The 138,093-nt window shown below is 56.4% G+C and overlaps 2 protein-coding genes across 6 annotated transcripts; one reads left to right on the forward strand and one right to left on the reverse strand.

The window, feature by feature from the left end:
- Positions 1 to 4,877: 4,877 nt before the first annotated feature.
- Positions 4,878 to 70,768, forward strand: STARD8 (StAR related lipid transfer domain containing 8). Of its 5 annotated transcripts, XM_068157598.1 has the most exons (15): positions 4,878 to 5,044; positions 9,238 to 9,271; positions 53,584 to 53,655; positions 54,822 to 54,903; positions 57,754 to 57,817; positions 58,750 to 60,122; positions 63,510 to 63,683; positions 64,130 to 64,289; positions 64,791 to 64,989; positions 65,922 to 66,132; positions 66,362 to 66,476; positions 66,833 to 67,048; positions 67,457 to 67,674; positions 68,172 to 68,348; positions 68,934 to 70,768. In XM_068157598.1, exons 1-15 carry the CDS (start codon positions 5,000 to 5,002, stop codon positions 69,049 to 69,051), a joined length of 3,258 nt encoding a protein of 1,085 aa, XP_068013699.1. In that variant the 5' UTR covers positions 4,878 to 4,999; the 3' UTR covers positions 69,052 to 70,768. The 5 variants fall into 5 exon arrangements, with proteins under 5 accessions (XP_068013699.1, XP_068013703.1, XP_068013700.1 ...); XM_068157602.1 differs by lacking the exons at positions 4,878 to 5,044; positions 9,238 to 9,271 and adding an exon at positions 22,882 to 23,048; XM_068157599.1 differs by lacking the exons at positions 4,878 to 5,044; positions 9,238 to 9,271 and adding an exon at positions 41,069 to 41,465.
- Positions 70,769 to 71,028: 260 nt separating this feature from the next.
- Positions 71,029 to 90,579, reverse strand: LOC137450654 (relaxin receptor 1-like). Its single transcript, XM_068157463.1, has 18 exons — positions 90,531 to 90,579; positions 86,504 to 86,650; positions 85,269 to 85,358; positions 85,055 to 85,160; positions 84,432 to 84,503; positions 83,582 to 83,653; positions 83,106 to 83,177; positions 81,935 to 82,006; positions 79,664 to 79,738; positions 79,118 to 79,189; positions 76,401 to 76,472; positions 76,154 to 76,225; positions 75,822 to 75,893; positions 75,649 to 75,720; positions 72,911 to 73,140; positions 72,197 to 72,607; positions 71,586 to 71,801; positions 71,029 to 71,216 (listed from the first exon to the last, which is right to left on the reverse strand). Exons 1-18 carry the CDS (start codon positions 90,577 to 90,579, stop codon positions 71,029 to 71,031), a joined length of 2,160 nt encoding a protein of 719 aa, XP_068013564.1.
- Positions 90,580 to 138,093: the final 47,514 nt, after the last annotated feature.

Raw genomic sequence — 138,093 nt, forward strand, 5'->3', positions numbered from 1 at the left:
TTTGTGTGGGTCTGTCAAGGCTGGTCACGCTGGGGGCTGATCTTTTGCAATCAGGCCTGGTCACAACTGTCCCCTCGCTGATCACCATCCCATGGCATCCCTCCTGCTGCTGTGTGACCCACTGCCAGGGCAGGTGAATGGCAGAGCTGTGGTTCAGAGCACAGCCCTGTGAGGAGAGGCTGAGGGAGCTGGGGTTGCTTAGCCTGGAGAAGAGGAGGCTCAGGGGAGACCTTCTTGCTCTCTACAGCTACCTGAAGGGAGGTTGTAGCCAGGTTGGGGCTGGTCTCTTATCCCAGGCAACCAGCACCAGAACAAGAGGACACAGTCTCAAGCTGTGCCAGGGGAGGTTTAGGCTGGATGGTAGGAAGAAGTTCTTCCCAGAAAGAGAGATTGGCCATTGGGATGTGCTGCCCAGGGAGGTGGTGGAGTCACCATCCCTGGAGGTGTTTAAGAAGAGCCTGGCTGGGGTGCTCGGTGCCATGGTTTAGTTGACCAGATGGTGCTGGGTGATAGGTTGGACTCAATGATCTCAAAGGTCTTTTCCAACCTGGTTAATTCTATCCTGCCCTATCCTGTCCCATTCCATCCCATCCCATCCCATCCCATCCCATCCCATCCCATCCCATCCCATCCCATCCCATCCCATTCCCTGCCTGTGCTGGGGCCACCAGCAGGAGAACGTTTGGCCACCTCTGGTTGGGCAGCAAAGGCCAGGAGCTCTGCTGGGGGTGGCAAGGTTGGGTACCTGACAGGGCTGCTGTTGGAGTGGTTTGCTCTCAGAGTCCAAGCCAAGTGCTTTCCACTCTCATCTGTTAAGAAACAATGGTGAGGCTCTTGAGAGTTTTCTCAAGGGATCACAGACTGGTTTGGGTGAGAAGGGACCATTAAAGGTCCTCTAGTCCCTGCAGTGAGCAGGGACACCTTAACTGGACCATCATGTTCCTGGATGCAGCATGGGGGATTGGGATTATCTGTCAGGAGGAGCTCTTAAATGGCAAAGCCATGGTGGCAAGTGGGCAAAGAGCTTGGTGCCTCACTGGTGGCACAGGCTGGCTGTAGAACAGCAGGACACTGGGGAATGTCTTCTCCTCCTCTTCAGCATTCACATACCTCAGCTGGCTTCTCATGGTCCAGCTGCTGTGGTGCCTGGTGGCAGGGCACTGAGCCTAGCACCAAGGTCCATGCTGGGGGCTGGCACCGCAGTCTGGGACCCAGCTGTGGCATGCTGGCTGCTGGACCCTGCCAGTCAGAGCCCTCCCCTAGGGCTGAGGGTGGGCTGGTCCAGCACGGGAGGGTGCAGCTCTGTCCTTGGGACAGCAGCATCTCTGCAGCCTCCCACTTGAGCTTCCCATGGGCAGCAGGTTTTACATCTTCTCCATCCTGCACAGTGCCTGCCCTGCCCTGCCCTGCCCTGTCAGCACCCCCTCACCACTGGCAAAGACAAGGGTGGCTATTCCCACCCTGCTGATGGGGCAAGGTCTTGGCAGAGCAGCTCCCTTCCTGAGCCTGGGGAGATGCCTACATAGGGCAGCCAGTGGGAAATCACTGCAAGCCCAGGCCTGGTGGGGGCTGCTCGCAGGCCAGGCACGGCTCAGACCCTGCTTTTGCAGATGCCCCACAGAAGCAAGGCCAGCCCTTGGGAATGGTAGCAGCAGCGATGGTGTCTCCTCCTGCCTTTGGGGACATTGCCTGGCAGGCTGCCAGCCCTTAGCTGCTATGAATGCTGTGCCTGGACGCTGTTGGGCAACAGCCACGACAGCAATAGCTCATCAATGGGACAGGAATAGCTCCTGGCTGCAGGCGACACAGGACCCCCTGCCTGGGTGAGGTCTGTTGTGAGGAGAGGCTGTTCCTGCCCTGCAGGACACCAGCCCAGTCCTGTGACTTACAGGGAAAGCAAGATGCTTGTGGTGGTGCTGGGTCTGGTTGGCAAGTGTCCTGCTGCCTGCCCCGGCCCTGGGCACTGCGGGCAGCAGGAGGAGCAGGGCTGTCATCGTGTGGGCAGCTCATGGTGAGCAGCCATGCTGTGGAGTCTTCCTCAGAGTCACCTTCTCAGAGGGAATTGAGTTTGAAATGGGCTGCCATGTGAGTCTGAAGGTGATAAATGGTGCATGTACTTACATTTAGGAACAAGGTCTGCACCGTGAGGGTGGTGGAACACTGCAGCAGGTTGCCCAGGAGGTAGTTGAAACCCTGTTGCTGGAGATAGTCAAGGTGAGGCTCAACAGGGCTCTGGGCAACCTGGCCTAGTTGGGGATGCCCCTGCTGATTGCAGAGGGGGTTGGACTGGATGGCCTTTGGAGGTGCCTTCCACCCCAGCCCATCCTATGATTCTATAGGTGTGTATACACATGTACAATGCTTCTGGGCTTCCTGTGGGTGCCTGTGGAGCAGAGACATCAGAGGCACTGGGAAGAGTCAAGCACAGCAGCACAGCCTGTGTCCTGGCACCCCTTGGCAGAAACACCCCCTTGGTGCACCCAGCCTCCAGGACTCTCTCCTTACCAAGGACAGGACCCTGGTACGCCGAAGAAGGATCCTGGCTTTCAAATTGCTTGGATGCTTTTGGCGTGACTGGATAGGAAGGAGCTACACAAGAATGCAGAAGCCTCTGTGGTTTGTCTCCCAGGCCCTGGGAAGGAGACAGCTTGCTTCCCTTTGTGCTAAGGTGGTGGGGTTTGCTTTCGGAGGAGCTGGGAGGAGGGCTCAGTGCTGCCAGAGCCAGCTGGTCTTGCCTGCTGGGCCGCTTCACCCTGCTTAAAGCCATGGTGCTGCCCCACTAGGACTTTCCTAGTGTTGGCAGGATGGAGCCATCTCCACCAGTCTTCTATGAGTACCCAGCAGATGTTGGTTTGCCACCTGGTGTGCTGCCCATGCTAGCTGGGATGGGCAGCTGCCCATGCTCCCCTTCCAGCAGAGCGGTGCTGGTGGGTCCCCGGCAGCTTCCACGCCCTGTGAGCTGGACTGGGGACCTGCAAGTAAGCACTGGTTCCAGCTGCCTTCATCTGCCACAGGGCAGAGCCAAGTCCTCAGTGAAGGTGTAAGCCCTTTACTTGTAAGTCCTCAGACTAAAATCCCTGGCCCTTGAGGCAGCAGTGAGTGAGCTGGGGGGGGGGGGTGGCTGACTCCTGGGCAGCAGAGTCTGGCTTTAGCTCCCAAGTGCAGCCTCCCAGGGGTATGACACTTGCTAGGTGAGGTGACCCTGGACAAGCATCCCATGGAGGTGAGACCCTTCCCAGTCCTGGCAGCTTAAAGGAGGAGAAGAGGCCAACACACAAAGCTCACACTGTGCCTTGGTGCCCCCAGCCCTGCTGTGCTGGCCCAGTAATGCAGGGGACACAGCAAAGAAGCTGTGGCTGGTGCCAAGCCTGGGAGCCAGGCCAAAGTGCTGCTGAGGAATGAGTGAGGGGGAGATGGAAGGAGGCAGCTGGAGCTGGTGCCAGGATTGATGCTGCCTGCATGCTGCTGCCAGGGCCATGCCAGTGCTGCTAGGGCCATGCCAATGCTGCTAGGGCCATGCCAGTGCTGCCAGGGGCCATACCAGTGCCACTGGGGCCATGGTGGATCCGTGGCAGATCAGGGAGGACTAGGTGTAGGTCAGGTCTGCAGGATGCTGTTGGTGCCCAATGCCATCTTCTCCAGGCAGGTGCAACTTCTCCAGCTCTGTTGCCTCATGGTCATCCATACTCCTGTCCTTGCCTTGTCAGCAGAGCTGTGACTGCTGTCTCCCCCTCAGAGAGCACTAGTGAGGCTGGCACTGCCCCTGCTGTAACAGGGATCTGGGGTCTAAGCAGCCCCTTCAGTTCCATGGTCATGGTGACCATGGCCAGGAGGCCCTGCCACACCCTACAGGATGCTTGCACTGGCACCAACCTGGGCCCTGCCAATCATGGTTGCTAGTGCCTTGCTGCCTTCTTTATTCCTCTCCATGATGGTCTTCCCCTCTGCTGGCATCTTGAGGCTGTCTTGGTGTCCCTTGCATGCCCAAAGCCAGGCTGAAGGGTTCTGGTGGCAGGCAGGGAAGAGCAGCAAAGGTGTTCCCAGGACGGGCAGGAGCAGCGTGCTGAGGTGCCAGTCCTGCCTGGGGGTGGCCCAGTACCATCTGCCCACCTGCCTTCACTGACATTTGGCAGCAGCCTCAGCTGCTGCATACCAACTGCTGGGGTGTCAGGCTACAAATAGAGCCTTGGCCTGGGGCAGAGCCACTGCACCCTGCCCCCCAGCACAGGCTCCCCACCTGCCACTGGCACGAGTGGGCACCGGCTGTGCGTGGGCAGGAGCAGTGCCCTGATGGGCAGAGGGCAGGGGTGGTGTGCTGGCTGCTCACTGGTTGCCCACCGAGGGTCCCGGGGGAGTGTGGCTCAGCCCCTGGAGAGGCTGGCTGAGGGCTGTGCCTGGGGCAAAGGTGGCAGCCCGCTGTGCCCATGGCAAAGCTGCGCCAGAGTCCCTCGAGGCTGTGGATCGCGGTGGGGACATCCAGGGACAACGGGGACGCCTCGGGGGGACAGCACAGGGGACTCTCAGCTGTGACTGCCGCTGGTGAGGCGGCGCAGGGGCTGGGTGGAAACCTAAACCGCCCGGGGTTTGGGTTTCCAATGCCCTACATGTGCCTTTGACAGCCCAGCTCCCGTTCCTCCGGCTCCGGGGCTGTTCCCTTCCCCTGGTTCCTTCCCGCAGCCGGGGAGCGGAGCCCGCTCGCTGCACTCCAGGCAGGAAGGAAAGCCTGGAGCTGTTTAAAACTCGCAATCTTCAGGGAATTTCAATCGCCGTCCAAGCCCGTTCCCAACCAACAGAGTAACGGTGCAGGGTTTGAATCGCTGACCCGCCTCCGCAGGCTGCTGCCTCCTCCCTCCCTCCTGCCCTCCCTGCCTGCGCCAGCTCCTGCCCGCACCGGGGCTCTGCCCAGCTCTGAGCCGCCGGCAGCGGCCATGGGGGTGCCGGGGTGGGCAGCCCCCGGGATCTAGGGGGGCCCTGTGCCTGCCCCCCTGCCCGGCCCACCATGCCATTGCTGGATTTTTTCTGGGCGTGCTTCAAGCGAGCCAAGGTAAGGAGCTAATGAGAACGTGTCCCTCTTTCACACCCCCCGAGCTCCAGGAGAAGCTGCTGCAGGGCTGGTGGGGGGCACGTCTCTGTGGGGCTGGGGGTTGTGCATGGTGCCTGATGTCTGCTCCCGAGGGATGTTGTGCCTGCTCCCCAGGGATGTTGTGCCTGCTCCCCGTGGGCACGGGAAAGGTTCATTTGGGTCGGGGCACGTGTGGGTGCTTTGGTCAGTTCACCGGTGGTGGTGCCATGTCCCAGAGCCCGTGGTGCTGAGGGCAGGCAGGGTGCTGTGCCTGGCCAAGGGTATGTGGATGCAGCATGGGTAGGTATAACAGAGCCAGGGGTGGGCTCCCTGTGCTGCCATCCCCCGGCGTGGTCTGCAGACACCGAGCCGGGTCCTGCCGCGCGTGGCTCAGGCTGTGGTGGGGGCACCCCCACAAGCTGGGGGCTCACTGGTGCAGCATCTTGCTTTGCCAGCCTAGGGGGAAGGGGGTGCTGCAAGCAGGATGACAAAGGAGCAGCGAGAGCAGAGGCCCCCAGCTTTAATTTCCTGCAGCAGTGGTGCTCCTGGCATCTGGCATTTTTCACTTGGCTTTAATTCCTCATCTGCCTTAATAACGTGCAGCTCCCTCCAGCTGCCCCTGCCTGCTGGGCTGGGCTTCTTGCCTCACAGCCCGTGTGGTGCAGGGGTAGTTGCTGGGGAGAGGTTTTGGTGGTGTGGTTAGGGTGGCTTTCAGGAGCTCCAGGCTGGGAGAAGCAGCCAAACCCCGCTCCAAGCGGTGCTGTGGATCTGCCGTGCGGAGCCGGACGTGGAATGCAGGCTGCTCCCCCGGGGGTTCAGGGCAAAGCTTAAAATAGTTGAGCCCAAAACTGACATTTGTGAAATTCATTACTAGTGTTAGTAGCTGTCTTGTCCCTGCTGTCTCCAGAGGGCTTAGCAAGTCCTCGTTAACCCTCCTTGTCCCTGCGAGCTGCGTCATCGCCGCTGTGCTCATGGTGACAGCGAGACAGGCACCAGGTCCTGCATCCCCTCTGGCAGACCTCTTAAAGGCCTTCAGCCTGGCCTGTGCTGGGCTCTGCTGCCCATGGCCTTCAGCAGCACTGAGAACAGCCAGCAGACCACTGGTGACCTGGAGCCCAAGGAAGGGGCCAGCGGCTGTGCTGGTGGGCAGGAGGTGGTGAGCTGCTGGGAGCTGCCCTGGCTGTCCCTGGGCACCCCCAGCTGCAGCTGCTCCTCTGGCTGCAGCCCCGGGCAGCACGTGGGGCTCCTGCCCACCCTGACACATTCCCAGCGTTCTCCTCATCTGAGGAGACACATCCCCATCTGAACCCTCCAGTTTCACTGATCCAGGCCATGTTTGTAGCCACTTCTTGCCTAGGCAGCACTTGTGTAGGATGCCTGGAGCGGTGCGGGGACCAGACACCAGCAAAAGCCATCCATGGGTCTGGCACTCAGTTTGTCCTCTGGTTCTGGGGTTCTTGCTCCCCATCAGCACTCTGGGCACTGAGCTGTCACGGCCAGGGACACCTCTGCAAGGGAAACTTAAGGCAGTTGGAGGTTCCAAAAGATGTTTGCTGTGGGATAGTTGAGCTTTATGCTCAAAACAGAAGGGCTCTGCCCTGGAAGGCTGCAAGACCTTTGACTCACCACCTGCCATGGAGAGAAAGAAAATCTGTCTCAGAAGGTGTGACTGGCCCTCAGAGTGGGGAAAGATGGGGACTCTGCCTGGATGGGAGCTTCTCCAGAGCTCAAAGCTGAGGACCAAAATGATGTTTCTGCATTTTGGGTTTCCTCCTTAGCTCAGCCCATGAGGCTCAGGCTGAATTTGGCATCAAAAACCCCTGAATGATGATAAAGGGCTCCCTGCTTGGTGTTAGAGCTGCCTCCTCCCCAGCTCCAGGACTGCTTGTGCTCTTTGCATAGTTCCCTGTGCTGGTGTTAAGCTTCCTGTTGCTCAGCTTGTAGCAGCACAAGGTTCTGGTGGACGTTTTGTTTCTCTTTTCTTCCACTGGCAGGCTGCCATTCCCCTATTTCCACAGCAGCCAGCCCCCCACCAGCCAGCAGGACCTGGCTGATCCCCACCTGGATCTTGCAAGTGCCAGACAAATCCCTGTGGAGCGTGAGGCTTTGGGAGAGGGGCACTTGAGGAGCAGCTCTGCCTGGCCAAGTGGCTGGGTGGGCTTTGGGGGAAGCCAAAGGGACAGAGGACATCACCCTCCTGATTTCCCTGGGTGAGGTCTGATGGCCTCACATGGGGCTGAGGCTTCTGCTTCAGCCTGGGTCCTTGTTTTCCTCCCTGTGCTGGTGTTGCTCAGTTACTCAGCATGAGCAGCAGAGGAATTTGTTGAAGAGGGAGAATGGTGCAGGGATTAAAGCTGTCAAGGTTAAATGAGGTGGAGCTATGGCTGGTGGAAGATTTCATGGGGAAAAACAAGGTGTTAGGGACGGGGCAGGATGGCAGGGGAGAGGAGGCGCCCCAGAGCTGCCTGAGCACACAAACCAACATCCTCTGCCTTTGCTGTGGCTTGGGAGAGCAGCCCCAGCTCAGCACCCACCAGCCCTTGCCCCACTGTGCGGGCACCTCCCAGGCGTGCTGGCTGCAGGGCCGGTGTGTGCAGAGCCCGTGATAACAGACTGATAACAGGGGTCCCACTGATCACCCCCTCTCCAAACACCTTTGACTCTGATGCTCTGCAGTTGCCCACACACTGCCAGAGGCAGCTGGGCAGGCTGTCCCCGGGGGAGGACAGAGCTGAGCAGGCAGCAGGACCAGCAGCTCCCTGCCCTTCTCTCCAGTGGGAATGGATTCCACACTGGCAGGCGAGCAGGAGGAGCCTGGCGACCTCCCTGCCGCAATCAAGGGCTCCCTGTGGGTCCCGGTGGTGACCCTGGCCCCACTGCTGGGCACCTCTCAGGAGAGGAGCCCGGCAGCAGGGCGATGGCTCGGCCCATCGCTGCGGGGTCATCCCCAGCCTGCCGGCCCGGCAGGAAGAGGGCTCCCTGGTGGCCCGTGGGAAAGGTCGGCTCAGCAGCCTGCTGCATTCCTGCAGCGATCCCAGCGGCACCTCTGGCCCGGCTCAGGGAGCCTGCAGCTGCCCTGCAGCGCCCAGAGAGTGGCCTGCGGAGGGTCCTGGGTTCCATGCTTGCCTCAGCTCTTGGACAGTGCTGGGACCCTCCTGCTCCTGTGCAAACTGCCCTTGTCTCTGGCATGGTGGCAGGGCTTTGCCCTCTGTAAACCCCATGCTGTGTGGCTTTGCCCAGCCCCAGCAAGGGGCAGCCTCAGTGCGTGTTGCTGGTGGCCCCTTCCCCACCCGGGGAGCTGTGCCCGTGGAGAGGCTCATGGAGAAGCTCATGGAGCAAGAGCCCAGCCTGCTTTCAGCCCTGCTGTGCTTTTCCCCTTTCTTCATTGTTGGCTTTCCGTGCATGCAGAGGCCATTGTGTGCTCTGCTTCCCGTGGCATGGAGATGTGGACATTTCCCCAGCTCTCCCTGCAGGTACTGAGGGACATGGCTGGGAGGACTCCAGCCTGGTGCAAGGGGCTACCCCAGCGAGGTTTCCCCCAGATCAAACCCCAGCCCCAGCTCCATCATGGGCTGGACCTGGGTGTGATGGCACAGAGTATGGTGCCTGAGGAGCTTGTGGATGTCGCCTTGGTGCAGAGAGACCATGGGCTGCACACTTGGAGGAAGGGACTGTGTCCTCCCAACCTCTGTTCTGATCCCTTGATGCAGGTCTGACAGCCCTCACCTGCCTCCCTGCCCACTCTCTGGAGTTTTGTGTCCTTTCCAAGTTTCCAGCAGAAAGGTCTCTTTCTCCATCCTTCCCTCCCCCTGGCTCCCTTGCCCACCCACAGAGGCAGAGCCCCTGGCCCTGCCTGCTGCTTCTCTGATGGCTTCCCTCAGGCAAGCAGCCGTGGCCGTGGGCACACCAGGCACACTGTGTTTGCTCAGTGCTCTGGGCCTTACTAATCACTGATGTCCTAAAGCCACTGGGGCTGATACCCTTGGCACAAGCCTTTGCTCAGGCTCTGCTTGTCCTCAGTGCTGGAGCACTGCTGGTCCCAGCTCCTCTCCTGGCAGGGAGGAGGCTTGGAGCTGGGACTGAGCTCAACCACCAGTGGTAGGAGTCCAGGAATGTGAAAACTGAAAAGATCATCTAGTTATTTATCTTCCTTTTGCCTTTCTTTCTTTTCACAGAGTTTCACATTGCTAGAGGATAAAAAAGATGCAGGTAAGCTGTGGCAATGCTTTTTGGGGCTGGAATGCTCTCTCTGGGGGGTGGGCAGGAGCTGTGGGAGACGAGGATCATCCCCTCTAGGTTCTTCCAGCAGCATGATTTCCCCCAGCACTGCTGTTTCTCAAAGGGGTAGCAAAGGCAGTGCAGGAGGGACCCCTGAGATGTCCTCAGCCCCTGGTTCACCCCATCCCTCCCCAGCCCTGTCTGCACACACAGCTTGGCTGCACATTCCAGCCATCACCAGTCAGCAGTGTGAGACCCCAGGTGCTGTGGAGGGGCACAAGTCTCCTCGTGCTGTGCCAGCAGCCCTTCAGCTGGCCCAGCAGCAGCTCTGCTCTTCTCCTCTGTCTCCTTTTCAGTTCCTCTCTCATTGTAATCAGCAATGTCATGCACTGCAGATAAGCTCATTAGGAGCTCCAGAGCTCACAACCTCCATGCTGCAGGAGGCTTGGGCTGCCCCTCAGCTTTGTGTGATTGAGATGTCTCACCAGCGACAGCCTGGCAGGAGGATGTTGTGGAGCAGCTCTGGGCTGGTCTGTGGTTGTTGTACACCTCTCCATGAGCTGCTTCTGTCCAAACCAGCCCTCTGCAAAGGACTGCCCTGCTGCAGGGGACTTGTGGGTGCCAGGGAAGCTGGAGGAGATCTGCAAAAGGAGGAGCTGGAGGAGGAGGAGGCGTGTGCCCATGGGGCTGGGGATGGAGAAAGGCTTTGTGGGCTCCTGGATGGGGCAGAGCCAGATGTTGGTTTTGAGAACACTGCAGCCAAACTTGTCTGGAACAGCACTGTCAGTCCTGGCTGCTGCCCTGCTGAGTGTGAAGAAATGCTCTGGATCTCAGAACCCCAGCATGGTGGGAATAGAAGGGACCTCTGGGGATTGCCTAGTCCAACCTCTCTGCTGCAGCAGGGTCACCCACAGCAGGTCACCCAGGATCACAATGCCCAGGTGGGTTTGGAATCTCTCCAGAGAAGGAGACTTCTCAACCTCTCTGGGCAGCCTGTCCCAGTGCCCCAGCACCCTCAGGCTTTCTTTGGCCTCCTGTCCCACCCCAGAGAATCAGCTCTGCTGCTGAGCACGGCCCAGCTCATGAGCAAGATGGGTAGAGGTCCTGCATTTTGCAATTCACAGGTTGCTCTAAAGGAAGCTCTCTACTCTGTGACATCTCTAAAGCTGGACTGGTCCCACAGTCAGCTGGCAGCTTTCAGCAGCTCTGGGAGTGTAGGGACCCTGGAGCATTGTCTGCTTGGTGTCAGCTCCTTTGCTTTTAGCACAGAGCTCAGAACAGGTCCCTCAGATGATGGCTCTCAGCAGCAGAGGTGGGGAGAAGCAGTGCTGCTGGCCACAGCCTCCACTCTGGCAAAGGGGAAGTGCCAGGAGCCAATGGCATGTACCTGTGGATCTCTGAGCAGCCCCTCTGACTGGAGGACAATGATCTGGCTTCTTGATTTTCATCCATGTAAGGGCTGGGTGAGCTCTGAGCCCAGCTGGCACAGGGGCCAGGGAGCACAGGGAAGCCCTGGGTGACAAAAGGTGCTTTGTGAATGGAGCTCCAGAGGCAATCCTGGGTGGTCTCTTCTGCCCTTTTAGGGGAGAGGTTAACAACATGAGTGTCAAGAGCTTGTCAAAAAGGGTTAGAGCCTTGTGCAAGAGGAGAGGGGCAGGGAAGACTCCTACAGATCACACCCATGGCTGGGATTTTGGGGGGGAGGCTGTTTACAGGGTTCCCCCCTTGGTTTAGAACAGCCTGTAAAATCCTGGGAGAGGCTCAGCCACACTCACAGCCATCCCAGCTCACATCTTCCTGGCCTCACATCTGTGTCCCAGCCTGGTGGGCTTCATGCTGCTGGAGGGATGCTTGGCTGCTTTGGCATCACACCTGCATGGGCTCTGAGAGCAGGAGGAGCAGGAGCCCTTGCCTAGGTGAACAGCTGCAGAGGTTTACACCAAAGGATTAGTCAGCTGCCATCCAATGCATCGATTACTCAAGCAGTCTGCAGCAGTGTGCTGTCAGTGGAGCAAGGCTGAAGATCTCTCCTGTGAATTACTCTGGCCTTGGAATTGGAGCAAGCCCAAGGCCAGTTCCAACTCCCCCCTGGGGTTTTTAAAGCTCTGAATAGAATTATAGGGTCATAATTTGTGTGGCAGAGACCTTTAAGAGCATCAAGTCCGACAGTTAAGCCAGCACTGCCAGGGCACCACTGCATCATGTCCCTCAGCACCACATCTGCACAGCTCTGAAACCCCCCTAGGGGTGGTGACTCCACCACTGCCCTTGCAAGCCTGTTCCAGGGATTTATAACCCTTCTGGGGAAGAAATTGTTCCTTGTGCTCAACCTGAACCTTCTCTGGTGCAACTTGAGGATGTTCCCTCTTGTCCTCATTTTTCTTGGTAGAGGAGAAAACCCCCACTGGGCTCCAGCCTCTTTTCAGGGAGCAGTAGAGACCCAGGACAGTCACTTCTTGTCCTCGTAGCTGACTGTCCTCAGAAGATGCTCTGACAGCAAAGGTCACTTAAGGAAACATGCACAGTGGTCTCAGGAGACACCATTCTGTCCCTGGTGATCTCTTTGGGCTCCAAGAGGACCTCAGCCCTCAAGGCAGTGGTGGAAGGCAGGGTTGAGTTTGTTCTGCCTTTATCCCAGTAACAGTTGGGAATGTGTCTCTCCTGGGTCTCCCATCACTTCCCAGATCCTGCCCCTGATCCTCCCCTGCAGCAGTGCTGTTCTCCTTGCACATCCATCAAACTCCCTGAGCTGCTTCCTGAGGGGAGCCAGACCTGTTCCTGGCTCCCAGACCCCATTCCTGCCTGGGAGGATCTGGAATGGGGCTGCCACAGCCCCTTCCCTCCACAACAGCTGTGTGAAGGCTCTGCTGCTTCCCACCATCATTAAAACAGCTCAGCCACGCTCAGCTCCTCAGCAGTGATGGTGGAAAAACACTTGGACTTCATCTGCCCTCCCAGAGGTCACATTTCATCGGGAGCAGAGGGGACTCAGTCTCCCCTGGACACCCCCATCAGGCCCCCCCAGGCCATGTGGGACCCACTGCCTGCTGGCTGGCCCCGAGCCATCTTGCTGGAGCAGCCCCAGCTGGGTTTCCATGGCTTTTCTAACTCTCTGCTTCCTCTTGGACCTTCATTTCCCATGCATTGTTCTGCACAAAGCAGAAAGGAAAAGGCTCCCACAGCAGCTGGGCACGCGAGAACTGCGTCCTGCCAGCAAATCCCTGCCCACAGCAGCAGCAGCAGCAGCAGGATGGGGAGCTTGCTCTGCAAATGTTGTCAAGCAGTGGCCTCCTCTGAGTGCAGTGGGGCAAGGGGAGGGCTGGTGGCTTCCTTCAGTGCAAGCAGGGCAGTGGTGAGAGCAGAGCGCTTCGGACGTGGGCTTCGGCGCCTGCACGTGGGGAAGTAACAGAGAGGAGCAGCACCAGGGACTCTCTGCTGAACTTTTGCCCCTGCACACAATAATAAGGGCTGCATTTAACCCAGCATCTGGATCCCTGAGAATAACCTGCTAAATTTAGCTGTTGTTGATATGTTGTCACAGCTGAGCTATTCTTCTTCTCCCCTTACACGAAAATCCCTTCTGCTGCCTCTCTTGGGTTGGAGCCCGAGCCCAAGCCCTTCGTTCCTTGCCCGGCCTGTGCCCACACACGTTCAGTGCCCTGCTTTATGGGGGGGAGAAGGTGAGGATTTGGGTCTGCTTTCCTGTCACTGAAGGGGTTGAAAGGGAGAGGGAGCCCAGGGGCTCCTAGGATGGGTGTCTGTGCTGAGATGGGTGTGCAGGGACCGTGCATGTTCCAGCTGCAGCGTCACAGAGTCAATGAGGTTGGAAAAGTCCTCAGAGATCATCAAGTCCAACCTGTCACCCAACACCTCATGACTACTAAACCATGGCACCAAGTGCCACCTCCAATCCTCTCTTGAACACCTCCAGGGATGGTGACTCCACCACCTCCCTGGGCAGCACATTCCAATGGCCAACAACTGTCTCTGTGAGGACGCAAGGGAGGGGACCAGAGGACATCTGTGGCTTGAAGGGGTGGGGTGGGATGCTGGTTGTGGCTGCAGGGACCTGTTTCTGCCCTCCTGGGCAATGGCTGGCTGTTGTTTGCTGTGTGCTGGAAAACATGGTCAAGGGTCTGGAGCTGAGCAAAGAGGCAGGAGGCAGGGAAGCAGAAGGGACTGTGATTAGCAGTGGTTGTGGGCTGACACGTGTGGCTCCTTGCCCCCCCCAGCCACCTGTGGGGCTGGTCTCAGGCTTGGCTGGTTAATCACACTGAAACACCAACCTGGGTCCCAGAATGACTCCAGGTCCCTCGTGGGAGCCTGGGTGGGTGGCAGCCCCCAAGCTCAAGCCCTGTGGGTGCCTGGCCCAGGAGCAGCAGCTGAGCCACGCTCTGAGCAGCCCTGCTGCCCTTCTGGTTATTTTCCATGAAGGATGAGGATTGTTTCTCAACTGCTCTCAGTTTTTCCTCCTGTTACAGCCTCCCTGGCATTCTCCTGTCACTGGGATCTGATCCCCTGCCTGGCTAGTGCAAAGCCCTGGGTGATTAGCTCTAAATCATCTAAATAGTGAAATAGCTTTAAAAGCAAAGCAAAAAAAACCCAAAGGTACTTCCCAAACAAGAACTGGTAGACTAAAAATCCCCCTGCCAGGGCAGCTCCTGAGCAAACAGCTCAGGTTTAGGTTTCTTTCCACCAGATGTTTGCTCAGGAGCTGGGGACAGCATCTCCTGGGGCTTGAGACACAATCTGCAGCATTTCCTTTGCAGCCTCCTTGGTCAAGCCCTGAGGTTCTTTCTGACCCCCTGAGCTCTCTGATACCTGTTTACCCACACTGATTTAATTTCCCCTAGAAACTGGGCTGGTGCTAAAGCCCCTGGGCAGAGCCAAGGCTGCAAGCTCTGCTGTTCCCTGCCCGTCTCCCATGGGATATTTATTGGCATTTTGGGTGCTTTCTGGGGCTGCTTCAACAAAGCACAGGTCTGGAGGCTGTGCTGGGCACTGCCTGTCCTGGCTGCTGCCTGCCCAGCTCCCAGCCCCATTCTGGGAGCTGCTTTGTGCTGCTGCTGCTTCTTGCAGCTCCATGGAGATGGATGGTGGCTCCCACACGACTCCACGGAGCCACGTGTGTGTAATTACATCCTTGGTCAATTAACCCAGGCAGTGGTTAATCACTGTGGCACTGCAAAGGACTCCTCCTCTCATGTGAGGAGGAAGTTCTTCCCCATGAGAGTGGTGAAGCCCTGGAATGGGTTGTCCAGGGAGGTGGTTGAGGTGTTTAAGCCCAGGCTGGATGAGGCTCTGGCCAGGCTGCTGTAGTGTGGGGTGTCCCTGCCCATGGCAGGGGGGTTGGAACTAGATGATCCTTGTGGTCCCTTCCAACCCTGACTGATACTGTGATACTATGGTAATATCTTTGGCTTACAGCAGTTTAAAATGCTTTGGGGCTGTTCTCCTGTCACCTCTTGCAGGACAAACACAGCTCTCCTTCCCCACTGCTTCCTCCTGCCAGGGTGGGCTGCTCAGCCCTCCTGAGGAATGAGCTGAAAAGGTGAAAGCAGAAGCAACCCTATAGAAGAACCCCAGACCCAGGGTGGCCACACTTCAGTTTTTCCAATAGATGATGGTGGGGGAAAAAGATTTGGCAGAGGACAGAGGCTCCTCCACCCCTGAAATGAGATTGTTCCTTGCCCTTTTGTTTTGTCTTCTGCCCATCAAGATTCTTTGACTTTGAACCCAGGGATGGCAGCAGGAGTCGATCCCCACCCCCCCCAGCTCATCCTCCATCCATTCCAGGCTTCCATTTCAGGCTCTGGGAGCTTTTGTGTTCCCTGCAGCTAACAAAATGCAGATTCTGAGCAGCAGGATCCTGTCACGACTTGGGGGATGTTCTTTGAAGGCCAGAAAGGAAGAGCTTGGGTTAGGGGGGGTGGGGGAATGGGGGTGGGGGGATGGGGGTGGGGTGTTTGCCTCGTGTGGGCTGGGGAAGGGCAGAGGAGGAGCTGGGAAAAGGCCACTCTGTGCCCAGGGATGCTGCCAGGTTTTGCCAGTGCTGACAAGGAGGGATTGAGGCAGGCTGGGAAGAAACTGCAGGAAAGAAAGTACATTTATATCCCTGTCCTCTGGGTGGTTTGCAGGGGACAAAAGGCTCAGGAGGGAAGTTTCAAGCGTGGTTACTTCCTTAAAATGAGAAAATACACTGAGAGTTCTGGCTGTGCAATGGCTTTGCTTTGGGAAGGGCTCTGGTTTTGCTTTGGGAAGAGCTCTGGTTTTGCTTTGGGAAGAGCTCTGGACATGTGAGCTGCCTTGAAATGCAAAGGGAGAAGATGTTCCTGGGTCTGAAACAGCCTCCCTGCGCTTTGGAGAGGGCAGCTTGGTGTAAGAGGAGATGGATGGGGCTGAGCACGGCCTTTGTGGGTGCCCTGTAGCGCTCCAGTGGCTTTGTCTTCAAAGCACAAGAGGTCAGGTGGGGAAAAAAGGTGTGAGGTGTTCACAGGCCAGTCTGGTCATGTTAATTCCCTCTCCTCTTAATGAAGAAGCTCTGAATCCTGCCTGAATCATCCCCAGTGCTTTGAACACCAACCCTCCCCAGGAGCAGAGGCAGGGAGAGCGTTCCCAGGTAGGACGATGCTGCGTGGGACCAGGCTGCTGAGGTGTGAGGTGGATGCAGATGGAATGTGAACAATCCTCACACTGACTTTGGCACCTGGTGCTGGGCAGCCTTTGGTTCCTGATCCGAGCTGGAGCTGCAGTGGTTCACATCTGCTGGGAGCCAAGGATTCCTCAAAGGCACAGCCTCAGACGGTCACAGGGAAGAAAGCAGCTCCAGTGGCACCACAATCCTCTGGCTCTTCTTCCTTGCTCTGAGCAGGAGGTATCAGCCTGGCTGTCTGCTGGGAGGCTCAGCCTGGTCTGGGGTGGTGGGGCTGAGGAAATCACAGACTCATAGATAGCAGTGAATGTAGAGAGTGACAGGGAGAATCAGATGGGGCTGCCAGTGGAAGGTGGGCTTCTTGAGAGTCAGTGCAGGAGGCAGAATACGGCCCCAAAACATGGGCTAGGGAGGTCCAGGGTTTGGCTTCCCTTTTGAAGTAAAACAGTGTTGATTTGGTAGTGGTTTGGCTCTGTGTCTTTGCTGCCTGCTGTGTCAGAGCAGGATGGTGAAGGTGGTGTGATGTGGGCAGGTTCTGTCTGTGGGTGTCCCTGCAGTGCTGAGGTTTAATTGGTTCATGATGGCTTGTGACAATCTGTGTAAGGCCAAGCTGTGAGCTTTGCTGCTTTACCCATGGCAGGTCCTCTGCTGGGCTGCCTGCCTGCTGTGGCAGAGCCCAGGTGCGGTCTGGGAGACCTGGTTCTCCACTATCCCCTTGGTGGTACTGTTGGCATGGGGGGAGGATCATCAGCAGCAACACCCTCGAGGTAACAGGAGGAGGTTCTAGCATGGCAGGCTGAAACAGAAGCAGCTGGGGTAACTGAGCTGGTTGCTGCTCCTCCTTGCTCCCCCTGTTTGCCTTCCAGGGCTGGAGGCCTTTTGCTCTGGTTCAGCAGTGGCCACATAATCCAGATTCCTCAGATAAATTCCTGCTGTTTCTCCCAGATCTGTGGCCACTGTATTAATTGCTGAGCACTCTGGGAACACAGGACCCTTGTTGCACCAAGTCAGCTCCCATGAATGATGCTGTTGTGCCTATGTCCCTGCCTTTCCCTTCTCCTCCCTCCTGCCCTCCTCCTGTGGAAGCTGGGGAATTTGGTGTTGGTGGGATCCTGCCCACTGTGCTCGTGCAGCTGCCGGCGCCGGCTCCAGCTGCCATTTCGTGGCTGCCAGTCACCTTCTTCCCCTGATTTTCCTCTTGTCAACAAGGATACTAAACCCACCCTCCTCCCTCCTGCTGCAGTCATGCTCGCTCCATGCTGGCACTGAGCCTGTGCCAAGGCTGGTGCTGCAGCATCCCCACGGCTCCAGGAGTCATCCTCCGAGCGGTCAGGGCTGGCATCGGGATGTTCCTCCTCTGATCTGGTGTGCTGCGGTTCGTGGGCTGCAGAGAGGGTGTAGGCAAGTTGGCATCAAGGTGGACATGGTGAAGGTGGTTTCTGGGTTATCTGTCCTGCAGAGAGGTCCTGAGGTGGGCAGAAGCAGGCAGCTCCCCTCCCACTTGCTGTTATTAGGATGTCATAGTATCATAGAATCAGTCAGGGTTGGAAGGGACCACAAGGATCATCTAGTTCCAACCCCCCTGCCATGGGCAGGGACACCCCACACTAGATCAGGCTGCCCAGAGCCTCATCCAGCCTGGGCTTAAACACCTCCAGGGATGGGGCCCCAACCACCTCCCTGGACAACCCATTCCAGGGCTTCACCACTCTCATGGGGAAGATGTCCAATGTCTCATGTCCAATACCAAATCCTATGTTTGGTCATTTAGGAACAGCTCCAAGGTGGCTCTCACATGGGTCCATGTGCTCTGCATGGGGCCAAACCTTGTGTCACAGGAAAGCTCTGGCAGCACCCATGGGTGGGTTTGTCACTCAGGGGTGAGCCAGGGATGCTCTGTGGGGGCAGTGCAGGGGGGACTGCTCTTGGGAAGAGCAAACAAGCATCCTGCGTTGGGTGGATGGATGAGGAGCACATCAGGCACCACCTTGAGGTGGCAGAGTGTGACAAGACCAGGGTGGGCCCAGCTCTGCCGTGGAGTTAGACCCAGCTGAAGCCTGTTCCTGTTGAGAGTTTCTCCTGTCCTCCACCTACAGCAGTGGGAAAATATGGACCATGGCTAACACTAGGATTAACAGAGCAGGAATCCCTGGACGTGTGTGTGACTTTACCCCAGGACACCCATCCCTGCTGTGGGTGGATTTGGTTTATACACCTGAAAGAAAATTGTATCTTTGCTTTTTTTTACCCCCCACCCCCCCCCCCCCCCCCCGCCTGTTGATTTTGGTTGTGGGCTCATGAGAAGCAGGTCACAGCCATCCTAAGGCGCTCAGGCCGTGTGTGGGGGGTTTGTCCCTTGCGGTGTAGTGGTCTGCCGAGGCAAAGCTGCCTTTCCCGGAGATTCGCAGTGCTTTATTTTCCTTCTCTTTGCTTTGTTTTGACTTTTTCGGCTCTTCCTCTCTTGGCGGGGGTGGGGGGGGGCTGTGTGTGGCGGGCCGCGGCCAGCAGAGGGCGCACTTCCCGCCCCCTAGGAGGCGTCCGGCGGGACGAGGGGCACCGGTCACAAGTTGGGAGGGGACACACAGCCGGGGGGAGTCACTCGAGGGGAGGGGGCTCACGGGTGGGCAGTGGTCACATATGTGTGTTTAGGGTGTCACGCGTGGGGGACATCGCACGTGGAGGATGCACTGCTCATGAAATTGCCTTACAGGCGGTGCTGGACTCCCCCTGGGCTGACCCCCACAGGGTCTGCAGGTCTGGTGTGTCCTGGTCAGGTGCCGTGGCAGAACAGAGTGGAGCTCTCAGACCTTAGCCAGCCTCTTTCAGCTGCCCTTGGATTCCCGATGGAGCCTGGGGAAGCCTCCTCTTGCTCCCCCCACAGCTGGATGGGATAAGCCATGTGTGTCCTGTGTCCCTGTGCTCCTCACATCTGGAGGTGCTCTGTTCTCTGGCACTGGGCAGTGTGTGATCAGGGAGCTGTGGAGCCAGTCCAGATAGAATCAAACAATCATGGACTGGTTTGGGTTGGAAGGATCTTTGAGGGTCACCCCTGTGCAGTGAGCATGGACATCTTCAGCATTTTAGAGAAGCAGCTAAGTTATAGTGGGTTATAGTGGGTTGTTTCCAGCACTGGTATTGTCTGAGCATCCCAGCCTCAGCAGAGGTGTCCAGTGTGCATCTCCCAGCGTGATCTGTTCCTTGGAATGAGCCTTCACCCGCAGCTGGCCCACAGTCTGGCCAGTGTTCCCGCTGGACCTGGCCCAGAGCAGGGAAGGGTTTGAGAGGGCAGCACCAAGAGCTCACCCCAAAATGCCCTGACCTCCGATCTGTGCCTCAGGCTGGGCTGTACCTTCATCTGTGGACAGCTGAAGCCATGTTTCTCATTACAGCAGGATCAGGATTCAGTCTGGCTTTCCCTGGGTGCATGTGGCTCCGCTCTCCCAGCCCTGGCTGTCTGCCAAGCTTGGGCTGTGGAGGGGTGAGTTCAGCTCCTCCAAGGTCCCATTTATGGTCCCCTCTAAGTACCAGGCCAAGGTTATTCCTTGGAGCCTGTTCCTGGAGCTTCCCCAGGTTAAGATCCGGGTGTCCTGACCAACCAGGTGGTCCCCACCCTCCCTGCTGGGAAGAGGAGGAGAGAGGTCCCCATCCTGTTCACCTTTCCTGACATTTTTTCCTGGTATCTCGCCAGCCTTAAAGAGCCTTTGTGGATTTTTTCCTGCCTCTCCTCGGCCATGCCCTTTGCACCACCCGCACCAAGCCCTCCCCCCTTGCTGGGGCTGGTTACTGGGGGGCTGGGCAGAGGTTCTCCAGCCCCCCAGCCATGCTCCGGCCGCGGCTTCAGGGTGCTCCAGGCTATTCCCAACGGCGAGCTCCACCATTCCTCAGCAATTCGCTGGCAACTATTAATATCTGCGGGTGTGAATGCGGCCCATTGATGGGGGCAGCGTGTGGTATGCACGGTCCTGCTCCTCCCAGCATCCGCCCCGGCACTGGCGTGGCCTCAGCTTCTCCGGAGCGAGTGGGACGAGAGGGGAGGGTCCACGTGGAACCGGCGGCTTCGGTCCTGCCCTCTCTATAGCTGAGCGTCTCCGGGACATTTCCTGCCTCTCTGCCCCCACGCCCTCTCCGTTCCTGCTTTGCATGAGGAAATGAGTGGAAAATGCTTGAAATCCTCCTCGGAGCTTTTTCCACTGGCTGTCACCCTGCTGCTGGCGCCGGGCTCTGACCCACCACAATGCCAGGCGGAGTAAAGCATCGGCAGCTCTGCCCTTACCCTCTCTGCTCCCTGTGCTGGGCACAGTCCTGCATTTTCCTGCCCCTTTCCCACTTCTGTGGCCAGAGGGAAAGGTCTGTCCATGTGCACTCGGAGCCCAGAACCAGCTGTGTCTGGGGCTGCATCCCCAGCAGTGTGGGCAGCAGGTCAAGGGAGGGGATTCTGCCCCTCTGCTGTGCTCTGCTGAGAGCCCATCTGCAGTGTTGGGTCCAGCTCTGGAGTCCTCAGCACAAGAGAGACACGGAGCTGTTGGAGCAGGGCCAGAAGAGGTCACAGAAATGATGCAAGGGCTGGAAGCCCTCTGCTGTGAGGACAGGCTGAGAAAATTAGAGTTATTCATCCTGGAGAAGAGAAGGGTCCAGGGACACCTTGTGGTCTTTCAGTTCTTAAAGGGGCCTGTGAGAAAGCTGGGGAGAGATTTTTTAGCAGGGCCTGCTGTGATAGGACCAGGGGTGATGGGTTTAGTCTAAAGGAAGGAGATTTACACTCTGTAGAAGGAAGCAGTTTTTTACCCTGAGGGTGTTGAGACTGTCTCAGGAAGGTAGTAGGTGCCCCATCCCTGGAGACATTCTAGATCAGGTTGTTTGGGGCTCTGAGCAACCTGCTCTGGCTGCAGCTGTCCCTGCTGACTGGGGGTGTAGTTGGACTAGATGAGCTTTAAAGATCCCTTCCAGCCCCAAACATTCTGTGATTCTTGTCTGAACTTCACTGATCTCCACTGCTGCAAGTCAGCAGCCACTTTCTTTGCCATGGCTGTCCGGGGAGGGTGGCACTGGCCACTTGCCCTCCGGCAGCTTTGGCCCCTCCCTGCCCATCCCCTGGACCCTGGCTGGCGAGAAGCTCCCAAATACAAAGCTGTATGAAGACTTTCAAGTCAACAACAGCCTCATTGAGAAGCTGGTTGCTGGGAGCCACTTCCCTCTCAAGCTGAGGGCTGCAGAGGCAGTTGGGAGGGTGGTGGGAGGAGGATCAAGAGCTTGGGGCTCGGGAAGGAAGGAAGGAGATGTGCATGAAAAGCCTCTCAGACTGTGAAAACAATGGAAAAACCCTCTGTTTTTTTCCTTGATCCTCCCATGTCAGGGTACTTTGGCAATCCTCCTACCAGTAATTTTAAGAGAGGAACTGATTGTAGCTTCCCTGCAATGTACCTGGTCTCTCTCTTGCTTTTCTGGTGATCCCACACCAAATTGTTGCTTTCCCCCCCTTGCATTGCATCTGTGCTTTGTGTATTTGCTGATCAAGCCTCCTGCCCATCTGACGCCCTCCTTCCTCTCTGCTGCTCCTTCCACACTCAGGCTGGTGCTTGCTGACCTCCAGTCCTTTAGTCTCCCCTTTCCCACTAAGAAAATCCTCCATCAAGTCCACCTTAAACTTGCTCCCCCAACTCCCCCCCCCCCCATTTATCCCCTCTATTCCACACCATTTTCTGTTTCACCCTCTGGCACACAGTCTGCAGCTGCTCCCATCACCCGTGACAGGAGTCTAGGATCCATAAGCCAGGTCGTGAAATGTGTGTGTGCTGTGGGGAGGATTTTCCTCAGCCTGTGCTGTTGGAGGCTGAGGAAATCCCCTGCAGCATGAAGGGGATTTTAGGCAGACACATCCTGCAGGAGCAGCCTCTCTGCTGCCCTTGGTGCCTGGCTGTGGCTTGCATCCCTGGTTTGCCACCTGTGTGGCTTGATGGGCAGAGAGAGACAGGGACAGCCAGGTTCCCATGCAGAAACTCCCCTGGGACTTATCTTTGTGAGGGACCCTCACGGGTGCTCAGCCCAGCGAGGAGGTTGCAGCTGTTGATTGTCCCTGTCCCAGGGCCCCCAGCCCGCATGAAGGCAGGCCAGGCCCTGCAGTTGCTGCTGCCGGTCTGGAGGTGGAGGGAGGGAGATGGCTGAATGCGGGGGGACAGGGGACCGAGAAGCTGAGGGCAGTGCAAAGCAGCCCTGTGGGACACGGGCAGGGTCTGGGATCATGCTGGGTTTCACTCGTCTTGTGACAGCCCCTTCCCGGGGCTGCAGCTGGTGTGGCTCCACGGTTGGACCTGTACAAGTGTGCACAGAGCCAGAGAATAACAAAGCCATGGAATTATGGAATCGTTTTGGTTGGAAGAGACCCCTAAGATCATCAAATCCAATCGTTAGCCTGGCACAGCCAGGTCACCACTAAACCAAGTTCCTCAGCACCACATCTCCACGGCTTTGAAACCCCTCCAAGGACAGGGACTCCACCGTTGCCCCAGGCAGCCTGTTTCAGGACTTGGCAGCTCTTTTGGGGGAGAAATTGTTCCTCAAGTCTAACCTAAACATATCCTGGCACAACTTGAGGCCATGTCCTCTTGTCCTATCGCTTGTTCCTTGGGAGAAGAGACTGACCCGCACCTGGCTCCAGCCTCCTTTGAGGGAGGTGTAGAGGGTGAGAAGGTCTCCCCTCAGCCTCCTTTTCTCCAGGCTGAGCAACCCCAGCTCCTGCAGCTGCTGCGTGGAGCAGCCTCGGGACCTTCAGCCTCACAGCCTGCGCTGGGCACCAGCACTCGGGTTTCCCCGGGCTCTGGAGCGCCGGAGGGTGCCCGGTGGGACCCTGCGGCGGTGGGGCAGGGGTGGAGCGGGCGGGTCCCGGGGTTGGAGGCGGAGCCATGGGCCCGGCCCCGCCCCGCAGCCCCGCACCTGCCGCGGCCCCGCTCACACCGACAACGGCCGGAGCCGCGGCTGGTCCCGGCCCGAGCCCGCCCCTGCCCCTGCCCCTGCCCGCGGCGGGGCCGAGGGTCCTCCAGCCCCCTCCACACCCTTCTTCCTCCTCCTCTCCGGGGTCTCAACAGCGGGGTTTTGACGGGGGCACGACACGGCCCGAAGGTAAAGCAGAGACCGGGGGTTCTCCAGAGTGGGGGTGTGTGTGTGTGGAGGGGTGTTCGTGGGCGTGCTGGGTCAGGACGGTGTTTGGGGGGCGTTGTTTGTGTGTAGGGAGGTGTGTGGAGGAGGTTGGGGGTTGGGTCTCGGGGGGGGGGGGGTGTTGGTGTTGTTGGAGGGTGTATGTGTGTGTGTGGGGGCACACGTGTTTGTGTGCCCGTGGGGGGTGTGTTGGGGGGCAGAGGCAGAGCTGAAATTTGGGTGACGGCAGCCAGCACCGTGCTGTGCAGCTCCGGGGGGCGCTGCCGCGGCCACGCTCCCCGCTGCCGCCGCCGCTGTCAGCTTCACGCCCGTTATCGGTGTTATCTCTGTGTGCCGGCGGGCACGCTGTCGGAACCAAGTGGCTGCGGTTTAGCCGGAGAGGAGGAGAAGCCCGGAGGTCGTTTCCCGACATAGCCGAGCTGTTAGTAGGTCCCGGTCATCCCCGGGCTGAGTCACAGCCGCGCGTGGGGTGAGGATCCGCAGGCTGCTGCCATCCGAGTTGCTGGTTTGGTGTGGGAGGCTGCCGGGCTCCTTCCTCGGCTGACCAGTTCACTGCTGCGGCCCCAGGGGGATGCAGAGGGGATGATGTGAGGAGAAAGTTCTTCACTGAGAGAGTTGTTAGCCATTGGAATGTGCTGCCCAGGGAGGTGGTGGAGTCACCGTCCCTGGAGGTGTTCAAGAGGGGACTGGACGTGGCACTTGGTGCCATGGTTTAGTAGTCAGGAGGTGTTGGGTGACAGGTTGGACTTGATGGTCTTTGAGGTCTTTTCCAACCTTATTGATCCTGTGATTCTCTGAGTCTGGGGCTGCCCAGGTTTCCTCAAGCTTCTCCTCACTCCACCTCTACCTGGGATTACCATGATTAAACCAGTGCCTGGAAAAGCACAGATTTGCCTTCTGATCCTGAGTCGATGGAAAAGCCGTGCTGACGTCCAGAGGCTTTGGATCAGGCCCTTCTGCTGCGGCAGGGGGACTTGATGTCAAGGCTTTTGGCACGTGGGCACGTGCTCACAGTTGCTCATCTCGTTTGGAGGCCTTTATCTTTGGTGGGAGCAGATGGGTTTGCCACGCGTGCCCGGCACGTCACGTTACGGACGGGCAGCGGTCAGAACGTGCTGCCGAGGCAGGGGAAGCTGCTTTCTCAGGGGCTGCTTGATCGTGGCAAGCTTAAGCACCAGCTTGTGGGATTGAGGGCTGTGTTTTGGAGGAGCCTCTTCTTCTGGAGACCCTTGCACGGTCCCAGGACGTCAAAGCACGTGTCGTGATGTTGTTGGCAGAGCTCTGCATTCTTCTCCATGTGCATACTTGAATTCTTATCAATGAATGTGCCTTGGTGGGTTTTTTTTTCCCTGTTTACACTTTAACTGAAATCTGGTTAAGAGAGGCAGCAGGCTGCTGAAGCAGGAGCACCAGCCCCTCAGTGCTCTGCACCCCTGTGCAAGGGTCTGCTCCTCACTGGGTGCAGGGCAGGGGCATGGTTCAGCTCAAACCCCCTTCTCGCAGGGGGGAAAAAAAATCAGCTCCCACCCTTGTCCCCAAAACTTGCCTGGAAGGCCCTCCTGTGACTAAACACCAGTGTGGAGAGGCTATCACACATGAGGTGCTCACATTCACATCATGTTCCTGTGCTTCCTCTGAGAAATACTGTTCTAATAAAAGCCCTGCTGAATAACCCCAGCCGTGCTTCTGCCGAGCATTCCTTGTCTGCCTTGCCGCAGTGTCCAAACCCCAGCCCGTGCCTGGGACCGGCTGCCAGCCATTCAGTTTCGTAAGAGCACGACATATGGCCATGCCCAAGGGCACTGCAGTACTTCCCTTGGGTTTTTGCACTCATTTCAACAAGATGTGGAAGTTTTGAAAGCCAGTGGCAGTCGAGCAGGGGAAGGGAACGTTGTCCTTTCCCCGAGGGCTGAGCAGGGCTCGCTGCGTGACTTTGCAGCGGAGGAACAGGCTGACACGTTGGCTGGCCCTGCGCCCTGCCAGCTTCCCTGGCCCTGCTCTGCTGTGGCAAGGAAGCTTTGGGAAGCTTCTGGAGGCCAGGCGCTGCCCTGGCTTCACTGTCCTGGGAACAGGGTAAATCGATGCCAGCAGAGAGGAGAATTGAGGAGCCCAGGACAGCTGGCCCATTGCAGGGGTTTGCAGACTGATGGTTCCACTCTCCATGATTTCGGAAGGGCTTTTGCATTCAGATGTGTGTGTGAGGCTTTAATCCTCCGAGTACAGGCAGCATGTTGGTGATGAGGCTGCAGGGCAGGAGATGTCTCCTGGCATAGTGAGTGTATGGGAAGCTGGGGATGGTCCTGAGGGACAGCAGGATCTCAACCTTGCTTCAAAGCTTATCACATAGCATTGGTGTCTCCTTCCATCTCCACCAGCCTGATGACAGAGATGTTGCCCACCTCTGCCCACCAGGTTTGGTGAAACACGTTGCCAGGTCCCAGTGGTGACAGCTGAGCTGATTTTGGGGGGGGGTGATGTCCTTCAGAGGCAGTGGGCAGCCTTCAGGCTGAGCTGCTGCTGCTTTTACCTGTCCCATGCTGTGCTGGTGTCAGTGCTGAGGTGAGAGGATCTGCCAGGAGCAGCAGCAGCTCACATCTAGAGCACTGCTGAGGTGGGAACTGAGGCACGTGTGGTGGTGGGCACGTCTGCATGGAACCTGGGTCTTCTTGTTTCTCAGCTTCCTTTCCTCCACACACTGTTTCAGCCCCACTGGGGAGTGTGAAGGAGGTGTTTGGTGGGATTTAGTACTGGGAAGGGGGCCACGAGGGGAAGTGGCCAGAGCTGTGCTGGTGAGCAGGCCAGAGGAGCTGCTGTGAGGCTCTGTGCCGAGCTCCCTGCCGCCCGGCAGCAGGCTGGCAGCGCATGGCTGCATTCCAGCAAGGCCGGGGGTCTCCTGCCCGGTTAATGATTGAGCCACAATAGCCCTTCTTGTGGAGCCTTTCTGAAAGTCACCTCTGGATAATTATATCAGCTTCTCCAGGCAGCTGGGCTGGGTGCACAAATTTAAAGGGACAGGGGCTGCTCCTGCGTTTTCCAGCAAGAAATTCCCTTCTAGATGCAGGAAGTGCTGCCGTGGGGGTTTTACTGTCTGACTTCTCATTAATTGCTGTCCACCTCTGGAGCTCTCATCACAGGAAGGACATGGAGCAGGTCCAGAGGAGGGCCATGAAAATGATCAGGGGGCTGGAACACCTCTGCTGTGAGGACAGGCTGAGGGAGCTGGGGTTGTTCAGCCTGCAGAAGAGAAGGCTCCAGGGGAGACCTAATAGCAGCCTGCCAGAACCTGGAGGGTGCTACTAGAAGGCTGCAGAGGGACTGTCTGCAAAGGCCTGCAGTGACAGGATGAGGGACAGTGGTTTGAAATGAGAGGAGATGTAGATTGGATGTTAGGAACAAGTTCTGCACCATGAAGGTGGTGGAACACTGCAACAGGTTGCTCAGGGAGGTAGCTGAGGCCCATCCATGGAGCTATTGAAGGCCAGGCTCAACGAGGCTCTGAGCAACCTGCTCTAGTGGAGGATGTCCCTGCTGACTGCAGGGGGAGGTTGGAGTAGATGAGCTTTAGAGGTCCCTCCCAACCCACTCTATGATTATCTGCATGGTTCTGCCCGGACAGTGTTGGTGGTGTGGAGATGGCCTCACTCTGCCCTGCTTCATGCTCATCCCAGTGCTCCCTGGGGGTGAATCTGGATGCCAGCCCTGGCTACTGCAGGCTCTGAGAGCATCCAGCCCCCAGCTCTGGTTGCTGAGCTGCGACACCCACGGGTGGCTGCCTCCTGCTCTTCTCTGTGCTGCACAGTCAAGGATCAGCAGTGTCTCCGTGCCACGTGAGCACTCTTGCCCAGTGCCCAGCAGCAGAGCTGTTTGTCGAGCTGCCTGCAGGATCCCTTATCAGAACAGGGCACTTGTCACCCAGTGCCAGTTACAGGCAGAGTAAACGTTAACGGCTGGGCTGGGAATGGCCATTAACAAGTGCAGCAGCTTGACCTTCCCCACTGAGCTCGGCTCTTTCCTATCCTCCTGCAAGGAGGTTCATGTCCAGCTTGAGTTCCTCATGCTGCCCTGTGGCTGAGCTCAGCTGTCCCCTGCTGTGGGTTCCCCAGTGCCCACCTCGCAGGTCCCACGGAGAGGCCAGGGACTGCTGCAGCTGCTCAGGGGGAGCTCAGCACTACCAAAACCTGCTGGCCAAGGGGGCTTGGTGTCACACCTCGTGTAGGTGAGGTGGCAGCTGCTGAGGAGCACACTGGCCATGAATTCAGCATGGTGGAGGTTTGAAGGGACCTCTGAAGGTGATCTAGTCCAACCCCTGTGCTGTGCCAGGGTGAAGCAGAGGGGCTGCAGGGTTCGTTCCTTTCCATCCTCTCACCTTCAGCCCCAGGGACCTGTGGCTGCAGAGTGGGGTGGCTGGCAGCTCAGCTTGGAGCTGGGAAAGGGAGCATGGGCAGAGAGGGCAGGCAAAAAGAACATTTAGAGGGAAAAGGAATTAAAAGAGAACAGAGCTGAAGAGGAAGAGGCTGGGCTTGGGGCAGCAGGTCAGTGTGGGGAGGGAGGTGGAGCAGCTTTTGGGGCTTCAGTGAAGGTTTGCTTGCAGGGGATGGGGGGAAGGGGTTGTGTGCTGGTGAGTGGCAGCTGGTTGCTCCTAGTGAAACTGGAAATGGCCACAGGCAGGGGTGTCACAAGGCTGTGGGACAGTGATGTTCAACAGTGACTCAGAGTGCACTTGACCTCCTGTCATTAGTGCCATTGGGCAAGAGCAGGAGATCTGGGCAGGCAGGGCTGGTGTCTCAGCTTCATTTTCCCAGGCAAGTAATTGCCCCATGGACCCTGCACCCCTTCATGAGCAACCCCCACCCCGGGGTGGCTGTCCCCTGGCAGAGCCACCAGCATGAGCCTCCAGGCATGGTCAGGCACCAGCTTCAACATCCAGGGCTGGACTTGAGCTCTGGCTGTCTGATTAGGTCCTGGAATTAGGTCCTGGGAGCTGTGGTGCAGTCTCAGGAGCAGCAAGAACCAGGAAGCAGTGCTTCTCCCTCAGCTAGAAACAATGTGCTGAAAGTAAAACACAGGTTTGAAGGACTTGAGGACACCTGAGGCTGTGTGTATGAGAAGATAGGTCAGCAGGACCTGCTGGGTGCCCCATTGCCTTACCTGGGCTCCCCTGACCCTGTCCCATCCCCTCCAGCCCTGCTGATGGAAGGCTGAACTTGTGCTTGGTGATCCCTGGCAGCACTAACCACCTGCCCTGTGTTTCATTCAGCATCCCTGTGCCCACCTCCAGATCTTTTTCTCTCCTATTACAAACGTCTCTGGTTGTGACCTTTTGTTGCTGCTTTGGAGCAGGGAATGTTTCCTCCATTGATTTCTGGCATGCATAAATGCCCTACCTCCAGGCCAGCTCAAGAGCAGCTGCCTGGGAACCACAGAGGAAAGTACCTGCGTCCTCCTGGGGCCTCATCCTGCCAGGAGGATGGGTAAGGGCTTTGCTGGGAAGGTTGTTTAAGGTTAGAGGTGTATTTAATGTCCCAGTAAAATGCACAATGGGCACAGTGTAGTGGTGGGAGCACTGGGGAGCTCTGCAGGGGTGCCCAGCAGACACTGCTGCTGGAGATGTCCCCCTCTGAAGCCTGCTGTGTGATTTGCTCCTCATTAACACCTTCTGTGTGAGCATCCATGTGGGTTCTAGGTATTAAAACGCCTCCTGGATCTCTGGATTGCCTTGCACAGCTTGTCTCAGCAGAGCCAGAAGGCTCTCCCGGGCCCTTTGCAGAAGCATCCTTCTGCCGAGGAGCTCTCCAGGGCTCTTGCTCCGGCTCTCCAGGATGGGTGCCAGCTCAGGCAAGCTCTCTTCCTGCATCTCCAGGCTGTTCTCACTGGGTACTTCGATACAGGAGGCAAAACCCGCACGGACTGAGCAGAAACCGTCTCTCTGGCCAGAGGCAGGTGTGCTCTCCTGCTGACCCCCTGCCCTGCGCTTTGCAGCCCGGAGGCGGCTGACCCTGCTGCTTTCCTTTCCCACGCCCGGGGCTTGCACACCCGCTCACACCCTGCAGCACGGCCTCTCCGGCACTGCTGCCCTTTACAAAACCCCAAGCAACAAGTCTTTGGGGCCTTTTGCAGCAGCAGCTGACTCCTATCAAGCTGCCTGGTGCATCTGGGACTCAAAGCCCTGCGTGTGCAGTTCTGAAGGGGCACGTTTAGGGAGGCGGCGCGGGCTGGGGACAAGGGAAGTGTGCTTGTGGCTGCAGGGAGCTGGGCTCTGCTCTTGGCTTTGGCTCTGCCTCAGGAGAAGCTTTGCCTCAGTTTTCTCCTGTGCAGAAGAGAGAGGATGAAATGTCTTCCTTTGGAGGCTGTGACCTGTGAATGCACAGGGGTGCCCTCCCTCCTCCTCTCCTCCTCTCCTCCTCTCCTCCTCTCCTCCTCTCCTCCTCTCCTCCTCTCCTCCTCTCCTCCTCTCTCCTCCTCTCCTCCTCTCCTCCTCTCCTCCTCTCCTCCTCTCCTCCTCTCCTCCTCTCCTCCTCTCCTCCTCTCCTCCTCTCCTCCTCTCCTCCTCTCCTCCTCTCCTCCTCTCCTCCTCTCCTCCTCTCCTCCTCTCCTCCTCTCCTCCTCTCCTCCTCTCCTCCTCTCCTCCTCTCCTCCTCTCCTCCTCTCCTCCTCTCCTCCTCTCCTCCTCTCCTCCTCTCCTCCTCTCCTCCTCTCCTCCTCTCCTCCTCTCCTCCTCTCCTCCTCTCCTCCTCTCCTCCTCTCCTCCTCTCCTCCTCTCCTCCTCTCCTCCTCTCCTCCTCTCCTCCTCTCCTCCTCTCCTCCTCTCCTCCTCTCCTCCTCTCCTCCTCTCCTCCTCTCCTCCTCTCCCTTCTCAGTTTTTCTCTTGTGTTCTGTGTAGGGACTTTGGTACAAAGCCACTGCTTGTACCTTCTGTAGCTCCCTACCTTTCCCTGCTTCCTGCTCAGCAGGACGTGCTAGGGCTGGGAGCTGCTGTTGCTGTGGGTCTGGATGACCTAGGATGAAAGCATCCCACAGGAGGGCTCTGGGAAGGGGAGGAGGATATAGCCCCCTCACCCCTGTCCTCCCCAGCAGTGTGGGGTAATGCAGGACCTCCAGCAATGCCAACAGCTGTGTGAGCTCCTCCTGTGCCTGCTGGCTCTGGGAAAGGAGCCTGTGTTTATGCAAAGTTAAGAGTGGGTCTCAGGCTGAGCCTGTTCTGAGGGTCTGCTGCTTTCTTTATCAGACATTTTGCCTAATTTTGGACTATTTTGCTCAAGACCCAGTCATGGCACAAGGATCCAGGGACCTCTGGCAGGAGGCTTCTCTTGCCTCCCTAATCTGGAGCACAGACCACTTGAAAGACCCCCAGGGTGTGAGGTGTGTGGGTGGCTGAGTTTGCAGCAGGGGCTGGAAGGGTTAAAGCTGCTTTGCAGTCTGATTTAAGGGGGGGAAAAAAAAAGCCATTTCCTTCGTGTCCAGAGACAGTTTATTTTCTGGGCATTCTTCAGGACTCAGGGAGGTGCCTTTTCTTTAAGGCATTTCCTGTAAGCAAGTTTATATTTGGACTGGGGAGGGTGGGGAGGAGGAGGTGGGTGCTGGGGAGGGGTCCAGTGGCCCGAGCTGAGTGACCTCAGCTTTTGGCTTCTTGTCCCAAATTGTTGGAGGTGGCAGCTGGGAGCAGTGTTTGCAGGGCCAGCTGTTGCAGTCAGACAAGCAGCAGGGTCCTGAGCCCCAGCAGGGGGGCTGAGCCCCAGCAAGGGGGCTGAGCCAGCATGTGTGGGGTGCTGGGACCCCAAGCAGCCCCTTCAGAGCAAAGAGGGTGGGTGAAGTTGGTGGTGGAGCAGCCAGCTCTGATTGACCTCCAACTGTTTAGACCCAGGGGCAAAGTCCCACTGCCAAGCCCTGCCTTTGCAAACCCCCTTCTTCTTGGGGCTGCTTGCCCCTTTGGCACGTCCCACACAGGGCAGGGGGCTGAGGGGTGCTCTGTGTCCTCTGCAATATGGAGTTACAGTGTAGGGCATGATGCCCTTGGCTGTCCTTGTGGGTGCCGTGCCACACCATGCCTTGCCACGCCATGCCTTGCCACGCCACGCCTTGCCATGCCACGCCGTGCCTTGCCGCGCCGTGCCTTGCCACGCCATGCCTTGCCACGCCGTGCCTTGCCACTCCATGCCTTGCCACGCCGTGCCTTGCCACGCCATGCCATGCTGCTGTGCTGTGGTGGAACTGTGGAGTGATTACCCAGCCCAGGTCTGCAAAAAGCAGCAGAGAGGAACCAAGGGCTCTGGAGAATGGAGCTGCCCCTGGCCAGGGAGCTCGGTTTGGTGTGAGGATCTGAGCTGGCCTCACTGCTGGTTGTGCTGGGTCAGAGCCTGGAGCTGGGGTGCTGCTGTGTTTGCCTTCCCTCTCGTTGCTTCTCCCTGCTAAGGCAGTGCTAAGCCCTTCTCTAGGTCTGTTTTGGGGGGGGGGGGGGGGTAGGTTAATATGAGGAACTTACATCTTCAACATGGCTAACAGCAGAACCCAGCTGGCTGGCTGCACCCTGAAAGCACTCAGTGCCAGGAGAAGATGCCCTCTCAGCCCCTTCCACCCTTCAGCACCATCCCTTCCATCACTTTTAAGACAAACCCAGCTGGCCACCAAATTCCGAGGTTTAACGTTGACCACCTCCGAATTCTCTTCCCTCCCCCAGGATGCCTTTGATTCCCATTAACAACAAAGCAAGCAAGGGAGCGAGCCCGGGACCAGATGAGCTCATCAAAGCCTCCTCTGCTCTCGGTGCGTCTGTGGAGCACATTTAACTCTTTTCCCCTGGCTGCTCCATCAGATTGGTTCCTGCAGGGCCCCGGGAGCTCGCAGCTGGGGGAGCCGCGGTGGGCTGGGCTCGGCCGGGGGCCGGGCTGGGCTCGCCTGGGAGGCAGCGGCGGGGTCCCGGCAGCTCTCCCATTGTTCCCTGTGCCAAGTTCCTTCTCCCCCATTCTGTTTTCTTTTTATTACCGTGATTTCCTAACATCGGAAGAGGCGAGTTATGAAACTGGAGTTATCCAAACACGTCTTGTTTGAAGATAGCGTTTCATCCAGCAGATGCAGCTTCCTGCTCTCTAAATGCTTTCCATTGTTCCACCTTGGCTCCTGGCCCCAACCCTGCTGGGGCCACTGGTAGCGCTGCTTGGCTTCGCTGAGCTGAGGAGCGGTGGTCCCAGCCCCGGGGCTCACAGGATCACTGAACTGTCAGGCTTGGAAGGAACCTCAAGGCTCAGCCAGTTCCCACCCCCCTGCCATGGGCAGGGACACCTCACACCACAGCAGGTTGCTCACAGCCACATCCAGCCTGGCTGCAAACACCTCCAGGCATGAGGCTGCCACCACCTCCCTGGGCAACCTGTGCCAGGCTCTCACCACCCTCATGGAGAACAACTTCTTCCTCACATCCAATCTCAATCTACCCATTTCTAGTTCTGCTCCATCCCCCCCAGTCCTATCACTCCCTGACAGCCTCAAAAGTCCCTCCCCAGCTTTCTTGTAGGCCTCCTTATGATACTGGATCATCAAGTCCAACTGATCACCCAGCCCTAACTAACCAACTCAAAGGTCTTTTCCAACCTGGTTAATTCTTCCTGTCCTATCCTATCCTATCCTATCCTATCCTATCCTATCCTATCCTATCCTATCCTATCCTATCCTATCCCATCCTATCCCATCCCAACTATCTGCCTCATCCAGTCTGTTCTTAAACACCTCCAGGGATGTTGACCCCCAGCACCTCCCTGGGCAGCCCATCCCAATGGGCAATCTCTCTGTCTGTGAAGAACTTCTTTCTAAGATCAAGCCTAAAGTGCTGCTGGCCATGAGGCCTCAGGAGAGCTTTCAGGGAAGGAGAGCTGCAGGTCCTGGTCTGGTTCAGCTCCCTGGTTGCTGCTTGTGGCCTCAGGTGAGGCTGAATCTTACAGAATCATAGAACCATAGAATGGTCTGGGTTGGAAGGGACCTTAGAATAGAATAGAATAGAATAGAATAGAGTAGAATAGAATAGAGTAGAATAGAATAGAATTAACCAGATTGGAAGAGACCTCTGAGATCACCAAGTCCAACCTATTACCCAACACCATCTAATCAACTAAACCATGGCACCAAGTGCCTCATCCAGGCTCTTCCTAGACACCTCCAGTGATGGTGACATGAGTGACATGGAGATGAAGCTGGGTGGTTGCTTGTGGTTCTGGGGTAAGAATGGCTTTGTGTCCCCTAGGAGGCAAGCTCCTACCCTGGCACGGAGCTTCCAAGAGATGGGTGAGGTGCCCATGTCATTCACCATCCTCTCCTCCCTGGTGAGTCCCCAGGCAGTGGGAGGAGTGCTTGTGATGATGGCAGGCTGCACAGTGTGGGATTGAAGAAGTGGTAAAGGAAGAGGAAAGACAGAGCTTGCTGAAGCCAAAGCTTTTGTGCCTCGTGCTGTGCCCTGTGGGCTCGTGGATTCTGTTGGCCATGACCTTGGACTGGGAAGAAGGAGATCCATAGCCTGCAGCTTGAACAAGCTGAAGGATTTTGGGCAGCAGGAAAGTGGAGGCAGTCTGGGGCTGGGCTGGAGGTGAATTCTGGCTGGACTTGCCTGTTTTGGGAGGAGCTGGGTGTGCCCCAGACCTCTTCCTCTGGCTTAGGAAGCTGTTTTTGGGGGGGAGGCCTGGGGGTGTCACCACACTGTCCCTGGAGCTCCACCTCAGGTGGTGCCTACCTCTGCCTCTCCTGCTCCTGTTCCACTCAGCTTTCCTACCTGCCTGAGGAGCAGTGGGGGTTTGCATGAATGGAGCCTGGGTTTGTGAATGTGGAGCTGCAGATGTTTGCTCCTCAGCGAGGTTCTGCAGCACTGCTGGCGGAAGCAGCACCAAGCACTTGGCAGAGCTCTGTGGTTTGACGTGGTTCCTTCCTGCCCCTGCTCAGCTCTGCAAGCCCTCAGAGAGGTTCTGCCTCTGCCCCTGTCTTTACCAGGGCTCCCTTTTGGGGTGGCACATCTCACTTGGAGCTGCAGCCCGAGGTCCCTCAGGGAGGTTCCGTGGAGGGATGTGGGCTTCTTGCACAGGAGCTCCCTGAGGGACCCTCAGGCTCTGCCTCAAAGCCAGAGGTTTCTTTGGCAGCAGCCATCAGAGGAAACAAGATAATGAGGTTGGAAGTCTCAGTGATTGGTGCTTGATAAGGTTCACTGACATTTTGTCTCCATGGCAAGGAGGAAAACATGGCCAGTTATGACCCTGTGTCTTGGCAGGGCCAGTCCTCCCTGGGTGCCCAGGACAGGTCCTTGCTTCTGGCACCTGCACCCTCTGAGGTTCCTGCAAATGGAGACCTCTGGCATCCTCAGGCTTCACCTGGGGGGTCCTTGGTCTCTGGTGGTATGTGCTACCCCTTGAACAGGAGCTGTGCTACCCCCTGAACAGGAGCTGTGCTCCTAAACAGCTCCTGGCAGCATGAAGAGAGCAGCACAAGTCTGTCAGGTAGATTTTTGAGGCACTCTTGTTTCTTGGCCAGGTTCCTGAGCCCTTTGGGCTATTGGATGATGCACTGGTGGCTTTGACAGTGATTCCTCATTTTCTGATGCCCATCTCCAGCTGTGCCTGGGACTGGCCACAAGGAGGGTTGTGCTGGCCACAGGCAGGAGGAGCCATGGGCTTCCAGTGAGCTCCTGGCTGCATGACCCCTACCCAGCCAGCATGGTGAGTCACTGCCATGGTGGATCTGTCATGGTGCAGAGCTGCCAGCAGCTGGTGAGAAATGTCTTGCCTGCCTTGGGGTGGCTGTGGAAGCCTCCTGGTCACTGCAGTGTTCTCTTTCTGGCCCAGCTGGTGGGCATGTGCAACGTGTCTAGTAATGGCTCCTTGTCTGGAGGGGAAAAGGTGAAGCACTGGGACAGTGAGACACTGACTCAGGTTGCCCAGAGATGCCCCAGCCCTGGAAACATTCCAGGTCAGGTTGGATGGGGCTTTGATCAACCTGGTCTAGTTGAAGATGTCCTTGCTTAGTGCAGGGAAGTTAAACCAGATGACCTTTAAAGGTCCCTTTCAACCCTTGAAACCATTCCATGATTCTATGAAGAGTAACAGCAGACAGGGCTTGGAAAGAAGGACATCCAAAGTGCTGGTCCTCCCTTCTTGCTCTGGGATGGCAGCTCCTGGCAGTGTGCTGGTGGCTGCACTGGGAGCTGGAGCAACCCCTTCTCCAGCAGAGCTGGAGGGTTGGACAGTCTGAACCAGCATTTGGTACACCTCAGACCTTTCTCAGGGCAAAAACAGCAAGAAGGGAAAAGCTGAGAGTTGTCCTGAGCTCCAGCCCTCTCCACCTCAGTGGACACAGGAGGGAGGAATGCTGTGTGTTGCTTCCCAGGTGGGGACTGCAGAGGAAGCCCCATCCAGACCTTCATTCCCTCTCTGGTGCCAGCCTGCAAGTCCTGACCTGGGGATGGGCCCTGGGTGGCTTGCAGTGGAGGTGGAAGGAGATGCCATGTCCCTCACCTCTCCCTGGGAACACTCTGGAACTCTGGGCAGAGCAAAGATCAGCTCCTCTGGTGCAGATGGGTGATCTTATCCTGGAGGCACCTCGTGACCCTGCTCTGCAGCTCTGCAGGGAGGAACGAAACGCTCTGTGAGCAGCTGGCAGGCAAGAGCAGCAAGCCCTCTGGCGTGGCCATCGCAGGCCAATGTCACCATGCACACCTGGGTGCCTCTGCCTCTGCAAGCCTGCCTGGGAGGCAGGGCTTGGAGGGTGCCCATTGGTGTGGCTGGAGCTCCCACAGCACGTCAGCAGCTGCCCATCCATGCATCCAGGCTCTGGAGTCACAGAATCACAGAATGCTAAGGGCTGGAAGGGACCTGGAAAGATCATCCAGTCACCCCCCCTGCCAGAGCAGGGTCACTTTATACCAGTCACACAGGAATGCAGCCAGGTGGGGGTTTAATATCTCCAAGGGAGGGAGACTCCACGACCCCCCTGGGCAGCCTGTTCCAGTGTTCTGTCACCCTCACAGGGAAAACATTTCCCCTCCTGTCTCCATGGGACTTGGATTGGTTCCTAAGGTCCATTTCATGTGGAAACCACGGAGGTGCTGCACTTTCAAAGGCAGATTTGGAGGCATTTGGGGCCTTAGCAGGTGAGGCTGTTTAAGCAGAGAAGTTTTCCCCTTGCTTTGCTTTTCAGTGGCCTTTTTCCCAGGGAGCAGAGACACACTGGAACCCCAGGGAGGTTGTTGTGGATGTGGAGGTTGTGCTCAACACCAGCTTGGATGAGCAGTGTGGTGTAGTGTGAGGTGTCCCTGCCCATGGCAGGGGGGTTGGAACCAGATGATCTTTGAGGTCTCTTCCAACCCAAACCATTTTGTGATTCTGTGGCTCAGATGCGACTGAGCAGCCATGGGGCTGGTGGATGGGTGATTCTCACCCTCCGAAGGTGCTGAGGGACTGCTGGTATGCTGGGCCAGCTCCTTCACAAAGGGATGGAGATAGAAGCTTTCAAAGCAGCCGAGCACTCCATTCTTCTAAGCACTTGTGAAAGGCACTTGTTAATGAAGAGCTTTGGGTCCCTTCAGAGGGCACACACGAGTGAGCCAAAAGGCAGTGACTAACAACAATAGCCACGGATGAGGTTTGGAAGGGTGTGAGCTGATTGTTTTACCACAAACGATGCTGGGCTGCAGCTCCAGAGCAGAAGTTTTCTGAGGCAAAGGTTTCCTCCGAAAGGGCCCCAGGAGACCACCTGCATGCTAGTGAGATGGAAAAGTAACTTCTGCTTGAGGAGATGCTTAAAGCATTGCTCTGAAGGACGCTGGAGAAGTTTACAGGTGTAGAATACTGCCGTGGAAAGCACTCAAGTGGGGCACTGAGGTGGCCCCTCCGCGGGTGGGCAGTCCCACTGAGGTGTGGGGAGCAGGGATGGTGGCTGCTGAAGTGTCTTAACCCTGCAACGTGGCATGGTACAAGCTTTCAGCCTTGCTGAGGGCTCCTCCTGGCAAGGGGAGCTGTGTGAGCACCGTGATCCCCTTTGCTTTGGTCCTCCTGCCCTGCAGCAGTGGGGAGGCTTCCCGTGGCTCCCCTGCCCTGCGTGGGCACCGTGGCAGAGGTGTCACTGGAGAGGCTCCTCCGGGTGTGATTGCAGTCTGGTGTAACCGATTGAGGTCAGGGCTTTCCTAGCCCCCACAAAGCGTCAGACCCGGGCTGGAGCATCAGCCCTGCCCCTGAGCCCGTGGTGAGGAGGGGAACTTGCCTGCTTTGAGCAGCAGGCTGCTGCTGCGGCGTCCGGCGGCGAGCACAAGCGAGGCCATTGTGCAGCCCGGCAAGAAACCCCCCAGCAGGTCTTGCAGTGACAGATCTCCTTTTGCTCACAGAGGGGCTTTCACACGGGAGGGAAGCGGGGAGCAAACATGCCCATTCCTGCCAAGAGGCACTGCCTTGCCAGGAACTGGCCTCTGTTTGCTGCCGCTGCTCCTGCAAACGGGCCCTGCCTTGGATCAGGGCTTCCTGCTGCCTCCTAACACATGGCCTTCTCCTTGGCCTGGCGCTCAGGAGCTCTTCCTCTGCTGCTGACCTTGCTGTCTGCAGCCACAGCGCCGGCTCCGACGCCTTCGGCGTCACAACTTCCCTTGAGCGGCAAAAGCTGTGCGGGAGCTGTGAGCTCCTGTGCCTGTAAATCCCTTGGAAGGCTGGGAAGTGCCTGGTTAATTAACACAGCTGAAGAAGAGTCAGTTAGCCATGGCTGGAACCATTTCCTGTTGCATACAGCAAAGCTCTGGCATTTGGGACTGTCCTTCGACCACGGAGCGTGCCAGTTCCCGCCGTGCACCCTCAGCTCCCCCACGGCTGTTTCGCGGACAGGCTCTGTGGCTGATGCCAAGCTCAGCAGATGCCATGTTCTACACCAAGGGGCACGGTTTGGGCTGTGCCTGGGCTGTGGAGAGGATTGGCTGGCAGAGGTGGCTGTGGCAGCTCCTCTGAGTTTGCCATCCCCGTGGCTCTTGACTGTCAGGCCAGCATAGGAGTCGATGACATCGCTTGGGGCCAGCTCCTGCATCCTGTTTTGTAATATTCCCTGACATTCCCCAGATTCCTGGCAAGGACACTTCTGTAGTTTCTTGAAATGTTCCTTTGTCTCTTTGCAAAACTGTGACAACCTTTAAAACTGCTCCTCAAAGTGTCTGTTGGCCCTCTCATCAGGAGGAGGAAGGCTGAGCTTTCACTCCAGCCCCAGATCCATCTTCTTCCAGTGGGAGGAAAAAAAACCCAAGAGAGCAGAATGGCTGTGGACTCCTGCTTGACTCAGGTGACCACAAGTCTGTGCTCTCTGGTTCCATCCACCCTTGTCCTATGGTTTCACTCTGACCTCCATGTTTTTGTGATGGTCTTGGGCTCAAGCAGCCATCAGATGGGTCAGAAGTCCAACTGGAGAAGAAGCATGAGTTGAGAAGGCAGCCTGCAGGTCCTCATGCCAATTATTTTCCTGGTGCTGGGACACCCTTCCCTCAATTCTTTAGGCAGCAGCTCCCCAGGACATGAAAGGAACTTCTTGATGGGTGGGCTGTGTCAGCTCTTCCTTTCTCCTATGGGTGACAGGAACAGTGTCATTGGGACCTTCTCTGTGCCCCCAAAGGAGGTGTGGGTTCAGAGACCCTCTCAGCCTCCTCTCCTGGGCAGCATTTCAGTGTGCTCCAGACAAGGGGGGCACCTGGCTGCCTGTCCTGTGGCGTTGGAGCCAGCAAAGGCTCTGTCCTGCCTTCTCCCCCACCTCCAGATGTTGGCTGAGTGGAGGCCCTGGAGGCAGCTGCAGCTCTTGCTGAAGCTGGAAATGACGGACTGGTTTCCTTCTGTGGCCCCACAGTAACGTTAATGACAGGAAGGTCTGGCCAGGAGAGCGCTGGAAGAGGCTTTTCCTGAGGAGAGCTGGACACAAATCCCCTTGAGGGGGGGAGGGTGTTGCAGGGGGCAGGATGTGTGCATGGCACCTGGTCTCAGTGCTGGTGTGAGGGTGGGTGGTGTGTCCCCTGTGGGCATTGGCCACCAGCTTCCTGCACCTCCAGTGCCAGCCGGGTTTGGTGTCTGTCTGCACAGCAAGGCCTTTTCCCCAGTGAAATAGCAGCAGCATTATTTGTTATCGTGTGGCCCAGCCCTCTGATGGCTTTCAGCAGCGCTCTCTTTGTAAGGGGAGGTCTTGCTTTCCATCCCAGGAGGATCAAGACCTCTGTGTTCAAGGATTTCATTAATGGGCTGTGTGGAAACATCTCTGGGGGATCCTGGAGCAGCTGTGGTGGAGCACGTGTTGTGAGCTGGAGCGGGCAGCGGCCGAGGCACCCTCTGCTGCAGCAACGCCAAAGGGCAGCAGCGTGGCTGTCCTGAGGCCTGGTGCTTTCCAGCATTTCTGGGGTGTGAGATCATATTTGGAAGTGGCTTTTGACTCCCAGAGCTGGTGGAAATTTTACACATGATCACTGGTGACTTGGATGCTGCTGTGACACCTCCCCATCTGCACAGGGGTTGCTGCTGTCAGCTGGACACCCCGGCTCTGATGTGTGCTGGGCTTTTCATCCCACTCCTTTCCACTCACAGATGGATTTACCAGCCTGCTGGGCTTTGGATCTGGGCTCTCCCCTGCCCAGATCCTGCTCAGTTGAGGGCATCTCACAGGGCATCTTATTGATGCCAAAAGCTCTGACCTGGGGAAGCGCAGCTGCAGAGAATGTGCTTTTCATGGTGGAGACTGATTCCATGTCAACCAGAGCTGCTTGCTTTGACAGTGGTGCTTCCCGCAGCTTCACTCTGCCTGGAAAGGTTGCCAAGTCCTTCGTGGAAGAAAGGAACAGACCCAGAGCAAGGTGAAGCACTGAGGGGCTGGGCATAGACCAAGAACATACTGAAAATGAGTCAGTTAAGTCTAGAGATCTTGGATGGCAAGGTCTCCTGTTCTCATTCATGAACCAGCTGCTTCTAAAACTTTCACTTCTCTTTGGTATCTTGAGGGAGTGGGAAATGTGTGACAGACCAGTCTCTGCTTTTAGTTTTTTCCATCTGCACACAGGAAGGGCTGTGTTCACACATTGCCCTGAAGCTTGCAGCAGCTGACCCCAAGGAGCCCTTAGTCAGGGGTTTGGTGAGTCAACATTTGATGGAATGGGAAATGAGGTTCTAGTGGTCTCCATTGCTCTCCTTCCTCCTGGCTCACTGAAGGGGCAGTGCCACATGCTCCTGGTTGATCCCAATTCCAGAGCCTGGGGTCAGCCAATTGCAGCTCTGTGAGATGTTTCACACCTGAGCACCACTGGAGCTCCTCTCTGAGGGACCTGGGGCTGTTTAGCCTGGAGAATAGCAGAGTGAGAAGGGATCTTCTCAATGCCCACCGACAGCTAAAAGGCAGGGGGCAAGAGGATGTGGCTAGAATCTTTTCAGTGGTACCCAGTGACAGGACAAGGGGCAATGGGCATGAACTGGAACCCAGGAGGCTCCATCTGAACAGGAGTTAAAACTTCTTTGTTGTGAGGGTGCTGCAGTCCAGAGAGGCTGTGGAGTCTCCTCCTCTGGAGAGATTCCAAACCCACCTGGACATTGCAGTACTGGGAGACCTGCTGTGAGTGACCCTGCTTTAGCGGGGGGGGTTGGACTGGATGATCTCAAGAGGTCCTTTCCAACTTCCACCATGGAATTCTGGGACCATCTTGATCCCTAATTTTTCCAGCTGCAGTTGAAAGCTGTATGCTGCCCAGCTGAGACGGGCATCCAGCGGCCAGGACAGGCCACCTTGCTGTCCCTGCTCGGGGATGTTTAGGTGTTTAAGCAGCCCGTGGACCTGGCACTTAGGGACGTGGTTTAGCGTTGACCTTGCAGCGCTGGCTCGGAGGTTGGCGTGGACGATCTTGGAGGCCTCTTCCAACCGGATGTTTTCTGTGATGCTGTGATTCTGACGCTCGGAGGAAGAGCCGCAGGAATGGCTGGTGTGGGGCAGTGAGCCTGTCCCACAGCTCGGGCAGGGACCCGTGAGCTGGAAGCGGTTAAGCAGCGTGCGGCGAGCATGTGCGCTCCGCTCGGCGCCCGGGCGCGCTCCCGCGGCTCCCACCCCCGCGCTCCCGGCGGCTCAGCCTCGGCGCGGCAGGGGATGTCCTCTTGGCTTCCAAGCGGGAATGAGACGCTGCCCGGGCAGAGGGGTCCGTGAGGGCAGACTTGATTAGCTCGGCGCGCATGGGAAAACTGGGAGCTCCCCGGCTGACCGCCAGCGAGGAGGGCTTGGCTGGCAGAGAGGTCTTGCCGCTGGCGGCTGCGCCTGGGGGAGGGGGCTGAGGAGGGGGCTTGAGGAGGCTGGTGGTCATGCTGATACTCTTCTCGGCTTTTAATCCACGGTTTCCAATGAACAAAGCCAGGATTAACAGCTTCTGCCATGGTGAGTCTGCTCGTGTCCCAGCGTTGTGTTGGCGTTGGGAGGCTTCAGCCAGCAAACGCTCTTGTGGGGGGAGAGGGGAGAGAGTAAGACGGCTTCTTCCTTCTCAGGGGTTTCTTTGCTTTGGCTTTCAAGTGGCAGGGTGAGGGCAGGGTTAGAGCCTGTCGTTTGGTGTGGTGTTGGGGTGTTTTTTCCGCCCCCTTGTAAAACAGGGCAGATTTTCCTTTATTTCTTTCTTTTTGCCTTGAAATGATCCATAGGATCTGCCCAACCGGAGAGGGGCTGCTCTTGGGAGCCCCCTGAAATAAGGCAGGAGAAGCGAGGGTGCGGCTGTGTGGGGTAGGAAGGAGGGGAAGTGGAAGCGACAGAGAGCAGGCTGGTCCGAGCCGTGGGTGCCTGTGGCTGTGCTGCCAAACCCTCCGCTCCCTCCTTGAGCTGCCGCAGGCGGAACAGCTCTGCAGCCCTGCAGCATTTGGGCTCTCACGGAGTCAGCCAAGTCGCTGCCAGCGTGGTGGTCGCAGGGCATGCCAGCTCCTCCAACCTTGGGTTGTTTCCTGAGCCCAAGCCAAGATGCCTTTCCGTGAGGCCGGGAGCCGGCACCGGTGCCAGCTGTGCCGCGGGACGTGGCATCGCCTGCCGACGCCAGTTTGCTTGCAAGCAGTTCAAAGCGAGGGGAAAGGAAGGCGTTGGGGGAGCGCGGGGAGAGGGAGGGGAGAGGGCTTCAGGGCTGTGAGCTGTGGGGTGAGGAGGGAAATGCCATCTTGAGCCACAATGAGTAACACTGGGCCATGCTGTTGGACGTTGGGTGCAGGCTCTAACTGAGCCCTGAACTCAGCAGATCAGAGAGGTCCCATGGGCAGGGTGAAGGTCCTGCCCCAGAGTTCACAGACCTGCCAGTACATGAGAAGTGGTCTTTAGCTGCTTTGTGAAACTTGGATTTTGGTGTTTTGGTGGTTTTTTGGTGTGGGTTTTGTGCTTTGATTTGTCATTTGTCCCGGGGGGGCTGCATGGGGATGGCCCCGTTGGGGAGGAGGCTGGGAGGGCCATGCTGTGTGTGAACCTGAAGCGTGCTCTTTGCAGGGCAAGGGCTGGTGTGTGGGCAGCTGCACATGCAGGACCTCATGGGGTTCAAAGCCTGAGTTCTGCAGAGGTCTCTCTGACCTGGGGTAGGGTTTTCTTGGGTTGAATAATCAGCATACATGCAGGCATCTGTGCTGAAGCACTGAGCACCTTCTCTTGCCCATCTCCAGCCCATGCTGCCCAGTGGATGCAGGGACCACTTGATAGAGCCTGGCCACAGCAAATCCCATGGGCTGCTGGCTGAGGGCATGTAGCAGGCAGGAGGAGGGATGGCTTTGGAATAACTGTCAGAGTCAGCAGGAGGGGGGTTGGTGAGGCTGATTATTGCTCAGAGATGGGGAAATGTGTGATTCTGCCTTATCTTTGTGTTGCAGCCTTTAAGGAGGGAAGAAAGTCACATCGAGTTATGCCAGGAGAGGTTTAGGTTAGGCATCAGGAAAAACTTCCATCCCCAAAGGGCTGTTTGTCAAAGACTGGAACAGGCTGCCTGAGGAGGTGGTGGAATTGCCACCAGTGGATGTGTTTGGAAGCCACCTAGATGTGGTGCTCAAGGATGTGGGGTAGTAGTGGCCCTGAGAGAGTTAGATAATGGCTTCACTTGATGATCTGGAAGGTCTTTTCCAACCATTGTGATTCTGTGACTCGGTGAAAGTAGCCCCAAAGCAACCTGTGTGCCTCTGCAGAGGAGCAGTGCCCCTTTCTCCCTTGTGAAGCCATCTTTCTGTACCAGGGCACGTGTGACAGCTCTGGCTTTATGCTTACCATCCCCAGGGGGTTTCAGGTCTCCCAGCACAGTCCAGAGGAGTCTGTGTGTTCCTCAGCTGGGAACTGGGTGGGTTCATGATTCTGTGTGGCATGGAAAAAGCTGCAGAGCTCACAAGGGAGTGCTGCTGCGTGGGGTTCCTCTGGTAACACATGCTGCTGTTTAGTCTAAATAAATGCACACAAGAGGGAGGAAATTCCCTCCTCTGTGAAGGGAGGGATTGCTTTTTAATGTCTGGATTTAACAGAAGGAGCTGAGGATGGCTCCCGAGCTTGTCATGCAGGAGAGAAACCGCAGCAGGCTGCACTGGCTGCAGGTGGGAATGCACATCAGGGCAGATGCTGTGCTGTGGAGTTGAGAGCTCACTGCAAAGGTGAGAGCAGCTGGTAGTTCTGGCTTTTTAGTCAAACTAGTCTTGTTTTCCTTTGCCTTGACCTTCCTTGCCTTGGTGATGCTTGTGTTGGGTCTCATACTGCACGTGGCAAAATCAGCACCAGGATGCAGCGTGCTGGACTTGGCCTTTGGAGCATGCTGGAGGTGGGAATCAGCTAAGAGTGCATCATTTTGTTGGTGCTGGGTCCAACACTCTTCCAAGCACCAGAAACACTGACTTCTGTTGTTGTCCATGTCAAGCCATGCATGATGCCATCCCCCCTCACCAGGGAAGTGTGATCTCATCCAGTACCTGCAGCATCCGACTGATACTGTGCCCTGTGATGCTGACACAGAGCTCTGGCACCACTGGCTGTCCTCGAAGGACAAGGTTTTGCTCCTCCAAGCAAAGTGTGTGTGAGTCCCATGGGATGACCAACAGGAAGAGAGCAGTGCAGTTTTAGAAGGGGTGGGAGACAGGATGGGCAAGGCAGATTGATTTTCCTCAGCCTCTGAGTAGCTGTTTTCATCCTGCTTCTCCTCTGGGTTTCCAGGAGCAGGAATGAGAGGGCCCAGCCACCGTGGCCACCCGAGCAGCAGCAATCTGTAGGTGTGTGCCAACGTACATCCCATGCTTGCTGTGCCAACGTACATCCCATGCTTGCTGTGTGCAGAGGAACTGTGATTGGGCAGAGCTGGCTGCCTGGGTGCAGGCACAGGGCTGTTGGAGCATGAGTGTGTGGAAGGGGGCAGTGCAGATGGACCTGTGAAACTCTGCTTCTTCATTCCACAGCCGGTGCCACCTTTTCCTTTCAGCTCTTTGGGGCTGTACTGGGGTGTCTTGGTGGCTTCACTCAGTAAAGGGCAGCAACCCCCAGACAGATCCCACTGCTGCAGCATGGTCATCCCCACCAATATCACTTGTTCCTGCTGGGAGCTCCAGCCACACAGACACCTTCCTTCTAACTCTTGAATTCACTGGGAAGCTTCTCCCTGTCCCATGCACACAGAGGTACAGGCAGCTCAGCTGAGCCTGAAACCTAGGCAGGGTGTAATGTGTCTGGTGCCCATGAGCAGACAGTAACTGCACTCCAGAGATCAACCATTGGCTGTGCTGGTGCTGATGGATGTTCTCTGGGTGGTGTGCAGGGTGAGCTGGAGCTGGAGGCTGTCTCTCTCTTGAGCTTACTTTGCCTTTGCTTTCTTTAGTCATGGAAACTGAGGCTTCTGCTGGGCCCCCTGCCCCTGCTGAGGGGGACTTGCTGCTGTGGTCCCTGGGGTGCAGAGTGGGGATGGTTCCTGCCGTGTCTGTTGTTCTTCTGGAGTCAGAGCAGCTGTGAAAATGCAGGTGGGGGAGGCAGGGAGGATGGATCAAGGTCCTCACCTTCCTGGCCCTTTGTTTCGGTGCCCTTTCCATCCCCTGGTTCTGACCAAACATCTGCTCTGCAGCTGCAGCACTCCAGCACAGGACATTTAACCCCTGAGTGACTGCAGGGCTCCTGCTCCAGTGAGCAGGCTGAAGCTGAGGGCCAGAAGAAGGTGGCCTGAGACGACCAAAGACTCTGAGGAGTGGAGATGCCTGTGGGGAGCATCTGTCCTGTGGGGCACCTCTGTAGCTGGCTTACACACAGGTCTGCCTTTGTTCTGTCTGCCCTGTGGTGTGTGACCTAAAACCATGGAGAGGAGTAGCCACCAGCTCCAGGGGACTGGCCACATCCTCCTTCCTCTGACTTGCTTAGCAAGAGGCAGGACTAGTGCTAGGTTTCTCCTCTCCAGCAGCTGGTGCACCCCAGGAGCATGGATGTTGGGTGTTCAACTGTTTGATCTAAAATAACACCCCAGGGGAGGAAGTGTGAGAAGGGGAGAGGGAAGGGGAGAGGAGAGGGGAGGAGGAGGAGAGGAGAGGAGGAGGAGAGGAGAGGAGGAGAAGAGGAGGAGGAGGGGAGAAGAGGAGGAGGAGGGGAGGAGAGGAGGAGGAGAGGGGAGGGAGAGGAGGAGGAGAGGAGAGGGAGAGGAGAAGGAGAGGAGAGGGAGAGGAGAAGGAGAGGAGAGGAGGGGAGGAGAGGAGGGGAGGAGAGGAGGAGGAGAGGGAAAGGAGAGGAGAGGAGAGGAGAGGAGAGGAGAGGAGAGGAGAGGAGAGGAGAGGAGAGGAGAGGAGAGGAGAGGAGAGGAGAGGAGAGGAGAGGAGAGGAGAGGAGAGGAGAGGAGAGGAGAGGAGAGGAGAGGAGAGGAGAGGAGAGGAGAGGAGAGGAGAGGAGAGGAGAGGAGAGGAGAGGAGAGGAGAGGAGAGGAGAGGAGAGGAGAGGAGAGGAGAGGAGAGGAGAGGAGAGGAGAGGAGAGGAGAGGAGAGGAGAGGAGAGGAGAGGAGAGGAGAGGAGAGGAGAGGAGAGGAGAGGAGAGGAGAGGAGAGGAGAGGAGAGGAGAGGAGAGGAGAGGAGTTTCCTCCCCTTTCCAAGGCAAAGAAGGTAACAAATGTGTTTACATGTCACTAAGACATGGTGAAGTCTCATTCACTTGGGGCTGATGTGGCTGCTTCAGAGGTGTTCCCTGTGGATGTGGTGGTGTTCCCTGAGCAGGTCCAATGCAGCTCCTGAGTTGGGTGCTGTCCCCCTAAGGGAGAAGCTTCTTTTTGGCTGGTCATAGTTCAGAGCTGAACTCTGGCATTGCCCTGGGCTGAGGTCTGAGAGTTGTGTTTCTGCTCTGCAGAGCAAAAGGTTCTGCTTGCTTTGGGTGCACAGGGCTGTGTTTTAACTTTCTCTAGAGCAGAATAAACCAGACACAGGGCTCCTGTTTGGCTCATTTGCAAGAGAAGACACCAAAGCTGTCACAGCCAGTTGATAACGATGGTTACATGCAACCCTGGCATGGAGCCAAGGTGTGAGCAGGGCAGAGATAAGGGATGTGGGGGGGGGGTAATGCTTCTTGGGAGGCTGCTGCAGGACTGCCCAGGGTGGGATCCAGGCACACCCTGCATGGACCTGCCTCTGCTCCAGGTTAGGGGCATGAGTGGGGCTTGTGTTGTTATAGAGGAACTTGGCTCTGACAACAAACAGAGCACTGTTTGTCCAGTGTCCCAGGGCCTTTCCTTCCTCTCCACTGTCCTATACTGAGTAGGTGCTGCCCAGCTTTGCTGTTGTCCAGGGCACAGGATGCTGGGCATGAGCACCTTCCAAAGCTGGATATTGCCCTGGGGTTATGGGGAAGGAAGAGAGGGCACCTGGCCAGTGGCTGGAGGGCAGCTGGGAAGTGCAGGAGTTTGGGGTGACTGGCACGTGAGGGTGCTGCATGAGGTGACCCAGAAACCTGACAGCTTCAGTCTCCCTGCCCCATGGGTGGCCAGACAGCTTCTTGCCTGGGGTGTACCAACTGGAGCTCGGCTACTGACACCCTTGCAGGTGCTGGCCACCGACTTCTGCTTGGCCTCTGGGATCATTTCTACCTTCAGACTTCCCTTGTGCTCACCTGCACCAGGCAGCAGCTGTCTGGGTCGTGCCCAGGGTGAGGCTGGGCCCTGGTAACCACGAGGGCTGGCAGCGCCCCTGCAGTGTCATCACCCCGTGGCACGCTGCCACCCCCCGAGCGACGTCCTTGGGAGCAGAGAGGACGTTTTGGGGCCGGAGGCAGTGCAGGCATTTGAGCAATTCCTCTCTGGCTCCGGTAGCAAGGAGCAGTTCCCAAAGCTCGGGAGCCCTATTTACCGCGGGAAGGTTAATTACGGACAGCCGCCGCGGCTGGGAGAGCCTCCAGCCGCCTCCCGTTCCTCTCTGCGTGCCCTCTCCCCGCTGGCAGCTTGGGAACCTCCCCGGTTTGCTGGCTGGTGCTGGGAGCTGGAAGCAGGTAGCTGGTGTTTAGGGGTGCTGAGTGCCAAACCGCGCGTGGCCGGGGGATGCCCGTGGCCGTGGAGCGCTCGCCGCTGCCTCTCGGGCTCCAAGAGCCCAGCTCGGTGTGGGCAGCAAGGCCTGGCAGAGCTGGGGAGGTGGCTGAGGGTGAATCAATCACAGAATGTTAGGGGCTGCAAGGCACCTCGAGAGATCATCCAGTCCAATCCCCCCTGCAAGAGCAGGATCACCTAGAGCAGGTCACCCAGGAGCTCATCCAGGTGAGTCTTGAATATCTCCAGAGAGGGAGACTCCACAACCCCCCTGGGCAGCCTGTTCCAGTGTTCTATCACCCTCACAGGGAAATAATTCTTCCTCCTGTTTCCATGGAACTTCCACCCATTGCCCTTTGTCCTGTTGTTGGGCATCACCAGGCATCACCTGGCTCCATCCTCTTGGCACTCACCCTTTACGTATCTCTAAGCATTCATGTGGTTACCTCTCAGCCTCTTCCAAGCTGAAGGGCCCCAGCTCCCTCAGCCTGTCCTCATAAAGAAGATGTTCCCCTCCCTTGATCATTTTCATGGGGGAGAGGTGCCTTTAGTCAGCATGGAGAGGTCTGCATTCGGGCCCTTGGATGTGTCTGGGTGATGCCCCACCGGGAGAGGTGACACTGCTTGCTGGGAGCACTGCCCTGTGTGTTGCAGGCAGAGGGAATTCCTCCCCAGAAGGTAATGCCCCAGCCCCAGTGGTTCCAGCAGCAGCTGGGTCGGTGTTTCCCGTGGGATGGTGAGGTGGCATAGCTGTGTTTCAGACTCCAAAGTGATTAGCTGGTTTTCTTCAGGCCCCACACGGTGGTGGTTCAAGCAGCGAAGGTGCAGAGCCCTGGGTTGGGAGATGTGTGAGGATTTTGTGTCACTTCAGTTAAAATTAGGCCAGTATTTCTGTCCATGGGCTGGGAAGGGAAGCTGAGCTCCACTCCTGCAGAGTCACTGGTGCAGGCAACAGCTTATTTTAAGGGGGGATGGAAAGAAAACACCCGAAAGAATAGAAAGAAGTTTCCCCCCGGCAGCACCGCAGTGTGGCCGGCAGGGGCTCAGGGTTCCTGCCCACAGCTGCCTCCATGCCTTTCCATGAGGTAAGATGTGGGCAGTCCCAGGCTGCGGTTTGCCTTTCACACTCCAATTGGCTGCGGGGGACTCTTTCATGGGGCGTTTGGAAACTGGCCGTGAGAGGCTGGGATCTGGGGTGTGACTGCCTGGCTGTGATTGCTGGTTCCTAAAGCGAAAGTGCAGAGTGGGGGTTCTGGGAAGTGGCTTTCCTGCCTGTAATTGCCCTGGCCTCCTGGCTGCCAGCAAGCTCCTTTTAGAGCTCCTAGTGCATCTCTCAGGCTTTTCCCCCCACCCACGCCTGCTCTGTGTCAGAGCTGCAGCCCCAAAAGCGCATGAGGGAGAAGTGTCAGGCTCCAGACACCCCATGGGCAAAAGCTGTTCCTGTCAGAGTCACCATGGACCTGGCAGAGGTCTCAGTGCTCCCCTTCCCGTGGGTTACATCCAGGGGCATGCCATGGAGCTGTGGCAGTGCAGGAAGGTGGTGGATGGAATGTCGTCCTCTTTCCCCCCCCCCCCTTTCATGTTGGTTTTCATCCTCTGCTTCCACTTTCAGTAGCAAAATGATTGCTTCTTTCTCTCTTGGCTTTCTTCCCCTTGCCCTGGTTCCGTTGGGAGGTGCTGGAGGCTCCAGGTTCCCAGTCTGCAGCAGGGGACACACTGCCCTGCATCCCCAGGTTACTTTGCAGCAGACAAGTTGGTGGAGCTGCCCCCACTCAACCTGCTCAGGGTGTTTCTGATGGACCATGGTGGCCCATCGACCAGGTGGCACTGGGGCCACAGTTTTGTGTGCCCCTGCTTGAGCACAGGAGATGAGGAGAGCAGCTGTGGATGCCTTTTCCTGGGGAAATACCATTCAGCCTCAGCAGCTGCTGGAGAAGGGCAGAGTCTTTGCCTGGAAGAGATTGTCTGGTGGTTCTTAGGGGCTGTGCACCATCAGGAGCTTTGTCCAGTGAGTACATTGGTGCTGGGGCCCCTGGCATGGGGATCTCCAGAGGCTTGCTGAGTGCTCATTTTACATGGAGAGCTTCCTTTGAAGTGGGAGACATTAACAGGGTCTCTCATCTACTTTGCCTGTTTGCATTGGTGGATTGGGTTGGCAGCTTTGTGTGTCCTCACTGCTCTGTTAGGGGTGGGTGAAGGTGGCTGGCAGGTTGGTTCTGACAGGTTGGTGCAGACAGCTGGGTAATGCAGACAGGGACAGAGAAGGCTTGTGCAAGGCTTCCAGGAAGCCACCAGCTCCTCTTCCCCTCTGTGAAGCCTGGGTGCCATCTCTTTGTGCCTGACCGTCATCAGGGTTCCTCGGAGAGCAGCGGTGTGGTGCCAGCAGCTGGCATGTGGCTGGCACACAACTCCTGCCATTGCCCAGCAGCTCCTCAGCAGCAGCTGCCCCTGCACGGGGTGTGCTTGGGCTCCTTCCAGGCTGGGTTTGGTGGGAAGGGGGCTCTGTGGGATTTGTTCCTTAGGGAAGCACAGGCTCTGGGCGTGCTTTGCCGGTGTCTGCCTGCCTGCTCCTCCCGCAATACAATTCCAATGGGATCATTTCCGCCACGTTTAAAGTGCAGATCTCAAAGATATTAAGTTGCTACAAGCTCATGAGAATCGTTTTTTCTGACCAGAAAAGGCAACAAGACTGTCTTCCTGACTTTGCTGAGGGTGTGTAATGCGTGATGAGCCTTGATTAAGCATCAGAAAGTCCACACCTCTGGAGACACAATCCCATGGGAAGCCTATCTCCACCGCTGCTGCTTGTGGCTTGTCTGCCCAGTTCAGTTCTGATGGCTTGAAGCAGCAGAGGGTTCCCCAAACAGCCTCCCTGGGGCGTGGGCTGGATTTCCAGCAGAGGCTACTAGGTGTCTGGTGTGGGATTTGGGTACCCCACCACCTTGCCTTGGCTGAGGAGGGCTGGAGACATGGCTGGCCATGCACATCAGCTGGCTGTGGCCCTGGTGCTGCTGCCACAGATGTGCCCATTCACCAGCTGTGGGTTCACCACCCACCCATGTGTTATCAAATCATGAAATGGTTTGGGTTGAAGGAACCTTTAAAGGTCATTTAGTCCAACCCCCACCTTAGTAGAGCAGCATCATGGTTAATTCTGTTCTGTTCTATTCTATTCTGTTCTGTTCTACTCTATTCTATTTGCAACTAGAGCAGGTTGCTGAGAGTCCCATCCAGTCTGACTTGGAATGGTTCCAGGGATGAGGCATCTGCCACCTCTTTGGGCAGCCTGGGCCAGGGTCTCACCACCCTCAGTGTAAAAGATCTTTTCCTTCCATCTGGTCTGAATCTCCCTCATTTAGATGAAACCATCACCCTGTGTCCTGTCACAACAGGCTCTGCTAAGGAGCCTGTCCCCAGCTTTCTAACAGGCCCCTTTGAGCACTTGAGGGCACAATAAGGTCTCCCTGCAGCCTTCTCTTCTCCAGGCTGAACAAGCCCTCTGGTAACCTGCCCGTCCTTTCCTGCACATCCCTGGGAAAGCACGTCGGTGGGAAGGGCGGGCAGGAGGAGGAAGCCGGCCCTGGCTCCATCCGGGACAGGGCACTTGGAACCTTTTCTGTGCCAGCGCTTTGACGTGGGGAGGGCTCCTGCTGGGGATGGGCAGAGCCCTTGGTGGGCTTGCTCCCACTGTATGGGGCTCCGGGGGAGATGCAGGACTCTTTGCAGTGGGCAAAGCCTGGGGCTCGGCTCCGAAACGGGGTGAGGAGAGGACCGGTTCCCCTCGGCCTCCCGCCAGCCCCTGGCCGGGAGGAGGCGGTGGAAGGGAAGGAAATGTCGTGCTCATACTCCTCGTTTCCACCCGGCGATGGGCAGCCAAGCTGGGAGCATCCTGCTGCAGACTGCGGCCGCAGCGCCCGGCTGCTGCCCGCGGGGAGGTGAATGCGGCCGCGCTGGGTGTCCCCGGGCTCCTGCGTGTCCCCTGGCTCCTGCGTGTCCCCGGGCTCCTGCGTGTCCCCTGGCTCCTGCGTGTCCCCGGGCTCCTGCGTGTCTGCGTGTCCCCTGGCTCCTGCGTGTCTGCGTGTCCCCGGGCTCCTGCGTGTCCCCTGGCCAGCTGAGTGGCGCTGGCTGCCACCTCGGCCATGCTCTTCTACCGGCTCAGCCCCTCCGGCGTCAGGGGTAAGCTCGGCACACGACTCTGCTTCGGGCTGTCCTTCACTTTGCTGTCCTCTCTGAGAGGGACGCTGGACCTGTCCCTCCCTGGGGACAGGGGGCAGCGGGGGTGTCAGGACATCATGGGGCAAGGGCAAGTGGGAGGTTGGTGGTGCTGTTCTTGGCTGGGTCACCCTGAGCTGCAGCCCCTCATGGCCGCTGATTGTGTTATGAGTGAAGGAAGAGTGGAGTGGAGCAGGGCAGGGTCTGGCAAATGCCCATCCATGGGCTCTCCAGAGCTGCTGTGCCCAAAGACCACTCATGGACCACTTGGAGGTCCTGGAGCCCTCCTAGCTGGACAGTCCCAGCCACAGGGTACCTGCCCCTGTGGAGGTGGCAGGATATGCAGGAGGGATGCAGTGCTCCACAGGGACCAGGCTGACCTGGTCAGGCTCCAGAGCTGAGGTCTCCACTGGGATTACTGGTTTTGAGCCCAGCTGAGGGCAGGAGGGGTCAGCCCCAGGATTCCAGCTGGGCTCATGGCCCAGCTAAGGACAGCTGCACTGTTTTGGACACAGATAGTGATGCTCCTTCCAAAACTTCTTCCAAAGTATTTGGGTCCAGGGTTTTGGTTTGGTCCTGTCCTTAACTGAACTGCTTGTTTGGAGCTTTTATTTTTGTCCCTTGCTCTATCTTTGTAATTGGAAATTCAGGCAGAGCTCTGGGCTGAGGCTGGTGATGAAATTGGGGTGTTTCACTGAAGTCTGCTCTGGGTGGCTCCAGCCTTGGTCCAGTCTGCGCTGGGTGGTGCCTCCCAGAAACTGCCATCACATTTTCTACCCCTGAGGTCAAACGTTTGTCACTCTCAGGAGTATAAACCACAGCAGACTGACAGCAGGCAGCAGCTTGCTTTGGCAGCCTGAGCTTTGGGCTTGTCTTCCCTCAAGTTGTGTGAATTTGAGAAGGTTCCCAGAAAATGGTGTGGGCTGCTGGAGGGGCAAGGGCTGGACTGTGTGTGAGGGGTGGGAGCCAGCCAGGCAGGGGGTGTAGGAAATCATCAGGGTTTTGGTGCCTGCCAGCTTGAAGGAAGAGGTGGGGTGATGGGAAAGGGGAAGGAGGAGGGAGAAGAAAAGGTTTGTTTGGCAGGCTTCTCAGGAGGATGTTTGCAAAAGTGACCAGCCTGAAGCTTGGATGAGCTTGGAATTAATTATTAAAACCAGAGATCTTCCTCCCTTGCCTGGCACAGTGCTGTGTTTGCTTTGGTGGGTTCAGAGATGAACTGTTCCATTAGGAGGTTATAATCCTGTCTTGCAGCCTTGTCACTCCTACCTTACCTCCCTCTCTTTGCCTTCTGCTAGCAGGGAGGCTAAAGCAAGTGCTTTCTGCTCCCTTGGGCTGAAACCTCTACTCTGTGCACAGTATCCCTGTCCACCAGCATGACCCAGCTCCTATTTCTGAGCCTGGATTTTGTGCACATGGAATATGGGATCAGGAGCTGGAGGGGAGCAGGTTGTGGCTCTGGGGAGCATCACTGCTGCCAGGTGGGATGCTCAGGAGCTGGAGGGGAGCAGATTGTGGCTCTGGGGAGCGTCACTGCTGCCAGGTGGGATGCTCAGGAGCTGGAGGGGAGCAGGTTGTGGCTCTGGGGAGCGTCACTGCTGCCAGGTGGGATGCTCAGGAGCTGGAGGGGAGCAGGTTGTGGCTCTGGAGAGCATCACTGCTGCCAGGTGGGATGCTCAGGAGCTGGAGGGGAGCAGGTTGTGGCTCTGGAGAGCATCACTGCTGCCAGGTGGGATGCTCAGGAGCTGGCAGGGAGCGGCTGCTGCTCCAGGGAATGTTGTTGGTGCCAGATGGGATTCTTAAGCCAGTTCTTTGCTTTCTTTCAGAAATCGAAGCCAAGAAAGCTTGTGCCTGGCTGCGAGCAGCAGGCTTCCCCCAGTATGCCCAGCTGTACGAAGGTGAGAGCTCCCTCCGCCTGCCGACCCTGATGCCTGCGCTGTGTCCCAACCCGGGGTGGCTGCTGAGAGCGCTGACGAAGCTCTTCGGGGGGGAGAGGAGACGAAGAGGGCTGTTTACTAGTGATGTGATCATGTGTTAAAAGTTTAAGCCCTCAGCCTTGGCTGTGGCCTGGAGAGCTGGCCATGCCGTCAACTTTTCTGCATTCCTGAACTTTTCCCCTTTGGGCAGGGCCATGAGGAGTCCCCGGGGTGGCAGCTCCAGCCAGGGCTTTGGAGAGCCCTCGGCTCCTCAGGAGCTGGCTGAGTGTTTGCCGTGGGTGGGAGCCCAGAGGCAGCCCGGGTAGGTAACGCAGGGAGGGAGACTTTCCTCCCTCCTCCTCTGCTGACACATCCAGCAGCTCCTGCCCTGCCCTCGGCTGCTCTCTGGGAGCAATTCTGCTCCTTGTGAGGACGCAGCAGGGCTCGCCTGGGGCGGATCACGTCCCTGGGGTGCAGGAGGCGGGCAGACCCCCTAACAGACCTGCCTCTGCCATGCCCCCAGGGGTGGCTGGCGGTGGGTGTCCCCTGCAGCTGTGCCCCGTGGTGGGATGGCTGGCCCGTGCCGGGGGGCGGCTGCCGCGGCGCGATCGCCGCAGCTGGCCGGGACAATGGCGGGAAGCCAGGTCTGCGGTGGGCCGGGGCGGTGGCCATTGTTCAGCCGGGCACTTCCACCGCCCCCCGCCACACGTGCACAGGAGCCACGCTCTCACCCCCCACTGATGGCTTTACAGGCTGCCTGTTTGCCTCTGGTTGCTATTTTGGGGGGCAAAGGCCTCGCACAGCCACGTGCAAGGACCAGCAGGGTTCCTGCTGGGACACCCGGGCCCAGGTGCTGCTCCCCAGCAGTTCTTGCAGCCTGAGGGGTGAGGATTCGGTGCTGGGCGCTGGTCTAAGAATAAACTGACCCTTTTCCAGCCTCTTTGTGCAAAGCTTTCCACATCCTCCAAGTGTTTCATTCTGTTTTTCTCCCCAGCTGGTAACCACACTCGAAAGCTTCATTAACAGCTCTCCATCCTTGGTGTCCTTCCTCCTTTTGCTCCCCCCTGTGCTTTCCACCATCCCTTGTGCCTGCTGAAGTGTCTGGCTTGGAGGGAAACCACTGATTTTCCTCTCACTTGCCTCCCCAGACTCCTTATTCCCTCTCGACATCGGTGCTGTGAAGAAGGACCACAGCTTCCTGGACCAGGACTCCCTCAAATCCCTGTGCAGGTAACTCACCCTCACACCCTTTCACTGCTGCAGCTGGGGGCTTCAGGGTGGCTGCCCACAGCTGGTGGGATGCTGTTGGGTGCTCAGTGTGCATCCTGGCTGCCACTCAGAGCCTGCCTGGTGCTGTCACTGCCTCTGGAACAAGGAGTCTTTAGGCTTTTGGAATGGGTAAGTATTGATGTGTGCATTGGTCTTTCAAGTGAGACAGCATGGCAGGTTGTTGGGTGGTGCCAGGGAAGTGACAGCAGTTTTGCTCTGAACACAGAGGTCCTGGAGAGCAGAAGCATTTCCCATTCTTCTCTTCATCTGACTTTCAGGCTGGGTTTTAATTTCATGCTTGGGTAATTAGCCCCTAAAGCTCCATTAGAAATGAGCTGATCAGTGCTGAACTGCAAAACAGCCAAGAGAGACGCAGTTCTGCTGGGTCTGACCCAGTTCTGCTGGGTCCCAGTACTGCTGGGTCCCAGTACTGCTGGGTCCCAGTTCTGCTGGGTCTGACCCAGTTCTGCTGGGTCCCAGTTCTGCTGGGTCTGACCCAGATCTGTCCACACTCTCCCCTTCCACCATCAGTGCCCAAGGTTCCAGGGAGGAACCGTGTCTGCTCAGGGTATAGGTTATGTTGCTTTATTGTGCAAGGATGCTTTGTAATGTCTCTGAGAGCAAAGCAGAGTTTGGAAACCACATCTCTGAGTCAGTGAGGGGGCCTTGCTTGGCTGCTGGTGTAAGGCAGATGCAGCTCAAAGTGCTCATGGATGAAATCACGTCCATGGACTGAGTTTCCCTCAGTCACCAGCTATGTGCCACCTGCGAGAGGGAGAGAACACACAGCAAGGGGTCTGCTGGGCTCTGTGAACATCTCAGTGCTGCTAATTAGCACTTTGTGCAGGTCATTAGGAGCTGCTGCTGCTCAGGGTGAGGCTTTGGGAGCTGTCAGCTCGCGGTGGGGTTCATTCTGTGCAGGTGAAGCCTCTGCTGGTGGCTCCTTCCCCAGACAAGCGCCGGGCTGGATTCCTGCCCTCACAAGTGCTTGCTGGCTTTGTGTGACGTTGGTCGTGCTGGTGCCTGGCAACACAGCCCTCCTGAACATTTTCCACCAGGACATGGCTACCCCTGCAGCAGCAGGGCTCAAAATAGCTCCGGGAGATGCCGCGGGGCCGTGGGCAGGCAGCGTGTCTTTGGCGGGGGGGAGGCATCCCAGCGCTGCCAGCCGCCACAACACCTAACACCCAAAACAGGGACCCCCCTGGCCCTGGATGGGCTGTGTGTCCAGAAAGGCTGTCTGTCCAGATGGTCTGTCTGCCTGGATGGGTTTTGTGTCGGGCTGGCACGCAGTGACTCAGCCTTGCCGTGGCTTTTGGGCCACAGCGCTGCGCCTGTGCCCCCGCGCTGACTCCGCGCCGAGGAACGAGCGCTGCCTCCCACACACTGCTCCCAGCAGAGCAGAGCAGGGATGGAAAAGGGTCTGGTACTTATTATTTGTTGTTCCAGCAGTGAGGTTGCTGTGCTGGGCAGGAGGGGATCTCCTGTGCTGCTTCCCACTGAGCTCTTGGTTTCCCCTCCCAGTGGTCTCAGCAGGGCAAGAGGTGAAGAGAGGTCTTTGACCACCCTGCCCTCTCTGAGCTTTCAGGTCCCTTTGTCATCACCTGGATGGCCACAGGAACATCTGAGGTTGTTTTGCTCTAATAAGCAAAACAGGTCATCCCTGCCTGCTCTCAGGATGGCTTTGAGAGCCCTGTGCTGGACCAGTGTGGTTGGGCAGGAATGTCCTAGTCCTCCCTGTGGTGTCTCTGGGTCCCTGAGGTGTCCCTGTGCAGCGTCTGGATAGCAAAAAGGTCTAAAAGAACGCTGGAAAATTCTTCCAATTCTTCCAAAAACCCAAAAGGATCCCCTGGATGTGTTCTCTCCCCCACTAGCAAGCTGTGCTCCCTTCTCACTCCCTCTGCTAGGAGACTGCATTGAATCCTGCTGCAGGACCACACTGTTGGCTGGGGGACATTCCAGAGGGATTGTAAGTGGAGCATTAGTCAAGTTTTTGTCCCTGAGATTTGCTTTCTGGCTGTGCAGTTGGTATTTGCAGGCTGGAACAGAAGTGCCTGTTGTAGTGCTCATGGGGGTGCTAATTAAAGTGAATTAATTGGAGCTTCAATGGCTTGCATAAAGAAGAAACAGCCAAGGCCTGAGCTGTAGGTGAGAGAAAAGTGAAGGGCCTGGAGAGGGCCAGCCCTGACCCTTGGCAATAGCAGCACCCCTGGCAGCCCTTGGAACTGGGCTGCTCCTCCATGGGCAGTGGAGTGGGGGATGTGGCTGACCCCTCAGCAGTCTGTGGGGCCAGCTCATGGCCAAGGCAAACCCACAACATGTGGAAGGTGCCAGGATGCACGGCAAATGCCACTGGAGAGGTGGCCAGCACCCATGTGGTGCTGGAATGGTGGGAGATGGGCATGCTTTGGTGCTGTGGCTGTGAGAGAGCACATACGCGGTGCTGGGCTGGCTGCTGGTGTTTGGGCACAGCCAGGGTGTCCCAGTGCTTGTGTGGGGAATGGCTGGGCTTGCAAAATCCTTGCTGGCTCACAACCAAGGGCTTGTACCACTTGAGCAGTTTCACCCCTTGGCTGCAAAGCCCAAGGTTCCTGTGATTGGGTGCCTGGGTGGGTGGCAGCCAGGTGTGGGTGCCTGCAGGACTCTTGGAGCTGTGCTGGGCTTCACATGTCCCCCTGATCCCTGGAGCTGCAGCTGCTGGGGGACAGGTGAGTCACAATAGGGGCTCTAAGACAGAAACAGTAGAAAAAAAGAGGAAAATCAGCGCTGTGGGGACCAGGACTGGGGTAAAGCCTCTCTTGTTTCTTGCAGGAGGCTGATGACCCTGAACACATGTGCCTCCATGAAGCTGGAAGTCCACTTTCAGCGTAAACAGGTAGGCCCTGGGTAATGAAGGGCAGCTGGGGGGCTGAGGGATGTGGGGCAATGTGTTCACAGCAATCCTGTGGTCAGTGATAGCCCCACTGCGCTCCAGGACTGCCTCAGGGCATGGAGCATGTCAGGGATGTCAGCACTGCCTGTGGGATATCCAGAAGCAGCCTGGAAGCAGCAGCTTCCCTTCCCTGGTGCACTACAGCCCTTGAACATGGCAAAATAATTATATCAGTTATAGTATGGCCAGCAGGACCAGAACAGGACTGTCCCCCTGTACTTGGCACTTGTGAGACCACACCTAAACTACAGGGCTCAGTTTTGGGCCTCTCCCTATAAGGAGGACCTTGAGGTGCTGGAGCATGGCCAGAGAAGGGCAATGAAGCTGGTGATGTCTGGAGCAGAAGTCTTGTGAGGAGCAGCTGAGGAAACTGGGGTTGGTTAGTCTGGTGAAAAGGAGGCTGGCTGGAAACAGGCTCAGGTTGCAGCAGGGGAGGTTTAGGTTGGATGTGAGGAACAATTTCTTCCCCAAAAGGGTTGTCAAAGCTTGGAACAGGCTGCCTAGGGCAGTGGCAGAGGGGTTTAAAAGCCATGAAGGGGTTTAAAAGCTGTGTAGGTGTGGTGTTCAGGGATATAGTTTAGTGGTGAGCTGGCAGTGCTGGGTTAACAGTTGGACTCAATGATCTAAAAGGTCTTTTCCAACCAAAATGATCCCATGGTTCTGTGATTCCATACAAATGATGCCTGGTGGCTCCTGGGGCCCTCCATTGCTGAAGAAGACCAGGGCTTGTTTCCAGGGCTCTGCATGATGCTTCATTCCCCACTGGGGGCCATGCTGGTGGCTGTGCCTTCCTCTGGGTGCCAGGGGTAGGGGAGACACATCAAGCCTCCACAGCTCCTACTGATTGCTTGTCCTCTGCTCCAAACTGCCCATAGAATGAAGACTCTGAGGAGGAAGACCTATGTGCCATCAGCGACCGGTGGGCTTTCCAAAGGGACAGCAGGAGGTGGTCACGGGTGGGGTCGGTTGATGTCCTCTCCCAGGGCTCCGAGGTCCTGAGCTCCAGCATGCGGCCGGTGTCCAGCCGCGAGAGCATCCTCACAGACCTCAGCACCAACCCGGAGGCCGTGTCCCTGCACAGCGCCGGCAGCGCGGGCAGCACGGGGGGCGTCGGGGCAGCGCCACCCGGGCCCCCGTCCCCCATCCACGCCACCGCCGCCGCCGTCACCACCTCCAGCTGCAGCCTGAGCGAGCGGTCCTTGCCGGAGAAGCCCTGCGACAAGGGCTCCAAGGAGAAGCCAAAGAAGCGACGCTCTCGCAGCTTCCTGAAGAGGATCGAGTCCCTCCGAAGGAAGGACAAGGAGAAAGGCAGCCCGGACGAGAAGGCGGCCCCGCACGGCAGCCTCGCAGCCGCAGCAGGATGGGGTTCGCTCAAGACCAACGGGGACCTCGCGGCCACCAAGGCCACCAGCTCCTCAAAAAAAGGCATCTCCGCCTCTTTCCACGGCAAAAAACGCTTCTTCTCGGTATCCTACAGGACTAACCGCCTGCTGGGCTCGGGTGGGAACAAGGTGGGCTCTGACCCGAAACGCGGCGGGGTCTACCTGGAGGACTACGACAGCGCTGTCACGGCCGGCGGAGACTGGGCGGCGGGAAGCTGCCAGCCCCTGCAGGCGCACCGCGGCAACTGCCTGGTCTACATCCCCCGGGACCACAAGCCGGGCACCTTCCCCAAATCCCTCTCCATCGAGAGCTTGTGTCCCTTGGGCGGCAGCTCCCTGGCCCACTGGAAGTCGGGGAAGGGTGCCGCGGGGCTGGGTGCGGGCGGCAGCAGCAGCAGCGGCGAGGGCTTGTCCTCCCCTCGGAGCTTCTCCTGCCGGCCGCGGCACCGCCGGGGCTCCTGCAGCTCCCTGGGCAGCCGTCTCAGCCTCTACGACAACGTGCCCGAGTTCGGCAGCAGCGAGGAGTTCTGCAAGGAGGACGGGGAGGTGACCTACGAGAACCTGGATGACATCCTGCAGCACATGTGGGGGCTCCAGCAGAAGGTGGAGCTCTGGTATAAAGCCATCTCCCCCGACCTGGCTGGGGAGGAGGGGGGAGAGGAGGAGGAGGAGGAGGAGGAGGAGGAAGAGTCGGACTCGGGAGGGGAGCCCTCCAACCTGCACTTTGAAGAGCGATCCATGTCGGACGTTGGCACCTCCACCAGTGACTTTGACAGCACGGGCAACTCCCTCAACGAGGCTGAGGAGATCGAGGTGCGGGAGCGCCGGGACTCCGGGGTGGGAGCGTCGCTCACCAGGCCCTGCCGGTAAGGATGGGCTGGGACCGGGGCTGGGAACGGGGCAGGGGCTGTGTATCCTCCCCTCCTCTGCTGCGCCTGGGCAGGCCTCAGTCCTGGAGCTGCCATGGTGCCGCTGACCAGAGGACCACCACAAGCCCTGTGCTTGGCACTGGTGAAGTCACACCTCGAATGCTGGGCTCAGTTTTGGAGCCCTCACTCCATAAAGGACATTGAGGGGCTGGAGTGTGTCGAGAGGAGGGTCATGAACTGGTGAAGGGGCTAGAGCTCCAGGCTTGTGAGAAGTGTCTGAGGGAAATGGGGTTGTTCAGCCTGGAGAAAAGGTGGCTCAGGAGAGATCTTTTCACTCTCTACAACCCTCTGAAGAAGGTTGGAGAGAGGTGAGAGTTGATCTCTCCTCCCAAGGAACAAGCAATAGGACAAGAGGAAATGGCCTCAGGTTGTGCCAAAGGGGGTTTAGGTTGGGCATGAGGAACAATTTCTGCACTGGAATGGTTGTCAAAGCCTGGAGCAGGCTGCCCAAGGCAGTGGTGGAGTCCCCATCCCTGGAGGGGGTTTTAAAAGCTGTGTAGATGTGGTGCTAAGGGACAGGGTATAATGGTGACCTGAGAGTGCTGGGTAACAGTTGGGCTTTATGATCTTAAAGGTCTTGCAACCAAAACGATTCTTTATTAGAATAACCTTTATTAGAATAAACCAAACCAGGTTGGAAGAGACCTTCAAGATCATCGTGTCCAACCCATCAACCAATCCAACCCACCCAAACAGCTAACCCATGGCACCAAGCACCCTGTCAAGTCTCCTTCTGAACACCTTCAATGACGGCGACTCCACCACCTCCCCGGGCAACCCATTCCAATGGGCAATCACTCTCTCTGTGTAGAACTTCTTCCTAACATCCAACCTGAACCTCCCCTGGCACAGCCTGAGACTGTGTCCTCTTGTTCTGGTACTGGGTGCCTGGGAGAAGAGACCATCATCAGCCTGTCTACAACCTCCCTTCAGGTAGTTGTAGAGAGTGATAAGGTCACCCCTGAGTCTCCTCTTCTCCAGGCTAAGCAGCCCCAGCTCCCTCAGCCTCTCCTCACAGGGCTGTGTTCCAAACCCCTCACCAACTTTGTTGCTCTTCTCTGGACTCGTTCCAGCAAGTCAACCTCCTTCCTAAAGTGAGGGGCCCAGGACTGGACGCAGTACTCGAGGTGTGGCCTAACCAGTGCAGTGTACAGGGGCAGAATGACCTCCCTGCTCCTGCTGGCCACACTGCTCTTGATGCAGGCCAGGATGCCATTGGCCCTCTTGGCTGCCTGGGCACACTGCAGGCTCATGTTAAGCCTACCATCAACCAGCACCCCCAGGTCCCTCTCTGCCTGGCTGCTCTCAGCCACTCTGACCCCAGCCTGTAGCACTGCCTGGGGTTGTTGTGGCCAATGTGCAGAACCTGGCACTTGGATGTGTTCAATCTCATGCCGTTGGACTCTGCCCATCTGTCCAGCCTGTCGAGGTCTCTCTGCAGAGCCTCTCTACCCTCCAGCAGATCAACTCTTGAATTCTATATGTCTATAAGCCCATCTGCCCTCCCCTTCTGCAGCAGGGGTGCCCAACCTATGTCCAATAGCTGGTGAGCTGCTGGCCAGTGCCCTGCCAGCCCTGGCTGGCTGCTTGCTCTTACCCTCGTGGCAGAAGTGAGTGGAGGGAGGATGATGCTGGTGGACCAGCCCCATGGTGTGGTGGAGGCAGGGAAGCTCAGCACGGATGGCTGCTGCTCTCTGCTGGCTGCTGCTCTCTGCTGGCTGCTGCTCTCTGCTGGCTGCTGCACTCTGCTGCCTGCTGCTCTCTGCTGCCTGCTGCACTCTACTGCCTGCTGCTCTCTGCTGGCTGCTGCTCTCTGCTGCCTGCTCTCTCTCTGCTGCCTGCTGCTCTCTGCTGCCTGCTGCACTCTGCTGCCTGCTGCTCTCTGCTGCCGCCTGCTGCTCTCTGCTGGCTGCTGCACTCTGCTGCCTGCTGCTCTCTCCTGGCTGCTGCTCTCTGCTGCCTGCTGCTCTCTGCTGCCTGCTGCACTCTGCTGCCTGCTGCTCTCTGCTGCCTGCTGCTCTCTGCTGGCTGCTGCACTCTGCTGCCTGCTGCACTCTGCTGCCTGCTGCTCTCTGCTGGCTGCTGCTCTCTGCTGGCTGCTGCTCTCTGCTGGCTGCTGCACTCTGCTGCCTGCTGCTCTCTGCTGCCTGCTGCACTCTACTGCCTGCTGCTCTCTGCTGGCTGCTGCTCTCTGCTGCCTGCTCTCTCTCTGCTGCCTGCTGCTCTCTGCTGCCTGCTGCACTCTGCTGCCTGCTGCTCTCTGCTGGCTGCTGCACTCTGCTGCCTGCTGCTCTCTCCTGGCTGCTGCTCTCTGCTGCCTGCTGCTCTCTGCTGCCTGCTGCACTCTGCTGCCTGCTGCTCTCTGCTGCCTGCTGCTCTCTGCTGGCTGCTGCTCTCTGCTGCCTGCTGCACTCTGCTGCCTGCTGCTCTCTGCTGCCTGCTGCTCTCTGCTGGCTGCTGCACTCTGCTGCCTGCTGCTCTCTGCTGCCTGCTGCTCTCTGCTGGCTGCTGCACTCTGCTGCCTGCTGCTCTCTGCTGCCTGCTGCTCTCTGCTGCCTGCTGCACTCTGCTGGCTGCCAGCCCTGCTGCCTGCTCCTGCTGTGTCCAAGCAGTGACCTCCCTCTCTGCCTGCATGGACCCTAACCAAATGGGTTTTGATTTACTAATCAAAGGAAGCTTCAGTGCTCCCTTGTGCTTTCCCTGGAAAACTCTCTGGATTTCTGCTGGGCTGGTGCTGGAGGGTGATGCGCCTCTAGGCAGACATGGGGATTCTTTTGTCACCTAGGAATGTCCCTTGTGCCCTTCCAGGCTTGAAGAGGCCCCAGAAAAGCTGGGCAGGAGCCTTTGCAGAGCTTCACAAGCCTGGGACAGGTTTTGGCAGGCTCCCAAGAGAGTGCTGCTTTCTTGGGGCACCATTGCTTCTTGAGGAAACAAGTGTTGGAGGTGTCCCCCGGATGCAGCATTGTCCTGCATGGTGGTCCTGCAGGCTTGTGTCACCCTGAGCATCTGAACCTTCCTCAGGTCTCCTGGTGGGGCTGTAGCCCAGCCACCCAAGGGTGCTGCAATGTAAGGGGAGGGGATGTTGGTTGTTTCAGGGGCTCCTGGGGGAGGGAGAGGACCTTTGAGGCAAGAGAACACATCTCACTCTCCCTGGCACCCTTGCAGTGGGTTTGAGCTCCTGTGGGGAGGAAGCAGCACTGTTGGCACTGGGGCTGGCATTGAGATCCCTGGGCTGGCACCTTCCCCCAAAGCACTGAGTGCCATGGGGCAGGGAACAGCCCTTCCCTGGGGTCACCAGCTCTCACCACCAGCCTTTCCCTGCAGAAAGCTGCGTTGGCACAGCTTCCAGAACTCACACCGGCCCAGCCTGACCTCTGCCTCCCTGGAGATCAACCGCCAGTCCTCTGCCCAGCTCAACCTGCTCCAGAAGTGCTCCCTGCTCCGTCTCACAGCCATCATGGAGAAGTACTCTGTGCCCCACAAGCAAGCCTGGACGTGGTGAGCTGGTGGGGAGGGGAATCAGGATGGTTCCTGCGTGGTGGGTGCTGTCTCCCAGCCCAGGCCCTGCATCCTGGAGCAGCTTCTGTGTGGTGGTGGAGAGGGGAGTGGAAAGGGCTGAACCAAAAGCTGGCCTTGCTCTGCGTGGTTGTGGGCATCGTGCAGGTGTGAGCTGGGGGCTGACTCCAGGGCATCCAGGAGAGCTGCAGGTGCCTGTGAGGTGTTAGAAATGCTGCAGCAGTGTGAGAGAGCAGGATGGAGAGTTCCATTTTAGCCAACTTTCAGATCATTTTGACTTAACAGAAGGTGCAGAAGCTGCCTTGCTTGTGCTGAAAGCAGGGCAGAAGCTGGGATGTGTGGTGTGGTGCCTGGGTCCTGCTCTTCTCAGTGAGGTGGTGCTGAGGGAGCCATTGCACTGATGTCTGTCTGTCTGTCCCATCTCTCAGGACTGTGCCCAAGTTCATGAAGAGAAGCAAAGTCCCTGACTACAGGGACAAGGCAGTTTTTGGGGTGCCCCCTGTTGTCAACGTGCAGCGGACAGGGCAGCCCCTGCCGCAGAGCATCCAGCAGGCCATGCGCTACCTCCGCAGCCGCTGTCTGGACCAGGTGAGGCCATGGCCACTGGCAGCGATTTGGGGGGGAAAAAGTGGCTTTCAGGGTCCTTTCTATTCTCCTCTCAGGGTCCTTTGTTCTCCTCTTGTGGTGCTTGGCTGTGGTGAAGTGGGAGGGCAAAGTGTTGGAGATGTCCCCCTGATGTAGCACTGCCCTGCACGGTGGTCCTGCAGGCTTGTGTCACCCTGAGCATCCTCAGGTCTCCTGGTGGGGCTGTAGCCCAGCCACCCAAGGGTGCTGGTGCAGTGAGCCTGAAGTGCAAGGGGAGGGGATGTTGGTTGTTTCAGGGGCTCCTGGGGGAGGGAGAGGACTGCTGATGGGTGTGGGGTTCCCACACCCATCAGTGTCTCCTTAGCCACCTATCACTCAAGGTTCTTCTTTGGGATGCAGCGCAGCGAGGTCTTTGGGGAAGGGGCTTCCTAGGCTGGCAGCCTGAACACCTCCTGGGTTGGTGCCTGCTGCGCCCTTGAGCTCCAACCAGGCTTTCCCTGGCAGGTTGGCATCTTCCGTAAGTCAGGGGTGAAGTCTCGGATCCAGGCGCTGCGGCACATGAACGAGAGCAGCCCCGAGCACGTCAGCTACGAGGGGCAGTCTGCCTACGACGTGGCCGACCTGCTCAAGCAGTATTTCCGTGACCTGCCCGAGCCCATCTTCACCAGCAAGCTGACAGACACCTTCCTGCAGATCTACCAGTGTGAGTGTGGTGGGCTGGGGACACCCAGGGGAGCCACTGCCACACAGGGGACAGGGCACCCCCAGGAAGGGGATGGCAGGGGAGCTGCAGGGCTACTCAGTGGGAGACAGGAGATCATGGGGGTGCTGCAAGGCCATCTCCAGGTATGGTCGTTCAGGGAAGGAACAAGGGGACATTGAGGGCTGTCATCCCCCCACCTCAGCCCTTCCCTTAAGAAGGAAGGCACAGGAATAGAGCCCCTGAGGTCCCAAAAGAGAGCTGGTGAGGAAGGAGACCTGCATGGCTGAACAGGGAGCTTTGGCTGCACATCCAGATGGGTCTTGACAGTCTCCAGAGAAGGAGACTCCACAGCCCCTCTGGAGAATCTGTTCCTGTACCCTGTGACCCTCACAGTGAAGGAGTTCCTCCTCATGTTTCTCCTGTGCTATAGTTTATATCCACTGCTCCTTGTCCTATCACAGGATGCAACTGAGAAGAGCCTGTCCTCTCCCTCTTGACCCCCAGCCCTCAGATGTTTATAGACATTGATCAGATCCCCTCTCAGTCTTCTCCAGGCTAAACAGCCCCAGGGCTCTCAGCCTCCCCTCACAGGGCAGTGCTCCAGTCCCCTAATCATCCTGGCAGCTCTCTATTGGACTCTCTCTAGCAGATCCCTGTCCCTCTTGAACTTCAGTAGTCAGACCAATGGGATGACTTAGACCTCCTCATTGTTTTCCCTTTTCCATCCAGTGGTCATTTATTTACATTCTGTCACTTTCTGCTCAAGATCTGTGGCAGATTTTCTGGGCACAGCCTAAAGCTACCAGCGTGAGCGCTGGGCTGGGGTGGAAAGCTGGGGTGGAAAGCTGGGGTGGAAAGCTGGGGTCTCAGGGGGAGGGGATGGGTGGTGGGGATGGAGCTGCTGACCCACCTGCCTGGCCCTGTGCCCGCAGTCGTCTCCAAGGAGCAGCGGCTGCAGGCGGTGCAGGCGGCCGTGATCCTGATGCCGGACGAGAACCGGGAGGTGCTGCAGACCCTGCTCTACTTCCTCAGCGACATCGCCTCTGCCCAGGAGAACCAGATGACCGCTGGCAACCTGGCCGTGTGCCTGGCCCCCTCCATCTTCCACCTCAACGTGTCCAAGAAGGAAAGCACCTCTCCGAGGTGAGGGCTGGCCCGAGCTCTGGCCTCCCCAGCCTTCCTGCAGCCCCTGTGCCCCACCACCCCTACCCTCTCCCTGCTGGATGAGGCGCGGTGGGAGCACATGCTCTCACGCAGCTCCTCAGCTCTCTGCTCTGCTATGCTGGGGGGGGTCCTTTGCTCTGTGGCACAAAGGATAGGGGGCTGGAGGTGGGCAGAATGCCCATGTGGTCCTGTGCCTGCTTCTCCTCAGGGCAATACACAAGAGGGGCACCATGGGGAAGCCTGACCAGAAGGACCTCAATGAGAACATGGCTGCGACGCAGGGGCTCTCCCACATGATCACCGACTGCAAGAAGCTGTTCCAGGTGGGTGGCTGTGGCCTGTTCCAGCCCAGTATTGCCCTCCCCATGTGCTGCAATGGGGGATGTGACCTCTCTGAGATTGCAGAGTCAGTGTGGGGTGAGATAAGAGGCACCCTTCAGCTTCCCCATAGCTTAGCAGCACAGGTGCCAGTGTTTGGTCAGCTCCAGGAGTGAATCCCAGCTGCTTGTGGTGGTGCAGGTCACAAGCCGCAGGACTTCTGTCCAGGGAGGCTGTTCCCATCTTCCTCCCTGCTTGGTGATTGAGGTGTTGTGGTTTTCTATCTGCCCAGGACAACTCACAAAGTCCACATAGCATCTCTCTAGCTTTCTGAAGACCTGTATGATCTCTTGACTTGTAGGTTTCCCACGACATCTTGCTCCAGTTGAGCAGCTCTTACATGGCAGCAGATGCTTATCCTCATCCCCTGACTGACTTTGTGTGTCAAGGGGAAAGCAAGGATCTACACTCCTACTTCGAGCAGAGCATCCAGAACCTGCTCAAAGAGTCATCAGAGAAATTCAAGGGGTGGCTGAGCACCCCAGGGCCCCTGAACACAGAGCTCTCCTGCAAAAAGGTAAATGCTGCTGTGAGGAGGGGGGCTTGGAGTCACGTGGGGAAGTGTGTATGGGCCTGGCCCCTGGGAGCCACGAGTCCTGTGGGCACCTTCTGACCTGCTTGCAACCCCTTGGTGCTTGTCCTCCTATTTGATAAGGGATCAGCAACCCCTTCCCTAGGCAGAGGAGGGGCTGAGAGATGGACAGCTCTGGGATGGAGGCTCCTGTCAGAGAGCCCACTGTGCTGCTATTAGCAGAGGAGCTGGTTGCCTGCATCCAGCCCATCTCCAGCAGCTCCCATCCCAAGCAAGCAGATGTGGTTGGCACGCCTCTGTGGCAGTGCAAGCCGTCCATGAAGCTGCTCAGGGGGTTCACACTGTGGGGATACCCCCAGCGAGCTTGCCTGACCCTAAGCCTCATCCCGTCAGGTTGGGGACGGGCACCCCCTGCGCTTGTGGAAGGTCTCCACGGACATCGAGGCTCCTCCCGCCACGGTGCTGCACAGGGTGCTTCGGGAGCGTCACCTCTGGGATGAGGACCTGCTACAGAGCAAGGTGGTGGAGGCCCTGGACAAGAACATGGAGGTCTACCACTACGTCACGGACAGCATGGCCCCGCACCCGCGCAGGGACTGCGTGGTGCTCCGGTGAGGGCGGGCAGGGGCGGCTGGGAGGGTCTGCTCTTACAGAATCACGGGATCAACCAGGTTGGGAAAGACCTCAGAGGTCAAGTCCAACCTGTTACCTAATACCCAACACCTCATGACAACTAAACCATGGCTCCAAGTGCCACATCCAAGCCGTTTTTGAACCCTTCCAGGGATGGTGACTCCACCACCTCCCTGGGCAGCACATCCCAATGGCCAATCTCTCTTGCTGGGAAGAACTTTCTCCTCACCCCCAGCCTAAACTTCCCCTGGTGCAGCTTGAGACTCTGTCCTCTTATTCTGCCACTGATTGCCTGGGAGAAGAGACTTGGTTTGGTGGGCTTTGCAGGGGCCCTGGTGCCCTGCTCTTGCTGTGGGCCCTGAGGTCTGGGCAGGGGCTGTGGGCGGACAGGGCTGTGGGCAGGCAGGGCTGGGGGCTGAGCAGGGCTGGGGGCTGAGCAGGGCTGGGGGCTGAGCAGGGCCGCTCTGTCGTGCAGGCGCTGGCACACGGACCTGCCCCGGGGAACCTGCCTGCTCGTCTCCATCTCGGTGGAGCACGACAAGATGCCAGTGGAAGGAGGTGTCAAAGCCATCATCCTGACCTCCCAGTACCTCATTGAGCCCAGCACCATGGGCCGCTCCAAAGTGACCCACATCTGCAGAGCTGACCTCAGGTGAGGAGACCCTGGGTGGGGATGTGTCACCCGGCAGGGAGGGCTTTGCATCAGCAGGTGCTGGTGGCACCCAGGAGCTGCTCTCTCATTGCTTACCTGGCTCGGCTGCAGCTCAGGTAGCGTGATGCTTGCCTGCCCCAAGGGAAGGGGGTGAGGGTCTGGGGCTAGGTTTTAGTTGCCAGCTGACTTGGAGAGGAGCCTCCAGCCGAGGCTTGCAGTGCTGGTGGCTCCTCCAGCAGCTCCAAGTGCAGCAGCAAGTCCCTTAAAGCTTCAGCTGAAAGCATGGAGGTCACACTCTGCTCTCAGTGGTGGGCCATGCTGGGCTGTAGTGGGGTAAGGGTGGGCTGATGCATGACTCTGGTTGTCACTCTGGGCTGGTGCAAGCCCAGGTGGGTCACAGATAAGTCCCTCGTTGTCCCCAGCGTCTGCAGCAGGGGGTGAGGGAGGCATGTTCCCTTTTCTGTCATAATGTGCTGGTCCATTATGGCTGGAGGTATGCTGAGGGCCTGGCCCCAGGCTGCTCCATGGCCCTTGCTGGGGTCTCTTCTGCCTGCTCATGCTCCTTCTGCCTCTTCCCTTCTCTAGGGGCCGGTCTCCCGAGTGGTACAACAAGGTCTTTGGCCACCTCTGTGCCATGGAGCTGGCAAGGATCCGAGACTCCTTCCCAGTCCTGAGTCCCAACGGCCCTGAGACAAAGATCTGAGGCACAGGGAAGATGCTCTGACCTGTCTGACATGGACTTGCCGGTGGATCTGTGCTGGGGCTCTCAGTGGGGAGCACAGCCTGGGCAGCTGGCCGTGGAGAGGGGGCCTGGTGTGCTCCCATCCTGCTGAGCATCCTTTCACCCTGGACTGGCCATTCCCCATCCCACCATCCCGGTTGCTGCTTCAGCCACCCCTTGTAGAGGCGAAGCCCTGCAGCCTGTGGTCTCTGCAGGAAGGCTGGTGAGCAGAGGGAAGGAGAGTGGCTATGGGAGGACCCCGGGGAGCAGCCTGGGAAGCAGGGCTGGCCAGTGGCTGGCCCGGGTTGAGCTGGTCCTCCATGAGGTGTGGGAGCAGAAGGTGCATGGAGCGAAGCGAGGAGGACAGTACCATGTCTGTAGGTCGCAGTGCTGGGTTGGGAAGTGAAGGGATGGGCAGTGAGGGAGGGGATTGTGAATACAGGGGCAGTCAGGAGTCATGGTGAGAAGCTGTCAGGTAGTGGAAGAAGCTGCTGGTCTGGGAGAAGAGGTCTACATGTGGATCTCTAGGTCAGCCTCAAGTGCCAGCCCGTGTTGAGCAGCAGAAGGAACCTGTTGCACCTTTGGTGTCAAAGTTCAGAGAAGACAAAGCCCTCTCAGCCCATGCCTTGCCCATACTCAGCAAAAGCCCTCTCCTGTGCACTGGGTTTTAGTGGGGGCTGGCTGGCTGATGCTCCAAACCAAGTCTGCCCCTGTAAATCAGCTGACCCATCATTTGGGGAGGGGGCAGGACCTGCCTAGAGCCCCAGAGCAGCTGCCCTTGGAGTTGGCTTCAAGCTGGAAAAAGGCAATTCTCCCCTGGAGCAGGTACAAGGAGGAAGGGACACAGCTATCATGGCAGCCCCCATGGAGGTTGATGTTGCAGTGTGCAGGAGAGGGAAGGAGGTCATAGTGGCACTGGCTGTAGCATGGCAGGGTTCTGGGCTGGAAGCTCTGCCCCAGGCAGGATGAGCACGCTGAAGGGCTGTGATTGTCCCCACTAAGGAGGGAATGATACAAGCAAAGCATGGTAGCCCAAGCTGGGCCAAACCCCTGTCGTGTCCTCTGCAGTAAGGTGGGGTGGTGGGGTTGTCCTGGACTCACCCCTCTTTGAGCAGCTACACATGGCACAGTCCATGCCCATCCTGGGTGCAGCGCTGCCTCCCTAACACTACTCCCTTCCCATCCCTCCTTTCCTCGGCGGAGAAACCATCCACCACCCCTAACAGCCCCCAGAACCGACCTGGTTCCTCCTTTCAGGCAGGAGCCCAAGTCACTGGACGTCATTCCAACTGGAAAGACCACAGCACCCACGTGCCAGGCCCTTTCCTGGTGTCACTTGTGGCATCACACCTCCTTTCTGTGCCTCTTGTGGGGGGGGGGGGTGATGGTGATGGTGATGGTGAGGGAGGGGGAAAGCAAACCACACCACAACCAACCAACACAAAGCAACTTGGCCTCTCTTCTGTGTTTATATATATATATATATTCTATTTTATATATATATATATAAAAATATAACTAATGTTTAGGGGAGTGATGTTTTTTTCCCCCCTCCTCCTATTTTTGTAGATGTTTCTCTCTTCTCTTTGTTTTTTGTTGGGTTTGGTGTTTTTTTTTCCTACCTATAAATACTTGTACAGTTGGAATATTAATATATAACTCTGGTGGTGGGGCTCAGGGCCCAGCCATGCTCACTTCAGAGACTTGCCTTTTGTATTTAAAGGGACTCCTGGTTTGTATCAACTGCAACCAACAGCTTCCTCGACTTGGACTGGGGCTGCTCTTCCCCTCCATGTGATTAATAAAGTACTAACGAACTCTGCTGGCCGCTGAGGACACCTCCATGCTTAGCAGTTCTCCCGCCACGGGAGCCTCCCAGGGCTGAGCCACGCGCTTCCTCCGGGGGCTGCGGTGCCTGGAGGCTTCCCAGGGTGGCTCTGTGCCACCGCTGGGGGTGGGTCAGGCGGTGCTGGCCTGCAGTGTCACCAGGGTGAAGCTCCTGCGGGATTCCTGCAGCTCTGGCTGCTTGGTCTGCAAACAGCCTTTCACCTTCTCCTGGAAGGAGGTGGTGGTGATGGTGTAGAGGATGGGATTCAAGGCGCTGTTGATGGGCAGGATGAAGATGACCACCCAAGAGGTGACAGTGCCTGTGCCAACAAGGAGGTGACATGGTAAGATTTAGGTGGCCCCGGCTTCCACCCAGCCCTGGGGTTGATTTTTCTCCCCAAGAAAGCTTGGATCTGGTGATCCTTGAGGTCCCTTCCAACCTGCTATTCCAGGCAAATAAGGAGGGGCTGGTCCTGCCCAGGGGCAGCCCACCCACTCCCCCCCCCAACCCCAAGGCACCAAAGCAGGGTGATGCCAGCCATGAGCTCATGGCTGGAAGGTCAGGCCCCACGGGGAGCCGTGACTGCTGCTCCCTGAGGAGAGGCAGGGGCCCAGGGAAACTAGTAATGCTATCTTCTCTTGAAGAGAGCTCCAAACTCAGCAGCCAGCAGTGGGGAGGGGGGGTTCACCTGGTATTTCCACCTGCAGCAGGGAGAGCAGCTTGAGGAGGAAGATGGGTATCCAGCAGAGAGCATCAGTGAAGACGATGAAGAAGAATCGCTTGGCAATGGTGACCTCCCGGGAGCAGATGCCTCTCTCTGCTGTTTTGGACGCAGTGATGTGGATGGAGTAGAACATGCCAGAGTAGGCGAAGACAATGGTGATGAAGGCTGCAAGATTCAAGCCTGGAGAAGAGGAAATCTCTCTCTGAGCAGTGCCAAAGCGCAGAGCTGGGATAGGCGGCAGCAGGACTACTCCTGCTTCCAGCACTAGAGGGGGCAGAGACATCTCAGCAGCAGCATCTGGAATCCAGCTTTAGCCCAGGGAGGTCCAGTTCTGGTGTGAGGCTGGGCACAGCTTGAGTGGGGACGCCCCTAGCCCAGAACGGCAGGTGGCACCCCATCTTCACAGTGAGATGGCAGCACGCCGTAAGGTCAGATGCCCCACTCGTGGAAGGGGTGTGAACTCTTATGGCACCTTGGAAGGGAGAGCTCAACTGAGCAGTCCCACTCCCACCAGGGACACCCATCCTGCCCTGCATCCCCCCATCCCCAGGTCCCAAGTCCCGAGGTGAGCTTACCCAGGTAGATGGCAGCAGAGTAGCCGCGGGCAGCAGGCCGCTCGCCCGGCTCCGACTGCAGCGGGAAGCACACCCCGTTCCGCCCGTAGTAGTTCCCAAAGGTCTCCTTGCAGCACAGGGGGATGATGCTGAGGGAGAAGCCCAGAAGCCAGATGGCCACCAGCACCGAGATGGTCTGCTTCTTGCCAGTCCTGTGGTGGCTGAATGGAAAAACTATGGAGAAGTACTTCTCCAGGGTCATGTAGGTCAGCAGCAAGACTGACACCTGTGAGGAGAGCATGGCCAGGCTGCCCACCAGCTGGCACTGCAGACTGCCCATCCAGCCCTGGGCATGCTTGTTGTATTCGCCTGAGTACTTGAGGTCAAAGGCTCCGATGATGAAGAGGTAGATGCCCATGAGGCCATCTGCACCTGGTGGGGAGACAAGGCACAGGGAGAGAGCGGCATCAGCGGGCACACGTAGCCTTGGGCATTAATGCTGCAGCCAGAAACTCACCTCTGAGCTGTTGTGACACCCTGGGCAGGAGCTGAGATGCCCCAAGCTCAGAGGGAGGCCCAGAAACCCATCTACCATCAACACAGAGAGGTGCTGGCTGCACCAGGGAGGCATCGGCTGGGCGTCCCCGGGCAGGAGCTCTGCTGGCGCGCATCTCATCTGCCCCCGTTCCCTCTGCCCCTCCCCGTGGGTCCCTGCCCCGGCAGCGCCCAGCTCACAGCACAGGGACTTGATGGCCATGGTGTGCTGGCTGTTCTCGGTGCCGAGGAAGGAGCGCATGCCGATGACGAAGAGGTTGCCGAAGCAGGTGAGGCAGGCGATGGCCCAGACCGAGACGCGCAGGACGATGCTGGCCAGGAGGTGCTCCAGGGAGGAGATGCCATCCGTGTTGGGCTTGCAGCTGCGCACGTGGGGAGCGTAGCTGCAGTACTGGAACTTCTTGAAGTAGCTGGGGGGGGAGAGCAGAGGGGTTCCTGGCTGCAACCTGGAGCAGAAGTGGGCGTGCTCTGGCATGAACCGGCTCCCTTGGACACATTGGCAGAACAAGAGGACACAGTCTCAAGCTGTGCCAGGGGAAGTTCAGGCTGGAGATGAGGAGAAAGCTCTTCCCAGAAAGAGAGAGTGGCCATTGGAATGTGCTGCCCAGGGAGGTGGTGGAGTCACCATCCCTGGAGGTGTTCAAAAAAAGGCTTGGACGTGGCACTTGGAGCCATGGTTTAGTTGTCAGGAGGTGTTAGGCATTGGGTAACAGGTTGGACTTGATGACCTCTGAGGTCTTTTCCAACCTGGTTGATTCTACATTTTTCCCTGTTTAGGTGGAGGACACCCCACCAGCTCCCTGGCCCAGAGCCTGGGGGCTTGCAGGGACCAGGGGAAGTGAGGGGGAGAATGGAGACAGCAGCATTGCAGTGTGAAAGAGGAGACAGTGTGATGCCAGCACGCAGCCCTCCCTGCGGCTGCGCCTGGGGCTGGGGTCTGGAAGGGACAGAGTGGAGCAGAGCGAGGAGCAGCTCTCTGTGCATTGCTGCAGCTGGATTTGGACACTCAATAAACAGCAGCCTGGAGCCTTGCCACAGCTGGCTGGAGGCCCCTTGCTGCCGTTTGGATTGTGCCACAGTCACACTCTTAAATCTGCCACCATTCAGCACTGTCAGCTGAGACATCCACCAGGGTTTGCCTCCAACACCCCAAGCAGCATTTCAAAACCATTGCCTTAGAATCATAGAATTGTTAGGGTTGGAAGGGACCTCAAGGCTCAGCCAGTTCCAACCCCCCTGCCATGGGCAGGGACACCTCACACTACAGCAGGTTGCTCACAGCCACATCCAGCCTGGCTGCAAACACCTCCAGGGATGAGGCTTCCACCACCTCCCTGGGCAACCTGTGCCAGGCTCTCACCCTTATGGTGAGGAACTTCTTCCTAACATCAAGTTCCATTATCAGGGATTCACATTTCCCCCCTTCCCCCCCCAGTTATTATTCCTATTTTCAAGCCATATAAAAATCCAATCCACACAGCCTGAAGGTTTTTAAGGCCAGGCTGGATGGGGCTCTGGGCAGCCTGGTCTGATGTGGGGTGTTCCTGCTCATGGTGGGGGGGAACTGGATGGCCCTTGAGGGCCCTTCCAGCCCTGACAATTCTGTGATTTCATGTCAAAACCCAATCATAGAATTGTTAGGGTTGGAAGGGACCTCAAAGATCATCTAGTTCCAACCCCCCTGCCATGGGCAGGGACTCCTATCAATCCCTCTCAAACCCCAGTCCCCCTCAAACCCCAGTCCCTCTCATCAGCTCAGCAAAACTGGGCATTGGGAAACGACCACACAAATGCAGCATGAGACTCATTGCTGCTTAATTATAGATAAAAGGGGAGGAAAATGATCACTTCTTAGCAAGGCAGGTAGGGAATGTAGCATGTGGAGAGCGCAAACAGGCTAATTAGGGAGAGGAGGAGGTGCAGTTGTCGTTCATTACAGCCCCTTCAAAATGTGCATCAGGAGAAATTTAATGATTGTTTTCTTCTTCCAAAGGGAAGCTGAAGTGCTCAGCTTCTGGGGGAAAAAAAATGAATGACATTTCCTTCTCCCAAGGAGAAGCCAAAGTGCTCACAGCTGGCTCTGTGGTCCAGCATCTCCCCTATGTGCGGTGCCGGTCCAGCCTGGCTGCACATCCCAGGGTTCTTTCTTGGGCTGTTACCTCAGGCTGAGCAGAAGATGTGGCTCAGGGGAGACCTTATTGGTCTCTACAACTACCTGAAAGGAGGCTGTAGACAGGTGGGAGTTGGTCTCTTCTCCCAGGCAACCAGCACCAGAACGAGAGGACACAGTCTCAAGCTGTGCCAGGGGAAGTTCAGGCTGGAGGTGAGGAGAAAGTTCTTCCCAGAAAGAGAGCTTGGCCATGGGGATGTGCTGCCCAGGGAGGTGGTGGAGTCCCCATCCCTGAGGTGTTCAAAAGGCTTGGATGTGGCACTTGGAGCCATGGTTTAGTTGTCAGGAGGTGTTAGGTAATAGGTTGGACTTGATGATCTCACAGAATCACTGAGGTTGGAAGAGACCTCAAAGACTATCAAGTCCAACCGTCTCTGAGGTCTTTTCCAAGCTGGTTGATTCTGTGATTCTGTGGCCTCCAGTGGCAGCATTTAACCAAAGCTTGGCACCAGGGCACACCTACCTGGCCAATGTCACCTATGTAACCTGCACCTTTCACTCTGTATGGCACACACCCCTGGATGGAACACCCAAACTGCCCTCTTCCCGTGGGAGGGATGCTTCCCTTGCTCTGAAAAAGCCCTGAGTGTTGAGACCCTCCTGCTCAGGGGGGATTTAAGCAGAATCATCATGCTCAGGGGGCTGCCAGTGCCCTGAAGTACTTGTTCCTGGGTGTAGGAGTAGTGAATCAGTTCCCCTCCCAGCACCCCCAGATACGGGTGCCAGGGTGGCAGCATCCTGCACTCACATGTGGGAGAGGTTGGTCAGCTTCTGGAAGGTCAGGTTGGGGATGTTGGGGATCTCCAACCCTTCCAAGCTCCTGCAAAAGGAAACCAGTGCAGGGGATGCTGGAACAGCTCCAGGCTGGGCTTGGGGCTGCCACAGGCAGTGCTCTAAGGTCAGGGACATTGCGGGACTCACAGAGAGCGTAGTTGGGGCAGGCTCTCAAACTGGCTGGGGAAGAGCTCCTTCAAGGGGTTGTAGGAAATATTCCTGAAAAGACATGAGCTTTTAGTGCTTTGCCCACCTGGAAGGCACCAAAGAAGCTGGAACTGAGGGCAGAGGGTGTCATTCTATGGCTTTTCCCCCAGGATGTATTCACAGCCCCGAAGCAGAAGGTGTGATGGCATTGTGCTGTGGGTAGACTCGTGAGGGGGAACCCATCCTGCTGGGGCTGCTGTGGGCATCTAAACAGCACAATGTCAGGATGTCCTGCAGGGACACCCCTGGGGTGGGACAGCCCCACTACTCACAGCTGCTGGAGCTCAGCCAGGCCATGAAAGAGCGAGGATGGGAGCTGGTCCAGGCTGTTGGATGAGAGGTCACTGTGCAAAGGAGAGCAGGATTGGAGAAGTGCTTGAGGACACCAAGCCTTGCATCCAGGGATGCTGAGCAGCAAAGTGTCCTGGGCAGGGAGCAGAACTGGGTCCCAAACAAGAGACCATCACCCCTACAACCCACCACTGCAGGAGGCCAGGCAGGCAATAGCTGGAAACTTACAGCTCCACCAGCCTGCTGAGCCTGGAAAATGTCCCCTCCTGGATCCACCTGAGCTTGTTTCTGCGCAGGATCCTGGAGGGGAAGCAAAGGGAGGGAGCAGGTGAGTACTGGATGGCCTCACAGACACCCTGGGAGCATTGTTCCACCTCTGAGCTGTTTAAAGCAGCTGGAGGTGCTGGTGCCACATCCCTCCTGAATGCACCAAGCCACAGCCAGCATCTCCAGCTGTCATGGGGAAGGTCCAAGCCAGAGCCCAGCTCACAGTTCTTACACCATCACTGGAGGTGTTTGGGAAGAGACTGGATGAGACACTTGGTGCCATGGTTTAGTTGATAGGATGGTGTTGGGTGATAGGTTGGACTTGAAGATCTCAAAGGTCTCTTCCAACCTGGTCTGGTCTGGTCCATTCTATCCTATCCTATCCTATCCTATCCTATCCTATCCTATCCTATCCTATCCTATCCTATCCTATCCTATCCTATCCTATCCTATCCTATCCTATCCTATCCTACCCTACCCTACCCTACCCCAAAGCTCAGGGAAGAGCTTGTCAGAAGCGTGGAAGATGAACAGAGCTGGTGAGAAGGCTCAGAAGTAAAACCCCAGGAAGATGCACCAAGAACCACAAAGAGTTTAGAGCAGCAGGGGCAGAGCCCATGCCTGAAGGAGGGAAGGCTCCATGAGTGCTGTGATGCTCCTTAGGGAAGGCTCACATGAAGCATCTGGGCTCTGCTGACCTCCCCCTCTGACCAGGGCAACCTCCTCTAATGTGCTTCATGCACTGGGGGAGGTAAACGGGAGAGTGTAGCCAGGCTGGCTCATCCCCCAGAGCCTGAACTTGAGCCCTCATCTCCTCCACTGCCTGTGCTCCCAAGGCTGTCTCCCGGGCTGGTGTCACCACCGAGGCATGTTTACACTGGCCGCAGGACGTTTCCATGGCACTGCCACAACAGCCCCAGGAAACATGCAGCTGATCAAAGCCAGGGGCTGGGCTGTGGGAGGAAGGCTGGACTGGGGGGTGGCAGCTCGCCCACCCAGCATGGGGGGCTGTGGGCAGCTCTTGCTGGAGGGAGGAAAAATGGAGTGATGAAAGGTTTTTGGGACTTAATCCCTGTTGGGACTCCTCCAAGAAAGGCAAGAGCAGGGACTGGGGTCTGTGACTGGAGTCTGTGACTGGAGAGGAATAGCAGAGCTCTCCAAAGCACTCATCTTCAGAGACACTGCGTGGGGACAGATCATCCCCAGAGACCTGCAAAGGGGATCTCCAACCCATCCACATCCCCACCTCTCTGGGGGCCAGCATGGGACAGATGTTCTTCACTGCCCAGACAGGGACCATGAGGTGGGCATGGGCCCTGCAAAGCAGCCCAAGGCTCAGACACAATACTCAGCATCTGTTACCTGCTGGGACCTCCTGGGGAACTGCAGGGAGTTGGAGAGCCCTGGACTCTGATCTGGCATTACTGGCACAGGGTTCAGGGAGGCAGAGGAGGCTCAGGGGAGACCTTATTGCTCTCTACAACTACCTGAGGGGAGGTTGTAGCCAGGTGGGGGTTGGTCTCTTCTCCCAGGCAACCAGCACCAGAACAAGAGGACACAGTCTCAAGCTGTGCCACGAGAGGTTTAGGCTGGATGTTGGGAAGAAATTCTTCCCAGCAAGAGAGCTTGGCCATTGGAATGTGCTGCCCAGGGAGGTGGTGGAGTCACCATCCCTGGAGGTGCTTAGGAAGAGCCTGGATGGGGTGCTTGGTGCCATGGTTTAGTTGATCAGATGGTGTTGGGTGATAGGTTGGACTCAATGATCTCAAAGGTCTTTTCCAACTTGTTTTGTTCTGTTCTGCCCTATCCTACCCTATCCTATCCTATCCTATCCTATCCTATCCTATCCTATCCTATCCTATCCTATCCTATCCTATCCTATCCTATCCTATCCTATCCTCTCCTCAGTGCTCCAGGTAACCACAATCACCAGTCCCTAGGAGGACCATGGTCTGCCTCCCCACTCCACATCTGCTCTCCTGCCCTCACCCTGTGCTCGTGGCCAACACCTGCATGCTGCACAGCCTCTCTCTCTGTGGGTTCATGGACCACCCCCCACGTGCAGGAAAGCCAGACCTCTGCCCTCACCAGATCCAGGAGGGCACCTGGATGAGAACACAGCCTCAGCACCAGGAAAGAATAGGGCAGGAGCTGGTTCCAGACAGGAGGAGAGGACACAGACTCTGTTTGACATGTGGGAAGCTGGCTCACAAGTTTTATGGCCTTCCTCAGGGATATTTTTAGGGGATCTGGGTGCCAGCAGAGGGGTTGGGCTGGCTGCAAGCTCTGCTGTCTGCACACCACAGAAAGCTTTTGCTGTGCTGTGTCCTGCCACCATCTCCCACCTGAAGAACATTCCTGTCCCATTTGGGCAGCCCCCACAGGCTGGTGACAGAGTGCTGGGATGAGCTCATCCTCTTCCCATCCCAGGGGAGCCATCCTCCAACACAGAGCCCCTGGAGAAGGCTCTGGGGCCCCACCAAACGCAGGAAGCTGAGTGCACTGTTGATGTTGTGTACAAACATGGGCTGAAATCATTCCACAGGAGACAGCAGCCCCTTGCTCTGGCCCACAGCAGAGCAGGGCAACCAGCTGAGTGCTGCCTCTGCCCCCTCCCACAGTGACACAGGGTCTGCACCAGCACATAGGACCCACAGTCAGGACCCCAGGGTACTCACAGCACTGTGAAGTCATGGCACTCCTGGAAGACAGCCCTGTGCACCTCCTGGATCCTGTTTCCCTCTAGCTCCCTGCAGAAAGGCAATCATAGAATCACAGAATTGTCAGGGTTGGAAGGGACCTCAAGGCTCAGCCAGTGCCAACCCCCCTGCCATGGGCAGGGACACCTCACACTGCAGCAGGTTGCTCACAGCCACATCCAGCCTGGCTGCAAACACCTCCAGGGATGAGGCTGCCACCACCTCCCTGGGCAACCTGTGCCAGTCTCTCACCTCCCTCCTGGGGAAGAACTTCTTCCTAACATCCAATCTCAATCTACCCAGTTCTAGTTTTTTCCCATTCCCCCCAGTCCTATCACTCCCTGCCACCTCCCTGGGCTCTCTCTCTCCATCCCTCTCATGCTTAGAGGCTACTCAGTGTGATCCCCCACCTCCTGCTCGACCTCATTCCCACAGGCAGGGATGCTCCCAGCCCTGCTGCTCCTGTGCTCTGGGGGTGGGAGCAGCCCTTGCCCGCTCCTGGCTGCCCTCAGGCAGGGTACTCACAGCCAGCTCAGCTTTGGCATCTCCGTGCAGAGCGAGGCGTTGGGGATCTGGCTCAAGGAGTTGTTCAGCATGTACCTGATTGGGAGGCAAGAAGGGCAACCCAGGTCATGGCACCTCTTTGTCCACCTGGGATACAAACCTGTGCATGGATATGGTCCTCCTGGACCACACAGTGTTTCATGAGGACTTTCTGCTGGTCTTCACCTAGGGAGACATCTGCACTGTGCAGATACCCAGGGGCAAGCTCCAGGCTGGTGGAGCAGCATGGTTGTGGTTTGCCCTGGCTCCAGGCTGGTGGAGCAGCGTGGTTGTGGTTTGCCCTGGCTCCAGGCTGGTGGAGCAGCGTGGTTGTGGTTTGCCCTGGCTCCAGGCTGGTGGTGCAGTGTGGCTGTGGTTTGCCCTGGCTCCAGGCTGGTGGTGCAGTGTGGCTGTGGTTTGCCCTGGCTCCAGGCTGGTGGTGCAGCATGGTTGTGGTTTGCCCTGGCTCCAGGCTGGTGGAGCAGTGTGGCTGTGGTTTGCCCTGGCTCCAGGCTGGTGGTGCAGTGTGGCTGTGGTTTGCCCTGGCTCCAGGCTGGTGGTGCAGTGTGGTTGTGATTTGCCCTGGCTCCAGGCTGGTGGAGCAGTGTGGTTATGGTTTGCCCTGGCTCCAGGCTGGTGGAGCAGTGTGGCTGTGGTTTGCCCTGGCTCCAGGCTGGTGGTGCAGTGTGGCTGTGGTTTGCCCTGGCTCCAGGCTGGTGGGGCAGCATGGTTGTGGTTTGCCCTGGCTCCTGCACACCCCAAAACTGCAGTCACAGCCACAAGAAACCACCACAGAGCAAGTTCCTCCCAGTCCTCAGAAAATAGCCCAGCCCAGGGCAGTGTAGAGCTTCATTCACCTTCTTTGGGAAGGAAATCAAGGTAAGGCTTAGTGGCTGTGGGAGATGCTCCCCAGTGAGCTTCAACAGACACCTCACCAGGAGAACAGGGCATGGAAGCAGCAGTGAGTGTCAGCCAGCAGAGGCTAATTTACAGCCTGGACCCCCCCCAGTGGTGTTTCTGCCAGCACTTTTTACACATGCCAGGGCAGAGGGTTCCCCACTGTGCCCTTTCTGACCACGGGGAGAGTTTGTTGGGTTTGCTAAAACAATAAATGAGAGAAAGGGGGGAAAAAAGCATGCAGGGGGAGGAGCAGATCACACCACCCAGCAGAGCAGTGCTGCTGCCTGCAAGGTGAGCTCAGTCCCACCACAGGCTGCACAGAGTGGGAGACAGGGCTGGGGACACCCAGGTGTAGCAGAGGAGCAGAATCCCAGGGGCACAGCCCTGCTTCCTCAAGCCTGCTGCCAGCCTGGCTGCCCTCCATCCTCCTGTGCCAATGGCTCCCCAGTCACTGGGCACAGCCACAGCAGTGACCCAAGTCCTAAACACCCCAAACCCAACGTTTAGGCTTTTACAACCTGACTGCCCCAGTCCCATCCCCAGCAGAGATCATGGAATCAAGCCTGGAGCAGCAGCTGTGGCTGAAGCAGTCTCCTTCCTGCTGTATGCCCAGGCAAGGCAGATGCATGGCAGTGTGCAGGGGTCCACAGGTGCCTGGGCACCCACACCCACGTGGGTTTGTTTTCCCCCACGGTAACAGCCAAAACTTCTGCCCTAAGGCTGAGTGCAGGCTGCTGCCAGGGCTGCTGAGCCGCGGTCTGCACTGTGGGGAAGCTGTTGCGGTCGTCTTACAGTGATGGCCAAGCTGCCTTGGCAGTGGTTAAAGCAAAGCCATTAGCCATCAGGTCCATCTTGGGAATGATTGGACCCCTAAAGCCCCTTGGCAGGAGGTGAGCCGTTGTGAGGACCCCCAGCAGAGGGGCAGGACTCTGGGCAGGCACTGGGCTCTGTTTGCAGTCTCTGACTCGAGCTGTGAGCGACCCAAACCGCAGGCATTGCTACCCATTGAGCTCAGCGAGTGCTGAGGCTCTGCTCAGGCCAGCCCTGTCGCTGTCCCAGCCAAGAGCAATTAACACTGGTTTTAATTAGAGCATGCTGAGAGCAGGAGAGGGCACAGGGAAGCAGCAGCACCAAGCTGGTCCCCTGCCAACTCCTGGGAACAGGATCAAGATAGACATCTCCCTTGGACCATTACCCTAGGCAGAGCAAAGAGGCCGCAGCATCCTTGACTTGCCCCCACCCAGAGTCTAGAAACTGCCTGCAGAAGGGGTGCAGGAGGCACCAGGCAGCATGTCCAGGGCAATCTCTCCCCAGACCCTGCAGGGGGGCTGCACCCACCCAGGCCCTACTTACAGGAAATACAAAGACTTCAGCCCTGCAAACGTTGCGGGGACGATCTGGGCAATCTGGTTGTTGTCCAGCATCCTGGAAGGAGAAGGGGAGAGGGGTGTGAGGACACACACCCTGGTGAGGAGGCAGAGGGACACCCCTGTAATTAGCACCCATCCCTGAGCGTGTGGCTGGCCCCCTCCAAAGCTTGACTTCCCCCCCAACCCCTTGAATCCTGCCCAGGCTGAAGCTTCAGATCCAGCTTGCAGGGTCTGGATTTCTTCACATCAGGGTCTGTTGGATTTTTCCTCTCTTCTGCTGTGAAATAAAGATAAATCAGAAACCATTTGGGGAATTCAGGGCTGTGCTTGGCTTCTCCAAAGTCCTCTGGCTTGTTTGCACCACAGACCACCCCCTGAGAGCTGCTCATCCTCCCTCTGCCCTCTTTGATTTAAGGAAGAGGAGGCAACCTGGAGGGTGCAGACCTGTCCCAGCTGCTGCTGCCAACACAGATCAGCAATAAACCATCTCCTGAAGTGGCCTTTAGGGTTTCTTTTCCATAGCAAAACCTTTAGAAGCCCCATGTGTGAAACAACAGAAGGAAGAGGCCCAGATCAAAGAGAGCCTCGGAGAACAACCAGAGGGAAGGGCAGGAGCTCTGCTTTCAGCTCAGGAATCTATTTTTCAAGGTGATGGAGCTGCAAATCTCCATGTTTAGCAGCACACTTAAAGCCTTTTGTACACAGACCTCCAGTGCTCCCGCCCAGGAGCTGAGAGCTGAGGCTGCATGAAGCTTCTCATTGCTTCCTGCTACCATGGCAGCTCCAGGCTGGAGAGAGGAGCACGGCACAGCAAGCCCCCACAGGGATCAGCTGGCCTTGGGACAAGAGCACAGCTAGTGTGTGCAAAACCCTGGTAACAGGGGAAGGAAGCTCAAATAGGAGCTTCATAAAAGAGCCACAGCAGAGGGCAAGGTAACCCAGGGTTGGTAGGGAAGGTTGGTGGGCACCCAGGTGGGCACCCAGGTGGGCACCCTGGCCGTCGTCACTGTGGCCCCCAGCACAGGCATGTTACCACAGACACCTCAAAACCATCAAGCCCACTATTCCCCTTCCACATCAGGAAATGAGATCAAGGTCAATGTGAGGAAGAGTCAGGGTCAGCCTCATCTTCTGGGAGTGGCAGAGGAACTCACAGCCACTCCAGGCGATGCAGGTCCTCAAAAACCCGGGGCTGCAGCTGCACGATCCTGTTGTGGCTGAGGAACCTGGCAGCAGAGCAGAGGAGCAGAGTGATCTGATCTATTCTATTCTATTCTATTCTATTCTATTCTATTCTATTCTATTCTATTCTTCTATGTGATGCCCAGCCCCTGCTGCTGATTCAACCTGCTTTTCCTCAAGCTGCTCCTCCCCAGCTGCCCCTGCCATCATCTTCCTTAGGGGCTCAAAGGCTGGATCAGAGCTCAGGCTGGATAATGTGGAGCCTCTCTTCTGCCCCAGGTTCACCCCAAACCATGCAACTCCAGCTTAAGGCATGCTTGATAGTGGCTCTTGCAGGAGCAAGAGCAAAAGCTTGGATCCTGAGCTGGAGCTTGCTGTGCTGTAAGGACCATGCCCACCCCAGGGCTCCCCTCCCCAGGGCCCCAGCACACAGACAACTTTTACTCACAACATTTTGAGCTGAGGAAGTCCAGAAAAGGCTCTGGGTGAGATCAACCAGATCCTGTTGCTTTGCAAAAACCTATTTTAAAACCAGAAGAGAGACTGGAGAATTGCTTCCTGGGAGGTTCTCAGGCTCCATGGCATGTGCCCAGATCTGCAGGGCACCAGCTCACAAGGGCTGGCTGCTGCCTGCATGGCATTCACAGGCCACCCTCTCTGGTCATGCTTGGGAATGAGGTCCAGGCTGCAGCCCCTGCTCTGCTGCAGGCTCCTTGTCTCAGGTAACTCTGTAGTTAACCCTCCTCAGGTGACCCTGGAGAGGCTGTTTTCCCCTCTCTGCCTCATTTACTCCATGTAAAAGGAAGGAAGCTGGAAGTACAGAAGCCCCACGGCCAAAAGGGGCTGCTGCGGCTGCCTCACGTGTTCTTGCCGTGCCTCCCACGAGAGCAGCCTCCCCTCACCCTGCTCCTCTGGGTCCCTCTCTGAGCTCCCTGGTGCAGCAGCCTAGAAAGGTGATGTGCTGAGCATCAAAGGCTCTGAGCTCTCCAGAGCAGGACAGCTCAGTCATGAGGCAGCTCACACAGGGCAGTTACTGGCCAAGATGGGCACAACCCCACGACCTGCTCACGCTGGGCATCAGGAACCTGCAATGCCCATGGTAAGTGCCTGCTGCCCTCATTGTGCTCCATGGGCCCCAGGAGCTGCCAAAAGCTGCTGTCTGGACAAAAGTAGTGCCCTGTTAGCATGCCTTGTCCCAGGCAAAGCTGTCCCAACAAGTGTCACACTTGTTCCTTTATGCTGCTGGCCTCTCCCCCCCCCAGACAAGCCAGGAGCAGGCTAAAGGCAGCAATACTCACAGCTTCTCCAGCCTCCTGTACCTGCCAAACTGATTGTCCAGCAGAGAATGGATTTTGTTTTTCTTCAGGTCCCTGGCAGGAAAGCAGAAGGAAAAAGATCCAACCCAGAGCCAGCCCAGAGGACCAGGAGAGAGGAGAGACCTTTATCAGAGGAGAGCAGTGAGGGCCAGACTCTCCTCCTCCTGTGCAACACAGGCACAGTGAAGCTGCTGTTCATCAATGCCACAGTGCTCACTGCCCTCCCAGTTTGTGAGCAGCATTTGCCTCAGAGGAGTTTCCCCCACTCTCCTGCCTTCCCAGCCCTTGCCTTGGGCATGCAAAGGTGCCCCAGGGCTCAGCATCCATCCTCTGACTCTCTGCCTCTCAGACAGAGGCTTGGCAGTGAAGACAGCACCCCTGGTCCTCCCCTTGGGCAGCAATCCTCTCCCAGCTCAGGGACGTGGCGGGAGGGATGCAGTGAGCAGCTGAAGCTCAGCATGGGAAGGGCTCTTTGGATCCAGAGGCAAGCAAAAGCCAGGGATTTGATTTCCTCTACCTCACTCTTGTTTTCCTGCAGGGTGGCAGCATGTGCCCCACTCATGCCTCTCCCAGGGGAGTGGAGTGATGCACCCACTGCTACTCACAGCCTGGTGACGTTGGAGGAGACCAAGGGGACGGTGGTGAGGTCCTGTTCAGTGCAATCCACAGCCCTTCCCCAGCAGAGGCACTGCTCTGGGAAGAGCTCCAGCCCTGCAGGCAAGCAGAGGAGACGTGAGAGGGGACAAACCAGAGGGCCACGCTCGGCAGGGGTGAGCCAAAGGGTTGGAAAGGATACCCAGCCCAGGAAGGACAGCTTACAGCAAGCATCACCCTCATCTTCCACCACCATCCTGCTGCTCCTCGCAGCCAGCATGTTGCTCAAGATCTGCAGCCAGCCGCTGTCATCCACTGCAGGGCAGAGAGCAGGCAGCACCATCAGCACCGGCTGCTGCTCCCTGCCACACCGTATGCAGCCTGAGGTGTGGCTCCAGCCCTACCAGGCCAGAAGAGATGTTCCTCCAGCCCTGTGGCATGTCTCCAAGCACAGCCACAATAACAGTTTATTGCTAGCATCCCACCCAGCCCACACTAAGAGAGACAAGGAGCTACTGGAGAGAGTCCAGGGGGCATTGCAGAGATGCTGAAGGGCCTGGGGCATCTCTGTGAGGAGGAAAGGCTGAGAGCCCTGGGGCTGTTTAGTCTGGAGAAGAGCAGCCTGAGAAGGAATATGCTTAATGCTGAGCAGTGTCTAAAGCCCAGGGGCAAGAAGATGAGGCCAGACTCCTCAGTGATGCCCAGGGGGCCAGGGCAAGGGGCAACAGGCACCAGCTGGAACCCAGGAGCTTCCATCTGACCATAAGGAAAAACTTTTTCACTGTGAGGGTGCCAAAGCCCTGAGGCAGGCTGCCCACAGAGGTTGTGGAGTCTCCTTCTCGGTAGAGATTCCAAACCTGATGTTGTCAGCCTGGGCAACCTGCTGTGGGTGACCCTGCTTTAGCTGGGAGGTTGTACTAGGTGATCTCCAGAGGTCCCTTTCAAGCCCTACCATGCTGTGATACCCTGAGCCAGATGGTGCTTCTGAGCCACTTAGCTTTGTCCAGTCTTACACTCTTGGGCTCAGCACTCCTGAACAGATAGTGGAGATGTTTGGTGAGTGGGAAAAAAGAACTCAGGTGGTGCCTTTGCAGCTCTGCAGCTGCGTGTCCTGACTTGACACTGACCCCTCTGCTCCTTTGCCTTCCCACCACAGCCCAGAAACCACTGCCCCAGCCTCGTGGCACCAAGGATTTCCCTGCACCCCAGCCTGGAGACTCCCTGAGGGAAGAGCTGCTCCCTGGGGCACACATGGCCTCGGTGCCAGGGTGTGCAGAGTCAGGAGCTGGGGATCCAGCTGCAATCTGAAGCAGATCCAGGATCTCTTGTGCTGTAGCTGCTCCCTAAGGGGGAGCAAGCTCTGCTCTGATGCACTCACGGTCCCGGATCTCGCTGTGGCCATGCCTGGGGGCTGCTCTGCGTGAGGCCATGACCCCTGCTGGCCCGGGGCCGGCTCTTACCGCAGTTCTCCTCGTCGGCCCCGTTGCCGCAGTCCTCCTCCCCGTTGCAGTGCAGGGCCTGGGGCAGGCAGACGGAGAGGTTGCCGCAGGGGAACTGCCCCAGGGGACACGCCTGCTCATCCCACAGGGAATGGGTCAGAGGAGGCTCTGCCGGAGGAAGAGGAGGTGCTCAGCGCTGGGGCAGCAGCTCCTCTCCTTGCACCTCTCGCAGATGCTCCTGGGGCCACATCCTGCTCTGTGCCCAGCTCCGGTGGCTTTCAAGGCAGGGCTGAGTGCCTGAAGGGTGCTGGTGCTGCAGCCAAGGACCAGCATCACCACACTGGTGTCCCACAAGACTATGCTCTGGCTGGAGCAAGCGAGCTGATGGCCAGAGGCCATCAAGGAGGCATTGACATGCCCCAGGACCCAAACCTTTGCTGCTGGAGCACTTTTAGCTGCCAAAACACCACCCTGGAGCCAGGAGATCTGGTCAAAGGCAGTTCCCCTGAGGAACACGTGGAAATGGACAGACCCAGCACAACAGCCACCTTACCTTTCCTCCCCATCCCTTGCCTCCAGCCCCTTCCAGACCACCCCAGTCCCCGAGGCACAGCCCCATCCCCAGGTAGAAATAAATCTGCCTTGGCAGCTGCAGCTCTCCTTTTGCTGAGCCCCTTCCCTCACAGCCATCAAAGACAGCCAGCTCCAGGGCCCTGCTCATTCATTTCCTGCGATTCTCCATGGCCAAGGCACGCTTCAGATCCAGCTAAACACTTCCACAGCCCACTCTGCTCAGTGCCCTGAGGCATGGCACCCATCAGGCACCAGGGCAGATGACTGGAGGGGGTGGGACCCAGCTCCTCACTCAGGATTTCCTCCAACTGCCAGGCTATAAATGGCTAATGGAGCATGCTGTAATTAAAAGCACTTTTTGCTCACCCCCCCCCCCCCCCCCCCCCCCCCTTACCATCCCATCAGCAGGCTCTGTGGTGTGATGTGGGAATGTGTGAGGTTTAGGGATGACTGAGCAGGGACCACAAAGCCCTGGCAGACAGCAGAGTGTGGACATGTTCTCCTCTGGCCATGCAAACCTTGGGGTCTACAGTCACCCCAGTGGAGTTTTCCTGCAGACAGGTTATGCCTGGACCAGAGGAAGCTTTCCACTGGGCTAGAAACATCCTCAGGTCCTGCAGTAGCTGAGCTGGACACCAACAGCTCAACTCCCTGCCTGGACATCACAACCAGCTGGAGTCCCCCACCCCTGCCCTGGGATCTACTGACACAGCTGGGGTGTTTGTTCTGGGGGAAACAAGGACTCCAAACCCCTGCAAAAGCTGATGGGTTTACTCCATGTGACCCAAAGTCTTTTAAGATCTGGATCAGAGTCTGTCCAGCAGCTCTGCAAGTCTCTCCTGAAGACTGGAGCCATGCCAAGCACCTCTGGAAGGGATATTTGCCCACTTTAAGCCGTAGAAATAGATTCTTCACTGTGAGGGTGGTGGAACACTGGGGCAGGTTGCCCAGGGAGGTGCTTGGGGCCCCATCCCTGGGGATATTCAAAGTGAGGCTTGACAGGGCTCTGAGCAACCTGCTCTAGTTGAGAATGTCCCTGCTGACTGCAGAGGGGTTGGACTGGATGAGCTTTGGAGGTCCCTTCCAACCCAGACCATTCTGGGATTCTCTGAAGTGATGTTTTAACATATCCCTCCGTTGACTCTCTTCACCTTCCACCTTGAGCTGGCCAGGACCCCATGTGCTATCCATGGGGCAAGAAAGCAACCCACATTCCTGGGTGATTTGAAGGCTGAGCCATTGGAGTGCCTGGGCAGCAGGAGTGTGGGAGCTGGCAGGGGGCACTCTCCCGTCTCTCTGGCTGGGGCCGCCCTGTGCTGCCCTGCTTCTCCAGGATGCACCTCTGCAGGGGCTCTGCACTCAGAAAGAGCTCTCTCCCCTTTTCCCACCCTGGTTGATTCTATTCTATTCTATTCTATTCTATTCTATTCTATTCTATTCTATTCTATTCTATTCTATTCTATTCTATTCTATTCTATTCTATTCTATTCTATTCTATTCTGTTCCTACTCCTACTCCTACTCCTACTCCTACTCCTACTCTTACTTTATTCTATTCCTCTCCTCTCCTCTCCTCTCCTCTCCTCTCCTCTCCTCTCCTCTCCTCTCCTCTCCTCTCCTCTCCTCTCCTCTCCTCTCCTCTCCTCTCCTCTCCTCTCCTCTCCTCTCCTCTCCTCTCCTCTCCTCTCCTCTCCTCTCCTCTCCTCTCCTCTCCTCTCCTCTCCTCTCCTCTCCTCTCCTCTCCTCTCCTCTCCTCTCCTCTCCTCTCCTCTCCTCTCCTCTCCTCTCCTCTCCTCTCCTCTCCTCTCCTCTCCTCTCCTCTCCTCTCCTCTCCTCTCCTCTCCTCTCCTCTCCTCTCCTCTCCTCTCCTCTCCTCTCCTCTCCTCTCCCTCTCCTCTCCCTCTCCTCTCCTCTCCTCTCCTCTCCTCTCCTCTCCTCTCCTCTCCTCTCCTCTCCTCTCCTCTCCTCTCCTCTCCTCTCCTCTCCTCTCCTCTCCTCTCCCTCTCCTCTCCCATTCTTTACCCCAAAGTAAATACATGGGTCATAGCCTTAGCTTCCAGAGACCCCTGCTTTGGGACTGCTGGCCTTTGGCTGCTCCTTTGGCAGGCCAGGGGTGGGTGGGGGTAATTCTAGGCTTTTATAAATACTTGTGGCTGTCCTAGATGTGTCTAACCCCCCCAGGGCTGTCACAGATGCTGCTGCCAAGCACTGAAGGGTAACAACTGTCAAGAAGCCTATCTGCTGTTGGAGGCTGTGGAGCTGTATCACTGAGAACCTGTTTATGCAGGGGATTTTTGTTTCCCTAGCTGGGAGCAAGAACGTCTCCTTCCTTCTGGTACTACAGCAAACACCAGGAGAGAGTGAAAAACAGTAAGCAGCTCTAGCCCCCAAACCAAGACAGAGGAGAAGTGTCTCAGGCCAGGGAACTGCTGAGAAGGCAGCTGGGTTTTTGGGACAACACAGCCTGTTAGGCAAACAGCCCTTGCCTGGCAGAGATGGGATGGGGTGGGCACAGGCACTGTGCCATGCTGAGGACCTTCCTGCTCAGCTCTGCAGGGCCCCAGGAAGAAGCAGCAGCCAAAGGTAGCTGGGGTTAACCTCAGTGCCTGCCTTGACTTTTTACAAGGGCCACCCAGGATTGCAAACAAAGCTCAGGCATCTCCCCAAGTGCTCTGGAAGCTGAGACTGAATGAAACAGCTTCAGTCCACACTGCCCCTGCCTGCAGGGAGCCTGGGCACCTTGTGCTGGCACAGCCCTTGAGCTGCAGGACGGGGTCAGGGCTATTGCATCACCCAGCCCGTTCGTTTCTGCGCGGCAGGGCATCTCCAGCAACCCCCACCCCGTCCGGGCTGGCAGCCCCCTTGTGCCAGCACAGCAGAGGGCTCTGCCCGCAGCTCCCCGACCCGGCGGGGCTGAGCTGCGCTGGGGCAAACGGCTCCGAACCGGACACACACAATTAACTCTGTGATTGGAGAGGAAGCTTTAACCCCCTCCCTTTGTGCTGTCATCCCCCAAAGCTACCCCCAACAGACTGGACTGGACTGGGATGGAAGAGGTGCAGAGCTCCTGCCTTCCCACCAGCCCCGTTCCCAACTTCCAGCAAAGTGCTGCTTGCCAGTCGGGGTTTTTGGCCACTGCTCCCTCCCCTTTCAGACCCTAACCTTGCCTGTGTCTGCTGCCCTCCACTCCTGCTCTGTCTGCTCGTGAATAAAAGGCAGAACCTCAGTTTGCAGCTAGCTCAGGGTTGGCAGGTGAGATGGATGCCCAGGAGAGCGACCAGCAGCCGTGCAGGGAGCAGCGGCAGTGGGCGCAGGAGCCCTGCTCATGGGACAGCCTTTCCTCAGCCTCCCTGTGCCATCTACCAGCTTCTGTATCGAAATCCCACCACAAAATGATCTGCAGTCCCCCCCCAGCACATCAGAGAGCCTGATTTCCTCCCCACTCCGGATGCTGGGACCTGTGAAGAGCCACTTACTTGTAGCAGCGTAGAGAAGCGGTGGCAGGATGATCAGCAGCAGCCTCATGGCAGCAGCCACTGGCAGGGCAGTTCCTGGCCCTGAGAGGCTCTGAAACCTCCTGGGCTGCTGGGTGGAGGGGAGAGGAATGTGGAGATGCTGGAGGTCCTCTCCTGCTAACGTACACAGGCACACCAATGGCTCCCAGGGGCGCACACACCAGCACTGGGGATGCTACAGGTTGGCACCGTACTCTGGGTGGCCATCCCCGTCCCAGGGAAGGTGCTGGAGCATCTGCAGTGCCTCCCAGCCTGCACAGCACTCTGCACACAAAATCCAGTGAGGGGCTGTGCGTGATGGAGAAGTGGAGGAAACAAATCCAGTCCTTCAAGTGGGTGGCTGTAGCCCTTTGCCTCTGCTCCTCACGCCAGGGGCAGTTTGAGGCTGGGTTGCCCCACCTGCCCACTGAGCACCCTGGGGTGTTTGGCCCAGGAGAGCTCAGGACCAGCCTGGGGAGGAGGAGGAGAAGAAGGAAAAAAGAGGAGGGGAAGGAGGAGGAGGAGGAGAAGAAAGAGGAGGAGGAGAAGAAAAAGGAGGAGGAGATCTGTTTCCTCCCCAAGAGGTCCCTCTGCTGGGGTTGCAGTCAGTACCCACCCGTGGCTGGCAGGCCAATGGTCATGGTCTAGAAGTGGCACCTGCAGGGATTCCTGCCCCATCCAAGTCCTGGGTGCTCTGCTCAGCCATCCTGGTGCAGGGACACAGCTCCAGAAGGGACAAGGCAGAGACCAGCCCTGAGCCTCCATCTGAGGTCTGCAGCTTTGTGGGCTGGGTTCCAGGCTTACTGCACAGGACTGCAAGCAGGATCCTATGATGCTATGATCCCCATGGCCTGCTCTTTGCTCTGGTCCTTGACCAACCCTTGGTGCTCTCAGAGCCTTTCAGCTTTCATCCCTCTGTCCCTGCAGGCTGTCAGCATCTTTACACCAAATCTGTGTTTCTTAACAGGAACTCTGCTAGTGGGCCAAAAGATTTCCACCCCTTGGCAGCAATCTTCACCCAGCTCTTGGGGACGTGCCTCCCACCACCTACCCAGCTGATGTATGGATCTTGGGTGCCTCCCCACACACGTTTGCAGGCTGTGAAGCACAGCAATGCATCACAATACTGAGGGGCTTGGAGAGGACTTGTGCAATGGTGTGGCATGGATTTGCATCCTGGGATTTCAAAGAGCAAACTTCATGGAGCTCCAGAGTCACCTTCACCCCCCAGCACAGCCCACCCCGAGCTCTCCTTGCCTTCCCCCTGGATAACATCACTTTGGGGCACATCAAGGCAGCTTTCCCCTTTGACTTTGTTTTCCACTCGTGCCAACTCCCCAGGTTCTCACTGGGGATGGCTTCTGCAGTGCTTCTGCCCCACTCGGAGGGGAGTCTCTGCCTGCGTTGGAGGCCACCAGCCACACGCCATGGGCCAGCTCCTCTCTCCCATGTGTGCTGAATGGGTGGATGCCAGCTGTCTGTGCACACCCAGCTCTGCTCCTGGCCAGGAATTGGCAGCCTCCACCTTTGGCAAGGCAGCAGGTCTGGCTGCTGTGGGACTCGATGGCTGGGATGAAATTGTTAGTGTGGGGCCATTGCTGGGCTGGTTCATCCATCTACCGGCAGTGACAGCCTGCTGCTGTGCTCCCAGCCTGGGAAGCAGGATGCTGAGCTCAGCAAAGCAGCCATGCTTCAGTGTTGCAATAACAAAACATGCTCATCAGCTCAAGAAATTGCCCCTGGAGGAGTGGGATGAGGCAGAGGAGACAGATGTGAAGCTGAGCCATCTTTCCCTAAGTCAGCAGCCTCTTCCTGCCCATCTGCCCACCCTCACCCTTCTGACAAAGAAGCAGGCAGGTTTCCCCTTCCCATCCCAGCCTGAGCACTTGAGGCCCCCCAGCATTGTGCCTGAAGCACAGGTGACCCAGGCAAAGTGCTGAATCCTCAGAGCAGCCTTTGAAACATCTCTGGTCTGTGGAGGTAGTCTTTGGTGACACCCAGCATTTCCTTCCCTCTCCTACTAACACCTCAACAGCTGGGCACAGGCCCATCTTTGCAGGGGCAGAGGATGGAGCCTCCACAGCAGCATCCCATGCTAACAGCTCTTCTGTACAACTGACTTCAGAGGAACCAAACCCAACAAAAACAAACCTGGAGAAAGCAGTGCTGGTGGGACATGAAGGGTTCACCAGACTAAAACAGTGTCCAGGCATGATGCTGCAATGCTGCATTTCAGGTCCTGGTCAAATCCTCTCTGTGCTTCTCTGGCTGCAGCCTGTGCTGCTCAGCCAGTGCTGCTCAGCCAGTGCTGCTCAGCCAGTGCAGCATCACAGCAACAAGCAGGATGGCTTCAGCATCCCTAGTGAGCAGACATCATCTGAGTCAAGGACAAGAAGGACTTTCATGCATCTTTACTGCCTGACCCCAGGGGCAGGATGGTTTTTTTTGGGTAAATGTGTTCATTTATATATGACAGAAAGTGCTGGAGGTAGAAGAAACCTGCACCCAGCCTGCCCTGAGGCATCACCTGCATTTAGTCAGCCTACCTGCACCCAGCAGGGCTTGCCACATGTCCTGTAGGACAGTGAATGGCCCCAGCAAGCAGCAAGGGATCAGCCTGTTTAAACCCAGCTGGGAAGCAGCTTGGCAGAACTCTGCATCCCTCTCCTCTCCTTGAGTCTAACCTCCCCCCCAGGCAGAAAGGAGATGGAGAAGAGGTTAAACCAGAGAGAAGCTGGCAGGGCTCTGCATCCCTCTCCTCTCCTTCAGTCTAAACACCCCACAGGCAGAAAGGAGATGGAGAAGAGGTCAAACCAGAGAGAAGCTGGCAGGGCTCTGCAACCCTCTCCTGTCCTTCAGTCTAAACCCCCCCCAGGCAGAAAGAAGATTGAGAAGAGGGCAAACCAGAGAGAAGCTGGCAGGGCTCTGCATCCCTCTCCTCTCCTTGAGCCTAACACCCCCCCCCCCCCAGGCAGAAAGGAGATGGAGAAGAGGGCAAACCAGAGAGAAGCTGGCAGGGCTCTGCATCCCTCTCCTCTCCTTCAGTCTAACCCCTCCCCAGGCAGAAAGGAGATGGAGAAGAGGGCAAACCAGAGGAAAGCACAACTTCAACTGCTGTTCTAAAAGATAAAAAACCAACCACCCAAGGAACTTCAGCAGAGTTCAACCCCATTATCATCCATATTAACAGCAGAGAAGAGCTAGAAGCAGCAAACCCAACACCACCTCCCTCCAGGATTTCATTTATTAGCTGGCAGGAGAGGACAGGGAGGAAGGAGGTCGCAGGTTTAAGAGCCTGCCAAGGAAGAAGCAAATGGGCAGGGGAAAGCTTTCCCTGCTGGACTGTAGGGAAACATGGTCACAATTAACAGTGCACATAGCTGTGCACGGCCTTGCCCCCTGGGCAGTCTGTCCACACACATCCCTCTGTCCTCTCCTCCATTATGGGGAGCACCAGAAGGCAGCTGGGGGTGCAGCAGGGCTGTTGGAAGCTGTTCTCCTCCAGGAGCTTTGTGTCCTTCTGCACTTTTCCTGGGCATTATTGTGGGGGTTTTTATCATACTGGGGGAAAAAAAAACCCAGCATGCCCAGATCTGACCCAAACCTGGAGCTAAGTGAAGCCAGGCAGGTCCCTGTTGGGAGGGAAGGGCCTGAAAAGTGGAAGACAGTGTCTCTGTTTGGAGCAAGGGCATGTCAGTGCTCTGCTGCTTAATGAGATTCATTCTGAAGGTTTGGCTGACTCATGGTCTTTAATAAACTCCAAAGTGGATGATGCAAAGAGGTTAGCTGGGGTGTCAGCTCCAGCTGGGGTGGGGGGGGTGGGGGGGTTGGGGAAGCTCTGCCTGCTTTCCTCCCCTGCAGTTCTTCCACCAGTGGTTTGTGTGCTTACTCCAAACGTGCCTCGCTGCTGCTGTGGGCTGCAAAACCATTTGAGGCTGAAAACCTTCCACACTGGTGGAACTTGTAGCTGGTGCCCTTAGAAAACAACCCCAAAGCCAGCTCCTTGCTGCTGCTTTACACATGGTCTGTGAAACAGGACAAATGCTAGGGAGGTGGTGGGGGCCTGGTCCCTGGGGGTTTTTAGGGCTGGGCTGGATGTGGCTGTGAGCAAACTGCTGTAGTGTGAGGGGTCCCTGCCCATGGCAGCAGGGTTGGAACTGGATGATCCTTGAGGTCCCTTCCAACCCTAACAATTCTATGATTCTAGTGCATGGTAGTCTCACACACTTCTGTCTGTGCATGATCCTTGAGGTCCCTTCCAACCCTAACAATTCTGTGACTCTAGTGCATGGTAGTCTCCTACACCTCTGACTGTGCATGATCCTTGAGGTCCCTTCCAACCCTAACAATTCTGTGACTCTAGTGCATGGTAGTCTCCTACACCTCTGACTGTGCATGATCCTTGAGGTCCCTTCCAACCCTAACAATTCTATGATTCTACTGCATGGTAGTCTCACACACCTCTGACTGTGTAGTGCTCTCTTTGATGCACCCTGGGCTGGGCAGAATCTGTGCAAGTGCACTCACACCCTTGAGGGGGTGACACAGGGCTTGCTGGACTGCTCCATGCAGAGCCCACTGGTCAGAGTGGCAAGCAGGTTGAGGCCACTCTCCACTACCACCAAGATCACTTCTGCCATGGTGTACAACACCCCCTTAGCAGGACAGTCACGCAGCAGGAACTGCTAAGTTGACTTCTGGAATGGTTCTGTTGTCTAACTCCCCAAAGAAATAAGAATTCATGAAGGGAAACGCATGGCTGAAGCTAAACATGAGCTTTTAATGGAGTTGCCATTTGCATTGCAAAGCAGCTCTGACCCCTCTGCTTCCATGAGCTTTTACCAACATTCCCATATGCCATGCTCAGGCCACGAGAGCCTGGGAGGAAGCCCATGAACCCACCACCACCACCCACCACCCAGACCAGCACTCCCAGCTCCCAGAGCTGGGCAGAAACATGTCTGCAGGCCATAAAGCTGTAAAGATTGGCAGAGAAATTATTACCCTGCTTGTTTATGGTTTAAACTCCCAGAGAGGATCAGAACCAGTTTCACCAGACACCAAGCAGGGCAAAGGCAGAGCGGCCCAGAGCTGCTCTGGACTGTGACAGGGCTGGGGAGACCTTATTGCTCTCTGCAGCTACCTGAGGGGAGGCTGGAGCCAGGTGGGGATTGGTCTCTTCTCCCAGGCAACCAGCACCAGAACAAGAGGACACAGTCTCAAGCTGCCCCAGGTTGGCTTGAGATGAGGAGAAAGTTCTTCCCAGAGAGAGTTGCTGGCCATTGGAATGTGCTGCCCAGGGAGGTGGTGGAGTCACCATCCCTGGAGGTGTTCAAGAGGGGATTGGAGGTGGCACTTGGTGCCATGGTTTAGTAGCCATGAGGTGCTGGGTGACAGGTTGGACTTGATGATCCTTGAGGTCTTTTCCAGCCTTATTGATTCTATGATTCTAGGGCTGGGAAGGAGTGGAACAAATGACTCAAGCTGTGTAGGCTGGCACACTTGGCAGTTGCCTAATGTATTCTGCAAGCTGACATGCTGCTTACTTCTGCAGATTGCTGTAGAATGAGGCACAGGAAAATATTTGGGCCTTTGCTTTCCAGCTGTCATGCTGCAACGGTGTGAAATTGCCAGCCTCAAAGCAGACAGGAAGTTTGATCTCAACACCTTGTCCTGGTGTTGGGTTTCAGACACAAACTCTGAGCTGTGCTGCGTTTTAGGGTTCTTCCCCTCCACTGCTGTAGCATCCCGAGAGCTGCTGCCTGCTAAGGGTGTTTGGGAGCTGCTGCAGCAGATTTGCAGGCTCAGGAGAAGCATTGGCTCTCTGAAGGCCATCAGATCTGGGCAAGGGCTAAGCCAGTTTTGGGTGGCCCTTGCTGCTGGCTAGCCCTTTAGACACTCAAAAGCCATCCTTCCCACCCTGATAGCTTTAATCCTGCAGGGCTAGACTTGCCTCTGAAGTTATAGATTTATCTTTAAAGCTCCTGGGCTCTTACAGAGCATCCAGAGCACCACTCTGGCTTGTGACTGCAGCCATGCTGGGTGAGGGATAAGGGCAGATATTCCCATTTTAAACAGCCCAAGGAGGTTTCTTGGCTGTAAAATGCACATCCCAGGGACAGACAAGGAGAGATCCCTCCTTGCCTCTGCTCTCTGAGCACCCTGTTCCCTTCTGCTACCTGCATTTCCTCCCAAGCAGGATTTTTGCTGCCTGTCAGTCATTAACCCCCTGTTTGCCACCCAATGCAAGCTTGTCACCTTCCTTGTTTTGTCTACAGAGCCAGGAAAGAAAAGCCCCACAACAGTAACAGAAATTCTAGCCCTGGTGATGATAGCTCTGCAAAACCAAACTCCTGGATGCAGAAGCTGCTTCTGCTGGGAGCCATCTCCAGCAATCACAGCCCTGGCTCCACATGCAAAAGCAGTGTTTGCAATAATAATCAAACGTTCAGCAAACATCATTAGGACTAACTTGCCAATGAGCAGAAGTAATCATCAGATAATTGCTTCGTGGACAGCCAAGGAGGGAAATTAGGAGCAGTATTTTCTCCACGTTAAACAGGGGAAACACAAACAGGGAAATGGAAACAGCAAGGGGTGAAGGGAGGTGGTTAAGGCCACACAAAGGGAGTTCCCAGGAGAGAAATGCCTGGACTGACCTTGAACCCACCTGCTGCTTGGCTCTCCTTGTGCTGGGGACTGAAACCCCTTCCCAAGGTGATGGATCTGGGGTCTATTCAGCCTTGTCACTGCCTCTGCTCCTGGTACACTGCTCACAGTGGGACCCAGGAGAGAAATGCCTGGACTGAACTTGAACCCACCTGCTACTTGGTTCTCCTTGTGCTGGGAACTGAAACCCCTTCCCAAGGTGATGGATCTGGGGTCTATTCAGCCTTGTCACTGCCTGCCTCTGCTCCTGGTACGCTGCTCACAGTGGGACCCAGGAGAGAAATGCCTGGACTGAACTTGAACCCACCTGCTGCTTGGCTCTCCTTGTGCTGGGAACTGAAACCCCTTCCCAAGGTGATGGATCTGGGGGCTGTCCAGCCTTGTCACTGCCTGCCTCTGCTCCTGGTACGCTGCTCACGGTGGGACCTGGCACCGTGCTGCTACCTCGGGCAAGGCTGCAGTGCCCAGCCCTGGGCATCGCTGCAGAGCTTCGGAACACTTGTTCTCAGCACTCCCCAGAGGGGGAACCAGCCCGGTGCTGTGTGTTTTAGCTGCTCCCGCGGGGAGCGGTGCATTTTCTGCACCACTCAGACCCCAACACTCTCAGGTGTCCGTATTTCAACCACTGCACTCAGACATCGCTATTTTCATCACTTCACCGTCAGCCACCACCTTGCTCAAAGCAAGGCAGGGTTGGTTTTCTCGCTCCCCACCTCTCCTGCTGTCCCCCTTGCCCCCGCCGCCCCGTGCCCATCTCCGCCGCCCCGTGCCCGGCTCCGCCGCCCCGTGCCCGGCCCCGCCAGTGTTCCGCGGGCTCGCAGTGCCACCTACGGGCAGCGGGACCTCGGCTCCTCGGAAAGGGAAGAAAATCCTGCTCCAGATAAACTAAAATAAACCGAGGGGAAGTTTTGGGCGCTGCAGGGAGCGGATTATGCAGATGAGGCTCATCCGCTTTAATGGCGCTCCAAGATTTTTAGTCACATTTAATTACCTTCCTTCTTCCCCCTCTTTTCTCCGCCTGTCCCTGATCAAATTAAAACAAACAACCCCCAGCAGAGTGTTTGTGAGGGAAAATGGTGTTGGAGGCTAATTAAAACCTGATGCTCGTCACCGAGCTGGGCCTGGCAGACGTCGTGTCGGGTGGCATGGGGACATGCGGCATGCTCAGAGCTGGATGCTCCCAGCGCAGCTCATCAGCTGCAGGTCCTCCTGCCCGAGCTGGAGGAGAAACACGTGGGCCTCAATTAGCTTCAGCAATAATTGAATGGACTGATTAATAAACCCAGGCAGCATCTCCTCTAGGATGTTGCTGAGCGTGGCAGGGCAAGGCCTGCGGCGGGGTCTGCTTTCTGCCTTTGAGGTGGGGGAGCTGAGGAGCAGGCAGGCAGCTTGCCTGGGCACCCCCACTGCACAACTGTGAACAGAAGCTTGGGCACCCCCACTGCACAACTGTGAACAGAAGCTTGGGCACCCCCACTGCACAACTGTGAGCAGAAGCTTGGGTACCCCCACTGCACAACTGTGAACAGAAGCTTGGGCACCCCCACTGCACGACTGTGAGCAGAAGCTTGGGTACCCCCACTGCACAACTGTGAGCAGAAGCTTGTCTGTCCCCTTTAGCACATAGCTCCTTAGGCTGGCTCTGGGCAGCTCTCCCTGCCCCAGCACAGCGCAGGGTCCCCAGTCCTGCCCCAGCATCAGCTCGTCTCCAGGTTTGGCCTGAGTGAGGAACAGCCTCAGCTGTCCCCTCCTGGAGTGATGCCATGCACCCTGCAGCAAAGCCTCAGCAGCCTGGCTGAGCATCCCCAGCAGTGCCCTGGTCACCAGCACAGCCCTGCTGCCCCCAGCAGCCGAGCACACTTTCCCACGACAATGTCAGCTCAGCAGCTCCCATCCCCAGGTACAAATCGCTGTGGGTCTGTGCACAGAGCTGCTCAGAGCAGATTTGGAGCCCCGGATCGTGATGTCTCAGCAACCTGCCTGATGAGGAGCAGCCGGAGGGAGCTCTTAACATCTGCCTGTCATCACATTTGCTAATGGAGAATTAGGGCAGAAGAATCAGGGGAGGATTTCAGAAGGCTGCTCCTGAGCCTGTGCAGGTCAGGCATCTGCCAGCAAGGAAATGCAGGGCCAGACCCTTCCCTGCACCCATTTCCTCCTCCTGCCTGCTGCCCAGCAGCCTGGGCTCTTCTCTTTGGGGAAGATCTTCATCCCTGGCACAGGAGAGCTCACACATGTGCTGTGGGAGGAGAGAGCTTGGAGCTGGACCAGCTGAAGTCCCTGGGAGGAGAGAGTTGCAGTGCTGGACCTGCTGGCCTCCTTGTTTCCACCTCACCCCTGTGGCACCCCTGAGGCTGGGGCCACCCCACAGTTCCCCATCCCTTGCTCCTGAGCACCTTCACACTGCTTTGTCTGCACACACAGCTTGGTAGCTCTTTCCTGGCACATTCTGCTTTGCTCAGTTCTGATGGTGAGCTCCCACTGAAGTCTATCCTCCATACCTTCTCCCAAAGCATTTGGGCTGGACTGACCCTCTCCTCCAGCACATCTGCTCTGGCTTCCAGCAATGCTTCTGTCCTCCTTCTGTGCAGTATCCCTGCCCTGCTTGTTCTCCTGAACCCCTATTTATGACCTGAGCAAAGGAATTAGCACCTCCTGACCAGCAGCAGAGTATTTCTTCCTTTGGAGGACAGTTGCTCTTTTCCGGTGTTTCCAGTACCCTTGGTGTCCCAGCTCCTGGTCCCTCCAGCCCTGCAAGTCCAGCCAGCGAGGGGAGGACAGACAGCCCCTGCCACCAGAAAGAGAGATGTTGACAGGCCTTGTGTGGCCCAGGCAGTGATGGGGAACCAAGCCACGTGTGAGCCATTTGTGACCCAGCCCCAGGGCAGCCTTTCCCCGTCCTCGGGGATGTCCTTGTTACAGCATCAATGAAGCTCCTGAATTATTCCCCTTTCATATCGCTGCAAATCAATGGGCCCTGGCGCTGCCAGATACAGTATTTGAGCTGGGAGAGTCCTCAAGGGGAGCTGGGCTCATTAATTAAATACATTTAATCAATCTGGCCTACAAGGGCAGTGGTTATTTATTCATCAGAGGCTGCACGGTGCAAACTGGGTGAGCTGAGAGGCAGTAAATAAACATGGAAATGAACCGCTGAGGCAGCAGAGCTCACTCCTGCCTGGGAGACTTCAGAGCTGGGTCAGATAATCTGGGAATCATATGTTTAATTTAACAAAACCCAATAAAGACTCCACCTGCAAGGAGCAGCTCCCCAGGGAAGCAGCTGAGAGCCCCAGATGAGGCTGCCGTGGGAACAAGACTCCCCAGGCGCTGAGGCAGGCAGGAGGCACAGGGGGATGGATGTGCCTGGCTCCTGCCTTCTCCCCACCAGTCAAGCCATGTGCTGGGAGAGGGGCCCTGCTCCATGCACACAGGGGAGAGGGGAGCAGCAGCTTTCTCCATGCCAGGCCATGGGGATGGGAACGAATGAAAGGTGGACCTAGGTTCCTACAGGTTTATGTAGGAGGCACTGGTGAGGCACTGGTGAAGCACTGGTGAGGCACTGGCACAGGTTGCCCAGGGAGGTGGTGGAAGCCTCATCCCTGGAGGTGTTTGCAGCCAGGCTGGATGTGGCTGTGAGCAACCTGCTGTAGTGTGAGGTGTCCCTGCCCATGGCAGGGGGGTTGGAGCTGGCTGAGCCTTGACACAATTCTATGATTCAATTCCATGTTCTCAGCTGCTCTGCTGTGGAGGAACTTGCATGGTGGTGTTGCTCACACATTCCAGTGATGTTAATTACACTAAGAGTCTATCAGGAATTAAAGAGGAGGATTCCAGCTGATGGGAATGGAAATACAGCAGGTGAACATGTGACTTTTCAGCTCATCCTTTGCAGGAGGTGTTCTCTGCTCTTCAGAGAAACACTGTGGGAACCAAGCTGTGGGGAAGCAAATCATAGAATCATAGAATTGTGAGGGTTGGAAGGGACCCAAAGGATCATCCAGTTCCAACATCCCTGCCATGGGCAGGGACACCTCACACTACAGCAGGTTACTCACAGCCACATCCAGCCTGGCTGCAAACACCTCCAGGGATGAGGCTTCCACCACCTCCCTGGGCAACCTGTGCCAGGCTCTCACCACACTCATGGGGAACAACTTCTTCCTAACATCCAAGCTGAATCTACTCACTTCTAGTTTTGCTCCATTCCCCCCAGTCCTATCACTCCCTGACACCCTCAAAAGTCCCTCCCCAGCTTTCTTATAGCCCCCTTCAGACACTGGAAAGCCACAATAAGGTCTCCTTGGAGCCTTCTCTTCTGCAGACTGAACAGCCCCAACCCTCTCAGTCTGTCCACACAGGAGAGGTGCTCCAGCCCTCTGCTCATCCTCATGGCCCTTCTCTGGACACCCTCCAGCACCTCCAGATCTTTCTTGTATTAGGGACCTCAGAACTGGAGGCAGCACTCTAGGTGTGGTCTCACCAGAGCAGAGGAGAGGGGAAGTCTCCTCCCACCCCAGGTGTGGCCACTTTGCCCTCCCCACCCACTCCCTTATTTAATCCCCTCCAGGAGAGGCAGAAGCCCCAAGCTGAGCCCTTCTGGGCTGGAGGATCCTCCTCTGATCTCAGGTGAGTGCCCCTGGTGCACACTGGGTGATGGTGGTGGTGACTACAAAGGCCGGGGGGCCTGGTGGCCCCCCGGCTAGCTAGGGAATATTGGCTAGTTAAAACTCAAACAAAAGTCCTTCTAAAATACATTTGGTGGAGGGGAGCACCTTGCTTTTCCAGTGGCTCAAACAACAGCACAGGAAAGTATTTGAAGTCTTCCTAACCAATTGTTTCTCACAGCCATAGTTTGCATCAGAAGATCATCACAGCTGTGACAACTCTCCTGCAGTTTCAAAAGTTTGTGTTGTGGTTATCAACAGAATAGAATGAACCAGGTTGGAAAAGACCTCTGAGATCATCAAGCCCAGCTTATCACCCAGCACCATCTGATCAACTAAACCATGGCACCAAGCACCCCAGCCAGGCTCTTCCTAAACATCTCCAGGGATGGTGGCTCCACCATCTCCCTGGGCAGCACATTCCCATGGCCAAGCTCTCCAATCTCTTCCTAGCATCCAGCCTAAACCTCCCCTGGCACAGCTTGAGACTGTGTCCTCTTGTTCTGGTGCTGATTGCCTGGGAGAAGAGACCAACCCACACCTGGCTACAACCTCCCTTCAGGTAAGTTGTAGAGCAGTAAGGTCTCCCCTGAGCCTCCTCCTCTCCAGGCTAAGCAACCCCAGCTCCCTCAGCCTCTCCTCACAGGGCTGTGCTCCAGACCCCTCCCCAGCTTTGTTGCCCTTCTCTGGACACCTTACAGCATCTCAACATCTTTCCTAAACTGAGGAGCCCAGAACTGGACACAGGACTCAAGGTGTGGCCTAACCAGTGCAGTGTACAGGGGCAGAATGACCTCCCTGCTCCTGCTGGCCACACTGTTCCTGATGCAGGCCAGGATGCCATTGGCCTTCTTGGCCACCTGGGCACACTGCTGGCTTGTGTTCAGCCTACTATCAACCAGCACCCCCAGGTCCTTCTCTGCCTGGCTGCTCTCCAGCCACTCTGACCCCAGCATGTAGCTCTGCATGGGGAAAGATAGATTATATATATATAACCCTAAAATCATAGAATCAACCAGGCTGGAAGAGACCTCCAAGATGATCCAGTCCAACCTGTCACCCAGCCTTACCCAATCAACTAGACCATATGTGTGTGTGTATATACACTCACACCCCCATATATATGTTTATAGACAATAATTCCATGCAATGCCCACACCAGTGGTGGTAAAGAATTACAGCACCAGGGACATGATTCACATTTACCTCTTAAGCCCCTCCACGTGTAAGCCACTTCCTCTGGGGGGCATGGGTTGCTCATACTCTCTCCTTTAACAACAGAGGACCAGAGGGGTTTTGTGTTTTACAAGGCTGGACTTCACAGTAGAATTCTTTTTACCAGGCTAGGGCTAACCCAAATTGCAGAGAGCTGTTTCCATTTGTGGGTTTTCCTTTTTCACAGGGTTCTGGCCAGCCTGTCCTTCCTGCAGCAGGTGGAGGTCACAAGGGGCTACAAAGTGCTGGAGGCTTTACAAGCACATTGTGAGTGATAGCACTGGTGCTCCAAAGAGCCTTCAGTCCAGTGACTGAGAAGTCTCTGTAGCTCTGCTGTGCCACCTGCCACTCTTCTTGTTCCTCACATCAGGAACAGCGTGGCCAGGTGGGGGTTGGCCTCTTCTCCCAGGCAGCCAGCACCAGAACAAGAGGACACAGTCTCAAGCTGTGCCAGGGGAGGTTTAGGCTGGATGTTAGGAAGAAATTCTTCATGGAGAGAGAGATTTGCTGTTGGAATGTGCTGCCCAGGGAGGTGGTGGAGTTGCCATCACTGGGGGTGTTTAGGAGGAGACTGGGTGGGGTGCTTGGTGCCATGGTTTAGTGGATTGGATGGTGTTGGGTGATAGGTTGGACTGGATGATCTTGAAGGTCTCTTCCAACCTATTCTATTCTATTTGTGATTTCTTCTTCTCAAGGACTCGACAAAGCTGAGTTCTCCAGAGGTTGTTTGGGAACTTTCCATAGGAAGGTCAATCTCTTCTCTACTTTGGAGTCCTGCAACCGAGACTGGGAAATGTGCCTCAAGATGAAATGGTATCAGCCACACCTATATAATAACTGGTTCCAAATGGTCCTTTCCATCCTTGAACATACATTACCAGCACTCATTTTCAGCCTAAAGCCAAACTGTGCCTGTAAGCAACAGCCCCATGAACACAGGATTGAACTGTCTCACACCATCAAGGGCTGACTGCACAGATGCTGGTTTTCAGGAGATTGTGCTTTGCTTCTGTGCCAGAAAGCCTATAAGAGTGCACTCCACACTTGGAAAGGTCCCACACCTGCCTTGCTTCTTACTTTGGAGTCCTGACTCTAGATTTACCTTCATAATGTTCCCACAGAGTGCCTTGGATTGCAGGTTCTGTATCCAAGTCCAGTGCATGCTGAACACAGTGCATTCCCTCGAGAGCCTGCCCTTGGAGCAGTGGGTTTCAAGGATATTCAAAGCTGAACTGGGCTGTGGGAAGTGACTCACTGAAGTTCACAGGCTCTGTGAAAATGCTAGAACAAGAACAGAATCATAGAATTGTCAGGGCTGGAAGGGACCTCAAGGCTCAGCCAGTTCCAACCCCCTGCCATGGGCAGGGACACCTCACACTACAGCAGGTTACTCACAGCCACATCCAGCCTGGCTGCAAGCACCTCCAGGCATGAGGCTTCCACCACCTCCCTGGGCAACCTGTGCCAGGCTCTCACCACCCTCCTGGGGAACAACTTCTTCCTAACATCCAAGCTGAATCTACTCACTTCTAGTTTTGTTCCATTCCCCCCAGTCCTATCACTCCCTGACACCCTAAAAAGTCCCTGCCCAGCTTTCCAGTAGCCCCCTTCAGATACGGGGGGGGCATGATAAAATCTCCTCAGAGCCTTCTCTTCTCCAGACTGAGCAGCCCCAACTCCCTCAGTCTCTCTTCATATGAGAGCAGCTCCAGCCTTCTGCTCATCCTCGTGGCCCTTCTCTGGACACCTTCCAGCACCTCCAGATCCTTCCTGTAATAGAGGCTCCAGAACTGGACTCAGTGCTCCAGGTGGGGTCTCACCAGAGTGGAGCAGAGGGGCTGAATCATCTCCCTTGACCTGCTGGCTCTGCTTCTCTTGCTGCAGCCCAGGCTCTGCTTGGCTCTCTGGTCTGCAAGTGCTCACTGCTGGCTCATGTTGAGCTTCTCATTCACCAACACCCTAAGGTCCTTTTCTTCAGGGCTGCTCTCCAGCCAGCCCCTGCCCAGCCTATATCAGTGGTTGGGATTGCCCCAACCCAGATGCAGGACCTTGCGCTTGGTCTTGTTGAACCTCATGAGGTTGTCCTGGGCTCAGCTCTCCAGCCTGTCAAAGTCCCTCTGGATGGATCCCTTCCCTCCAGCTGTCTGCTGCACCACACAGCTTGATGTTGTCAGCAACCCTGCTGAGGGAGCCTCAATGCCACTGTCCATGGCACCCACAAAGATGTTAAACAAGCCTGGTCCCAATACTGATCCCTGAGGGACTCTGCTTGTCCCTGGCCTCCACTGGGACATGGACAATTGACAGCCACTCTTTGGGTGTAGCCATCATACCAGTTCTTTAGCCCTAGAATGGTCCATCCATCAAACCCATACTGCACCAGCTTGGAGACCAGGATGTGCTGTGGGACAGTGCTGAAAGCTCTGCTCATCCCCAGCCCCTGGGGATGCTTCTGGCTGGAGGCAGCTTCTGCTGTGTCTGGGCAGTGCCATGGGACTTGGGGCTGAGACTGATGGCACAGCTAAGTGGGACAGCCTAAGGGAAGGTGTAGTCAGACCTCTGCTGATCTGTGGATGAAGGTGTGAAGCCAGGCAAGCAGCTGGGAGTTCAGAGCTCATGGCAATACTGGTACAGGGAGCAGAACCACTAGGTAAGAGGTGGTTCCTCACAGGGAGGACAGGAGGAGGATGAAGTGCCACCTTGCCTGGTGTGCCCATGCAGACAGAGATACTCTTGCACATCTGCAGAGGCTGAAGAAGGGAGGTCTGGGATGGTTGGATGAGGAAGATGAGGAGAAAGTAACCCATAAAGCAAGCATGGGAAGAAGAACGTGGCAGGGATGCAACTGTGTGGAGGCAAAAAAGGCAAAGAGCAGCTCAGGGTGGGTTGGATGGAGTTCAGGATGAGCTCCCCACAAAGCACAGGGCAGTTTGGTGCTGGGGCTTTGCTGCCAGTCACTTTTGGCAGCCCAGGGTGGTGTGTGAAGGAGGGAGCTCCCCGGGGGCAGGAAGGGCAGGGGGTGAGGAGGAGTTGTTGGCAATACTGTGGGTGGTCTGAAGAGCAAGGAAAAAGGTAATTCCAAGTGCAGATGGGTAGGGAGGTTGTCAGAGCAGAGGGAGGGGGACTGGATTAGCCTGTTAATCATAATAAATGAATATGCAAAGCTGAGGAGAAGGGTTTTTCCCACCACAGCTCCCTTTCTCCCTGAGAACTTGCCTGACTCGGATGTCACCCTGGACCTGAGCCATTTCCCCACACTCCCCAGATACCCCTAACCCAGAAAACTCCTACAAATGGGTGTTAACCCCATTCCTTGTGAGTGCCTGCTGACTGCTTGCCCCTCAAAGGCCAGAAAGCCTTTGGGAAGTGCTGCTGTAGTGACCAGACAGGATGGCAGAGCTCAGAGCTCATCTTTCCTGCCTGGCTTAGGTCCTCAGTGTCACCCAACAGCCACATCTGGAGATGGGTCCCTGCAGAACTGAGGCAGGTCACTGACTCTGCTTGGAGGGCTTTACCTGGGGGGCAGAGGCCAGACCTGCCTGAGCCCCTCTGCCTCCCTTTGGGCCAGGATGGCTTTTGTGGCACCTGCGGTCTCCCCTCCTGTTTTTGTGGGAGCTTGGAGTGGCAAACTGATGTGGGGAATATAAACTGTGAAATAGCTTCAACCATAGAGAAAAAAAAGCTTCAGCTCCAGGTTTTGACCTAATCCAGTACTTTTCCAAGCTGGTTCTACCCCCACATCCCAGGCTCCCAATGACTTGCAGCGACCTCATTACTTCTGAGTTAGCACAACAAACTTGGCTGCTGGTTGATGGTTTATCAACACTGGGCTCATTCCTGTTAAGATGTGTCCTATCCAGAAAGAAAGTGCTTTCAGCACATGTCCCAAGTTTCTGCCCAGCCCACTCCACTCCCCAAACTTGCCTGGTGGAAGGGTGAGAGCACAAGCAGCACTAAATACATTCTTTTACCCCTCTGCCTCTGAGGATCTCAAAGCACAAACACACCTCCCTGAAGGATACTCTGGGCTGGGGACCTGGAGGGGTTGGTCCAGCTGCCTGTGGCATGCAGTAGAGCACAGGCAGAGCTGGCACCTGCTGCAACAGCCAAGTGCAGCAGCTACAGCTTGTTACAGAGAGGAACAAACCACATTCCCCTGAAGCAGAGCATTCCCAAGACACCTGAACAGAAAATCCATACAGTGGGAAATGAAAGCATTTGTCCTTCTGCTGCCTGGGCTGTGAGCTGAAGGAGTGTGTGTCTTCTCCAGGGGCTGCAGGGGAGAAGACAGATGGTGAGAGTAACTCCAGTTGTCAGTCCCCAGGCATGGGCAGAGGAATCAGTATTTGGCATCTGATTTAGCTCTGCTGCCTCCCAGAGTCACCCCTGTCCTGAGCACTGGAAGATGGATGGGCTTCTGGGATTGTTCAATTAAACCTTACTAAACAGGAGGGGATGCCATCACCCCCCAGCCCCCACCCCCAACAAGTGTCACCTGGCAGCTCCTAATGAAGATCTGATGAGTCTCTGCTTGCTATCCTGAATCTGAATGTCTTCCCCCTTCCCCTCTGCCAGTCAGAATCAACGTGGCCCAGAAGAGAACAGGGGCTCTGATACCCACGGGAGAACCCAGGCTGGCAGAGCTGAGGCCAGCAGGCAGGAGCAGGCATGGACAATCCCCTGGCTTCTGAAAAAGGGGGGGGCCTTTGAGGGGGACCCTCTTTCCAGCTGACTGGGCTGCTATGTCAAAGCAGAAATGGCTGCAGTGGGTGCTTGCCCCAGTGAAGGTTGGTTTCCTGCTCATGTCAGGTGTTTCCTCACCTCTTGTGTACCAAATCATCACAGCTCATAGCAAAAATTCTCTCTCATTTCATGCTTATGATGTCCCATGACTGAGGCTTGTCCCTGACAGTCACCTGGTGACTTCTTGCTCTGGCTAGGATGGTCCTTGGGGATCTGCCACCAGCAGAACCCGTGCTAGCTCAGGGACACATGTTACAAGGAGCTCCTGAGAGCTGGGCACAAGCCAAGTGGAGCCTTGCTCATAGGACTACTGTAAGCTAGACAGGGGACACCTGAGGAGCAGGAGAGGAGGAGGAAGAGGCAGACATTCCAGGAGAATCCACATCTGTAAGAGAAGGGAGTGAGGTCCAAGGCTGTAACACATCCCAGATGAGGCTGTGGAAAGGGCTTCAGCAGAGCATGAATCACTGTGAGCAGAGGGGAGAGCCACAGCTCTGTGATAAGAGGCAAAGTGACTTCACTTGGCTCTTTAATCTCTGTTTGCTGGCTGTGTCAACTGAGAGCCTTACACAAGGGTCTCCTGGGCACCTTGGAATTCCAGCCTCTCTCCCCCTTGGCTGCTGGACCAGTCTTTGTGTCCTCCCAAAGCACCGGACAGTGGGGCTCTGGTGCCCTCAGGCCACTCAGGGTGTGGGGCAGAGGGAGGTGACAGCTGCCTGCAGGGCCAGGCCTGTCTGAGACCGGATCTGGAGGCCTGCAGAAGGTGCTGTTCTCAGCGCAGGTAGGACCCAGGTCATCCACACTGGCAGGAGTGGCTGAAATGGATGGATGCCAGGGCTGCGGGGATGCTGCAGCGGTCAGCGGGCGGGGTCTGGGCAGGGGCGGGACCGGGCAGGATCCATGAGTGGTCAGCGTGGGGTCCGAGTGGGGTCCGGACAGAGTCGAGGCGGAGGTCCAGGGATGGGTTCGGTCGCTTTGCTGCTGCTGCCGCGGGGGGGCAGCGGAGACCGCGGGAGGCACGGCCGGGCCGTGCTGTGCCAGACCGAGTCAAGTCAAGCCGAGCCGTGCTGTGCAATCTGCTTTAGAGAGATCCGAGCTCTTCTCGGGATCTTTCCGGTTGAGCAGGAAGGGATAGAGCGGAGAGACACTCGCGGGATGCTCTGACAGCTTAGCAGGAGGGTTTGGGGGCTCACCAGAGAGTGATGGCCTCATTTGTAAAGGGAGTTCTGAAATCAAATCGATACAGAGTTAAAAGGGGAAAAAAACCCACTGGAGATGGACTCCAGGCTGTGGTTTTGACGGGCTGAGCTCAGTCCTAGGCAGGGTAGAGGGAGGCACTGAGAGAGGACTGGTGCCAGCAAAGCAGGAGGGCAGGAGTGGGTGCAGAGCTTTACCTGCCCCAGGACCAGGTGGCCAAACTGCACCCAAACGCCCTCTCTCCGGACCTGAGCTCTGCTTGGCTCCTTGCAGCTGAGCTGCGGGCATGTCCACGTCTGCAGGTTCACCAGGGCTCAACCCCGTAGGTGCTGCCTGGGGTCAACTCCTGCTGCTGCCAAGAGCATGCTCTTGGAAGACGTTTTGCTCCCATCTCGTGTCTGTTTCCCCCTCATTCCCTGTTTCCTGTCTGTGCCACTGGAGACCCTCCCGTGGAAGTGGGGTCTTTGTTCCGGGGCGCGCAGCCGGGCTGGCCCCACCTGCTGCCAGTCCCCCCGCCGGGGACGCGCAGCGTTGCCGGGGTGATGGTTCTGATGGGGTAAACAGAGGGAAACGGGGATGACGCAGCTGGGAAAGGGCAGGATGAATTTTATTTCACGTTTACTGAAGCACAAATTACCATAAGAAACGGTTTCCTTGTGTGCAAACAAGGGAAAGTGAGACCCTTTGGGCTGCGCGGGCTCTCCGCGGGCTCAGAAAACAGGCTCTCGGCAAACATCCCTGACCTGCTGCCTGAGCCGAGCCGCGGGTTTTCCATGGAAATGTCTGTTTACATTGGGAGGCAGATATCGGGGTGTTTGGGAAGGCTCTTTTGGCAAGCGCAGTGGGGAGATGGCCACGGCGGCGTGCTCTGGCTTTGTAGAGGGCTGGCTCCCCCTCTAGGATCTGGGAAGCTCGCTCTGGAAGCAGCGACCCCTCAGTGGGACAGGAAGGGTCTCTGCCTCTGCTGATCAAACCAGGAGGAGGCTCACAGCAGAGGTTATGACCGATCTTACAGCAGATAAGGGAGAACAGACCCTAGATTTTGCAGCTAGTGCTCCAAGCTCTGGTTGTTTCATCTTTGACTCCCACCTTCCCGGGCAGCAGGGAATACAGAGAGACAGAGGAGCCTGCTCTGCTCGTGCTTGATGACTCATTGTCCAGTTCACAGGAGCATCTGGCCTGGCTTCAGAGGAGCTGCTGGACCTGCTCAGCAGGAGCTGACAGCGTGAGCCTCTAACCCCAGTGCAAGCTCCTGGGATGGGGTCAGACACAGGAGAGAGCAGCAGCCAGCTCTGAAGGGACAGCCTGTGCTAGAAAGTGCCCAACAAAGAGCACACCAGGGCTGTGGCAGCTCCAGAGGACCCTGCTCCTGCACCCCAGGAGAAGCAGCTTGCTGGGCTTCTGCTAAAGTGCTGTCTGCAGGGCTTGAGTGTTGTATGACGGTCTGACATCAGCTCTGGACCATCTCCCAACGTAGGATTTTAAATACATCTTAAATGTTTTACTGATGCCAAGGGACCTAAGTCCATGGCTGCTCCTCAAGGCGCTGAAAACAAAGGGCATGTGTTTTACAGCAGACCTTGGCTGGATTCAGGATCCTCTCTCTGGCTTCCTATCCCAGCTGTGGCAAAAGTAGCTGTGGCATCTGTCAGACCTCTTGCTTTCAACCTGACATCATCCCCTCTTCTCCTCACCACCAGTGTCAGGCTGAGCAGGGGGCAGGGTGGCTGCCCAGCCTGTGCTGCCTGGCTTTTGGGTGCTGCGTGACCACGCTTCCCTACAGCTCTGCTGGGGGGTGAAGAGCAGTTTGTAGGAGCAGATTAGGATGAAATGCACGTGTGGAGGTTTTTTTCCCACCTCTTCTCTCTTTTGCTGAGAAGGCAAACCACAGCAGCCTGCTCCAGGTCCTTTGGAGGAGTTATGGGAAATGACTTTACAGGAGAGCAAGTGCCTCAGAGATGAATTTCCATCCCTTGCTGAAAGCACTCACCACGGGCTTGTTCTCTTAGTACATTCTGAGGAAGCCCCAGAGGCAGGATGGACAGGCTCTGGCAGGAGCTTCAGTCCAGGAGCAGGGAAGATCTGACAGTGGTGATGTCAGGATTGCCTGCAGATGGAATTGTGTTCACTGCTCCACACAGCCACGAGGGACCACGTGGAATTATCTACTCTGATCTGCAGGGAGGGAGAGGCCAGTGGGAAGATGAGGCAAGAAATGCTTGATTTGTGCAAAGTCTCCCCACGTCCCCCATTCTGCAGGGGTCCTACTGTTTTGCTTTCAGGCCATCCCTCTGAGGGTGAAATGAAGAAGCCCTCAAGGAAATTTAAAGTGGCTGCAGGAAATACCTGAACCTTTCTGCAGCAGGAAATGAAAGAGGAGAAGGTTGAGTGGTGGTGAGGGGCCAGGACACTCACCCAGGAGCATCCTCAGTCTGCAGGGGCTGTGTAGCTGAGGAGGTGAAGGGAAGGTGATCATCCACAGCCAGTGAAAGAAGGGGGAAAGATTTCCTTCTAAGAGAGGGGGAGAGATCCTCTACACCCACTCACAAAATCCCTGTCTGGATAATTCCCTGATGAGTGGAGAAATTTGCTGCTGGCTGCTGCTGTGAATCACTGACAGAAGGAATTATCAGTCCTCTGGGTTTCCCTTGGCTGGGAGGGAGCAGGCATCCCTTGAGAAACCACGAGTTCATCAGACAGCACTATGCACTTTTGCCCCATGCTCCACTTTGCAGGTCATTTCCCTGGTATTCCCAACTCCTCATGCTCTCTCTTTCCCCCTTCTTCTGCCATCTCAGGAGATGAATGAGCTTGAAAGTAGCTCCAGCCTGCCCCAGGGCATACCCCAAAGGCACCCACCTCTGGAGATGTCTAGCCCTTCTGACCCACCAGAGACCCTCTGGGGAGAAAGAATGGGGAATGTCCTGGCAGGTGCCTTGGGAGAAGGAGGAGGAGGAGGAGGCAGAGGAGGAGGAAAGAGCTGATGGGCTGGGTGAGGACATGGTATCAGCTGTCCGGAACCTGCTGCGAGCTGAGCATCACCCGCTTCGCCCTCTGGTGTCCTCCTCAGCGCCAAGCACACGCACGGAGGGGCCAGGGCAGTGAAATCTAGATATTTATAACAATCATCATTATTATTCTTTCACCAATTCTCTCTTCCGTGGATGGGGCCTGGCAGAGACTACAGAGCAGGCAGGACTGCTAGGCAGAGAGTAATGGTGCCCCCAGGACGAATAAAGGGCGGACTTCAAACCAGCAGATGCTGCTGAAAGCCTCGGCGCAGGAAATATCTGCAGAATGAATTGGGAGGTTTATGGAGCTCAGCTTGCAGGTTCTGCAAGAAACTTTCCCCAGCACAAGGGGGGAAGAAAAGGGGCTAGCACCTCGGGGCTGACACCCTGGGGTGCTGGGCTGGTAGCTTGAGGCATGGCACTGGTACCTTGTGGCATGGTGCTGGTACCTTGTGGTGGAGGTGCCAGTTCAGGGTGGCATCCCCCAGCGGTTTACACATCTGGCATGAGCCCTGGGAAGAAGAAGAGATGGCTCCCTGCTCACTGATCCCCAAATCTTTCCTCAGGAAACCCTACAAAGAACTGAGAGCTGTGATGCTCCAAGGGGCTCTGAGTGGGTGCAGGGGTGATCAACCCCCAGGGAAGGAAGGGGAGAGCTCTGACAGGAGGAAGGAAGCCAGCTAAGGAGCAACAAGTGCAATAAGCATCCTTGGTGAGAAATGGGGGCCTGGGCCTCATGGCCCTCCTTACACTTCAAGTCTCAGTCTATACCCACACTCCAAACTCCACGTGGGCCTGCGGTGTGGGGAGTCCTGGGTGATGGCTCAGGAGATGGGACACCAAGAGGCTGTAAAGGACTGATGGTACCATTGACTGTATGCAGCCATGGCTGCTGCCCTATGCCAGGAAAGAAAAGGAATGGCGAAAACAAGGTTCCTGCCCCCCAAAAGCCTTCAAACTATGCTGGGAAGAGCTGAGGCACTCCAGCAACAGCTGGGACAAAGGCATTCCTGCGTGTGCTGCTGGGGCTTGGCACGTGTCGTGCAGTTTCAGGCTTTTCTGTTTTTTACAGTGCATCATAAAATAATGTTCTATATTCTATATATTTTTATGGCCAGCAGGAGAGCAGTAGAGGGCAGGGAACAGCAGAAAGCTGGCCAGCAGAAGGAGTCTCCAAGAGGAGCGGTCCCAGGTGGGCAGAGACCCTGGGACTGGGGTCTGGTCCAGTGTAGAGTGGGGCAGAGTGGGTTGAGGCACCCACATGCCTGTGAAAGGGATGAGCTGGGAAGCAGGATGCCAAGAACAGAGCAATGAGGAAGGAGAGAAGGCTGGAGTGGGGATACCACCCTGGTTAGCTTTGCCCAGGGGGAACATGCAAGGCAAAACCTGTCCTGATGGAAGGCCAGGTACATCTGAGGTCCTTTTTGTCCACTTGCTGGATGTCACATCGTTAATAACAAGAAGAGTGTGGAGTTTTGAAGCATTTTGACAGGTCACCACCAGCCTGGCTCTCATGTCCCCCCCTAGCTGCCTGCAGGTCCCACTGCTGCTGAAGGTGTGGAAGGGGCTGGCTGGGCTCTGCAGCAACCAGGTTATGTGACCTGAAGGGCTTTCCAACAGGGGCAAGACCTTGGATTCAGCTTGAGGGTGCAGGTGAATGACCTTCCCCAGACGTCTGCCCTTTCTTGCAGGCTATGGGGTGGGGGAACATAAGCTGTTGATACAAAAGACCTTGAGGTCTTGGGTATGCAGGGATCAAAATGTTTCTGGGAGTTGAAGAGTGAAGGGTTCTGCTGAGATAACCCAGAACACAAGGACTAGATACAAGGAAGAGATTAAATAAATGAAAGAAATTTGTTATGTTGAAGGTGATGAGACAGTGGCCCAGGCTGCCCAGAGGAGTGGTAGAAGCCCCATCCCATTCCAGGTCAGGTTGGAGGGGGCTCTGAGCAACCTGACCTCGCTGAAGATGTCCCTGCTCCTGCAGGGGGATTGGACTAGAAGGCATCCAGAGGTCTCTTCCCGCCCAAACCATTCCATGATTCCATGTCTCGGGTCACATCTTCCCCACCTCTCCCCAGGGGACCGGGAGGGTGCTACGGATGCATCAGCCAAGCCGTTTGCCGTTATGGGCAGGGCACGGTGCGGAGCCGCTGCCAAGCTGGCACCGAGCCCTTGGCTTCAGGATGGGGCTCATTAGGTGCTTTAATTTTTAAGATGTTCGCTAACTTTATGGATTCCTTTCTGGCCGAGCGTGGAAACTTGCCTGTGGTCTCTGCTGGCGTCGGTGGGCTGGGGCTGCCAGGGCGGGACCGGGGCGCGGCGTGTCGGGACCTGCTCCGCGGTGGGTGGCTGGCTGGGAGGGCTGGGCGGGAGCTGGGGGGAGGCATGGACCGGAGCCTGCCCGCCCGCGCCGGGCGTGTTCCTGCAGCCCTTCCCGGGCCATCCCAGCGGGAGCCCAGGTGATGGTTCCTCTTTGGTGCCTGCCCCTGGAGCAGCTCCAAGCCTTTGATTCCAGAGGCTTGTCAGGACACTTTAGCAGCCTCCAGAAGGTGTGTGTAAACACGGGGATTAAAAAAAAGATGGTTCCAGGGGCTGTGCTGAAGCTAAAAATGGCACTGAGGTAGCCCAGAGAGAGGGAGAGGTGCCACATCAGCAAATACTTTTCTTTTTAATCCCCCGGGGGAGCTGCCAGCAACGGGAAAGGGGTCAGGGCTTGGGAAGCAGGAGGGGGTGAAGGCCAGGGGAGGACCCCAGCCCAGAAGGCGGCAGGAGAGGAGAATGCGTGGCTGTAGGCTGGGCAGCAGATGCTTTGGGTGTTCGGTGGGGAAGGAAGGAGCAATTTCTAGATGGAACGATAGGACTGCCTAGACAACCACACTGTTTGTTAGTGGGAAAGCTGGGGAATGTTAGAGGGAAGGTGCTATGAAGGTCATTTGTTGTGGCTCAGCAGAACAGCACCTTCAGGTCTCCACAGCACACAGCTGCTGCTGGAGCAGGACCAGGGCTTGCTCCCTCTGATTCCCAGTGGGATGTCTTCTGGCTCACGGATTTTTCACCCAGTAAAATACAGCTGAGCAAGAAAGGTCACTCCTGCTTTCTCCTTGCTTTCCTGTTTCTCACCTTTTCCTCTCCACCTTTCATTTTGTAGCTTATTGTCAGGCTCTACATTGGAACCATGGCCAGGGGAGCTTGGCAGGGGACATCAGAGATAGGAAAGCAAATCTGAGCAGGCTCCAAGCCCCTTCACCACCTGCAGCAGCTGCCCAGGGGTGATACTGTTCAGTTCTTGCTGGTCTTAGAACAGAGGGTCCCACCAAAGCTGCCCTGGTTAATGCACCCCTTGCTCCAGACCAGGGCTTATCAGATCTGTGAAAACAGTGTGCACCTTCAGGCCCCACTTTGGCCCCTCCTCAGCCCCACTGGTCTCCCTTTCTGGGCCTGGATTTGTCTCCCAGCCTCCGAGGAGGAGCGGCTCTTGGTCTGCCAAGCACACAGCAGCGGCATGAAGCCCTCTCAAAGCCGGCTGGAGGAGAAAGAGCTCTTTCTGTCAGCTCAGGGTATCCCTCTCTGCTCCCCCAACAGATAGGCTGTGGCCAGAAGTTAATATTCCTCTGGCGTGGTGCCCTGCCCGGGGAGGGTGGCAGGCTCTTGCGTTTAATAACTTATTTATCTTGCCTTATTGCAGGAATGATGACAGTTTTCATTATTAAGCTGCTAGGTAATAGTCTAGCCTTTGGTGGGAGCTGAATCATCATCCCCTCTTTGCTGACAATTTGATTCAATTACCCGGGAGAGGTGTGACAGGGAGGAGGATGAGCGCTGCCCGATGATGCCGCAGTGGCTGCCCTCAATGGGGCAGCAAAGCAGAGTGGCCACGGTGCCTGGTGCCAGGGTACAAGGATGGCTTGGGCTCCTCATTGGTGGCTGTCCTGCTTTCTGCTGTCCCCAGTGATGCTCTCTGCTCTCCCCCAGAAATCATAGAATCACCCAGGTTGGAAGGGTGTCTAGTCCAGGCCCCCCTGCAGTGAGCTCTCTACTGTGTTCTCCTGTGTTCCTGCAGCAGGACAGACTTCCACCCCAAGGAGCCCACATGTCCATTGCCTTGGGGCTTGCAGGAGGAGGGGACCACGTGGGGCATCAAGCACAGGGTGATGGGGATCACATGCAGCACCCAGCCAGAGAGCCACGTCCCTGACCCTCTCCAGCAGCCTGCTCAGTGCAGATGTAGTGGTGGCAGGGACACTGGAGAGGGCTCTCCGCCCTCTGCCTTGCCCTGAAGATGTTTTTCTCCCCCACATCCGCAAGAGGCTCAGAAACCACCAGCCCAGGGTGGTATTTTGTGTGTGCACGATGGTGCTGGAGGGAAGCCACAGGCGGCCTGGTGAAGCTCTTCCCTCCCTGCTCTCCCCAGATGCTGCCCAGGCAGCGTCTTGCAGCAGCAGCAGGAGGCAGCAGGAGCCCTGGGAAGCAGGCAGCACTGGGCAGGCTATGGCCAAAATGGGGAGAAAGCAGAGAGAAACTGGGCAGGACCTCTCAGGGCTGCTGCGTGGGGAAGCAGCTCTGTGACCGCTGGCGGCTGCGGTGAGGTGGCAGCAATGATATATGCAATCAATTAAATATGGCCAATCTTTAATTAGATGGATAAACATGCCTAGAGTTAAATGAGGGCTCTTTATGGAGAAAGAATGCAGAGTGGTACCCTGGTAAATGAGAAACTCATGCACTTCCCAAATGGCAGCTTCCCACATTCGCTCGTGGAGCTGCCTTTGGAAGCCAGCCCCTCGCCTTCCGTTCGGCTCCCAACAGCCAGGGGTGTCTGAGCACGGGGACAGGGGCACATGGTGGCACAGGCAGGGCTGGCAGTGGGGAGAGGGGCTGTATCCTGCTCCTCCAGGAGCCTTGAAGCAGCTGGGATGAGTCCTGGCATTTCCTAGCTTCCCACTCAGCCTATCTCCCCCCTTCGCACTGTGCTCCGCAGCAGCTCTCGGTCTTGCTCCGTGCCAGCCTGGCACAGCCTGACCCCACAGCTGGGCATGCCCTGGGCTCAGGCACATCCCCTCCCCTCCCAGATGCACACCTTGTTATAGTGCTGCCGTTACAGGGAAGGGAAACATGGGGAGGGGGGGGGCAAAAAGCGAAACAGTTTCTAATTATGCCTTGTTTGCTTTCATTTAGAGCTAATTCAGCCCACACAAAAGTCATTCTCCACGTTAAAAGAAATATATATTTAAAAGGAGAGAGAGAAAAAGAGCCCCACAGATGCACAGCTTCATTAAAAGAAAAAAAAAGAAAGAAAGGAAAAAATTCAGTGTAGAATCTAAGTCAGGTCTATTTCCACCTTTTCCCCCCTCTGATTAAAAACTATTTGCATTTCAAAACAAACCATCATTAATTTGGACCAAATGTTACCGAGGCTCTTCTTGCTAGGCAGGATAATTAGGCATGTGGCACGGTGGTGAAGGACTCTCCATCTCCCCACAAAGGCTTAGATTAGGCTGCTTCCTCCGGGGCTGAGGTGGTGCCTCGGAGGGACGCGGGGCCGGGCCGCTGGAGAAGCTCTTTGCCACCTTGTGGCCCCGAGGCTGAAAGTGGGGTGGTGGTGGGAGTGCTGCAGCAGCCTGCTGCTCGGTGTGGGGGAGAGGGGAGGTGGGGACACCCAGAGCAAACGATTCCTGCAGGTGAAGCCTGTGCTGAGTGTGCACGTCAAGAATCGAGGGCAAGAAATCCCCCCGGGAAGCTTTTAGCCCCAAAGCTGTGACGGTTCCTGCACAGGCTTGGTGATCTGGCTGACAGCAGTGGTATTTTCTGCAGGCACAGGGATCTGCCAGCACAAGCTGGAGGCCACGGTGCTTTGAGATGAATGAAAAAAAAATGCCCCAGGAAACCCAGAGCTTATTTGCAGGGAAGCCAAAGACTTGGGAGGATGGAAAGTCAGTGCTGAAGGTGAGCCTCTGCCTCCTCCTCTGCTCTGCTAAAGCCTCAGAGGATGGGAACTGGGGAGCATCAGTCACCTTCTTACCTTCCCCTGGAGCCAAGCACAGCCCTGGCCCCAGCCTGGCTCTTGCTCTTCCTCCCTATCACTTTGGTTTTGCTGTGCTAGATCAGGCAGCTGGCTCCAAGCATCCTGCAGTCCCCCAGGCCTTTGCCAGGGACAGGGGTGGACATATCTGAGAAGCAGCGAGGTCTGTGGCTGATCTTGCTTGTTGGAACTGAAAGAGGGAGATTCAGACTAGATAGAAGGACAAAGTCTGTCATGCTGAAGGCTGTGAGGCACTGACCCAAGTTTTGCCCAGGGAGGAAACATTCCAGGTCAGGTTAGATGGGGCTCTGAGCAAACTGTTGTAGCTGAAGATGTCCCTGCTCTCTTCGAGGGAGTTGGACTAGATAACCTTCAAACAGCACCTTCCAACCCAATCCAGTCTGATTTTATGCTTCTAAGAGTCAGCACAGCTGGAAAGGAAGAGGAGGAACTTGCAGGCTCACAAGCATTTCTATAGCCAGGGGTCTGTTTCTTTTCTGTCACCCAGTGCCCTGTGCTGGAGGTGCTGGAGCTGGTGTTGCACTCTCCCACAAGCAGGTAAAGCAATTACAAAGCCAGAATCCATCTTCCCTCCAACATAAGGCCTCCTGTGATTCACTGAGTCCTGAGGTTCTTCTCTCCTTCTCTAGCAGGGCTTAGTCCAGATGATGAAGATAGGTCAGAGGAAACCATGTCTCTGGCCTTTGCTTTCTCCTAGATTCACATTCAGCTGGAATGAAAGTTTATTGATTACAGGGGAAAATGCCCTGGAAATTAAACACAGACAAGTCAGAGCCTTGCGTGAGGAGCTTTGAACGAGGCTGCAGGGCTGGCCAGGACTGAGTGCCTCTTTGCATCCTCTTCCCAGGGTGATTTATCCTGCAAGGTGTCCGTGGGGGAAGGACATCAAGCTGGGCAGCCCAAGGGCTCTGACTGTAAGAGCTTCTCAGCAAGAGGGTCCTCAGCCTCTGGGCTTCAAAGCCCCAAGGGCTTCCTACAGGAGCAGTGAAACAGAGCCCTGAGAGCACAGGGGTCGATTTGCCACAGATGATGAAGCTCTTTGAGGGCTGCCTGTGCTGCTGAGGGCCAAGGATGAAGATGCCAAGGCTGACCATGGGTAGCTGCTCTGCCATGCCACTGCCCCCTCCTCTTGCCTGTGTTTTGACTCCTGAAATGTCCTGTGGGCACCTTGACATAGTAACTCTGAAGGAACCTGCTTTACCAAGACTTTTCCTTCATTGCAGTTGATCACTGTGTGTCTGTGCTACTGGTTTGAAGCCCTGGCCAGGACCTGCAGGCACCCACCACCTCCCAAGCACATGGGACTGCCCTGCTCCCGTCCCCCTCAGCTGTCTCTGTTTTCCAGAGGATATTGGCCAACATTCCTCTTGAACAACATTCCACAGATATTTACAAGATATGTACAGAAAATAAATACCCAGAAAGAGAACTTATTAAAAACAATAAAGCAGAGGAGCTAAGGAACTCCTCCTCCTGCCCTGCTGACACCACGCAGCCGCCCACAGGAGCTGCCCATGGACCGGCGCCAAGGTGGAGCCACAGCAGCCCTGGGAGCAGACCCCAGAGCTTTTCCCCCTCCTCATGCACCCAGCATGGCTTTGGAGCACGGCATGGAGCTTGGGGAAGTCATCCTCCCCCTGGGGGGTGGGGGGGTCACCTCAGCAGATCTCAAGGCAGCCTATGCCTGCCTGGACCCCAGCACCCACTGCTGCAGCGCCTGTCGAAGATGCTGCGCTCAGAGCATGAAACAGCTCGGAAGTGCTGTGCTGGAGAGGAGAAAGAAAGCAGACTATTAATTAACAGCAAATGTACAGTTAATGGGCCCTTTTTCCCTTCCTAAACAATTCATCAAAATGATTTCATTGAAATTTAGCTGATGGGGCGCTAAATGCAGCTGCTGTGTCCTGCTCTGGGTTTTTCTTCTTCTGCTTCTGCTTCTTCTTCTTTTTCCTCCCCCCCCCCCACCTCCTCTCCTGTCCTGGCTGGAACAGAAAGCTGAGACTGCAGCCTCAGAGCTGGGATTAACTGCACACTTTGGGGATGGAGAGGGTGGGAGGGAGTAAGTTAGTGCTGCCATTCCCCCCGCCCCTGCTGGAGTTTGGAAGATAGAGGGGCTGCAAGCAGAGGGGTTGCAACACACAGACCTGACATAATCCTCACCTCTGTTCTGTATTCATGCCCCTTTTACTGCCTGCAAGTTCATTTAAATACAGAGCAGAAATTCCTACTGGGCCAGTTTAGGGACTGTAATAAAGCCAGGCAAGGGAGGGAGGCCAAGCTGGTTACCGGGGGATGCTGTGGGTGGATGTGTCACACTGTTACCAAGCACATTTGACAGCCCCCTGGAACAGCCTGGCTGTGCAAGAAAACTTCCCCCCCCCCAAAAAAAAAAGGTGGTTGTTAAATTTTTTGGTAGTGTGCTTCAAGCTTTCTCTTACACAGAGAGAGGGAAAGCAGCTGTTTATGGCTTTAAAGGCTTGGGCTTGCCCTTGGAAGTCACACTGGGTTTGGAATTTAAAGGTACAGAGAAAGGCTCCCTGTAACCCAGAAAGCTGCCCTGTAACCCAGAAAGCTGGTTCAAAGGCTCAGCTGCCTCTGTCTGGACTGACTTTGGTCCCAGGCTGGGCAGCACCTCAGAGCAGATGCTTAATGGCCCTGCCAAAACTGCATGCTGAAGAGCTTCACCCAGGCAGAGCCAGGAGATGCTCCTCGGTCTCTGCTCTCCACCTCATAGCTCTGCAATCCCCAAACACCCCGAGGTCAGGGCAGCTGAGCTTTTTGAGCATAACAGAGGAGTCCTTCTCAAAGCCCAGCCTCCCCATCATCCACAACCCCAGGAGGTTCTCTCCTTGGACACAGGCAGGGACAGAAGTCTTGCCGACCTTGGGGTCAGGTGAGTGCCCTGAGAGGGCTATGGACCACAAGGTGGAGACTGTGCAGCCTGAGAGGAAGGGAAGGGAAGGGAAGGGAAGGGAAGGGAAGGGAAGGGAAGGGAAGGGAAGGGAAGGGAAGGGAAGGGAAGGGAAGGGAAGGGAAGGGAAGGGAAGGGAAGGGAAGGGAAGGGAAGGGAAGGGGAAGGGGAAGGGGAAGGGGAAGGGGAAGGGGAAGGGGAAGGGGAAGGGGAAGGGGAAGGGGAAATTTCCAGTTGGAAGGGACCTACAATGATCATCCAGTCCAACTGCCTGACTGACCACTTCAGGGCTGATCAAAAAATAAAGCACATGGTTAAGGACATTCTAGTTGAAGATGTCCCTGCTCACTGCTGGGAGGTTGGCCTAGATGACCTTTAAAGGGCCAACCCAAACCACTCCATGATTCTGTGCTCACCCAGGCGCCTCTTGAACCCTGCCAGACTTGTGGCATCGACTCCTCCAGGAAGCCTGTTTGAGGGAGGTGGGGCAAGAGCCGCAGTCCGGGGAGACAGCGATGGACAAACAGGATCCAGCTGCCAGAGGAGCAAATCCTGGAGCCTCACAGCTTTCCCATCCAGCCATGAAACAATCTGCTGATTTTATTGAAACCAGATCACCGGCTCCGTGGCGCAGGGGCTGCTCGGGCCGGCTCGTCACGTCCAGCGGCCCTCGGGAGCTGCCCGGCGCTGCGAGGGAGCACCAGAGGATGACAGCAGAGATGCAGGCTGGCCCAGTTCCACCCCCACAGCCTTGCCCACGCTCACAACACGTGCACATGTGTTTCCAGAAAAGGTGGATCAAGGCATTGCCAGGATCTGGGGGGGGCTGGCTGAGAGCCCACGTGGCTCCCATGAAGTCCTTACCCTTTGGCTTGTTCTCCCTGTAATATTCCCGCTGGTCCTTTCCTCTCACACCTCTTCTGCTGCCTGATTTGCAGAGGATGGGGCTGGCATCTCCTTTCCCTGGTGCTGTGGCATGCAGGGAATGTCAGTGTGCCTAGGGCTCAGCCCCAGCCCTGTGCAGGGAAACCTTCAGCCGGAAAGTCCTGACTTGGCCTAAGTCCAGCCTGGGCTGGCAGCTCTGGTTCCTTTAACCAGGAACGACTGGGAGTCGTGGGAAACCAACCCAAATCCTCATCACCACACCACAGCCACAGCCCACACTCCCCATGGAAGCCCAGGTTTATCCTGAAGGTCACAACTGAGATGGATCAGCAGAAGGAACCACCTCTGCTGTGCTGAGCCTGGAAATACATCTCTCTGCTGCGGTGGCACCCAGAGCCATGACCAGCACCAGAGCATCCCTGGGCTGAGAGAGCAGGAACAGACAGAAGTGGATTCCCGCTGCTGATGCTGCCAAGGCAGCCCAGAGAGTTTGGACACTTGGAAATCAGTCACTGGTGAGCTCAGGAAGGATGCTGGTGAGCTCAGGAAGGATGCTGGTGAGCTCAGGAGGGATGCTGGTGAGCTCAGGAGGGATGCTGGTGAGCTCAGGAGGGATGCTGGTGAGCTCAGGAAGGATGCTGGTGAGCTCAGGAGGGATGCTGGTGGCTCGTCACGGAGGCTCGGTGGCTGTCACCAGTGTGGCAGCGCACTTGGTGGTGTTGCTGAAAAGCCTTCAGGGCAAAGGGATGAGTTGTTCTCAAGGCCCACAAATCTGCCCTTGGGGCTGAGCTGTGAGGGGGTCAGTGAGGGCTTTGCTGGGCCCTTGAGGTGGATCTTTTGCTTCCCAGGGATGGAGGGAGGTAAGCAGCTGGCCAAAGCTGTCAAGCAATGACAGACCCTCTTTGATGCCCCTGGATTAAAGATCATCCCTCACTGCTTGCTTTGCAGAGATCTGAGTGACCTCAGTAGAAGTGAGAAGTGGACCACAAAGATAATAAAAGGTGGAATCAGCTGGAGTCACTGTCCTGAAGAGGAGAGTGAACCCCAGCCCTCTCATCAGTCAGAGCAGACAGACTTCTACTACAAAACCTCACTTCAAAGGTGGTGATTTTGTTTCAGGATATTGCTTCCTCCCTGTTAATTTGTACTGGGAGGGTGAGTGATTCTCTACAAACCCCCTGAAGTCCAGAGCTGGACCATCACTGGTTAGGCCACACCTTGAGTCCTGTGTCCAGTTCTGGGCCCCTCAGTTTAGGAAAGATGTTGAGGTGCTGGAAGGTGTCCAGAGAAGGGCAACAAAGCTGGGGAGGGGTCTGGGGCACAGCCCTGCGAGGAGAGGCTGAGGGAGCTGGGGTTGCTTAGCCTGGAGAAGAGGAGGCTCAGGGGAGACCTTCTTGCTGTCTGCAACTACCTGAAGGGAGGTTGTGGCCAGGTGGGGGTTGGTCTCTTCTCCCAGGCAACCAGCACCAGAACAAGAGGACACAGTCTCAAGCTGTGCCAGGAGAGGTTTAGGCTGGATGTTAGGAAGAAATTCTCAGGGGCCCACCTTGGGCACCCCACCCCAGCAGAGCAGGAGCTGCCCCATCACCTGCCTGGGTGGATGAGGCAAAGATGGTGCTGAAAAATGTTGTGGATTAATTTTCTGTGTGCAGTTTGGGGAGTGGAAAGTGTCAGCTCATTAAGGGTTGCTAAGAGACTCGAGTGAGAGCCCAACTTATCCAAACAACCCAAGCTTGCAATGGATACTTGAAAATCAACAGGAAAATCAATGGTGCCTTCGAGCAGCATTCCTCTGCCCCTTGACTGCACATGGAAATGTCTGGGGGACCTTGTGGGGGTGCAGGGATGGGCTGGGGGCTGCCAGGACCCCAGCCCTCCCTCACCACGGGCAGGTTTCACAGGGAAAGCATCTCTGCTTCGCTGCATGAGGAGGAGCTGGCATGCACAGACACCCCAGGCTTGCTTATTCATCTGTCTCAGACAGCTTCAGGGCAGGGCGAGGGAACCCCTCTCCTGCAGGATCATCTCTGTCCACGCGAAGAATTCGCCTGGGGATATTGTTACAACACTCCTTGTGGGATAAAGGACTCAATCCTGACTGCTTCATGCCATCCAGGAAGGTATCCCAGGTGTTTTAACTAGGCAGAGTGTTATCCACCCCTCCACCCCACCTCTGCTCCCCTCTCTGCTCAGACAAAGCATTCCCAAACTATCCCAGGGCTGGAAATGAAGAAGTAACCCAGGATGGGATGGGATAGGGTAGGGTAGGATAGGATAGGATGGGATGGAATGGGATAGGATAGGATAGGATAGGATAGGATAGGATAGGATAGGATAGGATAGGATAGGGTAGGATAGGATAGGATAGGATAGGGTAGGATAGGGTAGGATAGGATAGGATAGGATAGGATAGGATAGGATAGGATAGGATAGGATGGGGTGGGATGGGGTGGGATGGGATGGGATGGGATGGGATGGGATGGGATGGGATGGGATGCCATGGCATGGGATAGGATGGCATAGAATGGAATGGAATAGAATTAACTAGGTTGGAACAGACCTCTGGGATCATCAGGTCCAACCTATCACCCAACACCATCTAAGCAACTAAACCATGGCACCAAGCACCCCATCCAGGCTCTTCCTAAACACCTCCAGTGATGGTGACTCCACCACCTCCCTGGGCAGCACATTCCAATGGCCAATCTCTCTTTCTGTGAAGAACTTCTTCTTAACATCCAGCCTGAACCTCCCCTGGCACAGCTTGAGACTGTGTCCTCTTGTTCTGGTGCTGGTTGCCTGGGAGAAGAGACCAACCCCCACCTGGCTACAACCTCCCTTCAGGGAGTTGTAGAGAGCAAGAAGGTCTCCCCTGAGCCTCCTCTTCTCCAGGCTAAGCAACCCCAGCTCCCTCAGCCTCTCCTCACAGGGCTGTGCTCCAGACCCCTCCCCAGCTCTGTTGCCCTTCTCTGGACACCTTCCAGCAGCTCAACGTCCTTCCTACACTGTGGGGTAGCTCAAGGACCATTTGGCTGCAGCTTGGTGCAGTCTCTATTTTCGGCACCTCAACAGTCTGAGGTTGTTTGGGGTTTTTTTTCCTTTTCTCTTTTTTTCTCTCTTATTTTTTTTTTTTTTGCAACAGAGTAAATTACCAAACCCCAGAGCTGGCTGATTTCAACAAAGTGTTTTGATGAATAATAAGCCCTAATGGGCCAAACCCCAGATAGGGAGTTTATCTCAATCCCCGCTGCACATCGCATTTCATCCCCGCATCCGCTCCTTCCCAGCCTTCCTGCCCAGGCTCTGATTGGAGAGTCTGTTTTCTTTCAGACTCTGCTTCAACTGCTCCAAAATGGAACATTTGGAGGGTTCTAGAGAAAAACAAAATAAAAATGAAGAGAGGAAAAAAAAAAAAGGAAAGACAAATAAAAAAGCTGTTTCTTTCTTCCTTCCATCAGCAGCATTCTGTCGAGAGGCTTCTGCAGGAAGTTGAGGAGGATCAGCCTGTGGAGTTGGGAGGTTCTGTCACAGTGCAGATATTGCCCCCCCTTCCTGGCCTGAGTTTGTGTCCCAGGGCAGGGCAGAGGGGTGGGGAAGGCAAACACAGCCCCACACAGCCACATAGAATCACTGAATTGTCAGGGTTGGAAGGCACCTCAAGGATCAGCCAGTTCCAACCCCCCTGCCACAGGCAGGGACACCTCACACTACAGCAGGTTGCTCACAACCACCTCCAGCCTGGCTGCAAACACCTCCAGGGATGAGGCTGCCACCACCTCCCTGGGCAGCCTGTGCCAGGCTCTCACCACCCTCATGGGGAACAACTCCTTCCAAACATCTTCTAGGCATCTTCCTAACATTCTTCCTAGGACTAGGGGGAATGGAATGAAGCTGGAGGTGGGGAGATTCAGGCTGGAGGTGAGGAGGAAGTTCTTCCCCATGAGAGTGGTGAAGCCCTGGAATGGGTTGTTCAGGGAGGTGGTTGGGGCCCCATCCCTGGAAGTGTTTAAGCCCAGGCTGGCTGAGGCTCTGGCCAGGCTGATCTAGTGTGGGGTGTCCCTGCCCATGGCAGGGGGGTTGGAACTAGATGATCCTTGTGGTCCCTTCCAACCCTGACTGATACTGTGATACTACAATGGACATCCAATCTCAGTCTACCCATTTCTAGATTTGCTCCATCCCCCCCAGCCCTATCACTCCCTGACACCCTAAAAATTCCCTCCCCACCTTTCTTGTAGCCTCCTTCAGACACTGGAAGGCCACAAGAAGGTCTCCTCAAAGTCTTCTCTTCTGCAGACTGCACAACCCCAACTCCCTCAGTCTGTCCTTATAGCAGAGCAGCTCCAGCCCTCTGCTCATCCTTGTGGTCCTTCTCTGGACACCTTCCAGCACCTCCAGATCCTTCCTGTAATAGAGGCTCCAGAACTGGACTCAGTGCTCCAGGTGGGGTCTCACCAGAGCACATCTTCCCAACCTCCTCAGCTCTTGGGGAGCAGCCTGTTTATTCTGTTGCATATTCATTGAGCTCATCTGCCCTTAGCATAGAGAAACAGAAGTGCAAACTGCAGGAGTGAGTGATCATTCAAACCATGGGCCTGCTTACCTCTCAGTTGGTATCTTTGCACTGGCACAAACCTCCACAATCCCTTAAAACCAGCTCCACTCTGAGGCCTAGGGAAAAATAATGACAAAAAAATGGGGGGAAACCTGCAGGTCTGTTTGTGGGGCCAGACCCTGCTCCACAGCTGGGGTGCTGGAACTTCTCAAGGCTGCCCCAGGGATCAGTCCTTGTTCCTCATCCCTGCTCCTAAGCCTCGATGCTGGGATCTCCTGAAGATGCCTCAGAGGTCAGTCTCTGCTCCCTGCTTCTGCTCCCAAGCTGGGATGCTGGGAGCTATCAAGGATGCTGTGGGGCAGGACTGGTGTCCCAAAGCCTGGATCAGCTGCAGACCCCCGCTCCCTGGGGCAGTGCTGCCATGTGTTCCCACTTATAAACCAATTACATTTCATATTGGATCCACTTGGGGATTTTCTGCTTGCTGCCTCTCCAGGGGGATGTCCCAAGGCACTGTCTGGGACCGGCTTCTGACCCTCAGCTCAACAGGAGTGTGTATGGGGAGGGGAAGGGGGAAAGAGTTTAGACCTGGAGCCCACACTGGCCTTTAGCTAAAGCATCTTTCTGTTGATGGGATTAAGGGAAGGAGCTCTTGTAGACTCCTTGGAGTGGGAAACGGGAAGCACAGAGCTGCATTTTCAGCCTCTCACTGTCTGGAGGGGCGGCCTGGGTTATCCAGAGCCTTGCCAAGCTGCTGCAGACCCTGACCTTTGTGATTTGGTGCAAGATCATCCTCCTGCAGCCAGCTAAGCACCTTCTCCAGGGTGACAGCACGGGCCACAGCGGGGAGCAGTCAGCTCGCCGGCCACTGCGCCAGCTCCGGGCAGGGCTGAGCGAGCAGTGGCGAGCCCAAGGCTGGCAGGACTGGGCTGCAGGCTGGGAGCAGCAGGCAGGCAGCTGGAGCAGCTCTGCCCCATCCCCAGCAGCGTGGAAGGGTAGTTCTGCCTGTCTGTGGTTCTCCTGGTAACCTGGGCAGAGAGCAAGAGCCAGCCTGCTGGCATGAATTATTTATTGGCCCTTCGATGGGGGCTGTTGCCAGCAGGGTTGCTGCATGGTCTGGAGCTGTCTCTTGTGTACAGCTGTAATGGGGATGCTGAAGTGCTTGTCAGGCTGATAGACCCCTGAGAGCAGGGGGAGAGCTTCTCCAGCCTCCAAGGGAAAACATAGCTGGCTGCAAGGTCCTGGCTGGAACCCAGGACTTGGTGCAGCCCCAGCACGTAGCTCTCGTGTTGCTGCTTTGTTTGGGCAGTGCCAGGATGAGCTATAAAGGAGCAGTGGTCAGGAGGGTGATGCTGGGAAGGCAGTTGTGTGCTGGGCTGCAGCTCAGCTGGAAAGTCTGAGTGATAGTGGGGATGTGGAGGACCTGCTGCCCTTGAAGAATCTGCTGCTCTTCCAGGCCAGGCTAATGGAGATTTTCTCTGGGGATAAAACATTCAGACTGCTTGCACATATCTTCTTGGGAGCTGGGGGGGGAAATGAGAACCTGAGATGAGATGCCCTGGTGGGTGAAGGCTGTGAGGCAGGGAGGGCAGGATGCTCAGCACCCATCCATGCCTCTCCAAGAAGACTGGAGGCAAAAAAAATAGAACTGAAATAAAATCCCAAGTGCTCTGAGCAGCCAGACTCATTTGCTCCAGGATCATTTGCTCCCAAGCCATAAGTAATGCACTTCCCTTGACTTTGGGTGATCAATGCCACTTAGCCACATGCACTCAAATTAATAAACCCTTGTTCTCCTTGGCCCTGCTCCACGCTGCCTTTTGAGCATCCTACATCCTCTGAAGGAGCTCAGACCTCTCCCCAGCATCCTCTGCCAGAGCAGCCTGCCTGCTTTGCATGTCCTCATTGAGACCAGAGGAGATGGAGAGAGACCTTCTCTTGCCCTCACTTGTCCCAGGGGAGCCCTGTGTCCAGACAGGGGGTGCCCAGGAGATGCCCCAGTGCAAGAAACACTTGAATGTGTCCAGAGAAGGGCAATGAGGCTGGTAAGAGGCCTTGAGCACAGCCCTGTGAGGAGAGGCTGAGGGAGCTGGGGTTGCTTAGCCTGGAGAAGAGGAGGCTCAGGGGAGACCTCATTGCCTTCTACAACTATCTGAAAGGTGGTTGTAGCCAGAAGGGGGTTGGTCTCTTCTCCCAGGCACCCAGCACCAGAACAAGGGGACACAGTCTCAAGCTGTGCCAGGGGAGGTTTAGACTGGAGGTGAGGAGAAAGTTCTTCATGGAGAGAGTCATTCACCACTGGAATGTGCTGCCCAGGGAGGTGGTGGAGTCCCCATCCCTGGAGGTGTTCAAGAGGGGATTGGACGTGGCACTTGGTGCCATGGTTTAGTCATGGGGTCTGTGTTGATAGGTTGGACTCAATGATCCTCGAGGTCTCTTCCAACCTTAGTGGTACTGTGAGACTGTGATACTGTGGAGAGCACCCAGGAAGGCTGCCTGGGCAAGCCGGAGGGGTTGATGGAGCAGGCTGCTCTCCCATGGGAACAAGAGCCTGGCTCCGTGCTGGCTTTCAGGGTGGGGAGGCATGAGCAGTGTGGGGCAGCAGCTCACCTCTCCTTGCCATCAGAGCTTGAGCCTGGTGTGTAGATGGCTGTCAAAGGGGGAAATCTCTCCCAGCACTCTGTGTTCACAGGCAATTACTGTGTGAGAGAGCAAAGGGGATGCACCGTCTAGCAGCCAGCCAGCACGTCTGATCCCCCTGTCCTTTGGGAAGAGATCCAGATGCTTTTAAGTCTGGGGATCTGAGTATCTAGTGCCATTTCTGCTTGTTTTTCTTTGTGCAGCCTCTAGACCTCAGAGGCTTATTTCATCTCAGTGGCGGGGTTGCTCCCCTGCCGACGAGCAACAGCCAGAGCCATTCGCTGCTCCATGAATCCCTTCCTCCTCCACGGTGGCATCCTCCCAGCAGCAGCATCCCTCTCCCCAGCCACACCATCCCAGCACCCAGTGCTCAAAGGCTGCCTGTGGCAAAGCTTGCCAGCCCTGGGGTTTCTGAAGGGCTGTAGATAGAGGCAAAAAAAATGCCGTGGCGTCACCAGCAATGTGCTGGCAGGATGGGTCCAGGCAGCAACTCTCAGCTCAAATGGTGGCTGAGGGGTGAGGAGCTCTTAATCTCCCTTCCAGTGTCTGGAGCCACTGCTGCCTGCTTCTCTAATCTATGGGCAAAGAATCAGAAGCAGCAGCATCGCCTTGGGAATAAGCAGATTTATTTTGAGCTAACACAAGTGCTGTTGTGCAGCACTGGGATGTTTAACCTTGGCCAGGAGGAATGATCTTTCTATTGCAGAGCAGATAATTAATTGTTGCCAAACCCCCAGGAGATCAGACAAAGGGAGGGTAGCTCCGAGGCAAACTCCCAGATTTATGCAGTGCCTGGAGCCATCCTCACTGCCCTGACTGAGGGAGCTGTGTCCAGCTCTGCCATTTGGCTAGCACCATGCTGCCTGCTGAGTGGGCAGTTTTACACCAACTGCAGAGTCCAAGGGCCTGCTCCAAGCCACTACATCAAAAGTGCCTGAGTTGGTTACTGGGAGAGGTGCCCTGAAGTGTAGTTTGAAGTCTACATCTTTCCCTCTCCTCCACTGAGCTGCCTCCCATCCCCAATAGCTGCATCAAGGAGCAATAGCTTGTGTCCTGTGGCTTTCTGTGGGACAGAGACCTGCATTCCCTCCTCTGAGATGCCCCATGGAAGAGTGGTGGGTCTCTAGGTGGGCAGCTCTGCTGGGTGATGTTGTGGTCAGCCCTGGTCTGCAGCTTCAGGGCTGGAGTGGGCAGCAGGCAGTGGGATGCAGGAAGCAGGGAGCAGGCAACAGGCAGTGGTCAGGGGATGCAGGGAGCAGGCAGTGGGATGCAGCTAGCAGGCAACAGGCAGTGAGTAGGGGATGCAGGCAGCAGGCAGTGGGATGCAGGATGCAGGCAGCAGGCAAGAAGCAGTGGGCAGGGGATGCAGGGAGCAGGCAGTGGGCTGCAGGAAGCAGGGAGCAGGCAAGAGGCAGTGGGCAGGGGATGCAGGGAGTGGGCAGTGGGCTGCAGGAAGCAGGGAGCAGGCAAGAGGCAGTGGGCAGGGGATGCAGGGAGCAGGCAGTGGGCTGCAGGAAGCAGGGAGCAGGCAAGAGGCAGTGGGCAGGGGATGCAGGGAGTGGGCAGTGGGATGCAGCTAGCAGATAGCAGCCAACAGGCAGTGAGTAGGGGATGCAGGAAGCAGGCAGTGGGATGCAGGAAGCAGGCAGCAGGCAAGAAGCAATGAGCAGAGAGGATGCAGGGAGCAGGCAGTGGGCTGCAGGATGCAGCACTCCCTGCACCAGCAGCCTGCTCCCCTCCCCTTGCCTCATTTCCCACATTTCAGCTCTTGTGGGACACATCAGCTTTTTGTGTAGGTCTGCCTGCAGCAAGCAGTCAGCAAAGTTCCCCTAAGTGTGCTTTGGGTGTACTTTTCACAAAGGTCACTGTGTGTTTACTGGCAAAGCGATCGATGCTGCTTCATTATTTATAAAGGATCCCACTGCTCTCTAACCACCTGCGGTCGCAGCACGCAGCAGGTCTCCTCTGCTGCCTCTTCCATCCATCAGAGGGTCCAGCTGCCTCCTGCTCCACCCAAGGGACACTTGATTTTAAGCCATCTCACACACACACAGAATTTCAGGGGCTGGAAGGGACCTCGAGGGATCATCCAGCCCTGCCAGAGCAGGAACACCTACACCAGCTTACACAGGAATGCACCCAGGAGGGTTTTGATATCTCCAGAGAGGGAGGCTCCACAACCCCCCTGGGCAGCCTGCTCCAGGGCTCTGTCACCCTCACAGGGAAAAAACTTCTCATACTTACATGAAACCTCCTATGCCTCAGCTTCCACCATTGCCCCTTGTGCTGTCACTGGGCACCACCCAGCAGAGCCTGGCTCCATCCTCTCGGGACTCACCCTTTACATCTTTATAAACAGTGAGACCTCTCAGTCTCCTCTTCCCCAGGCTAAAGAGCCCTCAGCTCCCTCAGTCTCTCCTCTCCTCATCCTCCCTTGTGCGTTGGGTTGGGGCTGGTGGAGCCTGTGGCTCTGTCGAGGGGCTGAGCTGCCTGCAGCGCGTCTGCTCTGGCCAGACGTCGCCACTTGCCCCTTCCCCGAGGGACACCACCCACTGCCATCCATGCCCTTGCCCACAGGTCAGTCCCAGCAGTCAATCATAGAATCAATAAGGTTGGAAAAGACCTCAAAGATCATCAAGTCCAACCTGTCACCCAACACCTCATGACTACTAAACCATGGCACCAAGTGCCACGAACAGTCCCCTCGTGAACACCTCCAGAGACAGTGACTCCACCACCTCCCTGGGCAGCACATTCCAATGGGCAGTCTCTTGTTCTGTGAAGAACTTCTTCCTAACATCCAGCTTAAACTTCCCCTGGCACAGCTTGAGGCTGTGTCCTCTTGTTCTGGTGCTGCTTGCCTGGGAGAAGAGACCAACCTCCACTTGGCTGCAACCTCCCTTCAGGTAGTTGTAGAGAGCAAGAAGGCCTCCCCTGAGCCTCCTCTTCTCTAAGCTAAACAATCCCATCTCCCTCAGCCTCTTCTCATAGGGCTTGTGCTCGAGGCCTCTCACAAGAGACAGGCTCCACTGAGCTGGACTGGCCTAGACTAGCAAGGAACCTTTTCTGTGCTCCATGGGGAACCCAGCCATGCCCCCTTCCCCATGCCCATTCGTGCTCCCTCCTGCCTCTGAACCCCTTGTGCTGGCTTTATCCACCCACCTGGTGCTTGTGTTTATTTATCTGAACCTGTGGCTACATACAGGGCATCCTCTGGGCAAATTCCCTGGGGGCTGTCAGCCCTCAGCATGGATGCAGAAAAGGCAGCTTGGTTTTCCTGAGAACTGAGCTGCCCCTACACGTGATCCCATGGAGCAGGGAGTCATCCAGGGGAGAGCTGAGAGCGGAGCTCTCCCCCTCCAGACAGACAGCACAGGCTGTGCCCACACAATGTGGGTGCCAGTGACAAGGTTGGCTTTTCCTGGGCTGAGGGTATCCATGGAGGGACAATTCCAAGCCCTCAGCAGGAGCTGCTCCTTGCTGCAGTGCAGCCCCATCACCCTGATGTGCTCCCATCGCTTTCTGCCCAGAGCCAGGGCTGTGTGGAAACCTGTGCTTGCCGTGAGGAGGGGAGAGAGGGGAGGAAAGAGAGGGAAGGGGACTAATGCCTCAATAAATAGGATTTCAGAGCAAACAAGGTGGCTGCTCTTCCATGGTGCAGCAATGTTAACCTGGTTTTACATTGCCAGCTCAGATGGGAAGTGTGCCTATTTTTAGGCTCTTAATGTTGCTGGAAGAAGAGAAAAAGAAGGAAAAGAAAGGAGAAGAAAGGATAAGTCCCACCATAAATAACTGGGCCTGGGTGGGACTGGCTTGGGCTGTGAAGGCATGTCTGGAACTGCTCCATTTGAGGTCCAGCCGTGGGGAGCTGGGCACCTCAGGCCTCAGGCTGGTGTCTTTCTCAAGGAAGGGCTTGGGATGCATCTTGGGACTGCATGGGGACACCAGAGTGCATGTGAGGGTCACACAGAGGCTCAAGCTCAGGCATGGTCACAGCCTTGTCCTGCTGCAGTGTCACCACTGCTGTTGGACACAGAGGATGTGTAGGTACTGCATCCTGCCCAGTCACTGCTGCCCTCCCATCCCAGCCCACATCCCCCAGATGACCTCTCCTGCTCCTCCATTCCTCCAAGCTCTGGTCCTCACCTCCATGGCACAAGAGCTGCTGTGGCAGAGAGGACCCCAAGGGACAGAGCTGCCTGGAGAGGTACAGCTCAAGAAGAACCAAGGCACAGCCTTGCAATTAGCTCCTGATGCAGCTGGAGAAACCTCCCTGCCTTTGCCCCAGTGTTAATGAGCTGGAGCTAATTAGAGCAGATTCACATCTGGCTGCAGTGTGTGGTTACCTCCAGCTCCAACAGCCCCTGTGATGGAGGGTCCAGCCCAGGTGCTCCTCTGCAGCCTGAAGGAGAGAGATTTTATTCACTTACATGAGGACTCTTAATACTGAGGGTAGCTTATGCCTGCTTTTGGCAGGGCAGGCACTTCCCTGGCATTAGCCAAACCACAGGGACCTGGGAGCAGCTCTGTCCTGACCGGGGCTGGCACAGTTTGGGAGCTGCTGCAGCTCACTGCTTGCTTTCCTGCTGCAATTAACGAACTTAGGCCTGGTTCTTCTGCAAGCCCTAAGGAGGGGGCAGTGGCTAAGGGGGTGTTTGTGTTGTGATCTGTGTTGTGCATCACTTGGGCACAACTGGAGTGCTGCTGCAAGGAGGATCCTTCTGTAGCTAACAATTTGAAGGACGCAATAAAACAGGGGAGTGAGCAAATCCCATCAGCATTTCAAAGGGTGTGAGGGGGAATTAGTCAATCAAGTCTCTTAAAAACCCAGGAAGAGAGAGTTTCCTTGCCCCCTCTTTCCCATGAAGAATAAGGAAGCTGAACTTGCTGAACTTACTTTTTTTTCCTCAGGATAAATTTGTGCAAGAGCAAGGGGTGAGCTCCAGTGGAGCAGAGCCGGGCGCGGGGGGCTGCAGCTCCGGGGCTGCCGGGCGCCGGTGGTCAATTTCCTTACAGCTCATTGACCTGAAATTGGGACTCCAAAGGGAAGAGGAATTCTAAATGAATGTTCCAGCAAGCTTCATTTGTGCTGAGGGATGCTGCATGAGATTGTGGAGGGCAGGGATAAACCATCCTGGTGATGTCAAAGCTCCGAGCACGAGCCCATCCTGCTTGATGGGGTTTGAGCTCACGGAGCGAGCAGGATGCTGGCTGCAGTTACTGTCTGTGGGAAGGAGCTCAGCTGATGACCCCGAACATCAATTTGGAGTAATCAGCTCGTTTCCCCTTCAGAAAACAAAGTCTTGGGAGGCTTGCAAGGGGGAGATGGATTAATAGCCCAGAACTACGTGTCGGGCCAAGCATGTGGCTGTGTCTGAGGAAAAGGCCAAGCCTGGAAGGAATGATGGAGGCTGGGTTTCACAAGGAGCCCTCAGCTCTGCTGGAGATGCTCAGGGGGGGATTTGGGTCCCCAGCATGGCTGTACCAGCCAGCACCCTGCACTGGGAAAGGGAGTGCTCTCAGCTCCTTGGGGTGTTAAAGCCATCCCCATCACACTGGGCTTTGGTCTTATAGAATAGAATTAACCAGGCTGGAAAAGACCTTTGAGGTCATCGAGTGGTGGAGGTGGTGGAGTCACCATCCCTGGAGGTGTTCAAGAGGGGATGACATGGCACTTGGTGCCATGAGGTCACTAGTCATGAGGTCTGTGGTGACAGGTTGGACTTGATGATCTTTGGGGTCTATTCCAACCTTAGTGATACTGTGAGACTGAGTCCAACCTATCACCCAACACCATCCAATCAACTAAACCATGGCACCAAACACCCCAGCCAGTCTCTTCCCAAACACCTCCAGGGATGGTGACTCCACCACCTCCCTGGGCAGCACATTCCCATGGCCAATCTCTCTTGCTGGGAAGAATTTCTTCCTAACATCCAGCCTAAACCTCCCCTGGTGCAGCTTGAGACTGTGGCCTCTTGTTCTGGTGCTGCTTGCCTAGGTTCTTATTGGGTTTTGGTAGAATGAACACCAGTCTGAGCCTGGAAAATGCTTCTGGTGATGGGATTGAGCTCTGGAGGGCTGCCCACTTGCAGAGGGCTGGAAGGGAAAAGCTGCAGGGGTTGCAGAAGTCAACAATTTCTGATCAAGTATTCAGCCCAAGCTGCCTTTGAACCTGCCATCGATTCCTCCCGGGCCAAGCCTGCGATTGCATTTCCCCAGCAAGAACATACTTCCACAACACAAACCTGATCTGGGTCAACACAGTCCCCTTTGCCCTTTGGCCCCACTTCTCCAGGACTCGAGGTTTGAGAAGTTCAGACTTGCTTTGCCCACTGCTCCTCACCTGAGGCAGGGGAGCCTCCAGCCTCCTGCTCCTCCATGAGCCTTGATCCCTCACTGGCTTCTTCCCCTGAGCAAGAGATTTTTACAGAGACATGAAACAACATTTTTATGGCTGTTGCATGCTGACTTTTTCCACTGCCAAATGCTCCTCTCGACCCAGGCCCACATCCCCTTCCCTGTGTGAGACACCAACCACCTCCAGCTATGACTGTGGCAGAGCTGCTTGAGTCCTTCTTCCTGCCTCGCTCCTGCTCGTCTGTCCCAAACCTGCTCCCATTAATTAGGAGTGAAAAATAGCAATCACTAAAACCAACAGAAAATGTCTCTCTTTCTCCTGTCCTCCTCATCTGTTGATACTCCATCCAGTTACTCTGCTCTTCCAGGCCCTCCTCCTGCATCTCTCCCTACCACGTCCTCTCCTTGCAGCAGAGCAAGAAGGGACACCGGGCTCTTGCCTGGCTTCAGACACCATCACCAAAATTGAATGAAAGGATGGGTGGGCAGCCTGGCATGATGGGGATGTGCCCAGCAGACAGAGCCCTCTGAGGGAGCTGAAATTGGCTTTGCTGAGTGCCAGCCCCAACCATTCTGGTCCCAGTTTAATGCCCTTGGCACTGCAGCGTGAGCTGAGAAGGATGGGGACAGGCAAAAAGTCTGGGGCCTGTGGTGATGAGACAAGGGGTGATGGGGTTGAACTAAAAGAGGGAGATTTAGACTAGATGGAAGACATTTTTGATGCTGAGAGTGGTGAGACCCTGGCAGAGGTTGCCCAGAGAGGTGGTAGGTGCCCCATCCCTGGATCCATTCCAAGTAAGGTTGGACAGGACTCTGAGCAGCCTGCCCTAGTTGAAGATGTCCCTGCTTGCTGCAGGGGGTTTCACAGGCTCACAGCATGCCAGGGGTTGGAAGGGACCCAAAGAGATCATGGAGTCCAACCCCCCTGCCAGAGCAGGACCATACAGTCTAGCTCAGGTCACACAGGAATGCATCCAGATGGGGCTGGAAAGTCTCCAGAGAAGGAGACTCCACCACCTCTCTGGGGAGCCTGTTCCAGTGCTCTGTGACCCTCACAGTAAAGAAATTCCCCCTTGTGTTGAGGTGGAGCCTCCTGTGCTGCAGCTTACATCCCTTGCTCCTGATGCAGGCCAGGATGCCATTGGCCATCTTGGCCACCTGGGCACACTGCTGGCTCATGTTCAGCCTACTATCAACCAGTACCCCCAGGTCCCTTTCTGCCTGGCTGCTCTCCAGCCACTCTGACCCCAGCCTGTAGCACTGCCTGGGGTTGTTGTGGCCAATGTGTGGAACCTGGCACTTGGATGTGTTCAATCTCATGCCATAGAATAGAATAGAATAGAATAGAATAGAATAGAATAGAATAGAATAGAATAGAATAGATCAAACCAGGTTGGAAGAGACCTTCTAGATCATCATGTCCAACCCATCAACCAATCCAACACCACCTAAACAACTAACCCATGGCACCAAGCACCCCATCAAGTCTCCTCCTGAACACCTCCAATGAGGCTGACTCCACCACTTCTGTCCATCTGTCCAGCCTGTCAAGGTCCCTCTGCAGAGCTCTCCTACCCTCTACCACATCAACACCTGCCCCCAAATGATGTCTCCTTTGGTGCTCAGAGACTCCCCAGAGCTGGCACTGCCAAGACCCTTCCCAGCTCCTGAGGGCAGCTTTGTGCCTTCCGCTGGGTCTTCGCTCGAGACGAGCGAGCGCAGCTCTTGCTAGCGACACTCACCCAGGAGGCTGTGCTGTAAACCACTAATGATGATGATAATAATAGTAATAGCAATAGTCACAGTACCAGAGAGCTTCCCTAATTTGTACTAAATGACTGGGGGACCCGTTGTGAGCTAATGAAATCTGTCTCAGCAGCCAGGGGAGCAGGCAGGGTTTTGCAGAGCCAGGGTCGTCCATCACTTCGTTTGGCCCTCTTGACAGTTGCAGTTTGTTTTGAATTATTGATGCTATCTCCTCACTTCCCTCCAAATATCTGGCACTGAGGTTTTGGGGAAGCAGTGAGGACTCTCTAAAGCAAAGCTGGAGATGTGCTCCAAAGCCTTTGTGATGGGTTCTCTCACAGAAGAACTGTGTCCAGTTGTGGGCCCCTCAGTTTAGGAAAGATGTTGAGATGCTGGAAGGTGTCCAGAGAAGGGCAACAAAGCTGGGGAGGGGTCTGGAGCACAGCCCTGTGAGGAGAGGCTGAGGGAGCTGGGGTTGCTTAGCCTGGAGAAGAGGAGGCTCAGGGGAGACCTTCTTGCTCTCTACAACTCCCTGAAGGGAGGTTGTAGCCAGAGGGAGGTTGGTCTCTTCTTCTGGGTGGCCAGCACCAGAACAGGAGGACACAGTTTCAAGCTGTGCCAGGGGAGGTTTAGGCTGGATGTGAGGAAGAAATTCTTCATAGAAAGAGAGCTTGGCCACTGGAATGTGCTGCCCAGGGTGGTGGTGGAGTCACCATTCCTGGAGGTGTTTAGGAGGAGACTGGATGGGGTGCTTGGTGCCATGGTTTAGTTGATTAGGTGGTGTTAGATGATAGGTTGGACTCAGTGATCTCAGAAGTCTTTTCCAACCTGGCTAATTCTATTGTTTAGTCACATAGATTGCAGGGGTTGCCCCAGACCCGCGTGGATCTTGGGATGCTGTCA

The sequence above is a fragment of the Melanerpes formicivorus genome, unplaced genomic scaffold, assembly GCF_026170545.1.
Source record: "Melanerpes formicivorus ecotype bairdi unplaced genomic scaffold, bMelFor1.0.p_v2 SCAF_37, whole genome shotgun sequence".
NCBI classification, from domain to species: domain Eukaryota; kingdom Metazoa; phylum Chordata; class Aves; order Piciformes; family Picidae; genus Melanerpes; species Melanerpes formicivorus.

What these genes read in the sequence shown, in the direction of transcription:
- LOC137450654 (XM_068157463.1), bottom strand. Translation starts at nt 90,579, where the DNA reads ATGAGGCTGCTGCTGATCATCCTGCCACCGCTTCTCTACGCTGCTACA. An exon ending in TCCTCCAACGTCACCAGGCT is followed by an intron (nt 84,504 to 85,054) that starts GTGAGTAGCAGT and finishes CTTTCCTGCCAG; the next exon opens with GGACCTGAAGAAAAACAAAA. An exon ending in CTGCCCCAACTACGCTCTCT is followed by an intron (nt 75,721 to 75,821) that starts GTGAGTCCCGCA and finishes TTCCTTTTGCAG; the next exon opens with GAGCTTGGAAGGGTTGGAGA.
- STARD8 (XM_068157598.1), top strand. Translation starts at nt 5,000, where the DNA reads ATGCCATTGCTGGATTTTTTCTGGGCGTGCTTCAAGCGAGCCAAG. An exon ending in AGGGACTGCGTGGTGCTCCG is followed by an intron (nt 67,675 to 68,171) that starts GTGAGGGCGGGC and finishes TCTGTCGTGCAG; the next exon opens with GCGCTGGCACACGGACCTGC. An exon ending in ATCTGCAGAGCTGACCTCAG is followed by an intron (nt 68,349 to 68,933) that starts GTGAGGAGACCC and finishes TCCCTTCTCTAG; the next exon opens with GGGCCGGTCTCCCGAGTGGT.